The sequence below is a fragment of the Mustela erminea genome, chromosome 11 (assembly GCF_009829155.1).
Source record: "Mustela erminea isolate mMusErm1 chromosome 11, mMusErm1.Pri, whole genome shotgun sequence".
Lineage (NCBI taxonomy): Eukaryota > Metazoa > Chordata > Mammalia > Carnivora > Mustelidae > Mustela > Mustela erminea.
This window is the reverse complement of record NC_045624.1, coordinates 10,609,242-10,753,420: the sequence shown is the minus strand read 5'-3', so window position 1 is coordinate 10,753,420 and position 144,179 is coordinate 10,609,242. Positions and strand designations below refer to the sequence as shown.

Sequence of the window (144,179 nt, the reverse complement as noted above, 5' to 3'; positions counted from 1 at the left end):
CCTCTGACTTATAGCCAGTTGGTGAGAAGCCCATAAGTTAGGACATGGACTTGTGGTTGTCTTCTGCAGGCCAAGGAGGCAGTAGTGGGAACTTCTGGTCTGTAGCAGGGAAGTCAGAAGCCCAGGATGGACTTGGGATTGGCATCTGAAGTGGGTGGCAGTCATATGGGGGCTGAATGCAAAATCCAGAAATCTGACACTATCTCAGGGTAGATACTGTCACAACTGAGTTAACTGTGGAACACCTGGCTGGTGTCTAGAGAATTGTTGCATATGCAGGGGCATCCCCCAACACATACTGGGTGGAACTGGGTGCAGAGCCCTTCTGGACCATAGCAAACATAAAGAGGTCAGACACAGATAATTCTCATCCTTTCCTCTTTGATAGGGCAAAAATTATACACTACCTCATGTTTCTAATATTGATGAAAGAAAAACTCTTCTTTCTTTGTAAATCACATTAATTGTCCATAAACTTTCTTCAAACCAAAACGCCTGATTTATGGCTTGCCAAGCATGCATTGTACATTGGCTTTGTGAATGAGTAGCCTGAAGGAAAGCCATCTTATCCTTGAGATACTGATCAGTGCTCCTACTCCCTGCCTTCATACCTTGAGTTAAAACCCATGATTCCTGCCTATATGCTAATGCATAATCTTTTGAGCTTTTACTAGATGTAAAAGAGTATATTATCCTGTTTATTCTCTGCAGCACTTTCTCCCTTGTGAAGAAGATTGTGTCCCACTTGGGCTATCCTACCTTGGGTTCTGATAAAACTCTATTTCTTTTTATATTAGAGTTTTCTCTCTCTGGTAAATTTGTGTTGACAATTGGATATGAAGAAAGGAAGTCACTCTGGAAACTACAATAAACAGCAGAAATGTCAGCCATGTGGAGTTACCAAACATAGAGTAGAAAGAGTCCTAGTGACTCTTGCTTTGAATAATTTTGTCCCTCTGAAGCTCTTCAGAGTAGGGACCTGTCAGCTGCTGTCAATGTTTTCCTTCTGCAGATTATGGATTGGGGATACTTTTCCAACAGGAATAGCTCCATGATAATGTAATTAATGGGAAAGGCTATTGAAAATAATGATGACTGAGATAAAGAAACCCAAGATGAAGGATTTCTCGTAGGACCACATTTAATAATTATAAAATTTGCTTCTTTCAAGATTTTTTTTAAAAACTTTATATGATCTTGGAACTTTATATGATCTCTAAGGAACATACTCGGTCCTACTATAGTGGCATTTTATGGTGACAGATGGTGGCTACATTTGTGGCAAGCATGGCATAGGTACCGAGTTATGGAATCACTATGTTGTACCCCTAAAACTCATGTAACACTCTGTGTCCACTGTACTAAAAAAAAAAAAAAAAAAAAAAAAAAAAAAAGCTTTGTATGATAGGAAAACTAGTCATAGTAAGGTTTTTTTTTTTTTTTTTTAACATTATAGTGTTACTAGATTTACTAGCTGGAGTAAAATACCCTTGAAACATCAGTATTTAGGAAGGGATTAGCATTCACTTTGAATATAAATCAGGTAACATTTCATGAAAAAAACAAAACCTCTATCAGACTGTGATTCTCTTTGGGGGGTCCTGACGCCTCTGTCAGAGAGTCTGTGTGACAATGAACATCATCATCAGGCAGGAAAACTACCGTATTTACAAAATGTCAACTAGCGTTTACTGACCTTACATGGAAACTGGTCTAGAAACAACAATATGGTACTTACACTACAGTCCTTTGTGGAGAGTGTTGGGTAATGTCTGTGTTGGGGACAGTGGGGTATGATGGAGGTGATTCCCTTGGAGGAATCAACGTGGAGGGGATTCCTGTCAGCTTCTGAGACACAGCTGTGCTTGGCTTCTAGTCTTCCTCTCTCCTTCTCTCTGGGGGTCAACTATCAACACGAAGCACACATTTTCCTCTGCCCCTCTGTGCTGTAAGTTGTACGTAGGCTGTGTCTTGTAAAGAAGGCCAGTTTTATAGTGTTTCCTGTGTCTTCGCAGTGGGTTCTGTTCCGGGTAAGGAGTTAATAAGTCATTTGGGTAGCACTTTTTTTTTTAAATTTTATTTCTTCATTTGAGAGAGAGAGAGAGCATGCACAAGGTTGGGGGGGGGGGCAGAGTGAGAGGGACAAGCTGACTCCCCCCTGAGCAGGGAGCCAGATGTGGGACACAATCACAGAGCTCAGAGATCAGGATCAGAGATCAGATCTAAAAGTAGATGTTTAACTGACTGAGCCACCCAGGGGCCCTTTGGGTACCACATCTAAACCACATTCTCCACATAGTGTTTCTTCAATAACTCCTGCACCTCTTCCTTAATTAATTCTCAATAGGAGTGATGTAGAAGCTTGTTCTTTATTGACAAGCTTAAAAACCCCAGCATATTGTACCCAGGCCTATAGTAGAGATTAACCACACTGGGGCATTTGGATTATTGGTTTCAGTGGCTTACAGTTGCTTGTGCTGTGTGGGTAGGGAGCTCTAAAAGTCACTGGGAGCTGGGGCTAGGGGGACAGGGACTTACTTCTTCCTGTTTGCTTGCTGGTCTCGTCCAGATTGCTCAACCCCTCTTTACTTGGCGGATGGCGGCTGGTGCCTGTTCCTCCAGTCTTTATTTTCTGACTTTCCCAGAAGGAGCCTCCTTCCTTCCCCTGGAGGCAACAGTGCAACCAGGGGAGCACCTCCCCCTCAGAAGTAAAGTCTGAACCCTGACTCCTCTGACCTTCTAGTTTGTAACTACGCCAACCTCTGCTCTAGGTCTTAGCCCTAGGGATGGTGACTGCTTCACTCAGCTCCTATCTGTGTATCACAGAGCTCCATTTTTAGTGTTGAAACTCTGCAACATCACTTTAACCATTTTGTTACATTTAAATCGCTATTGAAATATCTATGTGACTTCTATTCCTATGGGATTCCCATCTGATTCAAAGAGAGGTTTGAAAAACACTCTGAAATTTGGGACAGTTATACCAGTGATTACATACAATATCTGGGCAGGTATGAAGGTTAAAGAAAAGAAAATTACTATGTAATATTTCTAAAATTACCTAATGTGTTTCAAGGTGATCCAGTAATTATTAGGTGTGGTGTGTGTGGTACCTGTGTCTTGAGCGAAAATGCCCAAGACATTTACAAGTTTTGTTCACTAAGTGAAGACAAAACAATGAAGTAAAAAAAAATAAAAAATAAAAAGTGGGCATCAGGTCAGACAATGGTACAGTATCTCTTTTTAAAAAGAGCAGAAGAAAGAAACATAAAGGTCAAGAAAAAGAGTGCTGAACAGAAAACAGAAACGGTAGTCTAGTTATCTCAATATTTGCACTGAATGAAAATATATTACATTCTCCTATTTCCTCATTGATATTTTCAAAACCCATAAAATATAGCTTTATATATTTATAAGAGCAACTAAAATGGGTCACGAAGAAAAGCTAATAAGGGTATTGAAGAACATATCCTGTGCAAATATATGATGAATTGAAGCAACAATGTAAATACTAGGCAGATATTTGCATTTATGGCTATATAAGGCAGAAAGCATTAATACAGATAGTTACTACATACAAATACACATAATAGGCTGTCGAGAAGATGTAACAATCATAAATATGTATGTATGTGACAACATAGCTACAGTAGAGAAATAAGGGGGAGGAAACCCAGAGAATTATCATGAAAAGTTTTTTAAAATCCAACTTGGTAGTGGGGTATTTAGCAAAAGTTCTCAGAAACAAACTGACAATCTTAGAAAAAAAAATCAGAAATACAAGTTCTGAAAAAAAGGAATTAACAAGCTTGATGTAATACATAAAGAATCCTACACCCAAGAAACAGAGAGGTGGCTCAGTCAATTAAGCATCTGACACCTGATTTTGGTCATGATCTCAGTGTTGTGAGATTGAGCCCTGCGTTGGACTCTGGGCTCAGCATGGGTTGGCTTGAAATCTTCTCTCTCCCTCTGCCTGTGCCCTCTTCCCCACTCGTGCTTGCTCTCTCTCTCTCTCTCAAAATAAGTAAAATCTTGAAAAAAGCAATAGAGAACATACATTACATTCAAATAATATAAAAATAGCAAAATCTGAATATATACAAAGCAACAAAACCTCTCTGATTTTCAAAGAAAAATATCACAAGGATTCATTATTTTACCACAGTGATAATACATTTTAAATTAAAAATAAAAGGTTATATAAATATTTGGAAACCTAAAAATGTACTTCAGCATCATGCTTATTTTTAAAATGAAGTTAATAGGGGCGCCCGGTGGCTCAGTGGGTTAAAGCCTCTGCCTTCAGCTCAGATCATGATCCCAGAGTCCTGGGATCGAGCCCCGCATCCGGCTCTCTGCTCAGTAGGGAGCCTGCTTCCTCCTCTCTCTCTGCCTGCCTCTCTGCCTACTTGTGATCTCTCTCTCTGTCAGATAAATAAATAAAATCTTAAATAAAATAAAGTTAATAATGATGAAAGTTCTGAATACCAAGCTTGAGATGGATGGCTAAAATGGTAGAAAAAAGCAAATTTATATATCAGTTTACATTTATTAAAAAAAAATAGGACACAAAAAGTAAGTTCAATAGTCAACTCAGGAAGATGATCAAGAATTAAAATAAAAAGGGGCATCTGGGTGGGTCAGTCACTAAAGTGTCTGCCTTTGACTCAGGTCATGATCCTGGAGTCCCAGGAATTGAGCCCCACATTGGGCTTCTCACTCAGTGGGGAGTCTGCTTCTCCCTCTAACCACCCCCCTATGTTCTCTCTCTCTCTCTCTCACTCACTCTCAAATAAATAAAATCTTTTAAAAAAAGAGAATTAAAATAAACATAGGAGTTTATGTAAGAGCAAACCTTACTGATGAAAATAAAGAATTTTGAAGATCATTAAAATATAAACCTAGTTCTTTTTAAAAATACCAATAAAATAAATAATATTTGTGAGGGAAAGAAAGAGAAAAGGTCTATATATAAAATTTTAAGTATAATACATTATCTAACCAAAAAAGTAGAGATTAAAAACAGAATTCTATGAAAAAAATTATTTTGATAAATTTTAAAGTTAGAAATGTTACTAAAACTTCCTTATGTAGAAATAGAAAATCTGAATAATAATGATTCAAGAAAATTGAATCAATGACCAAAATTATCCTAAAATCAGAGTCAAACAGTTTCAAAGGCAAATTTTTCCAATCTTCAAGAAATGCCTAATTTTCCTATCATGTAAAACCTTTTTGAGAACAGAAGAAGAGGGACAACTATTCAGTTATTTTATGAGGCTAACACAACATCGATGACAAAACTAGTAAAGGGTAGTAGAAGAAAAGTAACTTAATAAATCTCAAAAGGTAAAATAAATACAAAAATCTTAAATAATTAGTAAAACAAACACAGCATTTTCAATATCAAACAAAAGATATTTTTCAGATAAAATAAATTATTAGCAAAAAATTTTTTTGAGAAAAATAGGAGCTTTAAATACTAGTAGAATTAGAAATGGAAGAAATATGATAAACTTATATGTTTAATAAATTGGACCATGAATAACATACAGGTAATGGTGACTGTTTCTCTCTAGGCATCAGAGGCCCTTGGACATTATCAGTATGGGAGAGTAGCATCTTTCCAGCATGTCAGAGTACAAATCTGGATGCCAGTTACCAATAGACCTCTCCTTGAACAAGTGTGTTGGAGAAAAACCCATTTCAGATCTACTGTTGGTCAGTGCTCTCAAGGTAAAAAAATAATTGGTCTATCCATGATTTTCTTGATTGGCATGTACAGTAAAATAACTTTAACTTGGGAAACTCTACTTCTTTTATATTTGAGTATAAGATAGATTTGGATAAAAGAACAAAAGAAATTTAAGTCACAAAGTCACCATCACTTTGACTCTGTTGTATTTTCTAATATTATACGATGGAGCTAGTTAATTCCATTTTAGGAAGAAGAGAAAATGTCATAGCTACAGACCTAGGGAGCCTTGGTCTTTCCACCCACTTGAGCTCAGAATCTCTGGAAATTAAAAAATAGAGATTGTTTCCTGCTGAGAATTTTCCTTCCCTTTCTGTACTCTAGTTAAATTCTACAAAACAGGATTTAACAAGTCCCATTGGGATACTTTATCCATTTCCTGACTCTTTACCATGTTCCCCGTAGCTACTATAGGTCCTGCTACCTGGTCTTACTTTATAAATGGTATTCCTTGTGGTGACCTGATGAAAAAATAAGGTGCATGGTTAGTTGGGTCAGATGTGGTATAAAGCTTAGACAACAACAAAGAGCATGGGAAAAATATATGAGTTTCTTCTGCCCTAAATACCACATAATCTATTTGCGGGGGCTGGGGTGTGGGTGCATGGAGCTGGGGGGACGTTGACGTTTTTGAAACTGAAATAAATCCAAGATTGTGTTAATTGTGATATACGAAGGAGCCTGGAAGACATCTTCATACTCCTTACATTTAGGATCATGGTGGACCCCACAGTGAGTGAAGAAATCAGCAGCAGCAGCATCTCGTCATGAATGTCCCTGTAAGAAAACCAGAGGTAAATGCCGTGACAGCCCCTCTTCTCCAGGAGCAGTAGTTGGCGGTGTGCAGGGTGGGTCTTCACCTCTCCCCTTCCACCAAACACTCAAAAACATCTTGAGAGGTGGGTGCGCTGAGCAGAGAATGGAATCCTCTCTTCTGAAAGAAATCTCATTGCCTCTGTTGAGAAATTTTTCTTTCAAGAGATCGTTGGAAGAATATAATTTCAACACTAACGTACAGATCCAGTTTACTTTATTGGCACACTTGTGCTTCACCCAATTTCTACCCAGTTTGTCTCCTCATTTCTTAGCTGTAAATCTGAGATACGTTGATTATCTAGCCTTTGTTCACTGTACATCAGACAGGCTGTAATGAACAATCACAATACAAAATGTAATTGCTAGTGTCTGTCAATGCCAAATTTCTGCTATTTATAGACTTAGCTAATAGGATAATTCAAAAGTTAACATCTCTTTTGGATACACTTACTATGTGTCATTTACTCTCCTGAATTTAGTGCTGAGTTTCTTGTTTAAATGATAACAGCTGTTTGAGAGATTTGCTGGAAACCCTTTCCATTGCCTCAGGAAATTTAATGGTGTTTTCATGCAATAATGGGCTTGATTGACCAAAAGGGAATCTGTTACAGAAAAGGAGTTGTCCTGAAGGTTTTTATTTTTAAAATATGAAATTTCTTGTGGTGATTTATTTAAATATAAGAATTACCATCTTTGCGAATCCTTTTAACAGTGCTGTCATTCCAGCCAGCTGGTTATATACACCAGCAGACATGAACTGCCTTATATAACATGAAGCAGGACATAGACTGTGTTCAGTAAATATCTGTGGATTTTAGATTTTGTCTTTTAGGTATTTGCAGGTAGGAGGAAGATGAGGTAATCATTGGGCCTTCTACTTGGGTTAATTGTGTGCCTTCATCATATGAAATCTTAGAAATAGCTTTGTGATCTTCATTGGCTCTAGTTAGTGCAAGAAAGTTGAACTGAATATGACTAACATAGGGGCCAGTGAATCCTGTCGTTGGAAGGGACCTTAGCATTCTTCTGGTTCAACACAGGAATGTTATCTTGAATAGATGGTTGGTCAATTTTTGATTTAAAACATTCACTGACTAAAGTCCACCTCCAATAAAACAGCTAGTTTTCAAGGAGGTGATTCCAATTGTTACAGCTATTTTTTGAACTAAGATAAAGTTATCCTTCAATAATTTCTACTATGAATTCTGATTCTGTCTTTGATTCTGTCTTTGAAGCAAGGCAAAATGTTAGTTGCTTTTATGAAATCTTTCAAGTATTAACAGAAAAGTTAAATGAGAAACTGATAGATAGGAACTCAATTATGAATTCTTCTTGGATTCTTATTTTAGTGAAATTCAGATGAATTCTGGATTGAAGAAAGATATGGAGTCAGAAAAAATAGAAACAATGGCTTAAAAGTTACAATGATTCAAACTTCAGAGTACCTACTCTGTTATGGAAAGATTCTTTTAAAATTTAATAAGCCACAAAAACCTAAAGATTCATGATAAATAATAATAATTTTTTATGTAACGTTAAACTATAAAATAAGTTAATGATCCTATGACTATGACTCCCTAGTCAGGGCTCTTGCCCTAATCTTGGATAAGAATCGGTACTTGTTAGGTCCCAGGCTATGACGCACCCTGAAATCATTCAACCACCATTTTTGCTAATTAAATAGAATAAAATAATATAGAAAATACATTTCACCTAATAAGGACACAAGGATATTAATGCATGTATGTATATAGTAGATGTTTCTTACTATAGGATGTGGCAAAATATTTGGGAAAAACTAGATAGGTAGGTAGGCAGATAGATAGATACAAAATTTAAATGTAACATAGAGTGTAAGAGGGGTGACAGAGGTAGCATCCTGATGATGAGATGACACAATCAGAAAGGAACATCTGTAGGTACAAAAATCAAAAGATAAAGGTCTCCATTTCAAATCTAGCCAAAGTCGTGGCAAACAGCCTGCCATTCTCTTATTTCATTCAAGATTATGCTCTCTGTAAAGATCTCAAGTAAAGATCTCAGTAAAGATCTCAAGGCTAAAAAATAATTAATATATTGAAAGCACAAATTCATGGGAAAACCTAATGGAAGAATCACCGACATGTACCTTCCCTTCTTCCCATCCTCATAGATGAGCACACATGAGTCATCCTGTGATAGAATCGTTACAAACTGAGGGAAGTACCCAGTCCTATGAAGGCAATTTAAGTATTATTAACATTTTGTACTATGGTGAAAGTTGGTCAATAAACATAAGATTTACTGAAGACTGTAATAGAATGCTAGGATTTAGCCTATTGCTGTGAAAAAAAGTTTCCTTCTGTGTCATTTGGAATGTATCCTTTTCACTTAGTAAGTGACAAACAGGACAAAAATCTCATTGAAGATGTTTTCTTAGGAAATAAATGATGACACACAGAGACCCATCCTGTTTAAACACTTCCCCCAGGCATTCAGACTTGGTGAGCTCTGTTATCTCTTTCACAGGGAAATGGGGGGAAATCAGACGTCTGTCACAGAGTTCATCCTACTGGGATTTCCCCTCAGCCCAGGGATTCAGATGGTTCTCTTTGGGCTCTTCTCCCTCTTCTTTGTCTTCACCCTGCTGGGGAATGGGCTCATCCTGGGGCTCATCTGGCTGGACTCCAGACTGCACACCCCCATGTACTACTTCCTCTCCCACCTGGCCATCGTCGACATAGCCTATGCCTGCAACACCGTGCCCCAGATGCTGGTGAACCTCCAAAATCCAGATAAGCCCATCTCCTTTGCTGGCTGTGTGACACAGACCTTTCTTTTCTTGACTTTTGCTCATATTGAATGTCTTCTCCTGGTGGTGATGTCCTATGATCGGTATGTGGCCATCTGCCACCCCCTCCGGTATTCTGCCATCATGAGCTGGAGGGTCTGCATCACCCTGACATTGACTTCCTGGATTTTAGGAGTCCTCCTGGCTCTAGTACATCTAGTGTTACTCATACCATTGCCCTTCTGTGGACCCCAGAAAGTTAACCACTTTTTCTGTGAAATTATAGCTGTCCTTAAGCTTGCCTGTGCAGATACTCACATTAATGAAATTGTGGTTTTAGCTGGAGCAGTATCTGTGCTGGTGGGACCATTCTCCTCAATTGTGATGTCTTACATTCATATTCTATGTGCCATCCTAAAGATTCAGTCTGGGGAGGGACGCCAGAAAGCCTTCTCCACCTGCTCATCCCATCTCTGTGTGGTTGGACTCTTTTATGGCACAGCCATCATAATGTATGTTGGGCCCAGATATGGGAACCCCCAGGAGCGGAAGAAATATCTCCTCCTGTTTCACAGCCTTTTTAATCCCATGCTCAACCCCCTAATCTATAGTCTGAGGAACAAAGAAGTCAAAGCTGCTCTGAAGAGGATGCTTGAAAAAGAGAGAACATCACGAAAACCTGTAGAATAAAATAACTGAGTTTAAAGGGGCCTGAGAAATCATCTCATCCAATATTTACCAGGATTCACAAGTATGCTCTAGGGCATCCTTTTCATCTTCAGATTTTCCTAGCACTCTCTCCCAAGAAAGATCATTCTACTTTCCCTACTCTGGCATTGAAAGTCAGTGCTATACAAGAAAATGAAAATAACTTCCTGCTAGCTGCACCATGGACACACTTTTAAAAATTATATGAAATATTCTGAATAAGAGGAAATAAGTTTGTATATTGTTCTGTAATCAGGACTAGTAGACAACATTTTATAAAATAAAGCAAAGTATTGTCAGAACATTTAAGACACAGCAATTGGGAGAGGTTGATACCATAATAATTTCAATATTTGAAATTCAGCAGCTGTCATCTCCTTCAAAAATAAGTCTACACTTAAAATGGAATTCCTGTATAAATTCCTGTGGTAGCAATGTTTTCTTAGGCAAAATCAACAAGTGGGGAAGAGCATGAGCCAAGGCTTCAAGGGAAAGAGAATGAAAAATGTAACTCTGATGCTACTCCCAATAACAAAGAGCCCCAAAGGAAGTCTGGCTGGTAAATATATGGACATTGGCGTGCTCTCTGTTACTTGTTTTCTCTGCTTGGGGAATGGAGGTGGTGATATGTGGAGGAGAAGAGAGCAGAATGGTTGGGTCATTTGTCTCCGATGGGAAGGGACCAACACTTGGAGAAAACTTCCTCGCAAATGAGAGCAGACTATAAAGCACCTAAAAATACTGGATAAAATATTTTAAAAACCATAATTTTTAAGTACACAGCTGGGCTTGCAAGAACATAAATAAAATTCGCGAAGGACAAAGATAAGGCATAATCACCAACTGAGTGGTGAGACTGGAAACCAGCGCCTGGCTTTCAGGTCACTTTGAATCCCTAGGATTCCAGGTTGCAATGACTGCAATAGGCCCATGAGAGATACAACTTTCCCTCTGTAAGGCAGGAAATTAGAATACAGACGCCTTCATGAAACTGGACCCTTCCTCCATTACCATCAGGAATACAGTAATAAGCAGTTACTTGAAGAGCTAACTTCTCAGTGGAATCTACAGAAGTCAGAAGTCAGAGGAGAGCAGAATACCTTTAAAGCAAAACAGAGGTCACTCAAAAATTTTATATACGGAAGAGTACCCTTCCAAAACCCAAATGAAATAAACACATTCCCAGACAAAAACAAAAATAAAACCAACAAGCAAACAAATGAATCTGAGTCTTTATTGCCAGTTGGTCTACACTGCAAGAAATCCTAAAGAAATACCTCTTTCTAGCTGCAGGAATGCTCCCTGATCATAATGGGTATAATTTTTTTCTCTGAATGTTAAGAATATTTATTTTATCTCTGGTTTTCAAAATGTTACTGCAGTATTTCCAGGTATCTTTTATATCAATTTATCCTGGCTGTGATTTGCTGAGATTTCTGCATTCATGGGAGCATACTTTCACCATCACTGGGAAAGCTCAGAAATAAGTTCTTCAAAATTTGCTTTTCTCCCCATTATATTTTTCTTTCCTCTTGAGAATATGTTAGAATTTTTTTTACCACACTCTTTTATATCTTTCAGATTCAACTTTATTTTTCCATTATTTTTCTTTTTATGTTTTTATTTGATAGTTTCCTGTTAATCTTAATATGAGATCTTGGTCCTGCTCTCCATCAGGGACAATCATCTGTTAAATTCATCCAAGGTTTTTTAATTTATTATTTATTACTGTTTCAGAATGAATATTTTATTCTTTCTGTAGATTCTAATACCTCACTGAAATATTACATTTTTTATTCTTTATATCTTCATTTCCCTTTCCTTTGACAAATTATAGGTATTTGAGTTTTTATTTGTAACTTTAGTATCTGTTCTATCTGGTATCTCTACTGTTGACTATTTTACTTCTTGATTATGGATAACTTTTCCTTGTGTGAAATGATTCGTTTTAGAAGCTGTAAATTATGTCATACTCCTATAAAGATTATTGATATGTTTTGATTTCCCTGAATAAGCAGTGAATTTGTTGAAGACCACCTTGTTTCTCTTGGGAATCCATTTTAAGTTGGCTAAAACTATCCAATTTCGGTTTTACCCCTACTGCTCAGGCATCATTTCTGTGCCTACACCAAGGTTTTTATGATGAGCTCTTCATCCTGGCTAGACTGTAATTCTAAAATCCCCTGAACATTTTGCAACTTCTGAAGTGTCTGTTCAGCTCCTTTCAACTCCTCTCAGTTCTCCTCATCTTTCGGCACTTCAGCCATTGGTCTCTGCTAGGTTTCAGCATCCATGTACTTAGGACTAAGAAATGCCTAAGAAAATTCCCCGCTCCTCTCACAGAGTTCCTTCCTCTTGCACTTATCTAGGCCAACTCAATTCCCAGTTCTCTTATTTTTCTGTAACTCCCGTTTCTGTTGCTTGCACCCAACAAGACTGCCCCTTTCTGCTTGGACTCTACTTTTACAGCCACTGTTTGGGAATATCTTCTGGAAGAAAGCCTCTGTGAATGTGAGCTCATTTTGTGTATTTCTTTTCCTCAAGGAGCACAACTCTGTACTATTGGTGTTTACTTCCTAAACACCCTCATCTGAAGCCTAATTCATTTCCAGTTATCTTAGTGACTTCACCTTGCTCAACAAATCATTAAATATTATCAAATAAAAATTTTGTGAGAAATTGATCTTATTATCGCTTCTCAGCCTTTTGGCTAAGATCAAGTGTAGAAATTGATCTCATTAATGGTTAAAGCAGCATGAAAATAATGTGGCCAGTTTGAAGAGTTGAAATACATATAAAGGCAAGGGCCTTTATATGTAATTCACCTAAATGGCAAAATGCTCCTGTTAACAGTTTTGTTTTTATTACTGAAGTCTCTATTTATTGGTAAGTAAGAACTGGGGCAATATAATCCTGAACCGTATTCCAAAAGATGTGATTCTGAAATATCAAGTCATGTACCTGAGAAGTAAATGTTAAGGAAATTGATTTGTGGTTGCTAATCATAGATACCATGTGATAAGGTTTCATTGTCTTAAAAGTGAGTAATTAGCTGGGTTGGACTGAATTGTGTTCACTCAAATTTATATGTTGAAATCATGGTCTTGTAATACCTCAAAGGGGGGACTTTTTGGTGACTGGGTTTTATAGAGGTAAATATATCAACATGAGGTATATAGAGTAGCTCTAAACAATACAGCTGGTGTCCTTATAAAAAGAGATTAGGACACAGACATAAACAAGTGAAGACTCAAGGAGAAGATAGCCATCTACAAGAAGACAGACTTTGGAAGGAACCAACATGGTCCACACCAAAATCTCAGACTGACTACTAACCCTCAGGACTGTGAGGAAACAAACTTCTATTGCTTATGCATCCCATACTGTGGTATTTTGTTATGGCAGCCCTAGCAAACTAATAAAGAAGTGAAATAGCCAAATGAATATTAATTAGCAGACAGCCAAGCATTGTTTGGTACAAATCATTTTTGGGTTATGGACATTGTGGGGGTGTGTGCTGTGGTGAGTGCTGTGAAGTGTGTAAACCTGGCGAGTCACAGACTTGTACCCCTGGGGCTAAAAATACATTATATGTTTATTTAAAAAAAAAATACCACTTAAGCAGCTACTAGAAAATTCTTCACCATGACAAAGAGTTTATTTTAAGTTTGGAAAAAAAATTTTTTTCTTAATTGTCAAAGTTTTTTATTGAGATCTTTTGGAAAGAAACAACATCTCTAGTATCATTACACAAAACTAATATCCTAGATATTTTCAAGTTAATGTTCATTTTATGAAAGCACAATGACCACAACAAAACTATTTATAAATTTGCCAAGGATTGCACTTCTCTGAGATGCTCTAAAATAATCATATAAGCAAAATTTACCTTAAAAATTAAAGTAATATGAAAATAAATACCATTATGGACAGTATGGATTTATTGTGATCTATATCTATATCTATATCTATATCTGTATCTATATATAGATGCAGATATATGTATTCTTCAATCACCAAACCATGTTGATGATTAATAGATTGAATTCAAAAGAGAAAAAAGGAATCTCATCCATGCTAACTGTTCCCTAACTTCATGTTTTAAACACCAAGTGCAATAAAGTTTGGAGAAGTCATCAGAAACCTTAGTTAAATAAGGTTTCTAAACAGACAAGAGTTAGACATGTGAAGGGCTAGAAAAGTTTCTTTCCTTTTTTGTAAGCTTATTCATATAAGCTGTGAAGAGCAGCTGTATGTTATCTGTGGAGACAGGAAATATGCTTTCTCTTCAAAAAATTATAAGCACTGTTCAATAGAAATAACGTAGTAAGGATCTCCAAAAATCCTCTGCTCCATAAAGAAAAAAGTACAGTGACAAATTTGTAGAAATCAATTCTTTCAGAGCTGGGGGTAGTCAGGGGAGACAATAATCTAGGGAGTGTGCATGCAATAACTGCTGATCTTGTTAAGAACCATGAACTTTAGGATGGTTAAACTTGCTGTGTTTCCATCTCAAACTCCCCAGCTTTGCAATATCCTTGAAAACCAACAGCTCTGCAATTGTCATGGAAACCAGCATTTCTACAATCTCTGGAGGGAGAAAATAAGGTTGAAGCAATAAAAGAGCAAAGAATTGGTAAACTATTGAAATTAAGTTGACATTAACCTGAGTCATATTATTATAAATTAAAATGCCACTAAGGAAACAACTCAGATATGTGTGTGTGTGTGTGTGTGTGTGTGTGTATTGAAATGACAAGAGAATTAAAGAAACAACAAGAGAATTAAATACTGTACTACAAAATATTTAACAAAAAGGGGCCAGTAATGAAGGAAAGAACAGAAGAACAAAACACTGTAAGATACATGGGGAAAAAAATAGCAGTTAGTGTACAAATGTTGATGTTGATGTTGAGTGCATCTAGGTGGTTCAGTGGGTTAAGCAGTTGGCTCCTGATTTTCACTAGGTCATTAATGTCAGGGTCCTGGGATTGAGCCCTGCATGTAGCCCCTCCTGTCAAACCCCCCACTGAGCTGCAATTTGGGAGTCTGCTTCTCTCTAGCTCCCTCTGCCCCTTCCCACACTTGCTCATTCTCTCTAGAATAAATAAATAAATCTTTAAAAAATTAAAAAATAAATGTTGATGTTTTGGGCATAGAGCCTAGGTAGGTCATAGATCCTGTACTGTTACACTCTCATCCAAATGATGGAATTAAGACTAAATTTTATCAACATCGGAGAATATAATTAACACTTTGAATTAACACTTTAATTAGCAGTAAAAAATTACATAGAATTAGAGTAATCACAAAAGACAATTAGAAGAAGGGAAGAGAGAAAGAATAGAAGACATAGGGGTATAGAAGTGCATTTCTTAATGTGTACTGCGGAACGGTCTCCATATAAAGCAGGCACTCTCTCAAAAGCAACAGAAGGAAAGCATGAAAGGAAGCTAATAATTGGGGTCATCTAAGTGGATTTTAAGATGTTGAACTTACTCTTTTGAGACAGGAGGTCAGTGGGCACCGCTGATTCACTTGACGTGCACTGGGCTAACATTCAGTCTGGACACTGCATTTGGGAAGAGACCTGGTGGGACATACGAATTGAAGTGTTATCAACATGTAAAATGCAGTGAAATCCTTGGGACTGATGAGGTCCCATAGAAAATGGACAGAAACTAGGTACAAAGAACAAACCTTGAAAAATGCCAGTGTTCATAGGTCGGGGAAATCAGGAGAAACCCACCAAGGAGACAGAGAAGGATCAGTCAGGAAGGTAGAAGGACCACAGGGGGAGCAGAACAGCATAAGAGTGGAGGGAAAGGAACGCTTCAAAGAGAGAGCACTGTTGACTGAGTTATATGGTGCTGGCAGGTCAAGGCAGATAAGCATGAAGAATTGGTTATTGGGTTTAGCAAAGTCAAGATAATTAGTGTCTTGGAGAAAAAGAGTTTCACATGCTGACTGGATGTGTTCAACGGAATAGGAGCAAAGACATTTGAGACAAATTGCTGGAGAGGAGTTCTTGAGTAGGCAGAAGGGATAGGACTCCGTATAAGTGGCGGCTGTCCTTCATGAGGGTCGAAACCAGTAACTTCACAGTAACAGCAGAGGAGTCGGCAATGAATGCAGATCCAGGACCCTGGTCAGTGTTTTAGTTAGATTGTGAATTGTTATCTGATCATTTCTGTGTTCCCAATGACTCTCAGTAGCTGGGACTGTGGGTGGGTGAACTCATGGGAGGTTTAAAGAGAGAAAATATGGAGAAAAATCATCTTAGAGAGAAGACTAGGGAAACAGGATGAGTTCTGGTGGCATCAAGGACCAAATTGATGTGAACAGTCATGAACTTAAAGTGGCCTGAGTCGTCAGGGTTACGTGTTTTTCTCCAGATGTGTGGAGGCGGGCAAAGCCACCCACCATTTAAATTCAGTCTAACACCTGAGGGCTTAGAACAGAAGCATTAAAATTACCTCTGTAAGTACAGGATGGAAAAAGAAATGTTAAAGAAATGGACAAGTGTTTAAGGGGTGGCTTATAATCAAAGGAAGACAGGAAAGTACTGAGTTTCATGTAAAAATTCATGATTCAATCTCTGAGTTTCCATGTAAAAATAAATATGTACAATGGAAAGTTTTGATAATTCACTTTACAGTAACACTTTTCAACAGACAGAGATTATTCACTCCCTAGGGAGGATATAGTCCTTTGAGGTGCTGCCTTAACAAGCCCCATGAGGGGCACCCATGTATCATAACATTTAAACCATTCCAAGAGGGGACATTGAAGCAGGCACCCTTGAGAATCAAGTCCATAAGAAGTCTGAATATTTGAGGCTTGTACTATGTGACATAGGCCATCAAGTATGACTTGCGTCTACAACATTTTCATGCCAATGTTCTCCTGAGTAGGATCACTCATGCCATTCTTCCTGAGTTCTCATTTTTCTGCATAACCAGGTGCACAAAGATGTGTACACGCTTGGATAATAGAGCTGGAGAACTCTGCACAGGTTTCACACTGCTGTGTAGGGAAGCCATAGGATGGTGGGAAGACACTTTGTAATGTGTTCCCTGAATGCCACAGGTATGCCTCTGGGGAATGGGTTGTTTTTAGGTGATGAGAACATATAGCCCTCCCACCTAGACACCTCCTGAGCAGCCCTGAGTACTGTCCTCTTGGTCAAGGTGGAAAGGAAACCTGGGACTCATCATCCACCAAACCCACTTCAGGGAGGAGGTGACTCATTTGCCCATCTCTGTGAGTTTTCCTGTATATTCAAGATGAGTTTAAAAGATATACCAGAAATAGCACCTCCCTTTGTATAAATCGTTCTAGAGACACTGGTTGATGAGTAACAGAAGAGCAAGGCAGAAGGATGGCAGAAATCATCAGGTTTAAAGAGAAGAAGAAGAAGCCACTTTTGTGAGACCCCTTTCTCCCACTATGCTGGGGGTCTCAGTAATACCAGTATTACTAACCACTACGCTCTCACAAGCCCTCCTCAGTCTCACGTATGGGAAGAGGCAGATGGAATTAGATGTCTGTGACTCACGGTATCAAACCGAAAGGGGCATAAGTGCTATCTAGTCCATTTGCCTTTTTCTACAATTGAAGAAGATGAAGCCAGAGGTCTTACACAATTTTCCTTGACCTGTCATTTCTTCCCCGGCTGCATTATCTGATCGTACCACGGCTTAGAAATATCTTCCAACCAGGGAAGTAATAACACGGGGGCGGGGGGAGGGGGGCTCCTTTTATATGCTGCCCAGGAGGGAAGTCTTAATCAGTATCAGGGAGAAATCCCATTGTTATTTGATAAAATTCCATTATTATCTTTTTTTTAATCGGTAAAGCTGGAAGAGGTTCCTGATTAGCTTTTTCTTATTTGGTGTCTCAAGCTTGCTCTTACAGGATGGTAGTCCTCATCCTAGGGGTGAGGTTCCCCAGGGGAACACGTTGATCCTAGAATGGAATTATGTGATCACTAGTTTCACTTAAAGTTAGGAAGTAAGTATAGATGGTGGAAATATGGTAAAACACACCCACGCGCGCGTACACACACACACACACACACACACACACACACACAACATAAAAAAACACTACTACAGAGTTTCTCTACTTCATCTCTATTCTGTATCTGGCACCATATTCAGTGAAAACATCTGCGCTATAAAATTTTAAAAATTTAAATGCTTTTTACTTTTTAAGTCACTTTTGAGGAGTGTGGGTTTTTTTAAACAATGGAACTAAAGTAAAAATATGTTATTCTTAAATTAAAAAAATGCAAAAAGAAAAATAGGAGAATCCAGGTCAGTGGGTGTAATATGATGTAATGAGATGATCTTCTGCTTGTTTAGATTCTGTGTAAGGAGTATTTGCTACATTTAGGATCCTCTCATTTGTATTCTGATAGGTTGGTTTTCAGCTCTCATATTTAGATCTAAAATCTACCTGGAATTTATTGGTGTTTTCTGTGAGGTAGGGGCCATGTTCTCACTTTGTTTCACATGGATAGTTAACTGAACCACATTATTAAATACCAGTGCCTCCTTTGCTAGACATGGTTGAGTGTGCATATACAAGTGCATGCGTGTGTTTCTGAATTTCCAAGTTAATCACATTGTTCTGTTGATCTGGTTGTTTATCTTTGCCCCAATACTATGATGATTTAATTACTGTGGCTTTATGATAAGTGTTGATGATGGAGTAACTGCTACCTCATTCTTCCTTCTCAAGATTTCCATGACCTTTTGCATTTCATATAACATTAAAATGAGATTATTAATTTCCACACACTAAAAAAACCTGCTGGGATTCTGAATTGAATCCCACTGAAAGTACAGATCCATCTGGAGAGATTTAGAACTTTATAAATCATCTAATCTGTAAACACACACATACAAATAATCTTCATTTTGTCCATTGACCTTGAATTCAGAGTTTTTATAAAAATCACTCATTGATTTCAAGAATTTACCTATGATTTTTTTAAAAGATTTTATTTATTTATTTGAGAGAGAGAAACATGAGAGAGAGCAAGAGCATGAGTGGGGTGTTTTTTTTTTTTTTAAAGATTTTATTTATTTGACAGAGAGAGATCACAAGTAGACAGAGAGGCAGGCAGAGAGAGGGAAGCAGGCTCCCTGCTGAGCAGAGAGCCCGATGCGGGACTTGATTCCAGGACTCTGAGATCATGACCTGAGCTGAAGGCAGCGGCTTAACCCACTGAGCCACCCAGGTGCCCTGAGTGGGGTGTTTTTATTTTTTTTTCCCAACTTTTCTTTCTTTCTGTCTTGTAATTTTGAATTTTTGTTTTTTTCACCCAGCTCCATGGACCCTGCTTATATAATATGTAATATATAATACAGGAGTGTCTCGGTCTCTGGTGTTCTAATGAGGGAGGCAGAAAGCATACTGACCTCTTGATAGTCACTTTATTCAATGGCCCAATACCTGTTTTATATCTCCTTTTATATCCAAACACTTAGTTTCAAGCAATCATATTAGTATATTCTATCTCCCAAAACTTGCCTTGACTCTGTAAGAGTTGCAGGTATAACATCCCACTTTCATACTTGGAGCATACATGTTTCTGATTCATTTCTGATGTTGCAAAAATGGTCTCATTGTAGGCTTTGGCTATCTATTTGGGGGTTTGTATTTTATATTTTGATTTCTCATCTCCATGTGTTAGGAACTCCTCTTGAGCACAGATCTTTCTTCTTAACTAAATATATAACCAATAGTGTAGTACAATGTTAAAATTGTTAGTGTCAATTATTATTGTTCATATTTCTGGGAGAAAATAGAAATTAGTGGAAGAAGAGGTAAATGAAAGAGAATCTGACCCTATTTCCTTATTAGCTTCAGCTGATTATTGCTTACAATGAATTTCAAGAAATGACATTTCTTCTATTTTTGAAAAGCAGCCAGAGACCCTAATTTGTATGTGAAATCTACTAATTGTTAATATTGGTCAATAACTAAATTTATTAGATATTTCTAAAAGCCGAATGTACAGATCGGTATCACAGACTTTGGCCTAGATTGGATCCATGAATTACTGACTTGCGGCCTTTGCAAAAATTCTTACTCTGTATGAATGTATCATTCCTTTTTCCTTTTCTATCACTCAGCTCCAAAATTCCCGTGCTAAGAGCAGCATTGTACCTATCTGCCAAAAGAGCATGGGAAGCAATCAGACATGGATCACAGAAGTTATCCTGCTGGGATTCCAAGTTGACCCCAAACTTGAAGTTTTCCTCTTTGCATTCTTCTTGCTATTCTATAGCCTCACCGTGATGGGGAACGGACTCATCCTAGGGCTCATCTGGCTGGACCCCAGACTGCACACCCCCATGTACTTCTTCCTCTCAAACCTGGCCATTGTTGACATGTCCTATGCCTCAAGCATTGTCCCCAAGATGCTGGCAAATCTTATAATGGAGACGAAAACCATCTCCTTTGCTCCATGCTTACTTCAGACATTTTTGTATCTGGCCCTTGCTGTCACAGAGTGTATGAGTTTGGTAGTGATGTCCTATGACCGGTATGTGGCCATCTGCCATCCCCTCCATTACACGGTCATCATGAGCTGGAGGATATGTACTATCTTGGCTGCCATGTGCTGGATATTCAGCTTCCTCTTAGCTCTGGTCCATATTACTCTCATTCTGAGGTTGCCCTTCTATGGGCCACAAAAAATCAACCACTTTTTCTGTCAAATCATGTCAGTATTCAGACTGGCCAGTGCAGACACTAGACTCAACCAAATTGTTCTCTTTGCGGGCTCTGTGTTTGTTTTAGTCGGGCCCCTCTGCTTGGTGCTGGTGTCCTATATGCACATCCTGTTGGCCATCCTGAGGATCCAGTCCAAGGAAGGTCGCAGGAAGGCCTTCTCTACCTGTTCCTCCCACCTCTGTGTGGTGGGGCTCTTCTTTGGCAGCGCCATTGTCATGTACCTGGCCCCTAAATCCAGCCATTCTCAGGAACAAAGAAAGATTCTATCACTGTTTTACAGCCTTTTCAACCCTATGCTAAACCCACTGATCTATAGCCTGAGGAACTCGGAGGTGAAGGGTGCCCTGAGAAGATTCCTGGGGAAGAAGTCATTGGTGTAAGGGATGGTTTGGAGTATTTCAAGACTGTGAGCTTTTTCCACATGATTCTGGGTTCTTGAACGCACTTTTTTGTCCCTTAATTTAACAAACCCAGTACTCTTTATCTTTGGATTTCTTGTAAAATGAGACTATAAATACTCTTACGTTTTAAGTCATTGATACAAAACCTGAGATAAATAGTATGAAACAGAAAATCACAGTCTAGTGAAGAGAGTTGCAAAGAGCTTAAAGAAAATATTAGTAAAAGAAGTCCACAAAACAATATTACATTTTGATACAGTTTTATCCTCCAAATGCAAGAATTATTCAACATTAAAACAATGAAAATAATTTGCCACATTAACAAATTAAAGGATATGTATCAGTAGATCCAAGAAAGTGTTTGACAAAATTCAACATCAATTCATGATAAAATTCTTTTTTTTTAAAGGTTTTATTTATTTATTTATTTATTTATTTGACAGACAGAGATCACAAGTAGGCAGAGAGAGAGAGGAGGAAGCAGGCTCCCCACTGAGCAGAGAGCCCGATGCGGGGCTCCATTCCAGGACCCCAAGATCACGACCTGAGCTGAAGGCAGAGGCTTTAATCCACTGAGCCACCCAGGCGCCCCCATGATAAAATTCTTTACAACCTAGTATAACAGTAAGTATTCCTTAGAGGATCTACCAAAAAACAAAAAACACAAATAATAAGTATAATACTTAGTGGTGAAATGCTAGCAGCTTTCCCAGTAAGTTAAAAAATAAAAGACAAAGATGTAGACTCTTACCACTGTTTTTCCTTGTTTTAACTTTTTTACTAGAGACCCTGAAGAGTATAGTTAAACAATAAGAAGAAATATATGATTTGTGTGCATACACACATTTGACAAGGAATAAATGATTTGTGATTATATACAAAATAGCTGATTATATATGTAGGAAATCTGAACTGTAAGGAAGTTAAGCAAAGTAGCTTAATATAAAATCAATATGAACATAAATTACATTTTTATATAACAACAAATAATTAAAGTGAAATTTTACACAATGTTTGTATAGACTACGGGACTTACTTTGAAATGAATGTTTCATTTCATGAAATGAAAACTCTTGAATGTTTTCAAGACCTTATTTTGAAATGCTTAAGAATAAATATAACAATATACAAAGTAAATTTAACAATATACAAAAACTATAAAGATACACTTAGAAAAATGTATTGAGTCCCTATAATAACCAAATATACAAATGTACAGCATACGATACACTGACTTCTTGAACTGGGAAACATAATATTACAAAGATTCCATCTCCTCAAGCTGATTAATATATTTAATGGAATCCTAGTCAGTATCCCACAATATTCCAATGGTGTGGCTATGTGCAGAACTTCACAAGCTGATTTTAAAATGCAAAGGGCCAATCCCAGCCCAAACACTATTAAAAAGGATAAAGGATAAGGTGGGAGATTTAGTTCTCCTGATAAGAAAGTGTACTAAAGGGCGCCTGGGTGGCTCAGTGGGTTAAGCCGCTGCCTTCGGCTCAGGTCATGATCTCAGGGTCCTGGGATCGAGGCCCGCATCGGGCTCTCTGCTCAGCAGGGAGCCTGCTTCCTCCTCTCTCTCTGCCTGCCTCTCTGCCTGCTTGTGATCTCTCTCTGTCAAATAAATAAATAAAATCTTAAAAAAAAAAAAAAGAAAGTGTACTAAAGTGCCAGTAAATAAAACAGTGTGTTGTTCCTGCAGGCGTTGACCAATAAATAAACCGAACAGAATACAAAGCACAGAAGCAGACTCGTGTCTTTGTAAAATGACGCTTGTCATGTTCAAGATGTGGCAGGGCAGTTCGGTGGAGAAAGGAAAGGTTTTGTCGTAAATGCAGCTGCCACAATTGAGGAACCGTGTCAATGCTCAAACTCGGTTCCCAGTGTTTTCAAGACCTTATTGTCAAACACAAATTGTACAAAAAGCTTTTAGAAGATAAGAAAGGGGAGGACTTTTAAAATAATATATACAAAACTGTTAGTCCTAAAAAGAAAACATTGATAAATTTGACTAGATTGAAATAACGAATGTCTGTCAATCAATAAAGAGCATAAAAAGAGTGAAACAACCAGACCCGGAAGTCTCTCCTACCCACTCTTCTGATTTATCGGGTTTCAAACCGCACCTCCTCAGAGACCAGCATATTTCAGAGTCCCGCCTCTCTGCGCTAGGTGACTTTCCACCCTATCACTCCAGTTTATCTTTGTACCCAAATCACTTTACGAAATAAACAGACCTAAGGAATAAAGGCAGAATGGGTCTTTTTTCTTTCCTGGACCTATGGTAGATGAGGCATTTTCAGGTGTTTTGGTGGTAGAATTTTCTGGCATATCAGTGTTTCAAATGATAAAGAACAAAAGAGAAACTCTTTCTGCCTGGCTTTTCCTCTTTATCAAGAAGGAAGATCTTTTCTGGAATTACTCCCCCTCGGCAGGTTTTTCCTGGTATTCCACTGGACAAAATTGGGCCAAATGCTCATCTCTAAACATCTCTGATGAAGACAATGAGATGAGAGCTTGGCTTTGATCCCTGTAGCTCAGAGTGAGAGCCACTTTCTGGATAAGTTTACTATTTGCTACCTCAAGACTATCAGTACCAGCTCAGCAAGGAAGGGGGAATGGCCATAGGACAACCAACAGTATCTGCTCAATGGTTCAAGTTGTGAAGCAAGACTTCTTGAATCTTCAGTAAAGCGAGAAACTCACAGTAAAGTGTAATGTTTAAAACTTAATGCTGGGTGCCTGGGTGGCTCAGTTGGCTAAGCGACTGCCTTCGCCTCATGTCATGATCCCAGGGTCCTGGGATGAACCCTGAATTGGGCTCCCTGCTCAGTGGGGAGCCTGTTTCTCCCTCTCCCTCTGCTGTTCTGCCTGCTTGTGCTCTCTTGCTCTCTCTGTCAAATAAATAAATAAAATATTTTTTAAAAATAAAAAATAAATAAAACGTAATGGCTACAACCTCTAAATATATCAAAGAGATTGTATTAAGAATCAGAAGATTAAAAAGGCTCTCAATTAGAATAATTTAGTTACATAGTAGGTACTTTATCTTCTGCTAGATTAAAAAATATATACACTTAAAAATAGAAGTATGAACCAATTTTCACTAAAATACTATCTGTTTATCCTTCCCTCCTTTTATTTCTCTAAACATACAGAGATATATGGGGGTCAACTAACAAAATGTTTGGGTAATGTATTTTTATGAATTGCTTATTTTCATTTGGGGAAAATATTCCTTTTACACAAATAAGAAGTCAAAATACTTTCCTAAAACATCATGAATTAGCCCTGAATCTGTATATTTACTTGAAGAAATCTCTGGGATACTGAGTTATTTAGTCATAGTAGTTACCTCCAAGTGCTTTATTATGGAATAATTTTAGATTTTCTATGTACTTTTCAGGATTGGTTTTTTACACATGGAGCTCATTTCCTATTTACAACAAAGAATTCCACTTTTTCTCCTAAAAGTGGGTAGAGAGGGCTGGTAAAGAAGCATAGAGACTTAAAGAAGGTAACATGAATGCAGCTCTTCTTTTTACCACTAGGATGTGAGCAAAGGGAATGCAGATTTTATCTCGATCAGTTTTATCCCTTAGTGTCTGACACATTACTGGTCTATGTCGGAACATCTGATTAGGGAAGATAGTGGTGGTAAGCACCTACTCTCTGGTCCTAAACAGGGTACGATGCAATGTTGTTTTCCCATTGATCAGCACAACAAAGAGATGCAATTTCAGGAATAGTCTTTGGGTGAAAGAAAGAAAACAACACGCCATTGGAAGCCCATTCGTCCATAGCACATCAGCAGTGGCAAAAGCTTGTATAGAAGAGAGAAAGGGGGGAAGGAAAAAAGGAGGGAAGGAAGGAAGGAAGGAAGGAAAAGAAAGAGAAAAAAGAAAAGACAAGACTCAAGCTCTCTGAAGGAGAATTTTCTGTCTCATTGATGGCAAAATACTAAAATGATATTTAGGGGCAGCTGTAGTTATTCTATTTGTGATCTTCAAACACTTCTCTCTCTAAATTGACATTCTTTAATAGAGGTCCATCCCTAATGATAGAGCCAAGTAGGCTTTGTAACATTTATTCTCACTAAAATATTAATCAATATAAATATTGATAATAAAAGAGGTCTAAGGCTCCTCACAAGAAACGCTTTTACTTTCTCCACTTCAAAGATTAGAGACAAAAAAAAAAGAGAGAGAGAGAGACAAATCATGACACCTCTTTGCATCAACAATGTGCTGTGTTAAATATCATCATATTGTCAACCAAAAAAAAAAAAGTGGTAAATAAACATATTTTTTTAAGAGGGAGAGGTGGGGAGGGGCAGAAGAAGGGGCAGAGAGAGGGAGAGGGAACCTTAAGCAGGCTCCAAACCCCGTGTGGAGGTCAACATAGGGCTCATTCTCACAACCCTGATATCATGACCTGCGCTTAAGTCACGAGCCAGACATTTAACTGACTAAGCCACCAGGTGCCTGAGCAGGCATCAACTTACTATCCTTGGTTCTATCTGGGTATTGGTGAGTGAAATTTATTTTTCTGTAATAATCTTGTTTTCCTTGTAAAATACAGGAAATACAAACAACAAATAAAATAACAAAAGTATGCAATTACTTAAGCACAACTTGATAAGTGCTTTTAGTCTTCCGGAGAAGGAAGACCAGCCTGGGTTTAGATAGTCGAAGAGAGCTCCCTGAGTGCTTTGAAGGATTGTTATTATATTTGAAGTCAAGTGGGTACCAGGACAAAATTGACTTGGAATAAGGAAAAGTATTTCCTGAGTGGGAGCAATTGAGTAGCACTTGAATAAAGTGGAGTGTCTTGAAGAATGAGAAGGTATGTGGAGTGAGGCTCTATCCAACACAGATTACTTTAGGAAAAGAAATAACTCCAATATCCTCTCCTTAAATATATTTTCTCTGCTGCCCAATAGATTAAATATGTTACTTTTATTTCAAAGTGGCTTTTCTACCAAAGTTTAAGAACTAAGACTCTACATGGGCACTCTGGAAGTTAGAAATGGAAGGACTTTACAATCATCAAACATCACTTAGCACACAAGGTTGGGACCCATTATTTATTTGTTTGAAAAGAGAGCACAAATTGTGCTGGGTGGGGGAGCAGCGGAACAGAGAGAAGCAGACTCCCTGCTGAGCAGGGAGCCTGATGCAGGGCTCAATCCCAGGACCCCAGGATCATGACCTGAGCCAATGGCAGATGCATAACTAGACTGAGCCCCCTAGGTACCCCTGCCCTTTATTTTTTCCCAAAGATTTTCTTGAGATTCATTTTAACTGTAGACCTTAACCCAGGATGAAGAAACAAAAAATGGGATTCAGAATTCTTGAGAAATTTGAAATGGAGACAAACTAAAGAAAATTAAGGGAGAAGTATATCTAAACTTCCAAGTGAGAAATGTGCAGTGATTTCCTGGCAATAACATTTCTCCACTGTTTCTCTAAGATGATGTATTAACAGGGTCCATGGTGTCCCTACCATGAAACATCAAGAAGTCACAGCTTCTCTTCTACAAACAGGAGGAATTACAGAGTGGAGCACTTTTAAGGCTGATAAAATACATAGGGAGAGAAATTAATTTATGATATGATCTTGACTTTTTTATTTTCTGTGCCAGAATCTTGTGTAATTTAGAGACATTCTGGCCTCACTCAATCCCAAGCAAACACAAATCCCAAACAAATGCACATAAAAAAATCCCACAGGACCCTGAAAGATCAAAATGAATACACATGGGAAATGCATTTATTGGTTCACCTGCTGATAGGAGAGTGGCGAACTCTTCAAATCTCTCTGAGGAGAGTGTGAGTGGATGTAATGCCACAGGGTTCTGTCCCCTGCATCATTATTCGTGTCTGTGGGGATGGAGCTGGGTTCAAATGATGACAGAACAAAGCCCTCACTTGCAGAAGAGAATCCATCATCAAGTTCTGCCATGAGAACTGTGTATGTGGGCTTCCCCTCCCAATGAGTTCTTTTTAGACAAGAGGCTCATTCCCGGGCCTTCCCTGTGAGATTTCTTCTAAACCCAAGGCCACATTTGAAGAAAAGAACACAGATTATACCACTGTAAGTAAATGTGGTTCATTAGCGGTAGGACGGGGTTTGCAGGAGAGAAATGGGAAAAGGCAGGTGGGAATGAAATCCCTGGCTTTGGGCATCAGTGACTAAATGCTTTTCATGTGGCCCTAAACCTATCTTCACAAGTAGGGCCCTGATGGGGATCTCTAGGTACCACTACTAATTCCCATGGTGTAGCCATGGCACCTCTGACCCTCTAAGACCCTCAATCCACATTCCCCTCATGTGGCAGCTCTTGCCTTTGTCATGACTGTCAGAAAAGAGGAATCAGCTAACCATCCAGTGGGATCTGATCTGACTGACGAAAGGCTTACAAAGAACTTTAGGGGTCACGTGGCCCAGGTGCCTCCCCTTACAAATAATCCTGAAGTCGGAGGTAAGTGGTTACTTGCCCTGAGACGTCTCTTCCTTCCCTGCTTTGTTAACTGCCTGCCCCTGCAGATGCTCAGAAACATTGCCTTCCCCAAGAGGACGCACTTGTCACTTGCCTGGGAGATGACATTCTCTTAGAGAGGAGACCCTGGTCTGTTGGTGTACAGATCCTCTTTTTGTCCCCTGTTTTAGCAGAGGAGTATTGCGATTCTCAACCTGTTTGCTTATGATTATCGGATGCAGCAGTTACTCTGTGTGTTGGCTTTCAAATCCCTAATATGTCTTTAAGCACTTACTGTCTTACGTGAGTTAACTCATGAGGTTTATTGTTCACCCCACTTTGCAGCTGGTGGAGCTGAGGGCCAGAGAAGATCAGAGGGGTCACAAGACCAGCATGCGGCAAAGCTGGGATTTGAACACAGGCCCTTGAGCTCAGAACTCATGTTTCTTTGTTACACTCTGCTACTCATTAGGACCAAGCTGTGTCTCTAAGTAAGTATTGGAGATGGTAAGTAATTTCTGAGTAAGTGTGTGTTCCCTTTAAAGGATTTTTCCATTTTTTAAAAATCTTTTTGAAAATTAATTTTTTTAATCAGTATATAAAAACAGTAATAGAAATGAAAATAAAATGTGTGTGTGTGTGTGTGTGTGTGTGTGTGTGTGTGTGTGTGTGTTTATTTATTTGGTGTGCTTTCTATTTAAACTAAAAAAAATAACCAAAAAAAAAAAAAAGGCAAAATACATGTGGAAAGGTTTACAGTACCATGATTTTGCTGGATTTCTAATCCCAATGATTTGGACTCTTTCTTGAATTTGTGGTCTTATTAATATTGTTAATAACAATTAACATTAATATAACTCCTAATATATGCCGGTTTCATGGTCGTTATCCTTCACATCAGCCCTTTTAGACACCTGTTGTCATTATTTTGTGGACAAAGACAATGAGGTGGTGACGAGAGTAAGTGGCTCCAGGTCACAGCGTCCACCTTGCAGATCGGGGATTGGAACGACGCTGTGACCAGCACTGTTACGTTAACACTGTTAACCATGCTGCTTTCATCCTGGTTCCGGGATCTTGCTGTTTTCAGTCCCTGTGAATGTTTATGCTGTTGAAGAACAGAGACATGTATCCATGAAACTGTCCCTTATTCTGTGCACTGAGGACTTTTCTTTAACATGGAGCTGGAGCAGATACTTAAGTCATTTACGATCTCTCTCTCTCTCTCTCTGTTGTTATCTGCCCCAGGCTTTTTCTCAGAGGAGAAAATAAATCTGGTTTCTTGAACTGTGAAATTCAAAATGCAAGATCATGCCAATATTTAAAAGGAAATAATGCTTTCACCTCATGTATTTTTCTACTTTTCTTGTCCTCCACAAAGGAGCTGACTGACAGTGTGTGTAGATAGTGACCGTTACAGAGTGGTCTCCTTGTGATTTTCCTACAAAACTGTACAAGGGTGCAATTGGCAGCCAGTGTGACCTGTAGTTTCTTAATAGCTCACGTTTGATGAAACATGTTGTTTCACTAAGAATTCTGTTTGCCTCCTTTTGGAAGGCGTTTTGGACATTTTGGAAATTGGTTACTGGATTCTCTCAGAAATATCTTGGAGGAAAAAATTACACGTAAAATTATAATTCCAGATTATTTTAAGTGTGAACTTTGATTAGTCAAACAATTTTAATCATTTCGGAAAGGGAAGCTAATAACTGGCATATCTGAAAGCTGAAGGATCCGTGTGTCTCCTGTCCTGGGTCACTGGCCTGGGTGTAACAGGAACATGAAGGGACACATCACAGATGAGCCCATCAGGCTTTCCCTGGATCTACCCTCAGCATCTCATCTCAGGCCCAGACAGGCTTCCTTGGCCACAGGCCCTGTGCTCAGCCGCCTGGCCTTCCCCTTCAAGCTCATATCACACTTCCCCTCCAGGAGGTCTCCTAAGACTCATCCAAAGACGACCATTGGAAAGAAATGGTCTTTCCTGCTTCCTGTGTCTTCATTAGCTCTAAAGACATGCATACAAGACTCCTGAAAGCACGATCTCATTTTCTGTCATTACTTGTGCCTTGCTTTCCATGGTGAGAGAATGTGCTTATTTCAGAAGAGCCAAAAAACTTACAAAATGTCATATTCCTGGAGGCTCTGGCATTGAGAGCTCTCTGAGCCCTCCTATTCGGCTTGATTCCCTGGGACCCATTTCCACAATATTTGGTCTGTCCGCAAAATGCCATATGCTGTTCAGACAGAAAATGTACCGTTCAGACAGAATTTGTATTGTCCAGACCGTTTACAGTTTCCTATTTCATACCCGCTAATTAGTAATTCAGTATAAATCCTTTAACTGTGCTCTCCCTGCATGATTTAAAAGTAAGTCAATAAGTCAAAAGTACATCTATCGGCCCATATAAAATCAGTAATGTTTGAGTGACTTTGTAAGGTATTTTACTGATCATAATTTGCTGCTAGTTCCTGGGTCCTCCAGTGAATGTCCACCCAAAACTTAGGAAGTTAGCTTAAGACAACCACTTCCTTTTAAGGGAAACACCAACTTCACAGAGGCACAGACACCTAAGTTCACATGAAAGAGAGCAAATGCCTCTCGAATTTACAATTCCATTGCTTTCTGCACAAATGTGTCTGCTAGTAAGCATGTTGGTCAACCACACGATTATAAACAAAGGGAATTCACAAAAGCAGACATTAGTATGCAGCATCAGAGCAGTATCCAGGGAAAGAGGAGGCCTTCATGAACTGGCTTGGGACAACTGCCACTAGTAAGCAAGCTGATTCTAAGTGACTTTTTCTAAGATACTGATGGGAAGTTTCCTAGCAGACAGCTAAATTCTCTGTCCCTCCTGATTCTGCTTACAGGTACCGGTTTTATTGTTGTTTTCAGTATTTTGGTCTTTAACTTCAAACCCCTAAAAGCTACATTGCAGATAAGGAAATTAAAGGGGCTTCGCGATGTGCTTCTCTGAACGACAGACTCCACCCTCTCTGACCTCTGCCACATCACAGCTCTGCCTGTGCTCGCATCACATTTTGGTGGGTGTTGTAATAGTTTTCAACATAATTTATGATCTATTTCTACTTTAGTCCATAGAAGATCTTGATCTTTTTCTCTGTTAATTCATAGAAAAAAATCTGTATAAAAAAAATTGAATTTGAGGTTTTTAGTTTCCCCTTTCCTGTCAAAGGTTAACTATTTTTCATAATGTAGTGATTAATTGCTCCCGTATGAAACTGTAAGAAAATCTGCTTAGATTTGAGATTCCTGTCAACATCTGGTGAGGATTACTCTCAAGATGAGCAGGCATAATGTGAATCTAAAAATAATAATAATAATATGCATCTTTGGTTGAATATTACATTGTAGATTTTTCCAAAATGAAAATATTTTGCTTTTTTTCTCCCAGTAATGCATGAAGTTTATTAAGCAACGAGCAAATAAGCAAACAATTTATACAAAAGAGAAATCCCCATACAATCTTTTGCTCGGTTTCTTCATTCTCCATCATTTGGTCTTCTGTATCACTAATTCTCTCTTCTGCCTCAATTATCCTAGCAGTAAGAGCCTCCATTTTTTATTGCATCTCATTAATAGCTTTTTTTTAATTTCAGCTTGGTTAGACTTTAGTTCTTTTATTTCTCCAGAAAGGGTTTTTATTTCTCCAGACAGAGTTTCTCTAATATCTTCCATGCCTTTTTCGAGCTCAGCTGGCACCTTGAGAATCGTCATTCTGAACTCTAGATCTGACATATTACCGATGTCCGTTTTGATTAGGTCCCTAGCCTTCAGTACTGCCTGTTATTCTTTTCTTTTGTGGTGACTTTTTCCACCTTGTCATTTTATCCAGATAAGAATCTATAAACAAGAGAATAAAATACTAAAAGGGTGGCAAAGACTCCAGAAGAATGTACGCTAACCAAATCAGAAGAGACCCCAAATTGAGGGTAGAACAAAGGGGGTAAAAAGAAGTATTAAAAAAAAATTTTTTTTAATTTAAAAAGTACATATATATACTAGCTTGGTGAATAGAACAGAGTCACCCACTTGATTCTGGGTGTATTTTGGTCTCTTTGAAGAAACTACCTCCCTAAATTTAAAAAAAGAAAAACTTCTATATATACAAAAATAAGGATAAACATGACGAAGGGATGGAATATGACTGTAAAGACGAAAAATTTTTAAAAGAAATTCTAAAAAAGGAATTGATAAGTTGATTGGGAAAAGAAACTGGAAAGAATTTGCTCAGTCTGGAGACTAGAACAAAGCCCTGTGCTAGATTTAGGATATATTTTGATCTGTTGGAAGAAATTGTATCCCAAAATTTTTTAGAAGAAAAAACCCTATATGTATGCAGAAAATAATGTTAGATACAATGAAGCATAAAATTATGACTATAATACTGAAGGCTTAAAAAGATTTTTTTAGGGTGCCTGGGTGGCTCAGTGGGTTAAGCCTCTGCCTTCGGCTCAGGTCATAATCTCAGGGTCTTGGGATCACGTCCCACATTGGGTTCTCTGCTCAGCAGGGAGCCTGTTTCCCCCACCCGCCTGCCTCTCTGCCTACTTGTGATCTCTCTCTGTCAAATAAATAAATAAAATCTTTAAAAAAAAGATTTTTTAGAAAGGTATTGTTAAGATAAACTAGTTAAAAACATTAAAAGAGGAAAAGTTTAAAAAAATTATTATAAGAAAAAAAATAAAATTAAAGAACTTTAATTAACTTTGCAAGACTAAAGAATCATGGGGAGAAAGCCATGAATTCCATGCTTTGCTTTCCCCTCCTCTGGAATTCTGCTGTTCTCTTTGATCAGTGAGCTTGGTCTTGGCTGGATGTTCTAGCTGATCTTCTGGGGAAGGGCCCTGTTGCAGTGATTCTCAAAGGTCTCCACCTGAGGCGGAATTGCACCGCCCTTGCCGGGGCGGGGCTAGGTAATCTCCTCGAGTTCACTCTTGGGAGCTTTTGTTCCCTGAGCGCTTTCCGTAGCGTTCCGGAGGACGGGAATGAAAATGGCAGCCTCCTGGTCTCTGGCCCGGAGGAGCCGAGAGCTCGGGGCCTCACTCAGTGCACCCTCAGAGAAAAGCGCTCGCTGGATCACTCCCGTCTGCCTGGTCTCCAGCCACGCTCCAAGCTCACCCGGCCTGTGACTGTGTGTTTCTGTCTCTGGCGCACAGCCCCGTTTGGAGTCTCCAAACCCGGCAGATGGAGGTGCTCTTCTGGCAGATGGAGGTGGGTCTCCCCAGATTTGCCTCTTGTGGGGTCCCTGCTCAAAGAGCAGTGACCTGACTGTGCCACGGATCGCAGTTTAATGTAATCCCAAGCTGAGCGCTCACTCCTTGGCTCCGTCTCTCTAGCTGGCTTCTCCGCTTTGATACCTGCGAGCTCTGCTACATTCAGACACCCCCCATCCTTCTGTGACCCCACAGGACCTGAGACCACACTGTCCCCACGAGGGCTCCATCCCCCTTAGCCTCTGGAGCGACGTCCCTCAGTGGAGCAGACTTTCAAAAGTTCTGATTTTGTGCTCCGTTGCTCCGCCCCTTGCCGGGAGCCAGCCCCACCCCCCACAGTCTATCTTCCCATTGCTTTGGATTCACTTCTCCACATGTCCTACCTTTCAAAAAGTGGTTGGTTTTCTAGAACTGCTGCTCTTCTTGTCTTCGATCTCCTGTTGCATATGTAGCTGTTCAGAATGGTTTGATAATTATCTAGCTGAACTCCTGTGACCTGATGTCATCTCAGTCTGCTACTCCTCTGCCATCTTGACTCCTTTGGTTCATATATTTTTAATGGTTGCTTTGTATTCTATGTTATAAAAGTAGCCAAATATCTGAATCCATCTCCAACTTTTAAACTTGATATCAATTCCAAAATTTTTAAAATATAAGCAGGGTTATAATGAATATTTAGAACCTTGTGGTCATGACAGTTCTGGTACACTGGATATTTTTCTTTTATTTTTTTTTCTAAGTACTTCCTGCCCAGGGATTTTGTCTATACTGTTCCCTGTGCAAGGAACAGTCTACTTTGGTTGTAGTTATGGTGCACTCCCCTTCATCATTTGGATTCTGCCCATGTGTCTCCTTTTCCTATCAGTCCCATCTAAAGGACCCCCCCCATACCAAGTGACTTTTTGTAATATTACCCTGTTAATTTTCTTCATTGTACTTTCCACTATTAACAAATACTTTATTTCTTTGCTCCTGTTGTTTTAGGGATGATAATCAACCATGATGTCTCCTTTTTCCTGATCTGAAGAAATAGAGAAATAGACCCAAGAATCAGGTAGAAATTTAAAATATATGCTTTCTTAGTGAGGCTTATTGGAATACATTATCTATAGCTTTAACATAATAATGTCTCTCCAAATTAAAATCACAATCATTAGCCTACCTCCACCCCCTAAATAGGACGGTATATGCTCCTGTAGGCTTTAGCAAGAAACAACAGAAATGCATAAGTCCAAAAAGGGAGCAGAGAAGGGGCATTCTCACTTCCTGTTTCCTGTTCTACAAATCCTATAAATAAGAGAGCAAGGGAGGGGCAGGTATCCTCCAGTGTTTCCATTCAGGGGAAGAGAGATTCCTCCCCTAAAAGGAAACATGAAGAATAGATGACAAATACACTACCTGAATTTTTCAGTATCTGTTTCCCCTGTAGAATGTGTCTACTTTCTCTCTTCTGATCCTCCAGAGTTTAAAACAGAGGCTAGAACAGATGATGTGTTTGAGGACTATGTGTTAAAGAATTGTGAATTTAAACTATATAAAACTACTCACATATTCTATTTTCAGAGTTGATAAAGGGAGACACTGGTACATTTTCCTGCAGGGAAGCTGACCGTAGGTGTCACAAGCTTTGAAATGTCTATAATGTAGCCTCTGCAATTTGACTTTTAGAATATATCCTGAAAAATGAACACAGAAAAAATTTCAGTTTGAAAGAATATTTATCTTGATGCTAATAAACCTAAAAGAAATAAGAACCCCAAAGTTTTCAACAGTAAGAAATAAAATAAATTGTAATATAATAAAATCACATTAGTTTCAAATAATGCCTATAAAGTATTACTTTAACACATGAAAATGTTTATTAAATTAAGGGGAAATGATAGTAAAAAATTGTCTCTATAATATGATTCTGATTTTAAAATATGAATTTGAAGATTTAAATTTTTACAAAGAAAAATTGAAATTATTTTTTAAAATATTCTGTTGGATTTGAAACTACAGCCTAATTTGAAGTTCTCAGGTTGTTTCTGGGGACAAGGTGAAGAGAGTGCAAAGACACAGCAAGCACCAGTTTACATGGTTCAAGACTGTTCCATGACCGTTTTTCCTCTTGGATAGACCCAGCTACCTCCCAGGAAGAGCTTCCTAAAAAGAAATATCCAACCCGTGCCCCACATGTTCCCACTCCCTGTTACCCTTAGAGCCCATTAGAACAGCAGGGGCCAGTGAGCATGTTAACAGGTGAGGAAGGTCTGAGGGAAGTTCATGGCCACAGGAGTTGCCAAATCTGGGAAGATATCATGTTGACAATTCTGTCACACCAGAAAATAAGATAAGCTCCAAGATTTTTCTTGGAGAGAAAATACCCCCAAAATAACATTAACAGCTATGTTGTCATTGTAATTCATTTTCCCTTCTGAGATTCATTGTTGAGAAAGCTGTAGAAATGTCCTCCTTATTTACCAAAATTCAGGATATGTACACGTGTTCATTGCAATTAGCCAAAGAATTCTTTCTCTTATGCCTGAATTTCAGTATCCATCATTGATCAAATAAAACTGCAAACACTGGAGATGGGAAAAGAGGTTCTGGAAAGAAGCTTGTAGGGAGGATTTGTAGCTGAAAATAGGGGCTTACAAAGTAATAAAGATACTACAAAATTGAGATTTTATTTAGAAGGCGTTTCAAATCTGAAATAAATAGGTAGAAAAGCATCTGAGGAGGTAAATTGATAAGTAAGCAACACATGAAGAAGAGAGAGCCCTAATTACCTCATATCATGGGCCAAGAAGACAAGCAACCTTAGGAAACAAGACTACCTCCTGCTGCATACACTCTGTCAGGGCATCTCTCTTCTAACTACATTAGCAATCCAGATTTGCACCCTTGAAGGGAAGCCAGAGCACTTTAATTCTCCAAAACAACATATCTGTGCATGTGTGTATGTGTGTGTGCATGTGTCTGTGTGTATGCTTTAGTTATAGAACGTAATCATGTATATTATGTTGTAATATATTTTATTTATAATAAATTATACACAGCTCTATCCTGTCATTCCATTGATACAAGGGGAATTTTTTTCTGATTTCTATGAGCACACTGAGTTTTTTAGACATATCTAAAATTAATGGCAGAAAATCAGTCCAGAGTAATATATTTCCAAATGATCATTCTGTAAAATATAGTGATATTTTGAATCTGACCTTTCTGTTGTGAATGTGGACTTGTCAGTCTCTGCCATAGGAGCATGGGAGGCAACCAGACATGGATCACCGAAGTCACCCTGCTGGGATTCCAAGTCGGTCCAGCACTGGAGCTCTTTCTCTTTGGGCTCTTCTGCCTCTTCTATACCCTCACCCTTCTAGGGAATGGAGTCATCCTAGGGCTTATCTGTTTAGACTCCAGACTGCACACTCCCATGTACTTCTTCCTCTCTCACCTGGCCATTGTTGACATGTCCTATGCCTCCAACAATGTCCCCAAGATGCTGGCAAATCTTGTGAATCTGAAAAGAACCATCTCCTTTGCTCCTTGCATTATGCAGACTTTTTTGTATCTGGCTTTTGCTCACATAGAATGCTTGATTTTGGTGGTGATGTCCTATGACCGGTTTGTGGCCATCTGCCACCCCCTACATTACACTGTCATCATGAGCTGGAGAACATGTGTGGTCCTCGCTGGCACTTCCTGGGTGTTTAGCTTCCTCTTGGCTCTGGTCCATTTAATTCTCATCCTGAGGCTGCCCTTCTGTGGGCCTCATGAAATCAACCACTTCTTCTGTGAAATCTTGTCGGTCCTCAAGCTGGCCTGTGCTGACACAAGGCTTAACCAGGTGGTCATCTTTGCAGCCTGTGTGTTTATTTTACTGGGGCCCCTCTGCTTGGTGCTGGTGTCCTACTCACGCATCCTGTTTGCCATCCTGAGGATCCAGTCCGGGGAGGGCCGCAGAAAGGCCTTCTCCACCTGTTCCTCCCACCTCTGTGTGGTGGGGCTCTTCTTTGGCAGCGCCATTGTCATGTACATGGCCCCCAAATCCCGCCACCCTGAGGAACAGCAGAAGATCCTTTCCCTGTTTTACAGCCTTTTCAACCCTATGTTGAACCCACTGATCTACAGCCTGCGGAATGCAGAGGTCAAGGGTGCCCTGAAGAGAGTGCTGTACAAATGGAGGCACATGTGAGGGACAGTGGAAATGAACATGGTGAGGCGCCTTTTGCTCCCCATGAAATATAGTAGGTGGCATTTTTTCACCTTATGCTACAATAAATGCCACATTAAGGTAGAATATTTTAGCCTAAACACACAACCTGAAACCATACAGACTTAGAAAATAGATGAAAACCTTCAGGACCGTGCATATGCAAAGATTCTTAGAGATGAACCAACAAGCACAAGACAAAAAATTTGAAGAATTGATAAATATTGGGCCTTTTCAAAATTAATCATTGTGATCATCAAAGTCATTATGAAGAGAGAAGAAATGCAAGTCACAAACTGCTTTGTATTTTTTTAAGTGCAATAGTGAGTTGGGTATGGCCACAAAAGGAGACACAGGGAAGTGCCTGGGAAACACAAAGTTTGTTGTCCTCTTAAGTTCTGGAGAAGGAGGCATGTACGTCTTGCAGGGCCATATAGGAAAGATACCAGGGTGGTCAGGAGACAGAAGACAGGGTCAAGGGAAGATTTATATCATTGCCTTCATGAGCATTTCCACAGAAAACACCCAGTAAATTGTTGTATAAGAGCAAGCTGGAGTTCCCATAATGGGTAAATCATTACCGTGTACAGACAGGGCATCATGAAGACAATGGGCCAGGAGAATTCTAAAGCTGAGAATTTATGTGATCTTCAGAGCTAGAGTTACCTTACTTCCAATAATCTCCTTTAACTCCATCTGGCTTCACAGGGCACCTGGGTGGCTCAGGTTATGATCCCAGGGTTCTGGGATCAAGCCACTCATCAGGCTCCCTGTTCTGCAAGGAGCCTGCTTCTCCCTCTCCTCCTGTTGACCCCTTACTTGTGCATGTTCTCTCTCTCTCTTTCTGTCAAATAAATATATAAAATCTTTAAAAAAATTAAATATATCTGGCTTCTCTTCAGCTTTGAACTATAGAGTGCTGTATAATAGTATGTCCTACTGTTTGCCCTTACTTTCTCAAAAACCAACATGCCCAATTTTGACCTTCATACAAGTGGGATGGATTTCCTCTCAGGTCTCCCAAACCCCTGGTATTAAAAAACAATTATAATAAATGCACAGTTTGCAACTGTAAACTTCAAAGTCATGAAATGTTGAATCTCTGATCTCTAAAAGCAAAACAAAATGAAAATAAATAAATTCTTTTTGCTTGGAAATGGAGTTTTTAAGCCCAAATAATATAGTAGATGATCTCTTCAGATCTCAAAGCAAATTTCTAAGACACTGCCTCCAACTATGAGAATAAAGTCAAACAAACAAACAAACAAACAAAATCCAGTCCTTTTGTCACCAAATTGTAACTACCAAAGGTGAAAACAATAATGGGGCTTTTCAGTACAACTGCTGAGAAGGGAGGGTTTATGAGGCACTCGCAGCCATGCAGGCAGGATGGTGACGGAGACTCCAGGCCCCACGGAGAGCTTCTTCAAAGAGCAACAAAGCCCATGAAGTTTTTGTTTTATTTGTTTTTGGTTTTTTTGTTTGTTTTTTATGTCCAGTGAGCCAGCATATAGTACATCATAAGTTTTTGTTGTAGTGTTCAGTGATTCATTAGTTGCGTATAACACCCAGTGCCCATCCCCACACATGCCCTCCTTAATATCCATCACCTGGTCACTCAGACCCCTCACCCTCCTCTTCTGTAATCCTCAGTTGGTTTCCTGGATTCTAGAGTTCTCATAGTTTGTCTCCCTCTCTGATTTCTTCCCACTCAGTTTTCCTCTCCCTTCCCCTGTGGTCCTCAATTCCTTATGTCCAAGAAATCATGTAATTATCTTCCTCTGCTTGACTTACTTCAGTTAGCATAATCCCCTCCAGTTCCATACATGTTGATGCAAGTGGTGGGTATTCATCCCTTTCTGATGGCTGAGTAATATTCCATTGTATATATGTACCACATCTTTATCCATTTGTCTGTTGAAGGGTATCTTATTTCCTTTCACAGTTTGGCTATTGTGGACATTGCTGCTATGAACATTGGGGTGCAGGTGCCCCCTTCTTTTTTCTATATCCATATCTTTGGGGTAAATACCTAGTAGTACAATCACTGGGTCATAGGGTAGCTTTGTTTTTAATGTCTTGAGCAAACTTCATACTGTTTTCCAGAGTGGTTGTACCAGTTTGCATTCCCACCAACAGTGCAAGAGGGTTCCCCTTTCTCCACAACCTTGCCAACACTTGTTGCTTCCTGTCTTGTTAATGTTGACCATTCTAACTGTTCTGAAATGATCTCTCTCTCTCTCTCTCTCTCTCTTTTTCTAAGATTTTATTTGTTTATTTTTCAGAGAGAAAGAGAGAGGGCACAAGCAGGGGGAGCAGCAGAGGGAGAGGGAGAAGCAAACTCTCACTGAGCAAGAACCCCAAAGTGGGACTCAATCCCAGAACCCTGGGATCATGACCTGAGCTGAAGGCAGATGCTTAAATAACTGAGCCACCCAGGCATCCCAAAGATGATGTCTCATTGTAGTTTTTATTTTAATTTCCCTGATGGTTAGTGATGAACATTTTTTCATGTGTCTGTTAGCAATTTGTATGTCTTCTTTGGAGAAGTGTCTTTTCATGTCTTCTGCCCATTTCTTGACTTATTATTTTATTATTTGTTTTTTGGATGTTGAGTTTGATAAGTTCTTTATAGATCTTGGATATCAGCCCTTTATCAAAAATGTTATTCGCAAATACCTTCTGCGATTCCATGGGTTGCCTCGTAGTTTTGTTGACTGTTTCCTTTGCTGTGCAAAAGATTTTTATCGTGATGAAGTCCCGAAAGTCCATTTTTGTTTTTGTTTCCTTTGCATTTAAGATGTGCCTTGAAAGAAGTTGTGCCCAGTGTCAAAGAATTTACTGCCTATGTTCTCCTGTAGGATTTTGATGGATTCTTGTCTCACACTGAGGTCCTTCATCCATTTTGTATTTACCTTTGTGTATGGTGTAATAGGATGGTCTAGTTTCATTGTTCTGTATATGGTTGTCCAGTTTTCCCAGCACCAGCTGTTGTAGAGACTGTCTTTTTTCCATTGGATGTTCTTCCTTGCTTTGTCAAAGATTAGTTGGCCATAGAGTTGAGGGTCCATTTCTGGGTTCTCTATTCTGTTCCATTGATCTATATGTTTGTTTTTGTGCCAATACCATACTGTCTTGATGACTACAGCTTTGTAATATAGCTTGAAGTCAGACATTGTGATGCTTCCACTTTGGTTTTCTTTTTCAACATTCCCCTGACAGTCCAGAGTCAATTCTTTCCTGATTAAAACTCTTCGAAGTACAGGGATAAAGGGAACATACCTCAATATCATAAAAGCCATCTATGAAAAGCCCACAGTGAATATTATTCCCAATGGGGAAAAACTAAGAGATTTTCTCTTAAGGTCAGGAACAGGAAAAGGATGCCTGATTATTCTTCAATGTAATACTAGAAGTCCTAACTTCAGCAATCAGACAACAAAAAGAAATAAAAGCATTCAAATTGGCAAAGAAGTCAAACTCTCTTTCTTCACAGATGACATGGTACTTTATGTGGAAAACCCAAAAGACTCCAACCCCAAGTTATTAGAACATATACAGCGACTCAGCAATGTGGAAAGTTACAAAATCAACACACAGAAATCAGTTGTATTTCTGTACACTATCAATGTAATTGAAGAAAGAGAAATTAAGGACTCAATCCCATTTACAACAGCTCCAAAAACCATAAGTATTCTAGGAATAAACCTAACCAAAGAAGTAAATGATCTATACCCTAGAAACTACAGAACACTTATGAAAGAAATGGAGGAAACACAAAGAGATAGAAAAACATTCCTCATGGATTGGGAGAATAAACATCATTAAAATGTCTATCCTGCCTAGAGCAAATTACACATTCAATGCAATCCCTATCAAAGCCCATGGGTTTTTAAGATGTATGAAGGTGATCAGCTGGGAAGAAAAGGAACTGCTCTGAATACACCATGTCCTCAGTGATATGTAATGATACACAATAAAAACTAGTTTCAGTACAAGCCTTTAAACTGAGATAGGTTTTGTCTTTGACTGATTGGAACTCTGAAATCAGTAAACCATGGCTAATTGTAATGACATCTGTCATCATAATAATCTAGGATATGGACAAGGGCCAAATCTGTTGGGATGTCACAGCAAATACCTCTGTAATTCTTACTGATTTCTTCTGTAATGAAACTGATTGGTACCATGACCATACTCTGCTGTGGGATGCCATTGGCATGACTGATAAAATTCAACTACCTTACATAAATAAATGGTATGTCCATGCTGACACTGATGAGCAAACATACTGAGATCAAGGTAAAGCCTCCTCAAGGTGTAATACCAAAGGAAAATGGCTGGTCTGGGGAAGTACTTGAGTCGGCTGACCATCAGCTCATTTCTATGTTAAATAGCTCTGTTCAAGGTTATTACAAGGTACAAACAACATAGCTCCAAGGGGAACAAGTAATCAAATAAGTACAGAATGTGAAAATGTATGCCATGGCTTTCGAAGACATTGCTGTTTCTTTGAATCTATCCTTCATCTCCACTGGCCCCTCTAGACATGGGGCACATTCATGGTCTTGCTTTATCTATCCTATTCAGTAAAACATTGCTGTCCCTGCTACATAAGTGCTCTTAAAATGTAGATGCTCAGAAAAATACGGTCCTTTTGCTGTACAAGCACCTAGGCTGAGAACCAGGCGTGTGGACTGTGCCATAAAAAAGGGTTAACTCAGTTAAATTTGTATAAGTTAGGAATTAAAAGGAACTGTAAAATATTCTAATCCTAACAGAGTGAGGCACAGAAATGGAAACCATGTCCCTCTGAGTTGGGATTCAGAATTACTTTGATAATTTGGGTTAGGAGTCCTCGAGACACATGTGGCTGATGATGAAGAGCAGAGACAGGATAGCCTGTGTCTGAGGAAAAACATGGGATCCAAATGCTGCTCCTTGGTTAAGAGGAAAGACTGCAGGTGGCAGGATTCCCGAGATGACCCCCTAAGGTACCTTCCCGCCCTTCTTTATTAATCAAGTGTTAATCTGGTCTCTCTGTGGAGACATTTTGCAAGACAGTGAAGAGAGTAGGTATGTTTTACATTTAAAAATATTTATTTATTTGACATCATGGCAGGGGGAGGAGAAAGAGAGAGTGAATGGTAAGAGCATGGAAAGGGCAGAGGGAGAGGTAGCTGGAGTCTCCTTGGCCAACTTGGCACTAAGCAAGAAACCTGACAAGTGGCTGGATCTCACCCCGCTGAGATTACTCCCTGAGCCAAATTCAAGATGCAGACACTTAAACAACCAAGCCACCTGGGCAACCCTGTTTACATTTTGAACAATCTTACATGTTGGCTTAAGCAAGGAGAACTGAATTCTCTATTTCTGCTGCATTCTATCGGATGCAATATCACAGGGGTCGTGTTGCCTCTGGAAAACTCCACGGGGCACTCATGACAGAGGAAGGGTGAAGAAGGCAAAAAGTGTAAATGAAATTCTGAAAATAGTTTTGATTATATGGACCCTTTGAGAGATTCTCAGACATTCCCTCCGGTTGTGGGACCACACAAAGAGAACCAATGACTTAGCATATTCAAGCTCAGTCTCCACATTCATAAAATGGTAATGCTGATCAGATTAAACCATGTAGTCAGTATAGAGCATTTGGCACGTTTCTGAAACAAGACGAGGGCTCAGTAATTGCTGCTTATGAATAGCAGAAACCTTCCTCATTTGTATTTACCAGTCCTTCCTACAGACAGAGATACATCTCAGCTTGGGGATCTGTTCTCTCTCAAGGTTTCCATAACAGGTTCCATGGGAATCCATTTATCAAGCACCTGTGATCAATTTGAGAGTTTGGGTACAGTAATTTGTGCTATTTGTCTCACATTTATAACCCTTGAGATAGTTGGAAGTTTGTGTACAAACAGTGTGATGCCAATATCCACCCTGTTTTTTCCCCAGAATTTTCCTCCAAGGACCATTAGACACAACCTTAGGTCTCCCTCAGAGGAAATTCAGGGAATTTCCCCCTCCCAGTCTTAGGAAGAAGATAAATAGATATAATATCATAAGATCATTCTGGGAATTTGAATTCTCAATAGAAACTCAGGAATGTTTTAAATTCATCTGACTCCAAAATAAAAGCTACACTCCTGGGGTTCTTTGAAGAACCTTCAGCAAGTCTGGTGAGTGACTCTGTCTGTATCTGGGACTCAATCCTCTGAAAGCTACCTAGGGAACAGAGCCCTACATCCATTTTAGAAGTATGTCTCTCAACTCTGTGGGATTTACTATAGGTTAAATTTGCTTCTTGTGAGAAAACCCAGGGCTGACATGTCCTTATGTAGAAGAGATTATTAACTTGTGCTGAGAGATGATTTTCAATAAAGGACAGGATATGTTGCCAAAAATGACATTCCTGGGTAAACTTCCCTCCTGACTCACACTTTCCTCCTGAACTTCCTTCCTGACTCACACTTTCCTCCTGAATTTCCCACCTGACTCTCTCTCCCCTACCTTGGAGACCATCTGTCCACTGTGTGGTGGGCAGACATCCTTGAATTCCCCTGGCATTTCTCTCACGGTTTCCTCCTAATGTAACTGAGTAGTGATGGGCAGAGCTCGCACAGCTGTCTCAGGGCTGTGTAAGGGGCTCAGACAATGAGAAGCCTTATATTCAGCCATTGCCTTTGAACATGTTTCCCAAATGGCCAATTAATGAAAGGACTTTATATATCATGTAGCTTAAGTGGAGGTTTGGGTTTGTGTTTGTTTTTTATTTTTTAAATCTATTTATTGATTTTAGAGACAGAGCAAGCCCAGGGATGGGCTTGATCCTGGTACACCCAGATCATGACATGAACGGAAATCAAGAGATGGTCACCTAACCAACTGAGCCATCCAAGAGCCCAGAAGATCTTGATATCCAGACAAACCTGTCTTAATGGAAAAGAATGTTCTAGTAACATTTACAGTAAATCTTTGCTGAAACACTGTAAAATGTAAGTTTGCTGTATAGTTATCCTTTTTGGAACCATAGCAGTTTTTCACTCTTTTGTGAAGATTTTCAAGCTTAAAAACCACTGAGTTTATACACATGGCTTTCCTATAACAAAATGGGATAAAAGGAGTGCCAATGGTTCTGACGAGGGTTGGAGAAAGAGATATAGCTCTCTCAATTAGGAAACATCCTGGGCTCCAGACATCCCATAGAGAGCTGCCCCTACTAACTGAACAAAGATTTCCTTTTTGAGCTGCTATTATTTCATTTACTCCATTGGGGAGATGTAATTTTAGGTGTCACTACCATGACATTTTCTTCTGTATGCCAGTACTGTATCTGCTTAAAGTTTTTTTTCTGGAAAGAGAGGGTGGGGAGAGGGTAGAGAGAGAGAGTCTCAAGCAGCCTCCAGGACCAGCACATAGCCCAAAGCTGCTCTATCTCAGGACTCTGAGATCATGACCTCAGCCAAAAACAAGAGTCAGATGCTTAACTGATTGAGTCATCCAGTTGCCCCACTGCTTCACAGTTTTAATACAGGTTTATTCTTATTTTTATTTTATTTTTTTCTGTTGTTCATTCTTCTAACAGCAAGATGGTGTTAATGGTAATGAAAATCTGAATGAAAAGATTCACCAATTCAGACACAAAAATAACTAGGCTAAAAAGTTATTAAACAAATGTTCCCACTGAACAGTGATGGATTCAATGCCTTCAACGGTATTTTTATCCTTTCTGTTCACAATGTAAATGTGGTTCAGACATTGCTTATTGTATCCCACTGTGCGTCTGTAGAATTCTGCAGTACCGATACTGCTGTCTCCCACTTTACACAAGGTAGGCATATTCTTTAATTGTAGCAAAAATCCATGCCACAAACATAAGGCACATTTACAGAGAAGCTTCCCAAAGGCAATCATACTCATGGAGGTGAAAAAAATCTATGATTTTTGTCTCTCTTTCCATTTTCCAGTGATCATATTCTAACTTCTCTAAGGAAGGAGAAACCACGTCTTTGTCAAATAAAACTGGCAGACAGAACATACTTAGTACCTCCATTTTTTGAACTAAAATGACAACCATCCACCTAACAAACATTTCCTGAGTGCCTGTTTCATTTAGCACTTTACCTGTTATTTTGAGATGTAAAGATGTTCAGGACATATTAAACACCCACAAGGCTTCCTATTTGGTGAGGGAATCTCAGTTCGAATACATGACACTTTGTATAATCTCCTTTTTATCTTTGATTTCTTCTTGAGGATTATCCAGATCTTCATAGTGAGGATCTACCTCTTTACTGTTAGTATTGACCAAGCCCAGACATTTAGTAGGTACCTGAAGAGCCTCTTCATGTGAATCTACTCTGATTCACAAGAGTAGAAAAGAGCTTTTTTTGCAGGTTGTTTTATCATTCATATTTCAGTGGGGCCAAGAGAGATGAAGAAGGCTGCCTTCTTTCTCTTTGTAGTGGTACCTACAATAAAATGGTTCGATTGAGGAGGACCATGACAACACCCATGACAACACCCCACCAGAATTAGACAACAAGGGTAGTAATGCACATGGTTTGTAACCACACTGATACTTTTGAATGTCGCATTTTCGTTTTCCAACCCAATATATACTAGATTGAGAATTTACAATTCCCTAACCCTAGTATGCTCTTAAGTGTTATACAATAATTCTCAGTATTTAAAAAGTTACTGAGTTCATCTTACACTCAGAAAAGGCACATGATGGTGGAGAAAAAGAGAATAAAGTAAATACGAAAGAGATAGTAACATTTGTTGAATCTGTGTGAAGGCCTTTGGGAGTTCTTTGCCTAAGTCTTGACCCTTTCTTGGAAGTTTCAACTTTCACATTAAAAGTTCAACCAAGAAGGTAACCAGTTCTGGAGAGTAGGGGGCGCTGGCTAGTAGGTATAAAGAGAAAACCTTTCTCCAAACTCATTTTGAGATAAGTAACTCTAATTTTTGTTGATTCTCCAGCTCTGACCTTTTCTCATTCTTCAGTCCTTGATAAACTGTCACTGAGAAATGGGAAGCAACCATTCATGGGTCTCAGAGTTCATCTTGGTAGGACTCCAGCTCAGTGCAGAGATGGAAGTCTCCCTCTTCTGGATCTTCTCCCTGTTCTACATCTTCAGTCTGTTGGCAAATGGCATGATCTTTGGGCTCATCTGTCTGGACCCGAGACTGCACACGCCCATGTACTTCTTCCTCTCACACCTGGCCATCATTGACGTGTCCTACGCATCCAATAATGTCCCCAAGATGTTGGCAAACTTAGTGAATCAGAAGAGAACCATCTCCTTTGTTCCATGCGTAATGCAGACGTTTCTCTATTTGGGTTTTGCTGCGACAGAGTGCCTGATTTTGGTGGCGATGTCTTATGATAGGTTTGTGGCCATCTGCCACCCCCTCCAGTACACTGTCATCATGAGCTGGAGAGTGTGCTTTGTTCTGGCTGGCACTTCCTGGGTGTTTAGCTTCCTCTTGGCCCTGGTCCATTTAATTCTCATCCTGAGGCTCCCCTTCTGTGGGCCTCATGAAATCAACCACTTCTTCTGTGAAATTCTGTCTGTCCTCAAGCTGGCCTGTGCTGACACGAGGCTCAACCAAATGGTCATCTTTGGGACCTGTGTGTTTATTTTACTGGGGCCCCTCTGCTTGGTGCTGGTGTCCTATTCATGCATCCTGTTTGCCATTCTGAGGATCCAGTCTAGGGAGGGCCGCAGAAAGGCCTTCTCCACCTGTTCCTCCCACCTCTGTGTGGTGGGGCTCTACTTTGGCAGCGCCATTGTCATGTACATGACTCCCAATTCCAGCCACCCTGAGGAACAACAGAAGATCCTTTCCCTGTTTTACAGCCTTTTCAACCCTATGCTGAACCCATTGATCTACAGCCTGAGGAATGCAGAGGTCAAGGGCGCCCTGAGGAGAGTGCTGTACAAGCAGAGGCACATGTGAGGGACAGTGAAAATCAACATGGTAGGTGGCATTTTTTCACCTTATGCTATAATAAGTACCATGTTAAAATAGAATATTTTATACCTAAATATACAACCTGAAGCCATATAGAATTTAGAAAATAAAATAGATTAATAGCTTCATGACCATGGGTATGCAAAGATTCTTAGAGATGATCTAAGAAGCAAAGACAGAAAATTTGAAGTATTAGTAAATATTAGGCCTTTTCAAAATTAATCCTTGTGATCATCATTGTCACTATGAAGAAACAAGAAATGCAAATCACAGACAAAGTGTTCTGTATTTTTTTAAATGTTATGGTGATTTCGGTATGCCACATAAGGAGACACAGGGAAGTGTCAGAGAAACACAAAGTTTGTTGTCCTCACAGGTCCTGGTGTAGGAGGTCCTCACAAGTCCTAGAGAAGGACCTCGTAAGTCCTACATGCACGCCTCACAGGACAATGTAGGAAAGACACCAGGAAGGTCAGGAGACAGAAGACAGGAACAAGGGAAGGTTTATATCATTGCCTTCATGGGCTATTTCACAGAAAGCACCCAATAAAGGGTTATATAAGGATAAGCTAGAGTTCCTATAATGGGTAAATCTTTCCTATATACAGACAGGGCATCGTGGAGAATGATGGTCCAGGAGAATTCTAGGGCTGAAAATTCCTGTGATCTTCAGAGCTCAAGTTACCTTACTTCCACAATAATCTCCTTTAAATCTGTCTGGTTCCTTCTCTGCCTTAAGCTATTGAGTGCTGTGTAATAGTATGTCCTTCTTAAAAAAAAAAAAAAAAATAGTATGTCCTTCTTTTGCACTTTCTTTTGCAAAATTCAACATACCCAATTCTTACCTTCATGCAGCTGGGATGAATTTCCTCTCAGGTCTCCCAATCCTCTGGTATTAAAAAAGAATTATAATAAACTATTTATAAATGAACAGTTTATAATTGTAAACTTCAAAGTCATGAAATATTGAATCTCTGATCTCTAAAAGCAAAACAAAATGGAAATAAATAAATACCATTTTTTTGGAAATGGGATTTTTTAAAAAATTATTTTTATTAACATATAATGTATTATTTGCCCAGGGGTACAAGTTTGTGATTTGTCAGGCTTACACACTTCACAGCACTCACCATATCACACACCCTCCCCAATGTCCATAACCCAACCACCCTCTCCACAACCCCGGAAATGGGATTTTTAAACCCTGACTGATACAGTAGATAATCTCTTCAGATTTCAAAGCCAATTTCTAAAATACACTGCCTCCAACTATGAGAATAAAATAAAACAAACAAAACCCAATCCTTTTGTCACCAAATTAGAATACCAAAGATGAAACAATAATGGAGTTTTCAGTACAACTGCTGAGAAGGGAAGTTTTATGAGGCACTCACAGTCATATAGGCAGGATGGTGATGGAGACTCCAGGCCCTACTGAGAGCCCCTTCCAAGAGCATCAAAGCCCAGGAGTTTTTAAGATGTATGAAGCTGATCAGCTGGGAGGAAAAGGAACTGCTCTGTATAACACCATGTCCTCAGTGGTATGTAATGATACACAATAAAAACTAGTTTCAGTACAAGCCTTTAAACTGAGGTAGGGTAACTGGTTTTGTCTTTGATTGATTGAAACTCAAAAATCAGTAAACCATGGTTAATTGTAATGACATCTGTCATCATAATAATCTGGGGTATGGACAAGGGCCAAATCTGTTGGAATGTCACAGCAAATACCTCTGTAATTCTTACTGATTTCTTCTGTAATGAAACTGATTGGTACCATGACCATACTCTGCTGTGGGATGCCATTGGCATGACTGATAAAATTCAACTACCTTACATAAATAAATGGTATGTCCATGCTGACACTGATGAGCAAACATACTGAGATCAAGGTAAAGCCTCCTCAAGGTGTAATACCAAAGGAAAATGGCTGGTCTGGGGAAGTACTTGAGTCGGCTGACCATCAGCTCATTTCTATGTTAAATAGCTCTGTTCAAGGTTATTACAAGGTACAAACAACATAGCTCCAAGGGGAACAAGTAATCAAATAAGTACAGAATGTGAAAATGTATGCCATGGCTTTCGAAGACATTGCTGTTTCTTTGAATCTATCCTTCATCTCCACTGGCCCCTCTAGACATGGGGCACATTCATGGTCTTGCTTTATCTATTATCCTATTCAGTAAAATGTTGCTGTCCCTGCTACATAAGTGCTCTTAAAATGTAGATGCTCAGAAAAATATGGTCCTTTTGCTGTAAGAGCACCTAGGCTGAGAACCAGGTGTGTGGACTGTGCCATAAAAAAGGATTAACTCAGTTAAATTTATATAAGTTAGGAATTAAAAGGAACTTTAAAATATTCTAATCCTAACAGAGTGAGGCACAGAAATGGAAACCGTGTCCCTCTGAGCTGGGATTCAGAATTACTTTGATAATTCGGGTTAGGAGTCCTCGAGACACATGAGGCTGATGATGAAGAGCAGAGACAGGATGCCCTGTGTCTGAGGAAACACATGGGATCCAAGTGCTGCTCCTTGGTTATGAGAAAAGAGAAAAAGAAAAAAAAGAGAAAAAGAAAAAGACTATAGGTGCCCTCCTCTCTTTTAGTAGAGTGCTAATCTGGGCTCCACTGTGGAGACATTTTATAAATCAATTGATATTAAACTATGGAGCTATGTTAGTGGGCCAGCCCCAGTTAGTTGAGGTTCCTGAAAGCAGGGAGTTTTCTCATGTAGCAGCAGAGGAAAAGGTCAGGAGATCTGATGTGTGAGGCTGGAGAGTGCTGTGTTCAAGGACTGGAGGTAAGGACTGCAGAACCATCCATGTCCTTGGTGTCAGCCTGTGAGATAGGTGCAGAGACCCCAGGTGCCCGATCCTAGAACTCTGACCCATGGCAGCTGGGACAAAATGCATATGGGCTTGTTTGTTTGTTTTTTTAAATGTGCCCGGTATTTTTTCTTTTTTTTACATTGTGTATGTATATATATATATAAATAAATATATATATTTAAAATATATATATATATATATATATATATATTTATATATTTTTAAATGTGCCCGGTATTTTTTCTTTTTTTTACATTGTGTATGTGTGTATATATATATATATATATATATATATATATATAATAAAATATATATATTTAAAATATATATATATACATATATATATTAAAAAAATATATATATATACACATATATATGTGTATATATATATATTTTTTTTTAAATTTGTTAAAAATTCCATGCTAGAAGTCAGGTATACAATACGGTGTCATGCTAGAGTCAGGTATACAATATAGTGATTCAATAATTCTGTATGGTGTCATGCCAGAGTCAGGTATACAATATAGTGAGTCAGTAATTCTGTACGTTATTCAGTGCTCATCAGAAGTCTACCCTTAATCCCCTTCACGTGCTTCTTACCTCCTCCCACTCGCCTTCCCCCTGGTAACCACCAGTTTGTTCTCTGTAGTTAAGAGTCTATTTTTGTTTGTTTGTTTGTCTCTTTTTTCCTTTGTTCATTTATTTGTTTTGTTACTTAAATTCCACATACGAGTGAAACCATATTGTGGTATTTGTTTCTCTGACTTATATCACTTAGCATGATACCCTCTGGGTCTATCCATGTTGCTACAAATGGAAAGATTTCATTCTTCTTTATGGCTGAGTAATATTTCATTGTATATAGATATCAGTTGTGTGTTGCTTTAAGCTGCTAAGTTGTCTTCATTTGTGGAAGCAACAAGAGAAAACTATAAAGATTTTGGTATGAGATAAAATCCATTTGTTTACAATTCTGCCCCGGTGAGATTGGTAATCTACCATTTAATGCAATGGTACTTTACTTTTCTGGTCTTGGGACTTCCCTGAACTCATCAAAATCTCCAAGGACCAAAAGATATATTATTTATGTGGTTATATTTGTTCATAGACATCATATTAGAAATCAAAAGTAAGAAGTTATTAAATACTTCAAATCATTTAGAATTATTTCTATTATATATTAATATAATGTATTTTATGAAAAACAACTTTTATAAAGCAAAAAAAAAAGAGCGAAAGGAATAGCTGTGTTTGACATTTAAAAAAATTATTTATTTTAGAGAGAGAGAAAAGAAAGACAGAATGGCATGAGAGCAGGGAAAAAGCAGAGGGAAAGGTATTTGGAGACTCCTTGGCCAACTTGGCACTGAGCAAGAAACCTGACAAGGGGCTGGATCTCACCCCGCTGAGATTACTCCCTGAGCCAAATTCAAGATGCAGACACTTAAAGAACTGAGCCACCTGGGCAACCCTGTTTACATTTTGAACAATCTTACATGTTGGCTTAAGCAAGGAGAACTGGATTCTCTATTTCTGCTGCATTCTGTCGGATGTAATATCACATGTCATGTTTTCTCTGGAAAGCTCCACGGGGCACTCATGACAGAGGAAGGGTGAAGAAGGCCAAAAGTGTAAATAAAATTCTGAAAATAGTTTTGATCATATGGACCCTTTGAGAGATTCTCAGACATTCCCTCCGGTTGTGGGACCACACAAAGAGAACCAATGACTTAGCATATTCAAGCTCAGTCTCCACATTCATAAAATGGTAATGCTGATCAGATTAAACCATGTAGTCAGTATAGAGCATTTGGCACATTTTCTGAAACAAGACAAGGGCTCAGTAATTGCTGCTTATGAATAGCAGAAACCTTCCTCATTTGTATTTACCAGTCCTTCCTACAGACAGAGATACATCTCAGCTTGGGGATCTGTTCTCTCTCAGGTTTCCATAACAGGTTCCATGGGAATCCACCTGTGATCAATTTGAGAGTTTGGGTACAGTAATTTGGGCTATTTGTCTCACATTTATAACCCTTGAGATAGTTGGAAGTTTGTGTACAAACAGTGTGATGCCAATTCTGGGGAACAAACAGTGTGATGCCTGTTTGTTCCCCAGAATTTTCCTCCAAGGACCATTAGACACAACCTTAGGTCTCCCTCAGAGGAAATTCAGGGAATTCCCCCTCCCAATCTTAGGAAGAAGATAAATAGATATAATATCATAAGATCATTCTGGGAATTTGAATTCTCAATAGAAACTCAAGAATGTTTTAAATTCATCTGACTCCAAAATAAAAGCTACACTCCTGGGGTTCTTTGAAGAACCTTCAGCAAGTCTGGTGAGTGACTCCGTCTGTATCTGGGACTTAATCCTCTGAAAGCTACCTAGGGAACAGGGCCCTACATCCATTTTAGAGGTATGTCTCTCAACTCTGTGGGATTTACTGTAGGTTAAATTTGCTTCTTGTGAGAAAACCTAGGGCTGACATGTCCTTATGTAGAAGAGATTATTAACTTGTGCTGAGAGATGATTTTCAATATGGGTTCTGATAAAGGACAGGTTATGTGGCCAAAAATGACATTCCTGGGTGAACTTCCTTCCTGACTCACACTTTCCTCCCGAACTTCCCTCCTGACTCACACTTTCCTCCTGAATTTCCCACCTGACTCTCTCTCCCCTACCCTGGAGACCATCTGTCCACTGTGTGGTGGGCAGACATCCTTGAATTCCCCTGGCATCTCTCTCACGGTTTCCTCCTAATGTAACTGAGTAGTGATGGGCAGAGCTAGCACAGCTGTCTCAGGGCTGTGTGAGGGGCTCAGACAATGAGAAGCCTTATATTCAGCCATTGTCTTTAAACAAGGTTTTCAAATGGCCTAATTAACTAAAGGATAATGCACCTAGCCTAAATGAAGACCTTGATTTCTAGAGCAACCTGTCTCAATGGAAAAAAAAATGTTCTAGTAACAGTTATAGTAAATCTTTGCTGAAACACTGTAAAATATAAGTTTGCCATATGGTTATCCTTTTTGGAACTATACCAGGTTCTCACTCTTTTGTGATGATTTTCAGAATTAAAGTCTATATACATGTTTATATACATGTCTTTCCTATAACAAAACAGAATTAAAAGGAGTTTCAATGGTTCTGACGAGGATTGGAGAAAGAGATATAGCTCCCTCAATCAGGAAACATTCTGGGCTCCAGGACAGCCCATAGAGAGCTGCCCCTACTGACTGAACAAAGGTTTCCTTTTTGAGTTACTATTATTTCATTTACTCCATTGGGGAGATGAAATTTTAGGTATCACTAGCATGACATTTTCTTCTTTTTGCCAGTACTGTATCTGCTTACATTTTTTTTCTGGAAAGGGGGCGGGAGGGTGTAGAGAGAGAGAATCTCAAGCAGCCTCCAGGACCAGCACGTAGCCCAAAGCTGCTCCATCTCAGGACTCAGATCATGACCTCAACAAAAACAAGAGTCAGATGCCCCAGTCACCCAGTTGCCCCACTGCTTCACAGTTTTAATACAGGTTTATTCTTATTTTTTAAATTTTTTTTTGTTGTTCATTCTTCTAACAGCAAGATGGTGATAATGATAATGAAAATCTGAATGAAAAGATTCACCAATTCAGACACAAAAATGACTAGGCTAAAAAGTTATTAAACAAATGTTCCCACTGAATAGTGATGGATTCAGTGCCTTCAACAGTATTTTTATCCTTTCTGTTCAGAGAGTAAATGTGGTTCAGACATTGCTTATTGTATCCCACTGTGCCTCTGTAGAATTCTGCAATACCGATATTGCTGTCTCCCACTTTACACAAGGTAGGCATATTCTTTAATTGTAGCAAAAATCCATGCCACAAACATAAGGCACATTTACAGAGAAGCTTCCCAAAGGCAATCATACTCATGGAGGTGAAAAAAATCTATGATTTTTGTCTCTCTTTCCATTTTCCAGTGATCATATTCTAACTTCTCTAAGGAAGGAGAAACCACGTCTTTGTCAAATAAAACTGGCAGACAGAACATACTTAGTACCTCCATTTTTTGAACTAAAATGACAACCATCCACCTAACAAACATTTCCTGAGTGCCTGTTTCATTTAGCACTTTACCTGTTATTTTGAGATGTAAAGATGTTCAGGACATATTAAACACCCACAAGGCTTCCTATTTGGTGAGGGAATCTCAGTTCGAATACACGACACTTGGTATCTTTGATTTCATCATCTTTGATTATCTTTGATTTAATCTTGAGGATTATCCAAATCTTCATAGTGAGGATCTACCTCTTCACTGTCAGTATTGACCAAGCCCAGACATTTAGTAGGTACCTGAAGAGCCTCTTCATGTGAATCTACTCTGATTCAAAAGAGTAGAAAAGACCCTTTATTGGAAGGTTGTTTTATCATTCATGTTTCAGTGGGGCTAAGAGAAGATCAAGGAGGCTGCCTTCTTACTCTTTGTAGTACTTAGTGGTACCTATAATAAAATGGTTCAATTGAGGAGAACTATGACAACTACGACTATGGCAACACCCCACCAGAATTATACAACGAGGGTAGTGATGCACACAGTTTGTAACCACACTGATATTTTTGAATGTCCCATATTCATTTCCCAATCCAATATATACTAGATTGAGAATTTACAATTCTCTAACCCTAGTATGCTCTTAAGTGTTAAACAATAATTCTCAGTATTTAAAAAGTTACTGAGTTCATCTTACACTCAGAAAAGGCACACAATGGTGGAGAAAAAGAGAATAAAGTAAATACGAAAGAGATAGTAACATTTGTTGAATCTGTGTGAAGGCCTTTGGGAGTTCTTTGCCTAATTCTTGACCCTTTCTTGGAAGTTTCAACTTTCACATTAAAAGTTCAACCAAGAAGGTAACCAGTTCTGGGGAGTAGGGGGCGCTGGCTAGTAGGTATAAAGAGAAAACCTTTCTCCAAACTCATTTTGAGATAAGTAACTCTAATTTTTGTTGATTCTCCAGCTCTGACCTTTTCTCATTCTTCAGTCCTTGATAAACTGTCACTGAGAAATGGGAAGCAACCATTCATGGGTCTCCGAGTTCATCCTGGTAGGACTCCAGCTCAGTGCAGAGATGGAAGTCTCTCTCTTCTGGATCTTCTCCCTGTTCTACATCTTCAGTCTGTTGGCAAATGGCATGATCTTTGGGCTCATCTGTCTGGACCCGAGACTGCACACGCCCATGTACTTCTTCCTCTCACACCTGGCCATCATTGACGTGTCCTACGCATCCAATAATGTCCCCAAGATGTTGGCAAACTTAGTGAATCAGAAGAGAACCATCTCCTTTGTTCCATGCGTAATGCAGACGTTTCTCTATTTGGGTTTTGCTGCGACAGAGTGCCTGATTTTGGTGGCGATGTCTTATGATAGGTTTGTGGCCATCTGCCACCCCCTCCAGTACTCTGTCAGCATGAGCTGGAGAGTGTGCACGGTCCTGGCTGGCACTTCTTGGTCATGTGGATTTACTTTTTCTCTGGTACATGCGATTCTCCTTCTAAGGTTGCCCTTCTGTGGACCCAGGAAAGTGAACCACATCTTCTGTGAAATTCTGTCTGTCCTGAAGCTGGCCTGTGCTGATACATGGATCAATCAAGTGGTCATTCTTGCTGCCTGTATGTTTGTCTTAGTCGGGCCACTCTGCTTAATGCTAGTCTCATACATGTACATTCTCTGGGCCATCCTAAAGATCCCATCAAAGGAGGGCCGCATAAAGGCCTTCTCTACCTGCTCCTCCCACCTCTGTGTGGTAGGGCTTTTCTTTGGCATAGCCATGGTGGTTTATATGGTCCCAGGGTCTAATCAACGAGAAGAGCTGGAGAAAATACTGTCCCTATTTCACAGTCTCTTTAACCCAATGCTGAACCCCCTCATTTACAGCCTGAGGAATGCTCAGGTGAAGGCTTCTTTGTATAGAATACTGCAGAAAAAACCCATATGAAGCATAGATAGAATGTTGTTTGAGTAGCGTTTCCTTTTAAATTCAGTGGTTTGCTGAAGCAAAAACACAGAAAAAATTCCCACTTAGAAGTTTGAATTAAAAATGGCCACTTTCCATCTTTAGCTTTAAAAATAGAAGTTCAATGAAAAGCATATCATCTAAAATTGAGAGACCATACTGGGATTTTTTACATCTAAATTATCAGAATATTTAGTCTTTTTTTTAAATAGATTCATTTACTTATCTATTTGAGAGAGAGAGAGGGAAAGAGGAAGAGTAGGGGAAGGGACAGAAGGAAGCAATGTCAAGCAGACTCCCCACAGAGTGCAGAGCCCGAGTCTGGCCCTGTCTCAGGATCCATGAGATCATGACCTGAGCTGAAACCATGAGTCTGTCACCCAACCGACTGGGCCACTCAGGCACCCCTAGACTTTCTTTTAAAAAATATTAAATGTTCTTTATTTTTTGAACCCAGGAATATTAATGTATGGAGAAAAAAATTCAAATGTAAAAAATTATATCAGTGCATTTCTCTGGCTTATGTACTTAGACATATGTTATTTTTTAATCACCTTGTGGTAGCTAGAAACAGCACAGTAAGATTAATACTGTAAGACAGAACTTCCAGAGTAGATATGAAATTTCAGTAGAGAAAATGTTGCAGAATTTTATGACTCTATCTTACCAATTGTGAGGCCAGTGAAGTAAGAGATTAGAGAAACTTTAAATTCCTTGATGGAATAATTTATGAGTAAAGGGGAGAAAGTTAAGGAAAGTTCTAGTCCAAGGAGAACCCATACAAAAGTATCCTAAAATATATTAAATATTTAGGATTTGGTGACATGAAGAACATTCATTAGTAAATGTTTAAATGGTTTTAGAAGTAAGAGTTTTGAGCGTTGCTCAAATATTACATTTATTATTGGGTTATAATTTCACTGTTTAAAACAATTTCTAATAAGATTGAATTACCTGTTAAAGTTCTTCAAATATTTCCCACCAACTTTTTTTGTAGTATTTGAACCAACTTACTTGAAGATGGTTTGGGGTAGCACCAAACATCATGAGACGATTATGATTAGATAACATCATCTTTCTTTCCTGGTGGTGGAAATTCCTCTGAATTTACCATATTGAACAACTGTCTTCATGATGCTAATGGTGATAAAATAATAATAGCCGCTTTTTTATCATTCAGTATTTGTAGATATTGCAAAATGATCACAATAAGTATAATTAACACCTGTAACCATATATAGTTAGAATTATTTTTCATGTATTGAAAACTTTCAAGATCTGCTCTCTTAAGAGAAACTTTTAAACATGCAATACAGTATTATTAACTATAGTCACTTGACTGTGCATTCATCTCCGTGAGTTATTTATTTCATAACTGGAACTCTGTGCCTCTTGACTCTCTTCACCCATTTCACCCATTCCCCACACACTGGCCTCTGGCAATCATCAATCTCTTCCTTGTATCTATGAGCTAGTTGGGTTTTTTCTCTTTCTCTTTCTTTCTTTCTTTCTTCCTTTTTCCTTCCTTCCTTCCTTCCTTCCTTTCTTTCTTTCTCTTTTTTCTTTCCTCCTTCCTTCCTTTCTCCCCCCCTTCTTCTCTTTCTCCCCTTCCCTCTCTCCTCCCTTTCCTCCTTCTTTCTCCTTCTCTCCCTCCCTCCCTCCCTTTTTGGTTCCACATATAAGTGAGATCAATATGGTATTGGTCTTTCTCTGTCTGATTTATTTCACTAGTCTAATGCCCTCAAGATCCATCCAGGTTGTCACAAAGCAAAGCTTCCTTCCTTTTTATGTCTGATTAATATTTCATTTTATACATACCGCATTTTCTTTATCCATTCTCCCATTGATGGGCACTTATGTTGTTTCCTTGTCTTAATTATTGTGAATAGTGCTGTAGTATCATGGGGGTACAGATACCTTTTTGAGTTAGTGTTTTCATTTCCTTTGGACAAATACCCAGGAATGAAATTGCTGAATCAAATGGTAGTTCTATTTTGAATTTGTGGAGGAACTTCCATAACTGTTTTTTACAGTGGCTGTACCAATTTATATGCATAAGGGTCCTCTTCTCCCCACATCTTCACCAACACTTGTAATCACTTGTGTTTTTGATGATAGCCATTCTAACAGGTGTGAGGCAACATCTCATTGTGATTGTGATGATGACGTGTGATGTCAAGCAACTTTTCATGTGCCTGTTGGCCATCAGGATGTCTTTGGAAAAATGTCCATTCAAATCTACCCGTTTTTAAAATGGATCATTTGTTTTTTGCCATTGAGTTATATGAGTTCTTTATATATTTTGGATATTAACCCCTATTGGATAAGTGATTTCCAAATATTTTCTCCCATTTAATAGGTTGTCTTTTCATTTTGCTGATGGTTTTCTTTGCTGTGCAAAAGCTTTTCAGTTTTATCTTAAAATGTATCATGATGTTAATTATCCTCTATTTTTTGACAAGTTATGAAAACTTCAATTAACTTTAAGAGTTATAAAATTCTAGAATAGGTACAAAATTAAGCATAATTAACTTTCATTAAAAATATATAGTACCCAATTAAATATATATATGTAGTACTCAAAGCATATAATATATAGTATTCAACAATATAAGCAAATATATATGCTGAGAAAGATAATCAAAGACATTTAATAAGCTTAAATAAGTAAACACATAAATAGAATTCAGTTTACTTGACAGAGGACCATCATCTATGTCCACTGCCTATTTGTTGCCAGTTTTTTCCATCATAATTTTATGTCTAAATTGTTCACATGTGTTCCCAATACATGGTTGTAACTATAAAAATAAAGTCAATTCTATGCTTCTTCCACTTTTCTGAGAAGATAATTATATTTCCTTGGAATATAAATTGCCACCATTATTAGAGCTAGAAATTTTTCAAAGAATAATTTAATCTTTGCTGAAACATGAAATAGAAAATGGTTCTAGAGAAGATGACCCAGAAAGTGACTTCATTTCATTTCAATTCAGTGCTTCCAATGAGAATTAAAAATTTGCCTTAACTGTTGCCCAAAGTCAATATCTCAGATTCTAAGATGTCAGTCTATATATTTGGAATGAGCTTATATATTCAGCAATATAAACAAACTTCATAAACTATAAAAGTTATTTGAGCAAATCAAATGTTTATTTTCTATATATAATTGATAATAGTAAAAGTCATATTGTTCTAATATTAACCACTTAATTAAGCACTTTAAAAGTTCAAAACATTGTTCCATTGTCTTATTTCTTGTATAGAAAGAAAGAATGGAAAAAGAGAAATCAAGTTATTTAAAGTTCTTAAAGTAAGGCTATAAAAAAATCTGTGTTTCTAAAATCTGGTTCAAAATTGTTATTTGTAGGGTATAACTTTTTGAGTAGAATTTCATTTTTACACTGGTGCTTAGCTATATACACTTCGGAGGGGTCAGAGCTGTGTTTTTGCTGTTCCGACGTCGTCATGAATACTGTACTGGAAGCTGCATTACAGGAAAGCCTATAGAACCTTCTATCTGAGGAAGAGACCAGCAGTGGCAGCCCTCTGGTGATCAGCGGGTCTTCCAAAAGTTACGAAGGGTTTGCGGAGTCACAGCAGGGACAAGCTGCGCCCCGCAAGCTCACTGATCTCTCTCATTCTCATGAGAAAGCCGTGGAAGAGGGAAAACACACACACACCTGGACACGACACCGGCATGAGAGGAAGCCAGTGAGATCCCCCAGAGGATAGGCGGAGGTCAAGAATTCAGAGGTACATGAGGTTAAAAGAGCAGACCCCACCACTAGGTTGGAGTCACGGAGACAGGGACGAATCTCATTTCCTCTACTCACTGTGTGGCTGGTGCAGGTACTTAACATACAGAGTCCTCATTGTGAAATTAGGAATAACACTTCTGCTCCAGAAGATCGAGGTGTGCCAGAGGAACACGGCATCCGCACAGGGCGTGACACAGACACACCTAGAATATGACATACATGGTATCCAGAGACCACAGGTCAGGCATGAAGACTGAGGACTCTTCCCAGTTGTAGACATGACATGATCAGATCATGTGTCCCTCTGCCCAGAAGTCTTTTTCCACTTGAGCTCTGCCTCAAAGAGCAGAGTCTCACTATCAGGACTGTCAAACTTAAAGAAATGGCTTTATAGGGAGCAGGTCTATGTTTAGTGGTTATCACTGACGTGTCTGATCATTATTCTTTGACCGCCTTTCAATGCTTCAGAGATCTCTGTTTTCCTGTCCTCAACATGGATCTTTCATTCTACTACCTGAGACAATGATTTTTTTTTTTTTAAAGCTTCAAGAAAATGTCAGGGGCTCTAAAAACATCAAGGCAGTAATATCTTCCATCCTGAGATGTTACTTTTTTCCCCCTGGGTCTGAAGGTTAGCTATTCTCAAGTTACACAAGCATTAACCAAACACTGCCAATTTGTAGGAATAATGCAGAGAACCTGCTGAGGGGATGGGCAACATATGTATAGCTAGGGAACCCTCCTTTGTCAGGAGAGGGCTTTCTGGGTCACTTTCTCCATCTGCTTCTGGAATAACAAGGGGAAGCTCAGTGCCGATGCTCAGACCGGGTGTAGCAGGTTCAGCCAGGGACCGAGGGCAGTCATATACATGGACAAGCATCCGGGCGGGCAGTCGGCGCACAGTGCAATACAAGGAAGTGACCTAGCTTCAGTTACCTGAACTAGCTGTTTCATTCCCTCCCACTCTTTGAAGTTCAACTTCTTTAAGGTCATCTGAGGTCCTTTGACCCCTGACGAGGCCAACCTGATTGCTGGAGAATCAAGCAGAATGACAGCACATCCACTAGTGAGCAGCTTTAGAACACGGTCTCTAGAGGCACCCTTCCTGAGTTCAAATCCAAATCCTGCCGCTTACCTCTGTGTTGATCCCGGGCTAGTTCTTTAACCTTTCTGTCTCCATTTTGTCATCTGTAAAATGGAGATAACTGCACCTACCTCACAGAGTAAACACGTGGACTGAGTTTTTGTAAATGCATAGAACATACATAACACATAGCAGAAACTGTGTAAGTGTTTGGTAAATAACAGAAAAATTACATCTACCCTGGGCTTGGTGTTACGGCTGGTATTGGAATCCCAGAATAGAAAATATCTTGTATTACCTTTCCCCTGTAATGCATAATGCCGATTAGTCAGTCATAGATCTTGGAAGACTCTAAAAAGATAATTATTTTTTTTCTTAGACCTATTCTTTCATTTGGGTTAGAAATCATTTTCCCTACTTAACAGGTGAAGCAGTTGAGATTTGGAAAGTTTAAATTACTTACTAAAAGTGAAAAGGAAAAAAAAGAAACTTAGTGAGAAGAGATTAGAAAGTGGGAGAAGTTCTCCCAAACCTGGTAGGAGACAGAACATTTTTACAAGATGCCATTCACAGCCGCTCCTGAAAAGTAATGAAAGTAATTAGAGCCCCGATAAGTCTGAGCAGTTTTCTAACAGACGTTCATAATATTTCAAGAGCCTTTCTGGGCATGTAGGGTTACCCACTCAGCTGACTGTCGGTTTTTTTGCCTACATTTTTAACCTATTTTGTGACAAACCTAATAATCTTTATTTTTTTTAACCTTCCAGTAAGTACTTTATTTTTTAACTTATTTTTGTTATGTTTAATTAGCCAACATATAGTACATCATTAGTTTTTGGTGTAGGGTTTAAGGATTCATTAGTTGCATGTAATCTTTAATCAGACATTTCCATATTGTATCTGCGCTCTTTTTCTTACAACATGAATGTTTTTACCAGCAGGAGGCAGCACTGAGTTTATTTTACTCAGCAACCTCTCTAGCAGCTTGCTGGAAATAGAATGGTGAGGTGAGCTCAAAGTCACTTTACCTCTCACCCTCTCTCTCCCCTACTCTTCTCTTTCTTCTCCTCCCCCTCTCCTTTTCCCTTTCCTTTTTTTTTTTTTTTTTTTCTTATTTTTTCAAACAAAGTAACCCAAGGTCAGAAGGGAGGAGCCCGGAGCCTGTTACATCTCTGTGGGTGCTGAACTATTTTGCTCGGGGGGCCTTGAGGAAATGCCTGCCCCAGGGCTGGTTTGGGAGCAGGGAGGTTGCACGAGGGTGCTACATGCAGGGGAAAAGACAAGACTGGGGAGGGGGAAAGCTCTTGAGAAAGGGAGCCGCCATCACAGACCAAGGGACTCTGGTGAGAAACTTTGGAAAGTCACCCATGGCCTCAATCATGATATTTTGAGTAATGTACGACTGAAAACCTCAGCTTTCCGAAGTTGGCTAGATTTCCACTCCAGCTCTAGGTCTGCACCGGGGTGAGGGAGACACTGAATGTAAGTGCTAGAAATTCACCTCAGGTGTCTTCCTTTATTATAGGGCATAGTTTATGTAATTATAAAGGCTGCCCTAATTATGCCTTCTTTATAATTGAGGGGCTTAAAGGCATCTGCACTTGGAGGATGTCCACCAGATAAGACAGTGGCTTTTTTCACACAAGATGAGGATTTGGGTTTTTAACTTTGTAAGAGAGTTGTGGTTTGAATTTCTCCTTGAGGGGAACAGAATTTATTGATGGGACTGTTGATCACTTGTGCCTTTTACATGGTGTATAGAACACAAATTTGAAATATTTTGTTAAAATCTCTGCTTATTCATGAACTTAAATAAAAAGAAATTCACATAGTGACCCACATAGTGCATAAACCCTACATCTTCAGGCATGAAAAAAGCAATTTCTTTTCTAAAGACTTTTTCCTGTTTAGATGCTTTAGAATTAGTTAACCCAAACAGTCCCCCCAAAATGTCTAGAAAATGGGCTCCTAGGGTGAACATGTAATGCTTAAGTATTTTTTCTTGACCTGTACAAACTCCTCATTCATAGAGTTGGTTGTATTCTCAACTAATTAGATGGGGTAGAATTTTCTACTGGTCTCTGGTATTCAGAAATTGTGTAGGTGAGTGTTTTCCGCCACTTTTCAAATATTAAGTCTGTTTTTCTTTCTGACAAAGAACTGGTGGATCATCAAGGCCAGGATTTTCCTTTTTTTTAATTTAATTTTTTTTCATTGTTCCAAGATTCATTGTTTATGCACCACACCCAGTGCTCCGTGCAATACGTGCCCTCCTTGGCCGGTTTCCGTAGTGTAGTGGTTATCACGTTTGCCTCACGTGCCCTCCTTAATAACCCACCAGCGGCCTCACCCAACTGCCAACTCCCCTCGCCTCCAAAACCCTCATTTTGTTTCTCAGAGTCCACAGTCTTTCGTGGTTTGTCTCCCCATCCAGTTTCCCCCAACTAACTTCTCCTCTCCTTCTCCCAATGTCCTCCATGTTATTCCTTTTGCTCCACAAGTAAGTGAAATCATATGATAATTGACTCTCTCTGCTTGATTTATTTCACTCAGCATAATCTCCTCCAGTCCTGTCCATGTTGTTACAAAAGTTGGATATCCGTCCTTTCTGATGGAGGCATAATATTCCATTTATATATGGACCACATCTTCTTTATCCATTTGTCTATTGAGGAGTATCTTGGCTCTTTCCACAGTTTGGCAACTGTGGCCATTGCTGCTAAGAACATTGGGGTACAGATGGCCCTTCTTTTTACTACATCTGTATCTTTGGGGTAAATACCCAGTAGTGCAATTGCAGGGTCATAGGGAAGCTCTATTTTTAATTTCTTAAGGAATCTCCACACTGTTTTCCAAAGTGGCTGTACCAACTTGCATTCCCACCAACAGTGTAAGAGGGTTCCCCTTTCTCCACATCCTCTCCAATGCATGTTGTTTACTTCTTGTTGATTTTCGCCATTCTAACTGGTATAAGGTGGTATCTCAATGTGGTTTTGATTTTAATCTCCCTGATGGTTAATGATGATGAACATTTTTTTATGTGTCTGTTAGCCATTTGTATGTCTCCTTTGGAGAAGCGTCTGTTGTGTCTTCTGCCCTTTTTTTGACGTGATTATTTATTTTGTGTGTGTTGAGTTTGAGGAGTTCTTTTTTTTTTTTAAAGATTTTATTTATTTATTTGACAGAGAGAGATCACAAGCAGGCAGAGAGGCAGGCAGAGAGAGAGGAAGGAGGAAGCAGGCTCCCTGCTGAGCAGAGAGCCCGATGCGGGCCTCGATCCCAGGACCCTGAGATCATGACCCGAGCCGAAGGCAGTGGCCCAACCCACTGAGCCACCCAGGCGCCCCGAGGAGTTCTTTATAGATCTTTGATATCAGCTCTTTGTCTGTAGTGTCATTTGCAAATATCTTCTCCCATTCCGTGGGTTGCTTCTTTGTTTTGCTGACTGTTTCCTTTGCTGTGCAGAAGCTTTTGATCTTGACGAAGTCCCAAAAGTTCACTTTCACTTTTGTTTCCTTTGCCTTTGGAGACATGTCTTGAAAGAAGTTGCTGTGGCCAATGTCGAAGAGGTTACTGCCTATGTTCTCCTCTAGAATTTTGATAGATTCTTGCCTCACATTAAGGTCTTTTATCCATTTTGAATTTATCATCGTGTATGGTGTAAGAGAATGGTCAAGTTTCATTCTTCTACACATAGCTGTCCAATTTTCCCAGCACCATTTACTGAAGCAATTGTCTTTTTTCCACTGTATATTTTTTCCTGCTTTGTCGAAGATTATTTGACCATAGAGTTGTGGGTCCATATTTGGGCTCTCTACTCTGTTCCACTGGTCTATGTGTCTGTTTTTGTGTCAGTACCATGATGTCTTGGTGATCACAGCTTTGTTGATAAACCACTGGCCAAACTAATCCAAAAGAAAAGAGAGAGGACCCAAAGTAATAAAATCATGAATGAAACGGGAGAGATTACAATTCACACCAAGGAAATAGAAACAATCATCAGAAATCATTATCAATAGTTATATGCCAATAAGTTAAGCAACCTAGAAGTAGTGAATGCATTCCTAGAAACCTATAAACTTCCAAAACTTAGTCAGGAAGAAACTGACAACATGAATAGACCAATATCTGGTAAAGAGATTGAAGCAGTGATCAAGAAGCTCTTAAAAAACAAGAGCCCAGGACCTGATGGATTCCCTGCAGGATTCTACCGAACATTCAAAGAAGAAATAACATCTATTCTCCAGAAGCTGTTTCAAAAAATAGAAACAGAAGGAAAACTTCCAGACTCTTTCTATGAAACCAGCATTACCCTGATCCCCAAACCCTGCAAAGACCCCATCAAAAAGGAGAATTTCAGACCAATATCCCTGATGAATATGGATGCTGAGGTTCTCAACAAGATCCTAGCTAGTAGGATCCAACAGTACTTTAAAGAGACTATCCACTGTGACCAGATGGGATTTGTCCCTGGGATGCAAGGGTGGTTCAACATTCACATATCAATCAATGTAATAGACTAAATCAATAATAGAAGAGAGAAAAAACACGTGGTCCTCTCAATTGATGCAGAAAAAGTATTTGACAAGATACAGCATCCATTCCTGATTAAAATGATTCAAAGTATAGGGATAGAGGAAACATTCCTCAACTTCATGAAATCTATCTATGAAAACCCACTGCCAATATCATTCTCAATGGGGAAAAGCTGACAGGCTTCCCTTTGAGATCGGAAACATGACAAGGATGTCCACTCTTGCCACTGCTGTTCAACATAATACTAGAAGTCCGAGCAACAGCAATAAAACAACAAAAAGAAATAAAAGTTATTCAAATTAGCAAAGAAGAAGTCAAACTCTCTCTCTTTGCAGATGACATGATACTTTATATGGAAAACCCAAAAGACTCCACCCCCAAACTACTAGAACTCATACAGCAATTCAGTAATGTGGTAGGATACAAAATCAATGTACAGAAATCAGTTGCTTTCTTATATATTAACAATGAAAATATAGAAAGGGAAATTAGATAATCAATTCCATTTACTACAGCACCGAGAACCATAAGATACCTGGGAATAAACCTAACCAAAGAGGTAAAGGATCTGTACTTGAGGAACTACAGAACACTCATGAAAGAAATTAAAGAAGACACAAAAAGTTGGAAGAGCACGCCATGCTCATGGATCAGAAAAATAAACATTGTTTAAATGTCTATACTGCCTAGAGCAATCTATACTTTCAATGCCTCCCTGATCAAAATTCCACCAGCATTTTTCAAAGAGCTGGAACAAACAATCCTAAAATTTGTATGGAACCAGAAGAGACCACAAATTGCTAAGGAAATACTGAAAAAGAAGAACAAAACTGGGGGCCTCACGCTGTCTGATTTCAAGCTTTACTACAGAATTATTTCCAAAGTAACATCCCTGTGCTTAGTCTTGACTGACTTATAAGCCACTTGGTCCCTTCATATTAACGAGGTGCTCTCTCTGATCCTTCTTTAAATTCTTGTTCCTTCTTCACACCTGTTTTCAAAACACAGTAAATGATATTTCAAATGATATTTCAAGTTCTCTTCTATAAAGTCTATATTCCAATTCTAGACATTCAAAATTCATCTTCTGGAAGCACAAGTTTCATTTCCCATGATCTTTCACCAGGGGGATCTTCTTGCTATTTAAATGGCAAGACCATTGCCTGTTCATCCTCACCTGAGGACATCATTCATATAGTTTTCCTTCCTGGAGTGGTCCTACCCTCTCTATCAGCAATGAACTGCAGCCAGCAGCCACAAGAGCACTATTATGACCACTCAACTGCCAAAAACCTTCTCATTGATCCACTTGTTCCAGGAAACTTGTTCCGGCCATAGAAAATACTGCCCCTCTAACATTGAAGAATCCTTCTGCCTTTGGCCCATAGAAAATACTGCCCCTCTAACATTGAAGAATCCTTCTGCCTTTGGCCCATAGAAAATACTGCCCCTCTAACATTGAAGAATCCTTCTGCCTTTGGCCCATAGAAAATACTGCCCCTCTAACATTGAAGAATCCTTCTGCCTTTGGCCCTAAACTGTGTGTTTAGCCTGTTATGGCCAACCAAAGACTGCCTAATGCCCCTGAAACCCAATTAGACTCCTTGACTTAAAAAAAAAAAAAAAAAAAAAAAGGAACCAGGATAGAATGCCTCCCAACCATACACTGTCTCAGTGTCTCCACTTCTTACTGTCTAAAACTTACTCTCCTTGCTAACTCCTTTGCAACCCTACTGATATAAAGCACGAGCAGATGGGTTGCCTTGCCAAAAATCTATGAATAAACAGCCTTTTAAAACTGTGTCTCAAATCTAGCTTTGTGTTTGACATTAACTGTCTAAATCCTACTAACTTTTCAGAAGCAACTTCTGAAACTTCTAACTTCTCTATAGCTGTCCAGCACTAAGTTTCCACTTTCCTATGTTACCTTCCCCTGTCTATCCCCTGCGTAGACTGGTCCCAAGCCACCCCGACACAGGCACTGTGAAGTAATATTAGGAATTGAAAGGAGGGGAGGTTATCTTCTTTCTCCCTGTCCACCCTCTCAATCATCTCCCTCTCTCCATACACCTAAAACCGAACCTAAGCTTAAACACATAATGTCATGTCAATAAATGTTTTTGAGTATGTTCATATTCACCTCCCAGGGCAGTGAGAATAAAGTAGACCACATTACCACGTTATTTTATATATATAATATTTAGTCATGCTACAGAACTTTTAAAATCCCATTGACTTTGGGAGAAACATCAATATTCCAAACACTAGAGTAAAAATGTTAAATAAAAAACCTGTAAAAACCTTTTAAAACTTTTTAAAAAGCAACATTTCTGTTTTAGTGTTCAGTCAAATTTTCATAAATGCTTGACCTATAGTAAGGTCTTCATAAACATTTCTGAATGAAAGCATGCATGAATAAATGGCTGAAGGAGGGAAGGCCCACAGAATATATTTTTAAATGTATAAAGTAACTTGGATATAGAAAAGTATACAGGTTTGGGAGAAGGAGCACAAATAGAAATTGAAGGGTGATCAAGGCCAATATGGTGCCACAGGTATACTCTTCTGATCAAGCATTTTGATGGGCATTGTAGTTAATGTTTGTCAGCTACAAGGTGGCAACCTGATTATTGTTTATCAATAATCCTGCAAACAAAATGTATCTAGTGTCCTGTGAAAAGCAGCTTTATTCATTTAAAATACTAAGAATCCTGAGAAGAGAGGAGATAACCCAAATAACAAGAAATTATTTTTTTAAAGGATTTTATTTATTCATTTGTCAGAGAGATAGAGTACAGGCAGGCAGAGTGGCAGGCAGAGTCAGAGGAAGAAGCAGCCTCCCTGCGGAGCAAGGAATCCGATGCGGGACTTCATCCCAGGACCCGAGCCAAAGGCAGACGCTCAACCGACTGAGCAACCCAGGCATCCCAAGAAATTATTTTTTAAGTTAAAAATAATATATCTAGGAAATATTCCATGGCTGGATTATTAGTTTCAGAGATAGAAACACTCTTTCTAAATTTTTGTAATCTGGTCATTGCTTTGTATGATATTAGACACACAGTTGGGACTGAAATAGAGACTTGTTAAAAAAAGGGTGGATAAAGTGAATTAAACCCTTCTTCCAGTTCTTAGTGACTCTCAGAAACTTCTTTCATGAGGTTATATTCTTTCTATAATCATTTTCCTGTCTTTCTTTTTTTTTTTAAATATTTTATTTATTTGACAGAGAGATCACGTGGGGCTCAATCCCAGGACCCAAGCCGAAGGCAGAGGCTTTAACCCACTGAGCCACCCATGTGCCCCATTTTCCTGTCTTTCATTATTTTTTTTCATTGAAATGTATTTGACAAGTAACATTGTATAAACTTAAGGTATACAATGTTAACTATTTACATTTAATGTTGTGATATAATTGCAATTGTAGTGATAATTAGCCCTTTTATTGCATTACATAAATATCCTTTTTTAATGTTTGAAACAATTAAGTTCTAGTGTCTATTAACAAGTTTATTAGATATGATACAATATTGTCGATAGTCACTATACTGTGCTTTAACTCTCAGGAATATGTACTACTCATTGCAAGTTTATATCCTTAAAAACATTTGTCCTGTCTCCCAACCCCAAACCCCTGGTTAACAAGTTTGGATTTTTTAGATTCCACACATAAATGATGTCATATTTGTCTTTCTCTACCTGACCCCTCTCATTTAGCATAATATGCTCAAGATCCATCTGTGTTGTCACAAATGGTAGGATGCTCTCCTTTTTCATGGCTGAGAGTTTCCAATGTGTATATATACCACATCTTCTTTATCCTTTTATCTTTTGGGGTCTTAGGTTATTTCCATATCTTGGCTATGATGAATAATGCTACAGTAAACATGGGAGTACATATATCTTTTCAAAATCTTGTTTTATTTCATTGGCTATATACCCATCAGTTGAATTGCTGAGTCATACGATAGTTTAACTTTTAATTTTTTGAGGAGCCTCCATATTGTTTTCCATAGTCGTTGAACCAATTTGCATTCCCTTTTCTCCACATCCTTGTAAGCGCTTACTATGTCTTTTCTTCTTCTTTTTTTTTTTTTAGGATTTTATTTATTTATTTGACAGGAAGAGAGCGCATGCACATGCATACAAGCAGGAGCACAAGTAGTGGGGAGGGACAGAGGGAGAGAGAGTGAAGCAGACTTCCTGCTGAGTAAGAAGTCCAGTGCAGGGGCTCAGTCCCAGGACCCTGAGCTCATGACCTGAGCTGAAGGCAGAGGCTTAACCAACTGAGCCACCCAGGTGCCCCCATCTTGTCTTCTTCTTCTTTTTTTTTTTTTTTCTTGTCTTCTTTTTTAAAGATTTTATTTATTTGACAGATAGAGAGAGATCACAAGTAAGCAAAAAGGCAGATGGGGAGGGCGGTTGGAAAGCAGGCCTCCCGCCAAGCAGGGAGCCCGATGCAGGGCCCGACCCCAGGACCCCGAGACCACGACGCAAGGAAAGGCAGAGGCCCAACCCACTGAGCCACCCAGGCACCCCCCCTCCCCACCTTGCCCTGTCTTGTCTTCTTGATAGCCATTCTAGCAGGTATGAGGTGATATCTCATTGTGGTTTAGATTTGCATTTCCCTGGCAATTAGTTATTTTGAGTGTGTTTTCATGTATCAGTTGGCCTTTTAGACCAACAGATGTCTTGTTGGGAAAGGCATCAGTTTAGTTCTTCCCATTTTTAAATTGGATCTTTCATTGTCATTATTCAGTTGTATGAGTTCTTTATGTATTTTGTGTATTAACCTATTGTCTGATACATTGTTTGCAAAACTGTTCATTTTTTGCCTTTTCATTTTGTTAATTGTTTATTTTGCTGTGCAGAGCATTTAAGTTTGATGTAGTCCCATTTGTTGGCTATTTGTTTATTTACTTCCACTTGTGCTTTGGTATCCTATCCAGAAACTCATTGTCAAATGGCAAAAGAGGAAAGGAAGATACAGGTCCAGTTTGGAATGAGTATGTCACAGGTATGAAAAGCAGAGCATAAGGAATATAGTCAAGAAAATTATAATACTGATGGAATGAGATAGATGGTAGCCACATTTTCCATTAACATAGTATAATGTATAAATTTGTCAAACAATTAAGTTGTACATGGGAAACCATGAAACATTGTGTGTCAACTATACTCAAATTTTAAAAATTATAATTGGGGTGTCTGGGTGGCTCAGTCAATTAAGTGTCTGCCTTCAGCTCAGGTCAGGATGCCAGGGTCCTGGAATCGAACCCTGCATCTGACTCCCTGATCGGCAGGAAGTTTGCTTCTCCCTTTCCCCCTCCCCCTGCTTGTGCTCTCTCTGTCAAATAAATAAATAAAATCTTTAAAAAAATTTAAATTATAATTATTGCAAAGATCAATGTTGAGCTTCTTCCCCATATTTTCTTCTAAGAGTTTTATAGTATCAGGTCTTAACATCTAAGTCTTTGATCCACTACAAGTTAATTTTTCTGACTGGAATAACATAGGGGTCCAATTTTCTTTGACATATGGATATCCCTTTTTCCTAATACCACTTATTGTAGAGCTCATCCTTTCTCTTGTCTCCCTTGTCAAACTCTAGTTGACCATATGTATTGGGGTTTAATTCTGGGCTCTTTATTCTGTTCTTGGTCTGTGTGTCTATTTTGTGCCAGTACCATACTGTCTTTATTATTATAGATTTTTAGTAAAGTTTGAAAGGAGAGCTTTGTCATTTTCCTCAGGATTGCTTTGGCATTTCTGGGTCTTTTGTGGTTCCATAGGAATTTTATGATTGTTTTTTCTATGTATATGAAGAAAGCTACTGGTATTTTGATGGGAATTGCTTTGAAACTACAGATGGTCTTGGGTAACATGGACTATTTAACAATAATTTTTCTCCCAATCTGTGAATACAATATGTCTTTCTATGTTTTTGTATCTTCTTCAGTTTCTTTCAACAAAGTCTTCATAGTTTTCATAGTACAGAACTTTCACTTCCTTGGTTAAATTCATTCTGAAGTATTTTAGTCTTCTTGATGCAATTATGAATGAGATAGTTTAATTTTTGAGATGTTTCTTCATTAGTGTATAGAAATGCAACTGATTTCTGCATGTTAATTTTTTACTTTGCAACTTTACTGAAATCATTGGTTAGTTTCAACAGTTTTTGTTGAGTTTCTTGAATTTTCTGTATTCAAACCATATTATCTACAACAATAGCAACAATTTTGCTTCTTCCTTTCTGATTGGATGCCTTTTCTTTGTCTCACATAATTGCTCTAGTTAAAGGACTTCCAGTATTACATTTAGTGATTGGTGGAAGTAAGCATCCTTATCTTTTCCTGATTTTAGAGGAAAAACTTTCAATCTCTATTGAGTATAATGTTACCTGAGGGTTTGTGGTAGATGGGCCTTACTATGCTGAGGTGTTTCATCTATACCCAATTTGTCAAGTGTTTTATCATGAAAGACTGTTGGTTTTGTCAAATGCTTTTTCTACATCTATCAGGCTGATTATGTGGTTTTCATCTTTCATTTTATTAATGTGTAAATTACATTTATTGATTTGCATGTGTGAACTATCCTTGCATCCCAGGGACAGATTCTACTTGGTCATGGGGTATAATCCTTTCAATATGTTCATGAATTTGATTTGCTAATATTTTCTTGAGAATTTTTGTACCCATATTTATCAGGGATATTGGTCTATAGTTTTCTTATATTCTCATCTGGTATTGGTATTAGATTTATGCTAACCTCATAGAATGAGTTTGGAAGTGCTCCTGCATTTTCAAGTTTTGGGAATAGTTTGAGAAAGGTTAGTATTAATTCTTTTTTAATGGTTTGCTAGAATTTGCCAGTGAAATTATCTGGTCCTGGGGTTTTCTGCTTTGAAAGGTTTTTGGGTACTGATTCAATCTCCCTATTTATTACTGGACTGTTCAGGTTTTCTATTTCTTCCTGATTCAGTCTTTGTAGGTTGTGTTTCTACAATGTTACCTGCTTTTTTTCCCTAGAAATTTATCCATTTTTTAGGTTACCTAATATGTTGGCATATAATTAGTTGTGGTAGTCTCTTATGATCGTATGTGTTTCTATAGTTTCAGTTGTAACATACCCTCTTTCATTTCTGATTTTGAGACTTACTAGTCTAGCTTAAAGTTTTATCAGTTAATCTTCTCAAAGAACCAGCTCTTCTGTTTATCTTTTCTGTTTTTCCAGTTTCTATTTCATTTATTTCTACTCTGATCTTTCTTTCTTTTGCTAACTTTGGGTTTAATTTGTCCTTTTTCTAGTTGCAGGAGGTATAAAGTTAAGCTGTTTATTTGAGATCTTTCTAGTCTTTAGATATATGTACTTATCACTTTTGCTGTATCCCATAAGTTTTGATATGTCATATTTCCATTTTTATTTGTTTTAAGATAGTTTTTTTAATTTCCCTTTGATTTCTTTGACCAACTGGTTATTTAGAAATGTTTTTACTTTCCACATATTTGTGAATTTTCCACTTTTTCTCTTGTTGCTGATTTCTAGTTTTATACCATTGTATTCAGAAAGTTGCTATGATTTCAAACTTAAATTTGCTAAGATTTGTTTTGTGTTCTGTGTTGTATCATTTGATCTACCTGTGGAATATTACAGGTGCACTTGAAGAATGTGTATCCTGCTGTTGTTTGACGAAATGTTCTATTAAACTTCTATTTGGTCCATTTGTTCTTTTTTAAAAATATATTTTATTTATTTATTTGAGAGAGCGAGACAGTGAGAGAGAGCATGAGCGAGGAGAAGATCAGAGGAAGAAGCAGACTCCCCGAGGAGATGGGAGCCTAATGCAGGACTCTATCCCAGGACTCTGGGATCATGACCCAAGCCAAAGGCAGCCACCCGACCAACTGAGCCACCCAGGCACCCCTGGTCCATTTGTTCTTAAGTGTGGTGTGGTTCAGTTTCAATGCTTCCTTGTTGCCTTTTTTTTTTTTCAGTCTGAATGAACTATCCACTGCTAGTGGTAGAGTACTGAAGTCCCCTACTATTATTGTACTGTGGTCTGTCTCTCCCTTTAGATCTGTTGGTATTTAATGTATTTCAGTGTACTGATATTAGGTGTGTATATACATATGAATGTTTTATCTTCTTGCTATAGTGATACTTTTATCATTATATAATGACCTTCTTTGTCTCTTGATTCCATCTTTGGCTTGAAGTCTATTTTGTCTGACATAGGTATGGCTACCCCACTTTCTACTTTGTTTTGGTTTTCCACTTGCATGAAATATCTGTTCCCATCTCTTCACGTTGAGTCTATGTGTGTCTTCAGAGTTCTAATGAAAATATTTTTCTACATTCTTATAGCTCATTAAGATGAGCAGCACCAAGAATCTAAGAAAAAATATTTATCTTCCATAAAAGAAAGCAATCTGAGGACTACTTCTTTAAGTTATTTTTAAATGGATGGTTTTAAAAGACTATGGGTAGGGCACCTGGGTAGCTCAGTGGGTTGAGCCTCTGCCTTCAACTCAGGTCATGATCTCAGGGTCCTGGGATGGAGCCCTGCATTGGGCTCTCTGCTCAGCAGGAAGCCTGCTTCCCCCACTCTCTCTGCCTGTCTCTCTGCCTACTTGTAATCTCTCTGTGTCAAATAAATAAATAAATAAAATTTTTTTAAGCCCATGGGTAGCAGGAAGTGATTTTTTAGTCTGATAACTGATACAACAAGATACAAAGCTCCCTTTATTGAGGCTTTAGCCCAAATATCACCCCTAAGAGAGGACAGCTCTGATCATCCTTGAGCAAATAGTTCTCCATCTACCTACACTGCTCTATTTTATCCTACAGCTATTATTCAAGTGTGTATCTTCCCTACTAAAATGTAAGTTCCCAAAGGAACAACACTTCATCTCTTTTGCTTATCATGGTATCATCAGGACCTAGAATGGTACCTAAATATTTCTTCAGTGAATGAATGAATTGATGGATGGATGGGTGGATATACTGCTTTGTGCTGTATCTTTATACTGTATTTAACCATTGAGAGAGAATTATTAGGACATCTGGGCCCGATACAATTATTTTGAGGACAGAGGTAACACAACGTGATTTACTTTATCACGTGGTATGCTACTAATGTTCACTCTCTATAAATGAACATCTTCATCCTCTTTTTATTGTGTTAATGGTGATTGCTGACCTCTGATCTCCCAGAGGGGATTTTGAGAAGAGACCTTTCTTCCCTAAACCCTCCTGATTATGTGGAGATTGGGTTGGGTTCATGTGTATATTGCTACAATTCTTGAATATTTGTAACAGGAACTACCAGATTCAGAATGAAATATGTATAGAGCAAGAATGGGGAGATGTAGTAAGTTTAGTTGAGATAAAGTATTATTTAGCTGAGTAGTAGGAGATAAAGCTGAAAATGAAGACTGGGCTGAAAGGTAAAAGGTCTTGTGAAGAGGATGGTGGGTAAGAAATTTATATTTATTAAGTAAAAAAAAGAAATCCACACCCTTACTTCTCCCCTCACCCCTAACCAGAAATAAATGAAAAAAAGTAAGATTTATTACATGCAGGGGAGAGAGGTTGACAGAAGCAAAACTGCTATCTTTTTTTTTTTTTTTGAGGAAAATAACCATAATTATAAATTATTATGGTGGTCTGTTGGTGCTGATTAATAATCATGGTGTTAAGTTTCAAACAGTATCTACTCATATATGGTTCTTTCAGTACTGAAGAATTCCTGATACTTAACAAAAAGATATGCTAAGCAGATAATGAAGATATGAAGCAAATGTACCAAAAATGTTCCTATTTTCTTTGACATAAATTAGTTATTTTGAAGTCTTTGTATGGAACTGCAATATCTGTGCTATATCTGGGACCACTTCTATTGAACCCTTAATCTCTTATTAACTTTTCCTGCTTTTCCACTTGTTGAATGATAACATTGTAGGAGCTATACACTTTATATAAAGATTATTGAGGCTTTTTTCTCCCTAAAATAAGTCTGTTGAAGATACCCTTTTTGGGAATTGTATTTAAACTTGTTAAAACTCATATATCTCAGTCTTATTGTAGTGGTATTGCATGATTTTTGTGTTTATGTCAAGGTCTTTATGAAGATCTTTTCCATTCGAGCTAGATTGTAACTCCAGTATCTCATGAACACTTTGCTATTTCTATGGAATACCTGTTCATCTCTGTTCATCGTTTTTTGGCTCTTAACCTCCCAACAATTGTTTTTTCCTGGGCCATTCACATTTTTTACAACTTAGGAAGACATGGCAATGCCTAAGATATTCCTATACATGTTTTGGGACTCCTTTTGCACATATACTTCCCCTTTCAAATTTCCTTCCTGAAAACTCCAGCTTTTTTATTAGCTCTTACCTGCAACCCCTTTTGCTTATACCCTGTGAGATTTCAGTTCCGTGTTTGTCCTCCATTTTCTTGATTTATTTTTTGGAAGATACTTCTTGGAAGAAAGTCTGTGTGTATGTGAGGCTTACTTGTACTTCCCTTTAAACAAGCATCACAACCTTGTACTAGCCATCAAAGACCCACTCATTCAAAGCTTAAAAACTCACTTCTGATTACTTAAACAATTTTATCTTGCTGAAAAAATATTGTGAAAATTTTTTTGGAAAAATTATTCTTTAGCACATAACAAATGCTTTCAAAGCTGATTAATAGGTAAAGCAGGAAGAAAATAATAAATTGCACTAGTTTGAAGAAGGTTTGGCAAGGACATATACATACAATTTACACAAGCATCAAATAGTTCCAGTGAACAATTACAGCTTTATTACCCTGTCTGTATGAGTAGGTAGGTTAGAACAGAGGCAATATAATCCTGAGTCCAAATATAAGATTAATCAGAAATATGGATTCCTATACCAGAGAAATAAATGTTGAGCAGGTTGATTTGCGGCTGTTAATTAACTACATGCTGTGTATGATTTTCATTGATTTAAGAGAGCAATTCATTGTTATGAGCATAATCAAATATTGGTTAACCAAGTGCCAAGCAATGCCATATAGAAATCAATTATTATTACATTAAAGAAGCTATTGGAAAATTATCCACCATGGAATTAAAAAAAAATGACAAATGGTGCATTTATTTCAAGTTTGGGAACAAAAACTTTCCCAATTATAAAAGTCTTACAATTGGGAATCTCTTAGAAAATAAGATTATCCTTTGTATTTTTACACAAAAATATTTTTATTTTTTATTTTTTCTTATTTAAATTCAATTAGCCAACATACAATACATTAGTTTCAAATGTAGTGTTCAGTAATTTATCACATCACCCAATTACCCTATTTCCCCACCCACCTCCTTTCCAGCACCCCTCATTTTCTTTCCTAGAGTTAAGCTTCTTTCATGGTTTGTCTCCCTCTCTGATTACTTCACATTCAGTTTTCCTTCCCTTCCCTTATGATCCTCTGCCCTGTTTCTTATATTGCACATATAAGTGAAAGCATATGATAATTGTCTTTCTCTGATTAATTATTTCACTCAGTGTAATACCCTCCAATTCCATCCACATCAGTATAAATGGTAAGTATTCATCCTTTCTGATGACTGAGTAATATTCCATGGTATGTATACATAGCACCTCCTCTTTATTCATTCATCTGTTGATATACATCTTGGCTCTTTCCACAGTTTGACTATTGTGGACATTAATGCTATGAATGTTGGGGTGCAGGTACCCCTTTGGATCACTACATTTATGTCTTTGAGGTAAATACCCACTAGGGCAATTGCTGGGTTATAGGGTAGCTCTGTTTTTAACTTCTTGAGGAAACTTCATATTCTTTTCCAGAGTGGTTGCACCAGCTTGCATTCCCATCAACAGTGCAAGAGGACACCCCTTTCTCCACATCCTCACCAATATGTGCTATTTCCTGTCTTGTTAACTTTAGTCATTCTGACTAGTGTGAGGTGGTATCTCATTGCAGTTTTGATTTGAATTTCCCTGGTGGCTAATGATGGTGAACATTTTTTCAGGTGTCTGTTAGCCGTTTGTTATGTCTTCTTTCCAGAAATGTCTGTTTATGTCTTCTGCCCATTTCTTGAGTGGATTTTTTTTTCCTTTTTGCAGAGTTGAATTTGTAAGTTCTTTATAAATCCTGGATTTTAGCCCTTTTTATAATATATCATTTACAAATATCTTCTCCCATTCTGTAGGGTGACTTTTAGTTTTGTTTACTATTTCCTTTGCTGTGCAAAAACTTTTTGTCTTGATGAAGTCCCAGTAGTTCATTTTTGCTTTTGTTTCCCTTGCCTTTGGAGATGTGTCTAGCAAGAAGTTGCTGCGGCCATGGTCGAAGGAATTGCTGCCTGTGTTCTTCTCTGGGATTTTGATGGATTCCTGTCTCACATTTACGTCTTTCATCCATTTTGAATTTTTCTTAGTGTATGCTGTAAGAAAATGGTCCAATTCCATTCTTTTGCATCTGGCTGTCCAGTTTTCCCAGAACCATTTATTAAAGAGACTGTCTTTTTCCATTGGATATTCTTTCTTGTTTTGTCAAAGATTAGTTGACCATAGAGTTGTGAGTCCATTTTTGGGTTCTCTCTTCTGTTCCATTGATCTGTGTGTCTGTTTTTGTGCCAATATCCTACTATCTTGATTACAGCTTTGTAAGATAGCTTGACGTCTTGCATTGTGATGTCACTAGGTTTGGTTTTCTTTTTCAGCATTCCTCTGGCTATTTGGGGTCTTTTCTTGTTCCATACAAATTTTAAGTCATTTATTCCATCTCTATGAAAATGTTGATGGTCTTTTGATAGGGGTTACTTTGAATGTGTAGATTGTTCTGGGTAGCATAGATGTTTTAACAATATTTGTTCTTCCAATAAATGACCACGGAATGTTTTTCCATCTCTTTTTGTTTCCACAATTTCATAAGTATTCTTTAGTTTTTAGAGCACAGATCCTTTACCTCTTTGCAAAGGTTTATTCCTAGGTATCTTATATTTTTTGGTGCAATTGTAAATGGAATTGATTCCTTAATTTCTTTCTTCTGTCTCATTGTTAGTGTAAGGAGATACAACTGATTTCTGTGCATTGATTTTTATTTTTTTAATCCTTCCACGTTGCTGAATTCTTATATGTGTTCTAGAAACTTTGGGGTGCAGTCTTTTGGGTTTTCTGCGTAGAGTTTCTTGTCATCAGCGAAGAGTGAGAGTTTGACTTCTTTGCCAGCTTGAATGCCTTTTATTTCTTTTTGTTGTCTGCTGAAGCTAGGACTTCTAGTGCTATGTTGAACAATAATTGTGAGTGTGGGCATCCTTTTTCTGTTCCTGACCTTAAGAGAAAAGCTCTCAGTTTTTTCCCATTGAGAATGATATTCATTATGGGCTTTCAGTAGAGGGCTTTTATGATATTCATGTGTGTTCCCTCTATCCCTACACTGTGGAGAGTTTTAATCAAGAAAGGATGCTGTTTTTTGTCAGATGCTTTTTCTTCACCAGTTGAGAGGATCATGATTCTTATCCTTTGTTTTATTAAAATGAGGTATCACAGTGATTCATTTGCAAATGCTGAACTACCCTTGCAGCCCAGGAATAAATCCCAATTGGCAGTGGTGAATAATCCTTTTTTTATTTTTTTGAAGCTTTTATTTATTTGAGAGAGAGTGAGCATGAGAATGGGGAGCAGCAGAGGGAGAGGGAGAAGCAGACACCCTGCTAAGCAGGGAGCCTGACACAGGGGTCAATCACAGGACCCTGGGATCATAATCGGAGCCTAAGGCAGCTGTTTAATTGACGGAGCCACCTAGGTGCCCCTTAAATAATCCTCTTAATGTATTGTTGGATCCTACTGACTAGTAGTATCTTGGTGAGAATTTTGGCATCCATGTCCATTGGGGATATTGGTCTTTAATTCTCCTTTTTGTTGGGGTCTTTGCCTGGTTTTGGGATCAGTGTGATGCTGGCCTCATAGAACAAATTTAGAAGTTTTTCTTCCATTTCTAATTTTTGAAACAGCTTTAGAAGAATAGGTATTAGTTCTTTAAATATTTGGTAGAATTCCCCTGGGAATCCATCTGGCTCTGGACTCTTTGGGGAGATTTTTGATTACTGCTTCAATTTCCTCACTGGTTATGAGTCAGTTTAGGTTTTCTATTTCTTTCTGTTTTGATTTTGGAAGTTTATTTTTCTGGGAATGCATCCATTTCTTCCAGATTGCCTAATTTGTTGATATATAGTTGCTCATAATATGTTCTTAAAATTGTTTGTATTTCCTTGGTGTTGGTTGTGATCTCTCCTCTTTCACTCATGATTTTATTAATTTGGGTCCTTTCTCTTTTGATAAGTCTGGTGAGGGGTTTATTGATCTTATTTATTCTTTCAAAGAACCAGCTTCTAGTTTCATTGATATGTTCTGTTCATTTGATTTCTGTTTCATAGACTTCTGCTCTAATCTTTATTATTTCTCTTCCCCTGCTTGAATTAGGCTTTATTGGCTGTTCTTTCTCCAGCTTCTTTATATGTAAGGTTAACTTGTACATTAGAGACTTTCCTAATTTTTTTAGAAAGGCATGTATTGCTATGTCCTTCCCTCTTAGGACCATCTTTACTGGTTTTGAAAATTTATGTTTTCCTTTTCGTTTCCATGAATTTTTAAACTGTCCTTTAATTTCCTGGTTGACACATTCATTCTTTAGTGGGATGTTCTTTAACTTCCAAGTATTTGAGTTCCTTCCAAATTTCCTCTTGTGATTGAGTTCAAATTGTAAAGCACTGTAGTCTGAAAATAAGCAGGGAATAAAACCAGTCCTTTAGTATCAGTTGAGACCTGATTTGTGACCCAATATGTGAAAATAAGCAGGGAATAAAACCAGTCCTTTGGTATCAGTTGTGACCCAATATGTGATCTACTCTGGAGACTGTTCCATGTGCACTTGTGAAGAATGTGTATTCTGTTGCTTTATGATGGAATGTTCTAAATACATCTGTGAAGTCCATCTGGTCCAGTGTGTTATTAAAAGTTCTAGTTTCCTTGTTGATCTTCTGCTTGGATGATTTGTCCATTGCTGTGAGTGAGGTGTTGAAGTCCCCTATTATTTTTGTATTATTATCAATTTGTTTCTCTGATTTGGTTATTAATTGGTGGATGTGATTGGCTACTCCCAAGTTAGGAGCATAAATATTTACCATTTTTAGATCCTCTTATTGGATAGACCCTTTATTTTTTTTATTGTGTTACGTTAGTCACCATAAAATGCATCATTAGTTTTTGATGCAGTGTTCCAAAATTCATTGTTTATGTACGACACCCAGTGCAGTATCCTTCCTCATCTCTTATTATAGTCTTTGGTTTAGAATCTCATTTTTCTGATATGAGGATTGCTACTGCAGCTTTCTTTTGAAGTCTTTTTGGCATGATAAATGGTTCTTTATCCCTTCACTTTCAATATGGAGATATCTTTAGGTCTAAAATGAGTCTCTTGTAGACAGCATATGGATGGGTCTTGCTTTTTTTTTTTATCCAACCTGATATCCTATATTTTGGAAGGCAGCTATGCTCACCACTATACCACCAATGCAGATATCCTATATTTTGATTGGAGCATTTAGTCCATTTACATTCAGAGTAAGTATTTATAGATATTAATTTAATGTTGTTGTATTACCTGTCTGTACAGGTCCCTGTTTTTGTAGATTATCTCTGTGTCTTTCTGATCTGTGTTACTTTTAGGCTGTCTCTTTGCTTATAGGATCCTTTTTAATATTTCTTGCATGTCTGGTTTAGCGATCACAGATTCTTTTCATTTCTGTTTGTCCTGGAAGCTCTTTATCTCTCCTTCCATTCTGAGTGACAGCCTTGCTGGATAAAGTATTTTTGGCTACATGTTTTTCTCATTTAGTAAATTGAATATATCATGCCAGTGCTTTCTGACCTACTAGGTCTCTGTAGATAGATCTGTTGGCAGTCTAATGTTTCTACCAATGTAGGTTAAGGAGGTCGTGCCCCAAGTTGCTTTTAGGAGTTTCTCTTTATCTCTGAAATTTGTAAGCTTTTCTATTATATGTCAGTGTGTTGATCTGTTTTTTATTGGTTTTTGAGAGGTGTTCTCTCTACCTCTTGGACTTGAATGCCTGTTTCCTTGCCCAGATTAGGGAAGCTCTCAGCTATGATTTGCTCAAATAAACATTCTGTCCATCTCTTCTTCCTTTGGGACCCCAATAATTCTAATATTATTTCACTTTATGGTATTGCTGATTTCTTAAAGCCTGCCTCATAGTCCATTAGTTCTTTTTCTCTTTTCCTCAGCTTCCTTCCTTTCCCTTATCTTGTCTTCTCTGTTACTCTCTCATGCCTCATTTACTCCAGCTGTTAGAACATCCAACTTAGACTGCATCTCAGTTAAAGCATTTTTAATTTCAGCCTAATTAGATTTACTTTCCACACTAAGAGATTCTCTCATGTCTTTTAGTCTTTTTTTCATGCCCAGCTAGTAACTTTATAATCATTATCCTCAATTCCAGCTCTGACATTTTACTTATACCCACATTGATTAGATCTGTGACAGAGAATATTACCTCTTGTTCTTTCCTTTGCTGTGAATTCCTCCTTCTAGTCATTTTTCCCAGAGAAGAATGGATGAATGAGAGAATAAAATAAAAAAATATCAACCACGACCCACAAATACACACTAGACAAATACAAAGAATTCAGAAACCAAAAAAGAAAAGAAAAGAAAAATGAAAGAAGAGAGAATATAACCTCTGGGTGAACAAATAGGGGGCTTCACTGGGTTCTGGGTATATTTTGGTCTTTTGTTAGAAGACACTAACTCCCAAAAGTATTAAGAAAGAAAAATTTATATATATGCAAAAATAAAATTGATTATAGTGAAAGGAAGCAAAAAATGAAGAATATATAAAATGTAAATATAAAAATGAAAGTTAAAAAGGATGTAAAAACAAGTGTTGATTAAAAAAACTAGTTGAAAGGGGAAAAAAGGAAAATTATAAACTGAAAGATTTAAGAATCAGGAGGGAAAAAACTCAAATTCTATATACTATTTTCTTCTTAGCACTGGAGTTCTGCAGTTCTGTGTTCTTGGTAAACTTGATATTCCCCTGATGTTATAGCTGGTCTTCTTGGGGAGGGGCCCCCTGTGCTGATTCTCAGGTGTCTGCCTGGGCAGAGTTGTACCTCCCTTTGCCAGGGGCCTGGGCTCAGTGTAAGCTGCTTTGAATTCTTCTATGTGGCTATTGCCCCCTGAAGGCTTTCTGCACCACTCAGAGAATGAAAATAAAAATGGCTGAACCCTGATCTCCAACTCTAGAGCTGAAGGTAAACTCTCAGGGAAAAACAATCTTCACTTTTGTGTGTGCCAAACTCTGTAAACTGCTGTGCTGTGCACCTGTGCCATTCCCCCAGGGGAGTGAGGAGGGTCATGCTAGGCCTGTAGCTTGCAGGGCCCCTGCACAGAAAGAGGTTTTCTGATCATGCTGGGGTTTGTGGTTTATGGAAAACCAGACTGAGGGCCCACTCCTGGGCTTACCAATCATAGACAGTTTCCCTGCTCTAATGCTGGGGAACTATGCTGGTTCAGCCAACCCTATTTTTTCTATGACCCCAGGGACCCTGAGACCACACCGTCCCACCTAGAATTCTGCCCCACTTTGCCACCTGAGCACCTTTCAGGTAGGGACATCTCTCACTGGAGCTGACTTCTGAAAATTCCAGTTTTGTGCTCCAGGGCTATATCACTTTCAGGTAGCTGGTTTACAGAGGCGCCCTTCCCCTTCCCCCATTGTATCTTCAAATATAACCCCTCAGTTTCACTTCTTTGCAATTCCTGCCTTGCAAAAAGTGGCCATTTTTCTATTTGTAGAATTCCAGAATTTGTAGAATTTGTAGAAAATTCTTTACATCTCGGTTGAATTCATAGGTATTTAGAATTATTCAATAGTTATCTCACTAAATTCAAGGAAACAGATGAGATGACGTCCTCTACTCTTCTGCTATCTTACCTCCCTCTGAAAACCAAAAATATTTTAGATGTTTCCAGTTTTACTCTCATTTTATAAAGTCACAATACCAAGATTCCTTAAGTTGCTTGAGCCTTGCATTTCTCTGAGATCCTTTAAAAGGAGCGTGGAATCATAATTTACCTTAAATTTTAACTAAAACCTTGGAGACATAAGTGCCAGCATGTGAACAAATTATGTGTGTGTGTGTGTGTGTATTTTTTAATCAGCAAATCAGGTTGATGATGAATAGCTTGAATTCAAGAGTAAAAAGGAATCACCTCCATGCTAAATCTTCCCCAACTTTATGTCATAAGCACCAGATACAGTTGTATAGTTGCAGCACAGTTTGGCACAATTCTGAATTGGTACTGAGTTCTCGGGCTTCTACACAGGAATATGTGATATGAAAGGCTGGAAAAGATTCTTCATGTCTATCTAACTTATGTAATGTAAAAAACAGTATGCTCTCTCTGCACAGACACAAAATACACTTTGACAAAAAATAAGCAGTGTTCAGTAGGAGTGACAAGTGTACTGACATATACAGGAGACCCAGGAAGAGAAGAGATAAAAATAGGGAGACAAAATATTTTAAGTAATAGTAGCAAAAATCTTCCCAAATTCATGAAAGAGCATTAATATACACTTTCAAAGATATTAACAAACATCAAATAGAACAAATTCAAAGAAATGGGACTTAAAAGGCAAGTAAATACATAAAATTTTAAAATGTGTGTTAATAGACATATTTTAAGATATAATTTGTACAATAATATAGCACAAGGGAAAAGAGGGAATTGTGCTTTATATGAGCAGTTTTTGTAAATGATTAAAATAGTTGATATTAATACAGACCAGATTATTATGGATTCAGATTCTAATTTTTTAAAATGTGTATTTATTTATTTTAGGAAGGTGAGGTAGAGAGAGAATCTCAAGAAGAATCCCTGTTAACTGGGGAGCCTGACGTAGGGTCTCTAATCTCATAACCCTGATATCACTACCTGAGCCAAAACCAAGAGTCAGATGCTGAACCAACTAGCCACACAGGTGCCCTAAACTCAGATGTTAATTGTAATTGCCAGAGCAAAAACTATGAAAATAACTCCTCTAAAACAAAACAAAGGAATTAAAATAGTCCACTAAAACATATTTCCTCACCAAAAAGGAGCCAGCAATGGAGGAACAGATGTATACTCACACACACACACACACACACACACACACACACACACACACTAGCAGTTATAGTCTAAATGTTGATGTTGGGGTTAAAGTCTAGGTAGACCATGAATTCTGTACTCTTACACCCTCATTACAAAATTGTGGAATTAAGACTAAATTTTTTTTTAAAGATTTTATTTATTTATTTGACAGAGAGAAATTACAAGTACACTGAGAGGCAGGCAGAGAGAGAGAGAGAAGGAAGCAGGCTCCCCGCTGAGCAGAGAGCCCGATGCGGGACTCGATCCCAGGACCCCGACATCATGACCTGAGCCGAAGGCAGCGGCTCAACCCACTGAGCCACCCAGGCGCCCCAAGACTAAATTTTTATCAACATCTGAGAATATGATGTACATTTTCAATGTTTAATTAGCAGTACAAAAATATATATAAACTGATAGCAATCACCAAAGACAGCTAAAAAAGAAGGGAGAACAGAAGGCATAGGGGTATAGACATGCATTTCTAAATGTACATTGCAGAACAGTCTCTATATAAAGCAGACACTCTATCAACAATAGAGGGAAGGCATGAGAGGTAAGCTTATAACAGGAGTCTTGTAAGTCTCTTTAAAGGTGTTGGATTTATTCTCTTGAGATAGGTGGTCAGTGGGCACCGCCGATTCACCTGACATGCAGTAGGCTAACGTTCAGTCTGGAACACTGCATTTGGGAAGAGGCCAGGTGGGACATACGATCTGAAGTGTTATCAGCATGTAAAATGCAGTGAAATCCTTGGGACTGATGAAGTCCTATAGGAAGTGGACAGAAAATAGATACAAAGAACAAACCTTGAAAAATGCTAGTGTTTGTAGGTCAGGGAAATGAGGAGAAATCCACCAAGGAGACAGAGAAGGAGCAGTCAGGAAGGTAGAAGGACCACAGGGGGAGCAGAACAGCATAAGAGTGGAGGGAAAGGAACGCTTCAAAGAGAGAGCACTGTTGACTGAGTTATATGGTGCTGGCAGGTCAAGGCAGATAAGCACAGAGAACTGGCCATTGGGTTTAGCAAAGTCAAGATAATTAGTGTCTTGGAGAAAAAGAGTTTCACATGCTGACTGGATGTGTTCAAGGAAATAGGAGCAAAGACATTTGAGACAAATTGCTGGAGAGGAGTTCTTGAGTAGGCAGGAGGGATAGAACTCAAACTATAAGTGGTGGGCTGTCCTTCATGAGGGTCGAAACCAGTAACTTCACAGTAACAGCAGAGGAGTTGGCAGGGAATGCAGATCCAGGACCCTGGTCAGTGTTTTAGTTAAGACTGTGAATTATCATCTGATAGCTTCCATGTTCAGTTACTCCCAATCAGTAGCTGGGACTAGGGTGGAAACTAGTAGTAAGGTGGAAACACTCCTGGGAGCTTTAAAGAGAGAAAATGGTGGGGGGAAATATCCTCTTGGGAAGGCAACTAGGGAAACAGGATGCATTCTGGTGGCTTCGAGGACCAAACTGATGTGAACAGTCAAAAATTTAAAGGGATCTGTGTCATTATGACTATTTCCCTCTAAATGTGTGGATGCTAGCAAGACCACTTTATCTTAATTTACATCTAAATGCTTAGAGGGGGCACAGTGGCCTTTCTAATGTAGAATGTGTATTTGGGGGAGAAATGTTTTAGAAATGGGACAGATACTTGGGCAGTAGTTTGAAGTCAAAGAAGATAGGAAAGCACTGAGGGAATGGGATTCAATCTCCATGAATTTCCCCAATAATAATTAATATTTGCAATAGAAATTCCTGATAATTATTTTACGTTAACACTTTTCAGCAGGCAGAGATTGTTCATTCCCTAAAGAAAATATAATCCTTTGAGGCTGCCTTAACAAACACCATGGGGATTACATTCATCATGAAGCTTTCCAAAAGTAGAATTTGGAGGCAGGAAATTTCAAGAGCAAGTAGCCAATACATTCCTATCCTGGGGATTGTATTAGGTGACATAATAAAATATGACTTATCCATTAAATTTTTATACCAAGATCCTCTTTAATACAGACCACCGTCTTAGGAAAGACATAGAATGGTGGGAAGGCACTTTGTAATTTCCATAAGTATGTCTCTGTGTTGGTTCTGGGTGATCAGAGTATAAATCCCTCAGGTCTAGAAGCCTCTTGAGCACCCCTGGGTCCTGTCTTGGTGGTCAGGGCACAAAGAGTATCTGGAACTCCTCATTCCCCAAAACTGCTTCAGGGAACAGATGACTCAGCTCCAGACATTTCCTGTCTCTGTATGTTTTCCTGTACATCAAAGCCCAGTTTGAGCAATGCAGGAAATAGTACTTCTGTTTGTCTAAGTCATTATTTATATATTGGTTAATAGTTTACAGGAGAGCAGGACAGATTGCTGGCAGAAGTTACCAGGTTTAGGAAGGAGAAAAGGCCACTTTTGTGAAGGCCCACTTTCCCCCACTACATTGGAAGACTCAGAGCAGTATCTATTAACCATGATGATAGGTGTCTGACTCTTCTGAATCCCACTCTGGTCATTCATGGGAAGAGGCTGGTGGCACTAGCCGTCCCTGGCTCAAGCCGAAAGAGGCATAAGCGCCATCTGATCCTCTTATCTCATATTACAAATAATGGTGAACTCAGAGGTGTTATGTCCTTTGTCCTTGATCTACATTTCATTTCTTCCCCAGTGAGAACCAGGTGTTCCTACTGTATCTGAGAAACCTTCTACAGCCATGGAAGTAAGGAACATTAGGATCCTTTACTTTGCTGCCCAGAAGGGAGATATTAATAAGTTGCAGGAAGAAATTCTATAGCTACTAGACAGATTCTATAATTCCTTCTTGTAGCACTGAAACGGTATAGGAGCCAGAATAGCCCCCTGCTTTTATTTGATGGTCCTCAACCTAGGGAAACCCTTTGTCAGATCCTACAGTGGGATAATGTGACCACCATTGGCACATACCAGATTTGGGGGGAAAGTTCTAGCTGGTGAAAATATGGTAAAATATTCTTACACAGAAACAATTTCTTTGGGATGCCTGGGTGGCTCAGTGGGTTGGGCATCTGATCATGATCTCAGGGTCCTGGATCGAGTCCCGCATCAGGCTCTTTGCTCGGTGGGGAGCCTGCTTCTCCCTCTCTACATGCCCGCTTCTCTGCCTACTTGTGATCTCTCTCTGTCAAATAAATAAATAAAGTCTTTAAAAATAAATATATCAATAAAAATTTTAAAAAACAATTTCTCTGATTTACCTCTGTTTGTACCTAGCAACATATTCAGTAAATAGCTTTCCTTTTTATGTTTTTCACATTTATTTTAAGCCCCTTTTTAAAAAATAGTAAATGAAAATATTTATACATATTTTAAATTTTACAAGGAACAAAAGTAAAATCAAGAAAATCAAGGAAAATCCTGGCAGAGCTTGTAATGTTGGGATGAGGCATAAATCTAAAACCTTCCTCTTAACTGCAATAATGTGGTTACTTTTGTCCATATTGTCAACATTCTTATACTTGAGATTCAAGTTACTACTTATTAGCCTAAAGGGCTTTTGTATTGATATTAACCCCAAATTTACTCTGTACAAGGAGAGCATTGATGATCTGTTAACAGGAAATTACTGGAAAGACATTCTAGGTAGCACCTACTGAGTTTATAAGCCATTAGAGTCCACCAAGGTGGTATGATGTGTTAGAATCTATACGGTTTCACTTCTGCAACAAGTCAGGAAAAGCAGTGATCAGTTCTCTGTAGACATGAGGGAGGTGGGAGAAGTTCTAGGAAAATAAAATATTAAGGACAAAGCCCTCCAGCGATCATTTTATAATACCATATTTATTAATGCTGTTTACTTTTTTACTAAATATTTTAAATATACATTAAAATTATGTAGACCTTTAAACACATTAACTAAATCTCCTATAAGGTAGATTCTTATGTAATACACAATGTGACAAATGTATTCTTTTAATCTATGAAGACAACATGCTTGAAACATCCAATAAATTTTGGAGTGATTGCATCTTTTGAGAGCTGGACTTAGAAGCTAATAGCAGAAAATTGGGAGCATTGGAGAAAGACAATGAAGAAGGATAACCATTTGAAAGTCTTAGTCTGCTCTGAAAGTCAAAGAATCAAGCAATGTTGTCAGGGTACTATTAGTAAGAGGGGAAAAGCTATAATTTTGATTTATGTATAAATTTAGAAATTTGTATGGAAGAAATTCTACATTAAACTAAGTAGCTAAGGCCCCAAGCAGCCCCAACTAAGGACACAAGGGCAGACCAGAACTAGCAATTAAAGCAGCAGCCACCATGGAGGCTTTTAATGGTTAGGCTGACATTAATAACATTTAAAGGTTTAATGACATTAATTGTAACATTATTACCTAAACTTTGGTTGTCAAGATATGCACTGAAATTGAATGAAAGCCTTATAATCATTTTAACTAGTTAGCTGACTCAATATTGCTTGAGGGACTCATAAGCTATCATTAAATAGGAAAGCCACTGGCCTCTTCTCCCTGGCATACAACACAGAGATTTGTCAGTATAAGAAGTTAATTGTAAATCAGTGCCTACAATATGCTATATTTGCCATTTGATCTTTTTATTTAGGGCTCATATCTAAAATCAATGTATTTGTTTTACCCCAATGCCAATGCTATAAAAAAAAAGTTTCAGGTTTTGAAGAATGACTCTCTTTTTTTCTTCCTGTCCCCTGAAAATGAACATTTTTTATAAGCTATACACCCTCCTAAATGTGCCTTCCTAATTGTTCATCTGTTTTCATGTGATAAACTTGAAACTTTAATTCATTTACACAGGTTTGCCACATCATTCTCAACAGGACTGAATACACAGAATAATTTTTCTCATTTATGATGAACTATAGGAGCCAAAATTAGATGGTATCCTATACATTTATCCAAACAGAAGTTTTATAAAGTTCTTCAGGTATGAGACACATAATTGAGGCTAGTAGGTTGACTATATGTAAAACCAATTTTTTTTCCTTTTTTCTGTCCACTTAAAACCAACTTTTGAAATTAACTGTGTTTTTACTCAACTATGGATACATATCTATGCTACTATAATTTTTTTAAAAAAATCATTAAACATATGTATTTGTTTTTTCATAATTATTCATCTCCTTCAATTTAAAACCAGAAAATCAGGCCTATTTTTCTGCCTGATGTCCAGTCAGATTTGGGATATTGATATACTATAATTTTTAAAATCCTTAATCTGTATAATAAAGACAAATCATGTTAATTGATGTTCATAGATTCTGAAATCAGAGAAACCTGTTATGGAATTGAGTATCGATCACACAGTTTTGCATGGATTTTGTACCTGGTGCTGTGGGTGCCCCATCCGTAATACCTTGTCTTCCTCCTTCAACATTCATGGGTCTGACTTCCAAATGCCAGCATTTGAATTGCTTTACCTGATCACTTTCCCTGACCTCCAGAGCCACTTTTCTAGCCCACTGGGCTGAGAAAGACAGCCCTAACGCTTGGTGCATCTACCCCAAGGCTTTCAATTAACAACTGATTCTTCTTAGTGTATCAGTTCATCTACATGGAAATTCACCCTCCTTGCCCTACAGGTAGCTTCACACCAAGATGCATATTCTATGCTGCCTCCAAGATTTTTCCAATAGGCTCAAGCTTCTGTTATTCTAGTTTTGGCCTGCATGATCATCTACCCTTCAGGGGCTGGATTTTCTTGGCTCTCCCCATTTCCCACACCTCTACCTGTGTTTCCTGGGATTACCTTCTAAAAACCATCTTAGATGAATAATTGTCTCTGGATTGGTCTCTGGACAAACCCAAATTAAGATAGATATTTAAATAGAATCAATGTTTTCATTTATTCAATTCATAATGGGAGAAGATATTCACGAACAACAGGAAATTTTGAACATACAAACTTGACAAGATGATTTTTATGTTTATAAACATAAAAGCTATTTGTAGAATTCTGGGTATTCTAGCACCAAAAAATTTGATTGTCAGAGTATATTGCATTGTAATTTAAAAAATTCTCATTTATACCATATCCTTCATATAATAACTGAACAGTGTTAAACTGATGTTCATAGATTTTGAAAGCAGTATTGATCACAAATTTTGGGGAATGTGCTTAGGATTCTCTTTTTTTATTTCTAGAAACTGATTTTATAAAGAGAAATAGTCCAGGTTATTTTTGTCAAGTAAACTTTCCAAAAACTTAATTTTTCTAGAAGTAGGTAAATCATACATTTAAAAAAACTTATTATAGAAGTGCCCACAATAAGTACTGTGTGGTTACATGGATTGTACCATCAAGCAAAAAGATAATCCTTTGTTTCAATCTTCTTTCATAAGATTCCCCCACCCTGGGATGTTAGGAAAAAAGTTATTATAATCTTATGAATATTCATATATAAATATAGAGAGAGAAAAAACAAGCTTAAATAAATTAAAAGGATTGAAATTATGCAATGCATCTTTTCTGATCATAATAGAATAAAACTAGAAACCAATAATAGTAGAAAAAACAAAATCATAATTATGTGGAGATGAGAGAATATGTTTTTTAACAACCAATTGTTCAAAGAAAAAAATACAATAGAAATTAGAATATACCTTGAAACTATTCAAAACAAAAGCAGAATAAGTCAAAATTTATTGGATCCATAGAATGCCATGCTACAAAGGAAATTTATAGCGATAAACATGTGTGTTAAAAAACAAGAAAGTAGTCTAATATAACCTAATACTATATCTTTTTTAAAATATTTTATTTGTTTATTGGACAGGCAGAGAGGCAGACAGAAAGAGGGAAAAGCAGGCTCGCCACTGAGCAGAGAGCCCGATGCAAGGCTTAATCCCAGGACCCTGAGATCATGACCCAAGCCGAAGGCAGAAGCTAAACCCACTGAGCCACCCAGGCACCCCCCTAATATTATATCTTGAGGAAACTAGAGAAAGGAGAACAAGCTAAAGACAAAACTAGAAGAAAGAATAAAAGTTTAAAATTGAGATATATGAAGCAGATAATAGGAAAAAGAGAAAATCAAAGAAATCAGAATTCAGTTCTTTGAAATTATCAATAAAATTTTTAGGTAGATTAATGAAAAATGAAATTATTAAAATCAGAAATGATTGTGGGTAGATTACTACTGATTTTATGTAAATGAAAAGTAATATAAGAGTACCATGAGTCAGTTAGGTGCTGACTCTTGATTTTGGCTCAGGTCTTGATCTCCGGTTGTGAGATTGAGTCCTGCATTGGGCTCCTTGCTCAGTGGGGAATCTGCCTGAGACTCTCTCCCTTTCCCTCTCTCCCACCCCCACTCGTGCATGCTCACTCTCTCTCAAACCTTTAAAAAAGAGAGTACCGTGAAAATTGCATAACCTGATGAAATGGGCAAATTCCTAAAAACACAACATATAAAGGCTCCACATGAAGAAATAGAAATTCTGAACAGATCCATAATTAGTAGAGTTTGAGTCAGTAATTAAAAACTTCCCAGCAGGATGCCTGGGTGGCTTAGCTGATTAAGCAGCTGCCTTCGGCTTAGGTCATGATCCCAGCGTCCCGGGTTTGAGTCCCACATCGGGCTCCTTGCTCTGCAGGGAGCCTGCTTCTCCCTCTGCTTCTGCCTGCCATTCTATCTGCCTGTGCTCGCTCTCTGCCCCCCCCCTGATAAATAAATAAAATCTTTAAAATGAAATAAAATAAATAAAAATAAAAATAATAACTTCCCAGCAATGGAAGTCTGGACCAGATGATTTCACTGGTGAATTCTACCACTATTTAAACAAACAAACAAAAACAACAACAATGGATCTCACTGTTTCTATGAGTTGGAAGTCCCTGATACAGACCATCTGGATTCTCTGCACAGGTCTCATGGATGTCCCAGAAGGGGGTGGCCTTAGTTTGCAATTTTCATGTGAAACCCAACACTTTTGATTGAAAATGGACCAAAAAGGAGAAGAGGGTTCATCTGTGGTTTTTCTCATGGTTCCTTTCTTATTCCTAGATCCTGGAGTCATTTTCTCCTTTTTCATCATTAAAGGATATTGAATTTTGTCAAAACTTTTCCTCCATTAATTAGATGAACATGTGGGGTTTTTTTCCCTTCATTGTACAAATATGATGTAGTACACTGATTGATTTTTGTATGTGGAACTAAGGCTGCCTTCTAGGAATATTCTCTTCCCCCCGACTATACTGTATGATGTTATTAGTATGCTCCTGGATCCAGATTCTGATTACTGGGAATTTTTACCTATTTCTATAGAGATGCAGTTTTCTTGTTTTGAGTCTTTGACCTTTTTAACAGGATAATACTGGCCTCATAGAATAAGTGAGGAAGTGTTCCCTCCTCTTCAGTACTTCAGAAAAGTTTATGGAAGATCTTTTTTTTTTTTTTTTTACACCTGAGGGGGATTCCAGCTCAGTGAAGTCATTCAAGCGCTCCTCTTTTGTATCATCTCCCTATTATAGATCTTTAACCTGCTGGCAAATGGCATGATCTTGGGACCCATTTGCCTAGACCTCAGACTGCATACCCCCATGTATTTCTTCCTTTCTCATTTGGCTATGATCAACATATGCTATGCTTCCAGCAATTTGCCCAGTATGCTGGAAAACCCAGTGATGCACAAAAATACTCTTCTTTGTCTTATGCACTATGCAGATAATTTTGTTTGTGACTTTTGCTAGAGCAGAGTGCCTGATTTTGGGTGTAATGGTCTACGATTGGCTTGTGGCGCTCTGCCTTCCACTCTAATACACTGTCATTGTGAACTGGAGAATGTGCATGGTCCTGTTTGTCACTAGCTGGGTATGTGGGCTTTCCCTGGCCATAGTGTATCTAATTCTCTTTCTAAAGTTGACCTTCTCTGGGCCCTAGGAGGTGACCACTTCTGTGAAATCCTATCTGTCCTCAAACTGGCCTGTGGTGATACTTGGATCAGTGAAGGTTTTGTCTTTACTGGTGGTGTGTTTATCTTAGTTGAGCCCCTTTCCCTGATGTTGGTCTCCTACATACACATCATCTGGACCATCCTGAAGATCCAGACAAAGGAGAGGCACAGAAAAGCCTTTTCCACCTACTCCTCCCATTTCTGTGTGGTTGGATTCTACTTTGGCATAGCCATAATGGCTTATTTGGTTCCAGACAATAGCCAATGTGAGGAGGAGCAGAATATCCTTACCCTGTTTTACACCCTCCTCAACCCATTGCTGAACCCCCTCATTTACAGTCTGAAGAATGTTCAGAGGGCACTATAAAGGAGGTTAGAATTTTACCTCAGGGAACCTTTCTCTTTAAGAGATGTGATTGGTAGTGCAATACAACTCAAGAAAACTCCCAAAAGAGGTGTGATTTGATGATGAGAATTATCAGGGTTACGTTACCAGGTAGCAGAATAGAAATCCCTGGGCCCTTGTTCTCCATGGAGATAATAATACATAGATCAAATTGCCATTGTGAAAAACCAATTAAGAGGCTGCAGCACCAGGCAAGCACAAAGCCAAGAAGAGACACAGTAGAGTAATCAGACAAATCTATGGCATTTTTCTGGACCTAGTCACTCCCCATCCCTGGCCCAGTGTAGCATGATCAGAAGATTCCTCTGGAGGGAAGACAATGAGTGGACCATGGGTATTACATTCTGGCTTTCAGGGGATGGCTTGAAGGATTGTTTTCCATCTGGTGTGTTTTAGAGCCCTGATGGGAATGGCAGCTTGGGGGCCATGTTGGGGTTACTGAGAAACAAGGCAAACACTCCAACTTCCTGCCAAAAGGGATATTGTAGCATCTCAGACAAACACCAGGGGGAGCAGGAGTTTACAGGCCTCACTGTAGAAGCAGGCAAACACCTCTTTTACTGAGAAAATACATGCTGGAGCGCAGTGGAGCTATATACCCACTAAAGGTAGCCCCCCAGAATCTCTAGCAGGGTGGATTGCCCAAGATCTTACCCTTCATGAAGGCAGTAAAGACTAGGAGAGGTAGCTGTTTGTCCAAAACTCCAAATTTCAACTAAAATTCACAAGATATGCAAAGAAACTGGGAAACCACAGGCCAAAGAAGCAAAATTAATCTCCTGAAACCACCACTAAAGAAATGCAAATTTGTGAATTGCCTGACAAAGAATCCAATATAATCATTTTAAAGATAGATACAAAATGATATAAAAGAGAACACAGATAAACAATAAATCAAGGACAATGACACATGAACAAAATGAAAATATCACTAAGGGATTAAAAACCGAAAAAAGAACAAAACAAATTCTGGAGCTGAAGAATACAATAAGTGAAGTGGAAAAATTCACCGAGACTCAAGAGCAGAATTAGAAACTCACTGGAGAGAGATGAAAACAAAACACACAAACCAAAATGGGATATTGCAAAAGAAGTACTAAGAGGGTAGTTTATAGTTAAAACTCCTACATTAAAATAGAACAAAGGGTGAAAATCAGCAGCCCTACTTTATACCTCAAAGGACTAGAAAAAGAAGAAAAATCAAATACTGAATTAGCAGAAGGAAAGAAATAAAGATGAGGACAGAGGTAAATGAACTAGAGAATAGAAAACCCTCAATAGAAGAAAGAATGAAAGTACAAATTGGTTTTCAAAAAAATTCAACAATATTGTCAAGCAATATTTTTTTATTTGCTTAGCAAGCTAACAACAAAAAAGATACCTAGAATAGTCAGAGTTAAAGAAACAACTAGAAGAGTAGTTACAGGGACTGGAGGAGGGAGGAGTGGGGAGTAATTTAATGGGAACAGAGTTTCCATTTAGGATGAGCGAGTTCTGGAGATGGATGCTGATGATGGTAATGATACACAATGTGAATAATTTAATGCCACCAGACTCTACATTTAAAAATCATTAAAATTTTACGTATATTTTTCCACAATAAAATGTTAAAGAAGTGCTTCAGTTAATAACTATACAAAAAGCTGTCTTTGTTGATTACATCACCATAATGAGAGGTGCCCAATCTGGCTTCATAGGACCATAATTTTAAAAAGACAATACTGAAGAGTAATAAGCTTCTATCTCACCAATTATGAAGACAGTGAAATAAACAAGGAAGAAACTCTGAATTCTGTTTAAAATGGCATCCAAGTAAATGATGAAAAGTTGTGGAAAACTAATCCAATCAGAATTATATAACAATTTTAAGAGCCATTTCAACTTATGATAAAGTCAATGGAAGTCCATTTGAAAATTTTTAAATGGGACTGGAAGCTAAAACTTTGAGCACTGATTTAATGTTAACCTTTATTTCTGGCTTATGTTAATTGCCAATACAGCAAGATTGGCTCACCTGTAGAAATTCTTGGATTAATTTTCCTACCAGTATTTTTAGTGTTTGAATCAATTCATCTTAAAATTGTTTGGGGGGACACCAAGAGGTGTGAGGTAGGTTTGAAATAACTGACATCACTTACCTTTCATGGTGGTAAAAAGCCCTCTGGATTTATGAAACAGGAGTGAGTGATTCTCAGGCTAATGTTTTTGTAGAAAATGTGTTTTTCTATAGTCATCAACTAAGCATTTTCTTTAGTTTTGAAAGCATTCTTTTTATTAAGGACTTTCACTTGAATAACAGTTTTAATTTGATGTTCAGTTGTTTGTCAGATAAGTCATTAATGACTTTTTTTTAAATTAGGGGTTTTAATTTTAGTGCAGTTTTTAGTTTACACAAAAATCAAGTGCTAAATTGAGAAAGTTCTGTATACTCCCTCACCCTCCCTAATAGGTTCTCCTATTTTTAATATCTTGCATCATTTATGGTACATTTGTTATAACTAATGGGCCAATATTGCTATATTTTATTCACTGAAGTCCACAGTTTACATTAGTATTCACACTCATGTACATGAGAGTTGTACGTGGCATGAGTTTTGACAATGTATAATGACATATATCCACTGTGACAGTATCCTACAGAATAGTTCCACTGCTCTGCAAGTCTGCTGTGTTCTACCTACTCATCTTTCCCTCTCTTCCCATCTAACCCTTGGCAACCACTGATCTTTTTAAGTTTTTATTTAAATTCCAGTCCGTTAACACACACTGGAACATTAGTTTCAGGTGTAGGATTTAGTGATTCAACACTTCCACACACCGGGTTCCAACAAGTGCACCATCATCCCCATCCCCTATTTCACCCAACCCCTGCTCACCTCCACTCTGGTAACTATTAGTTCTCTAGTTAAGAGTCTATTTCTTGGTCTGTCTTTCTCTTTTTTTTCCCCTTTCCTTATTTGTGTTGTTTCTTAAACTCCACATGAGTGAAATTATATGGTATTTGTCTCTTTCTGACTTATTTTGCTTAGCATAATACTCGGCAGCTACATCCACATCATTGCAAATGGCAGATTTCATTCCTTTCGGTGACTGAGTAATATTCCCTCGTGTGTGTGTGTGTGTGTGTGTGTGTGTGTGTACATGTACCACATATTCTTTATCCATTCATCAGCTGATGGACACTTGGGCTGTTTCCATGATTTTCTATTGTAGATAATGCTGCTATAAACTTCATGGTGCATGTATCCCTTTGCATCAATATTTTTTTTATTCTTCGGGTAAATACCTAGTAGTGCAATTGCTGGATCATAGGGTAGTTCTATTTTTAGTTCTGTTTTTTTGAGGATGCTCCATAATGTTTTCCAGAGTGGCTGCACCAGCTTGCATTCCCACCAACAGTGCAAGAGAGCTCCCCTTTCTCCTCATCTTCACCAACACCTGTTGTTTCTTGTGTTGATTTTAGCCATTCTGAGAGGTATGAGGTGATATCTCATTGTAGTTTTGATTTGTATTTCCCTGATGATCAGCATCTTTTCATGAGTCTGTTGGCCATCTGTGTGTCTTCCTTAGAAAATGTCTATTTGTGTCTTCTATTTGTTCATTGGATTATTCATTTCTGGGGTATTAGGTTTGATAAGTTCTTTACAGATTTTGGATACTAGCCCTTTATCAGACATGTCATTTGCAAATGTCTTCTCCCATGCAGTATGATGCCTTTTAGTGTTGTTAGTTATTTCCTTCACTATGCAGAAACTTTTTATTTTGATGAAGTCCTAACAGTTTATTTTTGCTTTTGTTTCCGTTGCCTTGGGAGACATATATAGGAGAAAGTTGCAATGGACGATGTCAAAGAGGTTACTGTCTATTCTCTAGAAGTCTCATATTTAGGTCCTTAATCCATTTTTAATTTGTTTTTTGTATATGATGTAAGAAAGTGGTCCAGTTCATTCTCTTGCATGTTCCTGTCCAGTTTGCCCAACATCATTGGTTGAAGAGACTTTTTCCCTTTGGATGTTCTTTCCTGTTTTGTCAAAGACTAATTGACCATACAGCTGTGGGTTCCTTTATGGGTTTTCTGCTCTGTTCCATTGATCTGTATGTCTCTTTTTCTTCCAGTACCACCCTGTCTTAATGACTGCAGCTTTGTAATATAGCTTTAAGTCTGGAATTGTGATGCCACCAGCTTTACTTTTCTTTCACAAGGTCGCTTTGGCTATTTGGGGTCTTTTGTGTTTCCAAACATATTTTAGGATCCTTTGTTCTAGCTCTGTAAAAAAACACTGGTGGTATTTTGGTACAGATTGCATTAAATGCATAGATTGCTTTGGGTAGTTCAGACATTTTAGCAATATTTGTTCTTCCAATCCATGAACATGGAATGTCTTTCTATTTCTGTGTGTCATCTTCAATTTTTTTCATCAGTATTTTACAGTTTTCAGAGTACAGATCTTTCACCTCTTTGGATAGGTTTATTCCTAAGTATTTCACTGTTTTTGGTGCAGTTGTAAATAAGATAAAATTCCTCAATTGCTCTTTCTTCTTTCTAATATCTCCATAGTTTTGCCTTTTCCAGAATGTCATGTAGTTGAAACCATAAAGAATGTAGCCATTTCCTATTGGCTTCTTTCACCAAGCAATATGCTTTAAGGTTTCTCCATGTCTTCTGTGGCTTTATAGGACCTTTCTTTTGACTGGAATAATATAATAGTTCATTGTATGGATGTACCACAGCTTGTTTATCTCCTTTATCAAAAAACATCTTTGGAACTTTTAAGTTCTGATAATTATGAGTGAAACCACTATAAACATTTATGTACGGGGCTTTTGTGGCCATAAGTTTTCAGCTCCTTTAGATGAATACCAAGGAGCATGATTTTCTGTATCAAATGGTAAGAGTATGCTTCGTTTTGTAAGCAGGCACCAAACGATCTTCCAAAGTGACTGTACCATTTTGCAATCCCACCAGCAATGAATAAAAGTTCCTATTGCTCCACATCCTTGCTAGCATTTGGTATTGTCGGGGTTTGGGACTATTGTCATTCTAATAGATGTGCAGTAAGTGGTATCTCATTCTTGTTTTAATATGAAACTCTCTGATGATATATGCTACTGAGTATCTTTACAGGGTCTTCCTTGCCATCTGTATATCTTCCTAACACCTAAGGTGTTTCTTCGTATCTTTTGCACATTTATCCAAGGCACTTTATTCTTAGAGCAATTTTATATTCTCTCCAAAACTGAGTGGAAGGTATAGTGATAACTTATATACTTCTGTCCTCCACAGATGTATAAACATCTCCCACCAGAGTGGTACACTTATTATCTTTGATAAACCTACACTGGCACATCATTATCACCTGGAATGCATTGTTTACCTTAGGGTTCACTCATAGTGTACAGTCTGTGTATTTAGACAAGTGTATAATTATGTGTATCCACCAGTATAGTATCATACAGAAAAGTTTACTGCCCTAAAAATCATATGTACTCTACCCCCTCCCCTTCCTCTCTCTCTCTGTCTCTCTCTGCTAGTCCCTGGCAACCAATGATCTTATAACTGCTTCCATAGTTTTGGCTTTTCAGAGTATCATAGAGTTGAAATCATATAGTATGTATGTTTTTTCAGATTGGCTTCTTTCAGTAGTAAGAACGCAAGTAAGTAAGTTTCCTTTATGTTTTGTCCTTGGTTGATAGTTAATGTCTTTTTAATGCAGAATGCTATTCCATTGTCTGGATAAATGGTAACTTTATCCATTTACCTACTGAAGGACATCATGGTTGCCTTCAAGCTGAGGCAGTTCTAAATCTGCCTTAAACATTTGTGTGCAGATATTTATGCAGATATAAACTTTCAAATCATTTGGGGAAATACCCAGTAGTGCAATTGGTAGATCACATGGGAAAAGAATGTCTAGTTTTGTAGTAAACTATCAAACTGCCTTCCAAAGTGGCTGTGACATTTTGTATTCTCTCCAGCAATGAATAGAAGTTCCTATGGCTCCACATCCTAATCACTATTTGCTGTTATCAATGTTCTGGATTTTAGCCATTGTAAAGACATATAGTGATATCTTATTGTTTTAATTTGCATTTCTCTGATGACATATGATATAGAGCTTCTTTTCATGTGTATATTTGCCATCTGTATATCTTCTTTGAAGATATGTCTGTTAGAATGTTGGCCCATTTCTATTGGGTTGTTCATTTTCTTGTTGAGTTTTGAATTCTTTGTGTATTTTGGACTCAAGTCATTTTTCCTGCATGTGCAAAGGTTTTCTCCAGTCTGTGGCTTGACTTGTCATATTTTTAACAGTGTCTTTCACAAAGCACAACTTTTTAATCTTAATGAAATGCAACTTATTAATTGCTTTTTTTGATGATGAAGAGTTTTTCGTTTTCAGTGTGTTCAGATTGTTTCTTCTTTGAAGACAGGACTGGTGAGTTCCCAGCTCTTTAAAAGCTCAAATAAAAACCAGAAATCACTAATTTCTCTTTGAATTTTTATTGGGATGTCCACCAAGTCAGAAATGGATTTATTTTTATAACAATACTGAAAATAAAGCATGATCATTCCTATACTACTTTATTCTTACTGCTGAAACATATTACCACAACTTAGTGGCTTAAAACACCATAAACATATATCCTGTAATTCTAAAGGTCCTATGTCGAAAGTGGGCCTGCAGGGTTGTGTTCTTTTTGAAAGCTCCAGGGAACAATTTTCCAGTCTGCCTACATTCTTTGGTTCCTTTCTCAGAGCCAGCAGCATAGCATGTTTCTCTTCCTCTCTGACCTCCTGCTTCCCTCTTACAAGGATTCCTGTGATTATAGTGACCCCTGTGAATAATGCATGATAATCTCTGCATTTCAAGATCTTTAACTAAATTCCTGGAATTTGGATGTCGACATCTTGAGGGGGGCTGTGTTATTTCTCTCTACAGATGCCCCAAAGATGCACTTGCTAATAATAAAGATGTTAGCTCTCAAAACTTTAACAATGAATTACTTTAAAAAATATTATCTCATTTGACTATTATTACCAAATAATTTCAAGAAGATAATGTGCTAGTGTGTCACACTAATTCTACATCTCTACATCACACTAATTCTTCATCTATCTCAAACAACAGGTTACCTAGTTTTCCTGTTTTGCTTTCTGCTTATAAAGCCCATAGAAAGAACCAATTTGCATTTCTTACATAATCATGTTTATGTCTCATGTGGATGTAAATGTGCTAAGAAAAATGAAAAATAATGTGGATCTTTTCTTATATAATATGCCCAGTGGAAGCACTGGGGCCACAATCCTAGAACTATAAGACAATAAAAACATTTTTTTTAAGATTTTATTTATTTATTTGACAGAGATCACAAGTAGGCAGAGAGGCAGGCAGAGAGAGAGGAGGAAGCAGGCTCCCTGCTGAGCAGAGAGGCCTATGCGGGACTGGATCCCAGGATCCTGGGATCATGACCTGAGCCAAAGGCAGAGGCTTTAACCCACTGAGCCACCCAGGCGCCCCGACAATAAAAACATTTTAAAGACATTTTTGAGATTAGATTCATAAGGATTGTACTCTGAAGAATCATACAGCAAGAGACAGAAAAGGAAGTCATTCTCTTCCAAGGTTATGAATCCTACCAGGGACATATGAGTGGGAATTCTGGAAGGATTACAAAACCAGTGAGAGTTCATAAGCATTGAGGGAAGCAGGTGAAGGCTTTCTGAGAGATCACTTGAAGAGCTTTTGAAAATGAGTATATGTTCAGTAGTTAGAGCAAAAGATTTAGTGTCTGTACTATTCTTCATGCTGGTGGTTGAAAGACAGGACAATGTATGTATTTCTCTAACTTCATAGTCCACATCTATAATGTGGAGAAAACATATTCAAATGGTATGCGTGATGTATATGGCTGAGGTCCTGAAACACAATAAATGCTAAACCAGCACCAATGTCATTATTATAATCTCACTGCTTTACATCCCAGTCTGATTCTTTAGTAGATGAAAATATGCACCTTCTTTTTTTAGGGGGTGAGATGAGTTTCTCCTTTTTTTTTTTTTAATTTTTTATTTTTTTTATTAGCATATAATGTATTATTAGCCCCAGGGGTACAGGTCTGTGAATCACCAGGTTTACACACTTCACAGCACTCACCATAGCACATACCTCCTCCAATGTTCATAACCCTACCACCCTCTCCTTACCCCCTCCCCCTGGCAACCCTCAGTTTGTTTTGTGAGATTAAGAGTCTCTTATGGTTTGTCTCCCTCCCAATCCCATCTTGTTTCATTTATTCTTTTTCTACCCCCCAATCCCCCGCATTGCCTCTCAACTTCCTTATATCAGGGAAATCATATGACAATTGTCTTTCTCTGACTGACATTTCTCTAAGCATAATACCCTCTAGTTCCATCCATGTCATCACAAATGGCAAGATTTCGTTTCTTTTGATGGCCGCATAGTATTCCATTGTTTATATATACCACTTCTTAATCCATTCATCTGTTGATGGACATCTAGGTTCTTTCCATAGTTTGGCTATTGTGGACGTTGCTGCTATAAACATTTGGGTGCACGTGCCCCCTCGGATCACTACATTTGTATCTTCAGGGCAAATATCCAGTAGTAAAATATGCACCTTCTTGAAAGGATTTATTCCCTTAGGGGTGGCAGCACAGCCTCTATAGGCACCCATTTATTTGCTATTAGCGCAACAGATCTTATAAACCACCTTGGGGACAAGAACTTTGAATCAGCAGAACTATTTTACATCCAAGTGTTACGTCCCATAAATTGTGATATCTGCCTCACGTTATAACCTTTGAGATATTCGCAAATCTTTCTGCATTCTATAAGAATCTATCTGTTCTTTCCCTTCCCAAATATATTTCCTCCAAAGATAAATATAAATGATCCTTGTTTCCATCCAGGGAAAATGTGTAGCAAAACTTTTTCCCTTAGGAAATTGGTATATAGGCACAATGAGTATGGGCATGCCCCACCTCACCCCCTGCCCTGGGGAAAATCTACGTTCCAGAGACAGTCATGAAAATTGTGTTGAGCTGATCATAAAATAAGTGCAGAGAACAATAGCTACATTATTCTCCAACATCATCAGGAAGTGAGGTAAATATTTTCAATCTTGGGATTTCTCACTTTAGAGACTGCTGGAAGAAGGAATAGGTCTACCCTCTGTGGGATTCCCTTTAAGTTGAAGTAGAATCTGAAGGTAACAGCCACAGCTAAAATCACCTGGGCTATGGTGAAAGAAAAATCATATCCTGGATGGCTGCCTTCCCGAGTCAGTTTGTGTTCAAGGCAGCTGCACTGGCAAAGAAATTCTCCTGGGGAGCTCTTCTTAGCCGGGCTTCAAGCGTGGGTATTCTCACTTCGCTTGGCATCAGTCTCTGCATTGGAGGCCAGACTGTGTGCTCATATGAAAATGAATAGGAGGCAAAGAAAATAAGAGAAAATTTTTGCCCAGTCTGTGGTTCTGTGATCTCAGCCACAGAGATGAAAAGACTTCACACACCTAGATGAAGGTATTGAGGTACAGAGATAAGGTTAGGAATATGTAGCTATGAAGACCTCCACCAGTAGAATTTTCAACATAAAATTGGCTATTAATCTTGTTATCACTAAGTGACTAACAATCAGCCTAAAAACGAAAGTCTTAGTGAGTGTTTATAAGCAATATTTTATTGCCTTTCATGAAACAATGACTTAGTTAAAGGTGACTTATAGTTATGCCTGAGTTATATTCTCCTGGTTTCTTCTTCTTCTTCTTTTTTTTTTTTTTTTTTTAAGATTTTATTTAAGGGCGCCTGGGTGGCTCAGTGGGTTAAGCTGCTGCCTTCGGCTCAGGTCATGATCTCAGGGTCCTGGGATTGAGTCCCGCATAGGGCTCTCTGCTCAGCGGGGAGCATCTTTAAAAAAAAAAAGATTTTATTTAATTGAGAGATGGGGAGAGAGAGCGAGAGAATGCAGCAGCATGAGTTGGGGGGGAGGGGCAGAGAATGAGGGAGAAACAGACTCTCCACTGAGCAGGGAGCGTGGCCCTGAGATCATGACCTGAACAGAAGGTAGACACTTAACCAACTGAGCCACCCAGGTATCCCTCTCCCAGCTTATTCATGAATATTACTATATATTATACTATGATAACATCTTTCTTTTAGGAAATATTTTTCTGGTCCCAGAGTAGGATAAGATGGATACCAATACTGCTAAATTTTCTGAAACTACCATAGAGATGGAGATATATAGTAAAGCTCCTTGGCTCATGAAACACTTTTGGGGGGGTCCTGTTGTATGTTTCATGAAAACACAACAGGTGAGGAAGTACTTTTACTATTTATTTTCTTGAACTGAGGTACTTTAATTATGTCAATTAAACAAATTGAGTGGTTGTTCAACTATTGAATGCTTTCATGTTTCCTTATCTCTTCCATTGCTATAATGACTTCATGTTCTGTGATATCTTAATTTTTATTTTTAGCTTTGGTCAATTTTTAAAAAATAATATTGACATAATGATAACCAAAATAAGAAATAGCTGATTTAATAATTCAAAACAAAAAATAACCACAATTGAAGGAAAGATAATCTGGAAAGTAAGATTGTAATGTGTAAGAAGCAAGTGTTCCTATTCAGTAGAAATAGGGTTTTCTTACTTAAATTAATCTTCCAATTTATAGATTAAACATATTTTAATTATCATTGATCATTTCTAGTAGTGTCTAAAATTATTGATATATTCCTGATGTTTCTTAACTAATTCTGAACTCCAGACAATTATTTTTGTAGCTGAATTTAATATCACATATGCAATACATTGTTATATAGAATACTCCCTCACTTAATCATATTTATAGAAAATAAAATTTCTAGGGTTCCTTGGTGGCTCATTCAGCTAAACATCTGCCTTGGGCTCAGGTCATGATTTCAGGACCCTGGGACTGAGCCCTGCATTGGGCTCCTTGCTCAGCAGGAGCCCGCTTCTCCTTCTACCTACTGCTCCCCCTGCTTGTGCTCTCTCTCTCTCTCTCTCTGTCAAATGGATAAATAAAATCTTTAAAAAAAAAAAAGTGTCTATGTGAGCTTTTTGCCCACAAAGAGACACTACTCCATCTCAACTGATGCTTCTCTCAAGTTCATAGTTTAAAATCTTAAAAGGTCTGCTATGCATTGAAACTGTAATTTCAAAGTTACTTTAAGCAGCTCTTCCTTTTTCTTCAGATTTCTCCAAACTGTAAGTGCAAATCAGATATAAACTACAAAATGCATTTGTTATAATTTTTTCATAGGTCTGTGATAGTCTAATGCATGAGACCAATTGCAATTTACACTTAGGAAACAATATATTATAAACTGATTAGTTGAATTATTATAGTTTTTCAAATAAAAATATTGTCAAATTATTAACATCTATAACAGTAAAAATTTTCTTTAAAGCAAAAGTCACAACTTTGCAAAAACAGATCTGCTCCTATTTTGCCCTCAATGTATGTGTTTTTCATTGAATCTGACATTCATTCAACAAAAATTGTGAGAGTCTTTTACATAATAATGAGCAGGGTGATCACTCAAAAGGACAGAAGGATGTATATGATAATACATGTTCCCAGGATACATTTTATATGGTCAGTGCAGCATGTGAATTCCACTGAATGGCCTCTGTATCCCATTCTTCACTATTTCATCATTGACTATTCTTTGAAAATAGCAAGAGATTCATATTGACAATATAATTATTTTTACTGATATCCTTGACCAAGATTACACATTAATTATTGGCTTATAGAGACTCTGCAGTCATAGTAAGTTGGTGCCCAGAACAGCCTGAATCCACCAAGCATTTAGGACATCGTTAGACTAGTTAACTAGGCTTAGAAAAGATGAGCTGCCTGCCTCTCCTGTTCCTTATGGGAATTGTTTTTGTATAAGCAAAGAAAGCTCTTGAATGAAACAAGTCAAGGCTCAGAATATCAAAGGACTTTCATGCACTTTAAGGCATCCCTTTGAACTTCTGCAAATAGGTCGGTTGCCACACAGTGGATAAACAGTGAGTACCTATGTGTGAGTCCAAGATGGATCTCACAGCAGTCTCCATTCAGTATATTTCCATCCTAAATATATGGAAGACTGTACATTCACTACCAATATGTTTTCATTACTCAGATCATCCTATTGCATGAGTCTTAAAAACAAACAAACAAACAAACAAAAAAACCATACATATGAAGAAAAATTACAATTTTAGTACAAGTGAATTTAGCCCACAATGATGTACTGAGAACTATTTATGTAGAAAATTTGCTACAACTGTGGAAAATAAAAGAACATCTACTATATAGATTCAAATGCTAATATGCTATGCTAAATTGCCTGATAAATTGATTCTCTTCTGTGTAGAGGGTAAGGTCCAGTTAAGTCTTACTTTTGATGTCAGTTACATAAGTAAAAGAGTAAGTCTTAGAGTAGACCCTAAAATTGAGAGAAAAATCACTACACTGGATAGAGTTTTAAAAATATTATTATGTTTGGGGTGTCTGGGTGGCTCAGTCGTTAAGTGTCTGCTTTCGGCTCAGGTCATGATCCTGGGGTCCTGAGACTGAGCCCTGCATTGGGCTCCCTGCTCAGTGGGGGGCCTGCTTCTCCTTCTCCCACTCCCCTTGTGTCCCTTTCTTGCTGTGTCTCTCCCTGTCAAATAAATAAATAAAATCTTTAAAAAATTATGATGTATGAGGAATAGTAAATGTTTAACAGTGAGCTTTCTAGGGAGAAAAGGGGCCTTATTTATAGCGTTTGCCAGTGTTATAGTGTAAATACTCCTACCTGGGCCAATTTCAAGCAACCACTGTGTCACCACTGTGCATGAAGTGGGAAAGGCATTAGTATAATCAGTGTTAGTAAGCCAGTAAAAACCAGTTCCATCAAATATTTGGAAGTTACAGACAGAGACTATAAAATATCCATGTAATTCCCTGTATTTACTAGGTTTCCTTAAAATGAGAATGAATATATATGATTGTTTCTGGCCTAAAAAAATGAGATGTGATGTGTGCGATGTCTAAGCTACAGTGGTTGTAAGCAGGTAACATCTTCCCTCTATTTCCCTGCTGTGGTCCACAAGGAGAACTCATGTTCCATAAGGCAGAGCTACAAGATGAGAAAGGGCTGCCTTGCACATGTCTAACTTTGTGTAAGTGTGAAATATATATCAGTATAAGGCATTGAGGACTTGGGATGTATCTGTTGTGTGGTGGCATCTGAGTATCAAGTAGGAAGATGAAGGGTGGTATATGTGATGGAGTTGCCATTTGGAGAACTCCAAAAAACTAAAAAGAAAAATACTAAGACAAGATGTGTCTGAAGTGTTTCAAGTCCTTTGAGATTCAAGGTAGATCAAGGCAGAGGATAAGATGAGAAAAGGCCTCAAAGCTGGTGATTATGGGGGTGCCTGGCTGGTTTAGTCAGTAAAACATGAGAATCTTGATCCTCAAGATCATGAGTTCAAGCCCCATGTTGGGTGTAGAGATTACTGAAAAAAAGATGATAGATGATTGAAAGATAGATAGATGATGATGATACAGGACAGACAGATAGACAGATAGACAGACAGATAGGTAATAGATAATTATAGGAGGATCGAGGTCTGCCTGTGGTTTAGTCAGATTATTCCAAAGTGGATCTTCCAGAAGTGGCCTTTGAGATGGAGTTCACTGTTAGGATATTTATTAGGGATCAACAGTTATAGAGGTGGAGGCAGGAAACCTTCAACGTCAGTGTAACAAAGGCTCATTCAACCCCACAGGCACCTCTGAAACACTTAAGGTCTACCAGTTGCACCATGATGGCTGGGCTCTTGTATCCCCACCACAGATGCAACACCAGAAGCACATGCACTAGGACAAATCATCGCTACACCGAGTCAATCCAAAGGGGCTGATAGCTGGCTGGTATCTACTGGCAGCTAGAATGAAAAAGTCTTCCCTTCAAGTTATGACTCTCTATATGCACAACACAGGTTGAATTCAAGTTGGAAGAGTCTCTGTTTTCTTTTCTTGCTGCTGTTTTCTCATTTTCCACTTATCAGGTAATGGTAAGAATAACCCCAAGATAGGGTATTATTCCTAGTTTGAGTCAGAGATTTAAGTACCCATCCAGGGGGTGCCTGAATGGTGTGGTGAAGTTGGTTAAGCCTTGGGATAGAGCGTGGTGTTGGGCTCTGGATGCAGCAGAGAGTCCGCCTGAGATTCTCTCCCTCTGCCCCTCCCCCCACTTGTTTTCTCTCTATCTCTCTCTCTCTCTAATAAATAAAATCTTAAAAAAAAATAAAAAATAATACTCGGGTAAGACAACTACAAGAGAAGGATGAACTCAGCTTTACAAAGTCTAAACTGTGGAGTCAGCCACCTTTTCTACTTAGGAATTCTTGTCCAAGTTAAGCTTTGAAATATCTATTTTTCTTGACCTTAAGAAAATGAAAAAAGTGTCCTTTGATTCAGCCACTCCACTCCTAAGAATATATCCTAAGCTTTTAATTAAAAAAAAATTGTTTAGAGTTTATTTATTTACTTATAAGAGAGAGTGTGTATGGCGGTGGCAGGGAGAACCTGACGCAGACTCCATGCTGATTTTGGTGGCAATGTCCTATGATGGGTTTGTGGCTATCTGCCACCCCCTCTAGTACACTATCATCATGAATTGGAGAGAGTGCACAGTCTTGGCCATTGCTTCCTGGATGTGTGGATTTATTCTGTCTCTGGTACATGCAATTCTCCTTCTAAGGTTACCCTTCTGTTGGCCCCAGGATGTAGACCATGTCTTCTCTGAAATTCTATCTGTCCTCAAACTGGCCTATGCTGACACCTGGATCAGTGAAACTGTTATCTTTGTTGCCTGTCTGTTTATTTTATTTGGGCCCCTTTGCTTGGTGCTAGTCTCCTCTACTACCATCCATTGGCCCATCCTAAAAATCCAGTCTAGGGGAGGCCAAAAAGAAAGCTTCTCCACCTGTTCTTCCCACCTTTGTGGGGTTGGGCTTTTCCTTGTCACTGCCATGGTAGTTTATATGATCTCATTTTTCTAGTCAAAGAAAGGAGAAAGAAAACAATCTTTCCCTATTTCATGGTCTCTTCAATCCAATGCCAAATCCCTTCATCTACAGCTTCAGAGATGCTCAGGTGAAGAATGCCTTGTATAGAGCATTGCAGATAGGGTCTGTATGAGGAGAAGACAGAACTTTTAGCTAGGTCAAATCTTTTCCTTCTGAGGTTTTGTTTGAGAATGACTTAAAGGTCAGAAAAATTACCTAACAATAAAGTTTGATAAGAAAATGTAAATTGCCCGAGACTCTACCTGAAAGTAGAAAACTTGTTTTTTTAAAGATTTTATCTATTTGACAGAGAGAGAGAAAGAGATCACATGTAGGCAGAGAGGCAGACAGAGAGAGAGAGAGGGGGAAGCAGGCCACCCACAGAGCAGAGAGCCCAATGCGGGGCTTGATCCCAGGACCCTGAGATCATGACCTGAGCCAAAGGCAGAGGCTTAACCCACTGAGCCACCCAGGCACCCCAAGAAAGTAGAAAACTTTTTGAAGTGCAAGAATAGTTGCTGGTTCTGAGCATGTTTGTTTAGAGATGAGGCACCTGGATTATCAATACACTTAATGCTGTAATAATCCATAGAGTCCATTTCTTCAAGAAATAAATTAGTATCTTAATTAAGATGATTTTTGTTTAATTGTTGAAACAAAATGTCAACACCCTGCTCTAAGTCATCAGTTCAATTATAAACTTTCACATCACCTGATAACAAGCAATATTTTTCAGAAAAATTAGCACCCAGAAGGAAAGTCTTGGACTACGGTAGCTTATGTGTACAGTCATCACCGAACTGTGTATTTCCACAATCCCACCAGTGAGTCATATGAAGAAAGGACTGGGATCCATTGCTGGATAGCTAATAAATGCCAAGTGTTCTGACTAGAGTTGAGAAATTCTTAGTAGGTAACTAAAACTATCTCACAGCTCGTTATAGAAATTTCCTCATCCCCCTCTACTGTGCTTTCATTTTCCCTTCCCACCTACTCTCTCCCTTGTAGTCTCCCACTTATATTTTACAACACATGTAATTAAAGACAGATTTATTCTAAGTACCTCACTTCCACATTATTTTTATATGTCTTGACAGCGTTTCCCTCAAAGCGTCTGCATTTTTATTTTCCAGAGCAGCAAAATATTTCAGGCAGTAGTATTTCACCTTGCCATGACTTTCAGTCATTAAAAAAAGAAAAACTAGTAATATAAATTAATAAATATATAGTGGAATAGAGTAACATTCTACACTCGGCTTCTCAATGGATAAACTACATTAATAATCAAGGAGGGTGTTGCCTGGGTGGCTCAGTCTGCACTCGGCAAGGAGTCTACTGGAGATTTTCCCTCTCCCTCTCGCCCTTCCCCCATGCATGCACACACTCTCTCTTTTTTCTAAGTAAATCTTTAAAAAATCATCATCATCATCATTGAGGGACTGGGACTTCCAGACAATGTCATCAAAGCATCTAAGACATACTTTTCATTACTAAATGAGTCTTCTTTTCTTATGAAATTAAATCATTAAGACCCCTTTTATTTGGTAATCTTTTGAGTATATTTTTAGTTAAAATTTTAGGTGCAGGAAAAGGATTTTATAGTTTTGCATTAAAAATAATATATTGTCTTGAAAAAAAACTAACTGGTATCAGACATATCCTCCTGCTGTAAATAATGACATGATCTCGACAACCTGTAGTAAGCAATGTTTGACAGTCATGTACCACATTTTCCACAAGTGTCCCAGGAGGGCAGCTTCCCTGGTCTTCAAGCAGGAATATGGAACCCAAGCAGGGATCAGAGAAAGCAGTGATCAGAGTTCAAGTCTGGTAGGTAGTTAGGAACTGGGGGTCAGTGTACCACTGGAGGGAAAGCAATAAAGAGAAAATCCTAGAAACGTAAGTTAAAGTGTCATTTGAGTTCTTAGTTTTCCCCTTAGTTATTTGGAAATAGGTTAAGAAAGAGAGATCTAGTAGGAAAAACCTGCCAGGAGATCGAATTTAGAACAGAGAATCTGGAACTAACAGATCTAGTATCTAGTATCTAGTATCTAGTATCTAGAAGATACTAGAGTTCAGATCCAGCCAGAATGGGAGATACAAACTTAGAAACTCAGTTAGGACACCAGAAATCCCACATCTTGGGTGAATTGCCATGTCCTAGGAGGAGATGCTATATCCCAGCAGTCAGGGAGAAAATGAAATACACTCACCATCTCATAGCCTAAAACCCAGACATAAAGATATCTTCAAGTATTTTAACTGCTCTCCAGGAAAAAAAAAAAAAAAATCTCAAAACTCTTGAGAGTTTCTCTTACATATAACTTATAATGTTAGCATAAAATTTAAAAAACTCTTCAACAGGTTAAGAAGGCAGGAAAAATTAATGAAATAAATCAGTTATTAGAAACAAACTCACAGATCATCCAAATAATTGAAATTAAAAGACAAGGACATCAAAATACCTATATAGATATAAAAAAAATTTTAAAGATTTATTTAATTTATTTGACAGAGATCACAAGTAGGCAGAGAGGCAGGCAGAGAGAGAGGGAGGAAGCAGGCTTCCCGCTGAGCAGAGAGCACGGTGCAGGTCTCAGTCCCAGGACCCTGAGATCATGACCCGAGCTGAAGGCAGAGACCCAACCCACTGAACCACCCAGGTGCCCTGATATAAAGAAAACTTTTATTGAATGACAAAGCAGAATATTTCAACAGAAAATAAGAATCTGTTAAATAATCAAGTGAGCATTCTAAATCTTCTCCTAAAAAAAAATAACAAAAATAACTCATCAGATATATTTTACAGAAGACAGGATACAACTGAAGCCAGGATTGGTGAACCCAAATACAATTCAATATATATTACCAAAACTAAAGTAGTGGGGGAAAAAAAGAATGGGAAGAACTTGAGAGCAAAGTACCTTTATGGGAAATACTCCAAGAGTCTAACAAACCTTAATTTCCTAGTCCCTGAAGGAAAAGAAAAATGGAAGAGATGAATTATCTGAAGAAATAATGATAAGAACTTACAAAGTCTGATAAGCTTGTCAATATACAGATTCAAGAAGCTCAAAAGAACTCAGGCAGGATAAACCTAATAATACATCACTGAAAAGATAGTCAATGGTATTATAATGCATTGTATGGTGACAGATAGAAGCTACACTTGTGGTGAATATAGCATAATGTATAGAGAAGTCAAATCACTGTGTCATATACCTGAAACTAACATTGTGTGTCAATTACACTCAAATTTTGAAGAAAAAGAAAACCTCTCTGGAAATGTACTAGTCAAACTACTGAAAATGAAAGATAAAAAAACTTAAACTTTGTCAGGGAGGAAAAATACATTACTTTCAAAGGAACAGTAAGATTTTAGCTGACTTCTTACCAAAAATCATGGAAGCCGAAATAATGGAATACCATCTTAAAGTAGTGAAATTTAAAACTATCAACATAGAATTCTATACACTATAAAACTGTTCTTTAAAAATTATATCTCTAAATAGAAAACAGAAAAGAAGGAAACTGGGAATATCAAGAAGAAAGAAATAACAAGCAAAATTAGAAGTAAAACTTCATAGGTTTTTCTTATCCTCTTAAGTTTTCTAAATTACATTTGATGGTTCAAGCAAAAATTTTAGAATTATCTGGTGCTATTCTAAACTTATGTAGGAGAAATACTGATGACCATTATACTATAAGTTGGAGAGAGTAAAGACAAAATGAGATAAGCTTTCTATACTTCATTCAAACTGGGGGGAATATGGCATCAATTGAATGTGATCACATATACATAATATCTAGAGCAATCACTAAGCTATGAAAAACAACCAAAAAGCTATACAAACAGATACAACAAGGGCATTATTGGTAAATCAAAATGGAACTCTAAAAAAATGGTCAAATAACCCACAGGAAGTCAGGAAAAAATTTTTTTAAAAAATAGTTGAGACATTTAAGAAATGAAATATCAGACTTAACTCTCATGGTGCCAATAATTAGATTAAATATAAATGTTTAGAGTATATTAAAAAGCACAATCCTTCTGTTTCTTGCTGTCTTCAAGAAACTCACTTCAGATACAATAATACAGATAGACTGACATAAAAGGACAAAAAAAGGAATATGCAAACATTAATGAAAAGAAAGCAAGAATGACTATATTAATACCAGAGAAAGCAAAGTGTTAGAAAGGGATATGATATGACGACAGAAGGTTTAATCGACCAAGAAGGTATATCAATCCTAAATGTCTATTTCCCAAAGAGCAGAGCTTCAAAATATGTCATGTAAAAACTGGTAGAACTGAAAGGGAGATCTAGACCAGTTCACACATGGTTAGAGGCTTCAATACCCCTGTTTTCAACAACTGATAGAAGAGCTAGACAGAAAATCAGCAAGAATATGGAAGAACTCAAGAATGCCATCAACCTGAAGAGTACTAGTCAGCTTTTATAAAACACAGCTTCCAACAACAGCTGAATACACATTATTTTTAAGGACTGACAAAACACAAACCAAGATAGACTTAGTCTAGGCCATAAAAAATATCTCCACAAATTTAAGAGAAATAAGAATCATATAGAGTGGGTTCTCGAACCACAATGGAATCAAACTAGAAATCAATATAAGAAAAATAGAGAAATCTCCCAATATTTGAAAATCTTAAAATTACTTTTAAATCTATGTCAAAGTCATCTCAAGGGAAATTAACAAAAATACATTGAGTCACTGAGGTGACTCAGTTGATTAAGTGTCTGACTCTTGATTTTGTCTCAGGTCGCGATCTCAGGGTCATAAGATTGAGCCCTCCATAGGGCTCTATGCTGTGCACGGAAGCTGCTTGGGATTCCCTCTCTCTCCCTCTCTCTCCCCATCTCCTGCTCATGTACTCCTACTCATTCTTTCTCTCCCTAAAAGAAGGAAGAAGAAGAAGAAGGAGGAGGAGGAGGAGAAGTAAAAATATATATACATTGAACTGAACTGAATGAAAATGAAAACATAACAGTGTTGAGAGGGAAATATTTCAATAAGTGCTGATGTTACAATAAATATGCATTAGAAAAGAGGAAAAGTCTCAAAACTACAATGAGATATCACCTCACACCAGTTGGGATGGCTAAAATAAAAAAACACAGGAAACAAGTGTGGCGAGGATGCGGAGAAAGGAGAACCCTCTTGTACTCTTAGTGGGAGCGCGAACTGGTGCCGTCACTGTGGAAAACAGTAAGGAGGTTCCTTAAAGTATTAAAAACAGAACTACCCTACAGTCCAGCACTCACACAACTGGATATATATCCCCAAATACAAAAACAATAATTTAAAGATATACAAGCACATCTGTGTTTATTGCAGCATTATTTATAATAGCAAAATTATGGAAGCAGTTCAAGTATTCGTTGATAGATGAATGGATAAAGATGTGGAGTACTATTCACCCACAAAAAAGAATGAAATCTTGCCATTTGCAAAGACATGGGTAGAGCTAGAGAGCACAAAATTAATCAGAAAGACATATACCATATGATTTCACTCATATGTGGAATTTAAGAAACAAAACAACTGAGTACAGGAAAGAAAGACAAACCAAGAAACAGAACTTTTACTCATAGTTACCAGAGGGGAGATGGGTGGGGATGGGTGAAATGGGTGACGGTGATTGAGAAATGCACTCATAGTGATGAGCACTAGGTGATGTATGAATTATTGAATCACTATACTGTACACCTGAAAGTAATATAGTACTGTATGTTAACTATATTGGAATTAAATGAATGAATACATAAATATGTAAGTGTGTAAGTACATAAAAACTCTCAGATAAATTATAGATGTACCTACCTCAAGAACCTAGAAAAAGAAGAGCAAAATAAAATCAAAGCAAGCAGGAAAGGGAATAATTAATTAATATAAGAACAGAAAACCCTGAAATTTAAAACCAAAAGTGAAGGTAAATCAATAAAAAAGAGTTGGTCTTTTGAAAGATCAATAAAACTTAGAAATCTAAAAAAAAAAAAGATAGAAAGAAACTTAGAAATCTCCAACGGTACTTGTAAAGACATGACTTAAAAATATCAGAATAAGGGCGCCTGGTGGCTCAGTGGGTAAAGCCGCTGCCTTCGGCTCAGGACATGATCTCAGGGTCCTGGGATCGAGTCCCACATCCGGCTCTCTGCTCAGCAGGGAGCCTGCTTCCTCCTCTCTCTCTCTCTGCCTGCCTCTCTGCCTACTTGTGATCTCTCTGTGTCAAATAAATAAATAAAATCTTTAAAAATATATATATATCAGGGCACCTGGGTGGCTCAGTTGGTTAAGTGACTGCCTTTGGCTCAGGTCATGATCCTGGAGTTTCAGGATCGAGTCCCACATCAGGCTCCCAGCTCTGCAGGGAGTCTGCTTCTCCCTCTGACCTTCTCCCCTCTCATGCTCTCTTTCTCTCTCTCCCTCTCTCTCTCTCAAATAAATAAATAAAGTCTTTTAAAAAATCGGAATAAGATGGGGATATCACTGCAGACATCAAAGGATGATAAAGGAAATTACAAATAACTCAGATTAAATGAACCACCTCCTCGAAAATCGCAAACTACCACAACTCACCTAATACGAAGAGTTCATTCACATAATCCTATAACTACTAAGGAAATTTAATTCCAAATTCTAAAACTACCAAAGCATTCATCTCAGGAAAATCACATACACAGACACACACACACACACACACACACACACACACACACACAGCCTGCACACAGATGTAGAAGATTTTTTGCTAATAGCTAAAAACAGAAACAATCCAGATGTTCACCAACAGATAAATGGTTATCCAGTGCTGCACCCACACCATAGAGTATAGCTCAGCAACAAAGAGCGACTGTTGATATATGCAAAAGTGCATGAATCTCCAGAGGGGGAAAAAAGCCAATCCCATATGATTATATACCATATGATTCTGTTTATGGGACAGTTCTGAAATATCAAAATGATAGAAGCAGAGAATAGGTTTGTGGTTAAAGACAGAGTGAAGGTGGGCAGAGATGGGCACGGCTAAAAAGACACCGGGAGAGATTCTTATTATGATGAAAATATTATGCACCTGGACTGAATCAATGTCAATAAGCTGATTGTGATTTTTTATCACAGTTTTGAAAAATGTTACCAAAGGGGAAAACAGTAAAGAGTGCACAGTATTATAATAGTAATATAATAACCCTTGTGTTATTTTATACCTGCATGTGAACCAACAATTATATCAAAATAAAAGTTCAACTAAAAGTGAAAAGTTTTACTTAAGAACAAATATTAGAAACATAATTCTTACAGAAAAATTCTCATGAAAACTTAAGGAAAGTATCAAAATAATTTTGGAAAAAACAAAATTGGAAACCTCCCACTTCCGATTACAAGGCTTAACATATAGTTTTATACTGACCATATTAGTTTAAGGATAAATCAACAGGAGAGAAAATAGAGAATACAATAATAGATCCACATGTATTTCATCAGTATTTTTAACGAAGTTGCCAATGTAATTCAATGGATCAATAATTCATCTTTGCAGTTGGACATCTTTACAAAATAAAAGAAACTCTGTCCTTATTTCATACCATACACAAAGATAATTTGAGTTGCATCTTAGATCTAAACATAAAAGCAGATGATTACTCTTCTAAGAGAAAAATTGGAGTATGAGATTTGGGTAGGTTGTTTTCTTAAGCAGGAAGCTAAAAGCATTAGTCATAAAAGAAGAAATAAATCTGCATGTCATTAAACTAATGATTTCTGTTTATCAAAAGAATCAGAAAGTGAAGAGGCAAGTCACAGTATGAGAGAAGATAGCTTCAGTACACATTATTCAGTAAAGGACTTAGATCCAAACTCTGAACAGAATGTCTACAAATCAAAGACAGGAAAATCTCAATTAAAAGCTGGGCAAGGGGCGCCTGGGTGGCTTAGTGGGTTAAAGCCTCTGCCTTCAGCTCGGGTCATGATCCCAGGGTTCTGGGATCGAGCCCCACATCGGCTCTCTGCTTGGTGGGGAGCCTGCTTGCTCCTCTCTGTCTGCCTGCCTCTCTGCCTACTTGTGATCTGTCTGTCAAATAAATAAATAAAATCTTAAAAAAAAAAAAAAAAGCTGGGCAAAACTTTGAATAGGTACTTCATACAAAAGGTTATTAAAAAGATGGATAAGCATATAATAATGTATTCAGTATAATTAATCATCAATAAAATCACAAATATTATAATGGCTAATATTATAAAATTAATATTAAGTGGTGGGAAACTAAAATTATAAAACCATACTGGAAAACCGTTTGGTAATATCTACTAAAATTAGACATGTGCCTGTCCTAGGATTTGGCAATTCTATCCTTGGTACACACCCACTGAAAACATGTATAAAAATATTCATAGGGGTGCCTGGGTGGCTCAGTCGGTTGTGTCTGCCTTTAGCTCAGACCATGATTTCAGGGTCCTGGGATTGAGCCTTGCATTGGGCTCCCTCCTCAGTGTGGAGTCTGCTTCTCCCTCTCCTTCTGCCCCTCCCCCCAGCCCATGCTCTCTCTCTCTTTCAAATAAATAAAATATTTTAAAAAAGAATATTCATAGAATGTTTTAGTTACAATAGCCAAAAAGTAGAAATAACCCAGATTTCTATAATAGTAGAATAGTGAACTATTCATATTGAATATTATGCCACATAAAAAATGATAAAACAGAATGGATAAATCTCAAAGACATTATATTGGGTCAAAGAAGCATCCATAAAAACATACGTATATACCGTATAATTTATTTATATGAAACTCAAAAACAGGCACAGCTAATTTGTTATAATATATGTCAGATTTCCTTCATCAGAGCAAGGAAGTGATTTTGAGCAGGATTAGTGGAATGAGAGAGAAGACAAAGGAATTTTCTGTTGTGATGAGGATATTAAAAGTGAAGAGATGGAGAAGCATCTTTCATGCCAATGGGCCTCAAAAGAAGGCTGGGGTAGCAATTCTCATATCCAATAAATTAGATTTTAAACTTAAGACTATAGTCAAAGATACAGAAGGACACTACACCATTCTTAAAGGGTCTACCCACCAAGATCTAACAATTGTAAATACTTATGCCCCCAATATGGGAGCAGCCAACTACATAAGACAATTGTTAATCAAGATAAAGAGTCATATTGTTATGAATACATTAATAGTAGGGGATCTTAACACACCACTCTCAGTAATAGATCATCCAAGCAGAAAACAATAAAGAAACAAGAGCATTGAATGTTACATTGGACCAGATGGACCACATAGATATATACAGAACATTCCACCTGAAAACAACAGAATACTCATTCTTGGCGAGTGCACATGGAACCTTCTCCAGAATAGACCACATACTGGGTCACAAAACAGGACTCAACCAACACCAAAAGATTGAGATTATTCCCTGCATATTCTCAGATCACAATGTTTTGAAACTGGAACTCAACCACAAGAAAAAGTTCGAAAAGAATACACCTCCATCTGGTTGAGGCTTACACAGGTGTGTTAATATATACAAATTATTGGATCTATACACTTTATAGCTCTAGCTCCTGGGCCATTTGATCAGCAGACCACATGGATTGGAAGATATCTCTAACGGATGAAGATGTCGTGTGGAGTCTGTGGCAAGCCCGTCAGTGAATCATAGCACAAGCAACAGGGACTCTGCATCAGGGTCTTTCTTTCTGTAAGAGAAGACAATACACTTTCAAAACACAACTCTTCATATACTATTAAACCTTAGCAAAGACTACTCATAGTCTCAGGTAACTATAAATGCAGGATTGCCTATCTTGAGCTGAGATGTTATATGACCCACCAAATCATAGGCCTGATTGGCCATGGCAGCCAATGGCATACCTCGCACGAAGTCAGGACCAGCAAGCACAGAAGACAAAAGTAAGCAGAATTGGCCCAGATCCCCACATCCCTGTATCACCTATACCACTGAGGGCTCTTCCCTCTCTGTGCAGTGTATCTGCCATGCGGGTGTGGGGCCTTAAAGTTAATTGACAAGGGTAAATCTGTCATTGCCCAGAGCGGGCAATTCACCTTGTGGAGACAGAAGTTGCCAGAAGTGAGAATATGCACACATTCCTGGAAATTAGCAAATGATATAATTTGGTTGGTCATGGACCTGGAAGGAGCACAGTTGGAATATTAGGTCAACTGAACACAAAGTAGGAGAATCTGCATATCCTGCATTAATGCCAAACAAGCAATTGACTCTGTGACATAAATGAAGAATAGCCTGGAATGTTGGACCTCTCTTCGCAAGGTCAAATGGGATGCCTAGAATGAGCTAAAAGGTAGTCCCAAGGATGATGCCAAGAAAAATTACATGTATGAAGCAGAAGATGTAAAGAAAAAAATAGAAAATAGAAAATAAGGGACTGGATTTGGCTAGTAGGCATACCTTTCCTCTAACTGATATAATGCCTATTTTGCTAATACTGTGGATGAATTCAAAGGATGAAAATAACTGATTAACCCAGTTCCTCAAGACCATCCAGGATATAATTCTAACCGATTATGGCCTGAAGCAGCTTCTGAGTCATTTTTATCTGTATGTAAGTTAAAAAGTGCATTTGTTAAAAAACCCATTATTAAATAATCAGGTACAAGATGCTTCAGTAGTAATGTCAGCCAGCCTTTGTTCTTGGCCATCCCAGTGACTGCAGTGAGCACACAAATGCAGTAACCATGGCAACGGTGATGGAGACTTTGCATGAATCCAACAGCTGCCCCTCGCCAAGACAGCACTACTCTGCTTCTCTGCTCTGCTGAATATACATTCTGTCAACAGCAGAGACCAATGTTGGGCGCTCAATATGACACCTTCCCCTTAAGGAGACCAATAAGTCAGTCGTTGGCATTCCAATTCCTTCCACCCTATGTGGAGCAATAATTCATTGTGATTATGGACAATGTGCATTACAACTATGAATTTCCCTTTCTTGTCTGCAGTACCTTGGTCAGTACCTCTGTTGGAGGGCTGTCAGAATATCTGATTTCTGATATGATTTCCAACACAACATCACCTTAGTCCATTAGACCTGTTTCACAGCTAAGGAAGTAACAACGGGCAAATGATCAAGGGATTCATTGCTCCCAGCTCAGAAATTGTAGACCTGACAGAAATTGGGACCTGACACACAGATTTAGGGCACTGGATTGTTGATAACATCCTGCAGAATATACTGTGATAGAATATGCCTACTTTGGTAGGTAGATTGCATATATTTAACTTCACCCATAAGGTTACAGAGGTTAGGAGTTGGGTCTCTGCTTTTACAGACAGAGCTCTATCTATCCCATGAAGGCAGGATCAGAATTTATCAAAAAGGGAACATTTTCTAAAGCAAACTTTGCTTAGCTCTTGTGCTCATCTGTTCTTCCAGACAGGTCAGCAAATACCAGGGCATGCCTAACATCAATTCCCAGCATGCCCACACATCTCTAGATCTATGCTCAAGGATGTAGGATCTGAGTTGCTATCTAAAATGATGTAACGATTAAGATCTTTGAATTCAAGTTCATTTTCCTACCACCTTCAGGATGGTTGGAAAATTAGACTACAATAAAGGAAATAAGGCTGCTGAATTAATGTCAAGGTTCTATTTCACTATCAAAGAATAACCAGGGGGTGCCTGGGTGGCTCAGTTGGTTGAGCAACTGCCTTCAGCTCAGGTCATGATCCTGGAGTCCCACATCAGGTTCTCTACTTGCCAGGGAGTCAGCTTTTCTTGCTGACCTCTCTCCTCTCATGCTCTCTCTCATTTTCTCTCTCTCTCTCTCAAATAAATAAATAAAATCTTGGGCGGGGGAGAATAACCAGGCATGGATCTTTGAATCTCCCAAGTGCCTCCTGAATGTTTAGGACCTGGAACAACATAAAAATTCATGAAACTGTAACAAATTCATGTATTTGGGTAGCTGTAATATTCATGTGGTGCCAGAATATGGCTTTATATGTGTTTATTTTTTTTAGTTATGAAGGGACTACTTGTTTTTGCCTTAACTTCTAAAGTTCTCACTATCTCTCTGGGTTCCTGAAAGAGAGAAATAGACAGGGACTGCCCATTTTCTTCCCTCTCAGGAGGATAACAGTGGTTGGGATCTTCACGTCTCTGTGGCACTCGTGCTGGTACAAAGGAGATCTACTGTCATATACCCTACAGAGAGCTCTCATGGCAATTGGGAAGGTACCTTGTGGAGACAATAAACTAATAAAGCCTTCTCTTAAAGGCAATTTGAAGAGCAAGTTCAACAGATGAGCAACAAGGCTTCTAGCACCATCAGTAACTTCACCAACTAGATAGGTTTGCCTTTTCTGCATGAAGATTTATTGGGGCTTTTCTACAACAATCATCTCTAGACACACAGGTTTCCTAATCACGTTTGTGAGTTCTGGTCAAATATATTTTAACATCATTTTCTCTGCCTGTTACCTTTTACCATCACAATTTAATATCATGCAAAAGTACATTGTTATTAATGCTTAAAGTTTGCTCATTGATAGTTTAAATAATAAGATATTCTGAGTAAAATATATTATTAAACTTCAATATATTAATATGGTCAATGTATTAATGGCTATTTTTGACTGGTAGCTATTTTTAAGGCAAGGAGGGACGTGTGTACAAGCGACTTTCTCATAGATATTTAATATTAAACAAAAAAACCCAGCACTTCTTTATTTAAAAAACTAGATTTAAAGTGTCACTCACAGAGGGAAGTCAAATATCTAAATGTAAAGGAAGACTATCCAGAGTTATTGAACAAATGTACGAATACTTATCTATTTAGTATGTACAGTAGTGTGAGGCCAGAGTCCCAGCAGTGAGTAGGAGCTCAGAGTTCCTATCATGATAGCTCTTCCCACAGAACAATCATAGGTACATCACAGGAGATCAGTAAATACCGAAAAATTTTTCCAACATCCTGCACATGATACTTATTATTGGAATGGTAATAAGAGAGTTTGGGTTCAAATAGGATCATTTTCAAGCAGGCTTATAATTTTGTAGCCATTTAAAGTAAGGATTTATTGCTTATCCTTGCTGTCTTCAAGACAACATTATCTTGCATAAAGAATAGGAATGAAGTTTAAATGACATGGGCAGTATCATGTTTATCCTTACTTTTTAACTGTGGAATCATAGTAAGAAAGATGATTTAGTTCAGTCTCTCAAGGACTTCAGAGACCCCTTCTGCAAGATCGTTCACAGTAGCTATTATCACCTGCAGAGACAGTATCTAAAACTGGGTATTTCTAGAGTATTTATCAATATTTATTCAAAATTTTAAAAGTTACTAATTCTGTTTTTATGTTCAGATAAACAACAGTACAAATCTATTCAGTCAGTCATGTAAATGTTCATCTAAATATTCCGGAAATCCAAATAAGAAAAAGTGATATTTTAGGCTGAAAATAAATCTTTGTACTTGACTAAGATGAGATTTGCTAAGATATTAGTTGTGGAGGTGACAGTAGATGCAAGAGTGGAAAGTGTGTTTCAACAGGCAAGTGAGAGGTTAATGGCTAATGACAATATGGTCAATGGTATATCTAAACTTAATATATTCTATCCTTAATGATCCCAAAAGGACTTGGGCATGTATATCAGTTAGGAGTCAGTTTAAAAGGAAAAAAAAAGAAAAAACAGAATAATTCTAATATAAGCAAAAGCAGAATTTATTTGAAGAACGCTCACTGAATGAAACAAAAACCATGTATTTGATTAACACGTGACAAAATATTTATTTTGAACATTTAACCTCTTCCAAAAACATTAACAACAACAAAGGAAACATGTATTTGTCTGTGTGTATATCTATTTTTAAATTTATTTCGGGACTGCTGGAGTCTTTAAATATTCATTAAAATATACAAAAATTTACTGAAAGTGTTTCTGAACACTTTTCTATCCTATAAAGAGGTTTCAAATAAGTTAACGTAAATCTTTTTTTAAAGATTTCTTTTAAATATAAATATTAACCTTTTATTCTGTCATAGGGATATGGTAGACAATATAACATCTATCACAGAGTTCATCCTACTGGGATTTCCCCTTGGCCTGAGGATTCAAATTCTTCTCTTTGGACTCTTCTCCCTGTTCTATGCCTGCACCCTGCTAGGGAATGGGGTCATCTTGGGGCTCATCTCACTGGACTCCAGACTTCACACCCCCATGTACTTCTTTCTCTCCCACCTGGCCATCGTCGACATAGCGTATGCCTGCAACACCGTGCCCCAGATGCTGGTGAACCTCCTGAAGCCAGACAAGCCCATCTCCTTTGCTGGCTGCTTGACACAGACCTTTCTCTTTTTGACATTTGCTGTCACAGAATGTCTTCTCCTGGTGGTGATGTCTTATGATCGGTATGTGGCCATCTGCCACCCCCTCCGATATTCTGCCATTATGAACTGGAGAATCTGTATCACCCTGGTGTTGACTTCTTGGACCATCGGAGTCCTCCTGTCTTTGATTCATCTCATGTTACTTTTACCTTTACCCTTCTGTAGATTCCAGAAAATCAATCACTTTTTCTGTGAAATCATGGCTGTTCTCAAACTTGCCTGTGCAGATACACACATCAATGAGATTGTGGTATTGGGTGGAGCAATTTCTGTGCTAGTGGGACCCTTCACCTCAATTGTAATCTCATATATGTGTATCCTCTGTGCCATCCTTAGAATCCAATCTGGGGAAGGTCAAAGAAAAGCCTTCTCCACTTGCTCATCCCATCTCTGTGTGGTTGGACTCTTTTATGGTACAGCCATTATAATGTATGTTGGGCCCAGGTATGGGAACCCCAACGAGCAGAAGAAATATCTCCTCCTGTTTCACAGCCTTTTCAATCCCATGCTCAACCCTCTTATCTATAGTCTCAGGAACTTAGAAGTGAAGAATGCCTTGAAGAGAGTGCTGGGAATTGAAAGAAACTTATGAAAATATTACAGCATCAGGGTTGATAGTGACCTAGGAAGATATTATCTCAAGAAATTCCAACTCCAACTTAGCATGAGAATTATCTGAGACAAAATAAGATGAAAACAGGGAAGGAAACCATAAGAGACTCTTAAATCTAGGAAACAAATTGAGGGTGGCTGGAGGGGAGGTGGGTGGAGAAATGGGATAACTAGATGATGGGCATTAGGGTGGGAAGTTGATGTAATGAGCACTGGGTGTTATATGAAACTAATGAATCACTAAATTCTACCCCTGAAACTAATAATACACTATATGTTAACTAAATTGAATTTAAATAAAAATTTTTTAAAAATAGAGCCATCTTCTGGACACCACTTAGATCCCTAATTCAATAGAGGTGGGATGTATCCTAGAGATCTGTATCTTCAAATATTACCAATAGCGAATTGTGATGCAGCTAGTCCATGAACCAGGATTTGGAAGCTGTAGGTCTAGAATAATACCCTTTTTAATACCTTCTTCAAGCTATAATCTAGCCTCATGCATCCCAAAATATTTTTCTCAAAACACTAGCTTCTCAAGGGCTTTAAATTCTATGGCCAAGTAAGTTTGAAAATTATTGCAAATGCCCTACTTTAGAGCTCACAATTCATATTAGCCTAGTGAAGACTAAACATTTTTATGGTAAAGAAGATTTTTATTCCAATTTCTAACCAATATTTTCCAAATTTATTTGGTCACATAAAAAAATTTTTTATAACACCAACAGTTTCCTGGAACAGGAAATCTTGATCTTGATTGACTCCTTGTGAACACTTCCTGTAACTACCTTCTAGAGCAAAAAATTTTTTTCTCTACAAGGTAAGCCTCTGAAGAGGATGTAGGTCTAAGCAGAGTACCCTGAATCAGCCCTTGAGAATGTGTGCTCTCTTTGGGTAAAGGAAGTGAGGGTAAATGTCTCTGCTCTTCACTGCTAGGTCATCTGGAGACAATCCAACCCTCTGCTTCATCTTGGATCAGCATTCCTAGATATATTTCATGGGCTAATTTCATTTCACAATCTTCTATATCTGAGTTTTAAAAATGCATGCAGGGGCGCCTGGGTGGCTCAGTGGGTTAAAGCCTCTGCCTTCGGCTCAGGTCATGATCCCAGGGTCCTGGGGTCGAGCCCCGCATCGGGCTGTCTGCTCCGCGGAGAGCCTGCTTCCTCCTCTCTCTCTCTCTGCCTGCCTCTCTGCCTACTTGTGATCTCTGTCTGTCAAATAAATAAATAAAATCTTTAAAAAAATTAAAATTAAAATTAAAAAAATGCATGCATTTCCCTATTTACCCATTACACTCAATCTTTTTTTTTTTTTTTTTTTTTTTTTTTTTGTCTTCTTGGTTTGAAAGATAGAACCAAGTTTCTCACAGAAATCTGGAAGGATTTGCCAAAGCCCCTACCTACATAGTATATAAGCTTTAGAAATATTTCTCCACTGTTGTGTTAGGGTTAGGGTTAGGGTTAGGTTTAGGGGTACACAATGAATGATGGATAAAAAAGAAATGAATAAGGGATAGAATGCCCAAGGAGATAGTTGATCCCTTGAAGATTAAATAGGAAAAAAATAAGGAAAATCCATGGTTTATTATATGTTGGTTATTCCTGAAATGAACAAGTCTCAAATGATAGCCTCACACCCATGAATTTCCTGATACTCTATATGGAATCCCAAATGCACTACTGCAATCACAAAAGAAAAGGGCTCAGTGAGCACAAAGGAACACATGGATGGTCTTCAGTGGCTCAATAGATCCTTAAAAAAGGGAAAAATGAAAGTCAAATCAACTTCTCTTTAAAAAAAAAAAAAAACCCTAGGGGCTTAAGTCCTGGTCATTAGTTTGGTAGGTTCATAAACTAGTTTTGTATCAGTTAACCTGGAATAGGTCAGAATGGTCAGAATTTAATGACCTTCACAAAACTCACAAAATAATCATGGTCAACCTAGATACCAATTTCAACCTTTATAACAAAGGATGTTTCTCCCCAGAGAAAGGAGTGCCTGTACCCTTTATTCAAGATAGCTCAGTTCTCTTTTCAAAAATCTGAGAAATGAATAAAAAAGATATACGACTCAAAGAGCCTAGAGTCAGAGCAAATGGAATTGAATAATATAGAAGGGTATTTCTTTAAAACTGCAGAAAAATTCCCCCCAGTAGGTCACAATTCTCATAACAAACCTAGATGTCTGTCACTGAAATTTTTATACCTTGGATATAAATAATAATAAACACAGTAAAAATCAACTTTAACAAATTCTGCCTCTTTGTTTCCCCCATTTCCAAGATTCCCATTGCAACGTTAATATAACAATTGTTATTTTCCATCAGTTTCCATCAGTTATATGTGTTACAACTTTCTGAAGATACATTCATGCTTGACCCAGATACTTATTTCATCAATTAAAAGCCAACATTTTGGGGGCGCCTGGGTGGCTCAGTGGGTTAAGCTTCCTACTGTGGCTCAGGTCATGATCTCAGGGTCCTGGGATCGAGCCCCACATCAGGCTCTCTGCTCAGCAGGGAGCCTGCTTCCTCCTCTCTCTGCCTGCCTCTCTGCCTACTTGTGATCCCTGTCTGTCAAATAAATAAATAAAATCTTAAAAAAAAAAAAAGCCAACATTTTGCAAACCAATTATTAAGGAATTTACTTTGGAAAGTGTTTAAAAGTTTTTACTCTACTTCCAAATGGAAATTATGTCCAGATTCTGGTGGACCTTGCTATAATCACAAGTTATAAATGCGGCTCAAATAAGGTCCGTGTTTACAGAAAATGCTCAATGCCGACAGGAAATGTAAATATTTGAAAACATGTGTATTGTATTTATGAGTTAACTATGTATTCTTTTTTTTTCTATACATTTATGTTTTATATATGTTTATGTTTTACTCTGACCACTTTTTTTTCCCCTAAAGATTTATTTATTTATTTATTTGACAGAGAGAGAGAGAAAGAGAGAGAGATCACAAGTAGGCAGAGAAGCAGGCAGAGAGAGAGGAAGGGAAGCAGGCTTCCTGCTGAGCAGAGAGCACGATACGGGGCTCGATGCCAGGACCCTGAGATCATGACCTGAGCTGAAGGCAGAGGCTTTAACCCACTGAGCCACCCAGGTGCCCCTGACCACTTTTTATTTTTAAAGGTAAGCTCTATATCCAACATGGGGCTTGAACTCATGACCCCAAAATAAAGATTCCTCCTATACCCTACACACTGAGCTAGCCAGGTGCCCCTCCTCTGACCACGTTTAGAAGTTGTCCACAAGTTATAGCAATGCATGTAATTTTGAGATGATGCATTTCCCAAAGTTAATGTTTGATATCATAAACATTTATATTTAATTTCCTTATTGTCTTAGTTCAAAGTTTTTACTTTTGTATAACAGATGATTGTGCCGTACATAAACTAGAGAACTATATCCTATTGTTTTCAAGAATTTCAGTTTGCTATTTTTTATATGTCAGTTTCCAGATTTCCACATTTTCTGCAAGTCACCTGAAACATATAAAAAACAAGGTCCCGGTATTTATAGATTGCCTAGTGTGCACCAGGATTTTCACATGATTAAGAGCCATTTTTTTGGTGTCCCTGAATGTGTGTTTTTTCCCAGAGTGGATATGTTCTCCAAACTTGATAATTGTGACCAGTTTTCCCCAAGTGTTCATGAGAACCCCAGCAAGAGACACTGTAATGAACTAATTGCTTTGTAAATCACATGATTGACTGATAAGAGATTTCCCAAATAACATCTTGGTCTCCTTACATCCAGTACAAGAAAACAGTGGAATATAAATAAACATGACAAGATCATAGGTAGCTCCCAGGAAGCTTGAAGGGGAAGCTGCCTTAGAGAAGGTTCTCTCGTCCCCTTCCCTGAGGGTCTGGACCTGGAAGCTCCTCATTTCAGAGCAGAGACTAGAGAATGCTTCCGAGGTTGACCTACCTGGGTGGCTTGTGCCCTACAAAACTCTTCCTCAGGCGTGTTCTAATGAGCCCCACTGGGACACCTGGGCTCTCCTTGGACTCCGTAACCTGTTCTCTCCAGCATCTCCGCACCTTGACTTGTTGCTTGCAACCAGCCGATGTTTCAGGGTCCTCTCTTCTGGCTTCTACTCCTCCCCAAGGGGCCCAGATGGCAGTGGGGAGAAGGGGAAGGACCGAGGGGAAGGCCTGGAGCTGCTTCACCATCACACTGGTTCTGCTTCCTTTCAGGTTCACCTGAACCATCTGCCCGTTTGGGAATTAGGACAGGGCTGGGGTTCATGAACTCTAATAACACCAAGTACTCAGGGACTGTAATGACTGATGTTGTCTCAGAGGTGTGCTCTGTGGCTGGCTGTGTGGTCTAATCACGGGTCCTGCTGAGGATGAGAGCAGAGGTAGAGAACGGCTTTGTCCCCCCTTCCCAGTGCAGGTGGGCTGGCACGCATCTCACGGCTCACCCCTCCAGGGAACCCTCAGGAGCTACCGACTAGGCTGAGGCCATCAGAGAATAAAAGCTCCTTTTCTGAGGATTCTGCCACATTTCTGATCAAGCAGAGAAGTGAGGGTTCTGCAGTTCCCACAGAAGCTCCCAGAAAGCAGGATCCTGCCCAACCTTTAGGTGCTTTTCCTTTCTGAGGTCCTTGAGTCCAAATGTGGGAGCAAACTGGGTTACACTGTGTTTATCATTAATGTCTGGTAGATGGGGTAGGAGCTATCCTTTTGTGGACTATCAGTCTGTTTCTGCCAATCTTTATTTAAGTGTTAGAAAGAGAAATAATTATTTTTTGTTAATCCTAAACCTATATGCTCCTCTTACATTCTATAGGAATAGTTTCAGGGGAAATTGACATGCACATTTTATAGACAAATTATATAACGTCATTTAGGATTTGTTGATTTGTTACATTGGTGGAGAAATATCCTTGTAATAGACCTACACTTGAAAAAGATGGCACAACAAAAGGAGTAAGACATTCTGTGTCATGGATTTATATAGAACATAAGGAGGGGTACCTGGGTGATTCAGCTGGTTGTGTCTGACTCTTGATTTTGCCTCAGATCATGATTTCAGGATCATGAAACTGAGCCCTGAACCAGGCTCTGCACTTGGATGGGTGCCTGCTTAAGATTCTCTCTCTCTCTCCCTCTGTCCCATTCATGTTTTCTCTCCTTCTCTCTCATTCTCAAAATGATAGATAGATGATAGATGATAGATAGATAGATAGATGTAGATAGAACATACGGAATAATCTTCCTAGCCAAAGAAAATGACAATAGGTTATATTACAGAATGATGTTATATCAGGAAAATTAACATGTTGGTTATTGTATGAATTATGCATTTACTTATTGTCAGCACAGGCGTAGTTCATACGAAGTCTATGAGATACATATCGCAATGGAAGAGGAAGCCAAATGGATACTAAATCTATGTCATATGCTTATGTCTCATTAAGCTTAGCATTAAGGACAGCTAGAATGTATTCAGTAAATATGTGTAAATGTTAGCTTTTTCATAGCTTAGAAGATTTGTTTTTGCAGGGGCGATGAGAAAAGTATAGAAAGGAACCAAAGTGTTATATGATGGCATGGGAGGTGGGAGGAAGACGATCTAGGCGGTAACACCTTGAATCTTCTTTCTATAGGATTTTTATGTTTAATGTATATCTTTTTCTATTAACCTTTAACAGATTCTCAAATAGGTTATCATTACATGAAACTCACTCAGTTCTTTACGATTCACAGTGGTTCTTCTATCCAGAAAAATCACTTATCCTTTCAACCCTTATTCCATAAGACGACTTGGCAAAATCTTGGCTTATAACTATATAAGCAATAAAATGAATGTTTCCAGTTTTTCCTCACTACTTGTAGGTAAGCAGCCCTACACTTCAGCAGAGCTATGAATTCACAATAGGTGATTATTTCAGGAATTCAGCTTCACCCAAGTCCACTACTTTAGAAGAGAACTTGCCAGCTCGCCTCCCCAAAAGATGTACTTTTTAAAACATAGGTTCTATCCAGTTCTGATGTTTATATAGGACATGATTTCCTTCTTAGATATTTATTTTAGAACTTAGTTTTGCCTGATTATTCATTAACCAGACAACAGTGTACCACTTTTGAAATTCTGAAATTGTGCATAGATAAATTCATGTGCCTCTTGTGCCCAAAGGTGACATTTGGACCTGGAACACCTCACGGTGTTGAGCCACCACCTAAACTCCCAACCAGCCCAGAAGAAATTTAATCTGTTTGCATCTCATTTGACTGTTTTTAACTGATACATGTCAGATAGATATCAAATAAAATAAAAAATAGATAAAAGACAAGTATATTTAATTATTAAGTGTAATTTAATTATTTAAAATACTTTGCAAATCTTTCAGTTAGTTTTATCAAATTTTTAACAATCAGTTTTAATACATATCTACAGAGGTGCAATTCTTCTGAATTGCTATACCTTACTTCCTTTGGGAGGAATAGGCTGAACTTGGCAGGAATATGATATTTTATAAATTTTAAAGGAAATCAAATCTAATATAAAGAAATCAATAGTTAGACATTTGTTCATTTGTACTCATTTATTTGTCCCTTTGACAAACGTTTATTAACTGCAAGCATATAAAAATTAACAAGTCTATTCCACCACTTTAAAAGAAATAAAATTTGAAACAGAACTACTGTATTGAAAGAATACTAATGTACTCTAGCCTCCTTTTTGTCTTAAATTTAGCTGTCAGAAAACCATGGTTTATACTCTATTTCTTTTTTCATTTAGGTTTTCATGTTGAGAGAATAAAGGAAAATTAGAAAAAGAAATTACTATTATATAAGTGGGTAGTTTTGAATGTTTCTCACAGCCAAATATTTTCCTATGCCTGTGTATTTAAAAAATAAACTTAGAAGGTTTGTTAAGCACAGAAATTGTTAATATTAACCTAAAATCAAATAAACCCTAGTCACATATGAGGAATTTTTAATATGTTGTTTTATATATTTTAATATATAGATAACAATATATTGTTATATATATAACAATTCTTTATATAACAATGTATTTATATATAACAATATATTTTAATATATTGTTATATATATAATTACTTTTATATCCGGATGATTTGATAATTTATCAATAATGCTTATAAGAAAACAGATATCTCATCTGTTCTGTTCAGAAAGGTTCAGTTTCTTTTCCTGGGTCTTACTTCGGTGAGGTGACCCAGGTCTGGGATCTGGTCCTCACTTGTCGATCCAGCTTTGGAAATTCTGTTCAGGAACTGCATCATGGAATCTGCAGCACAGTGGGACAGTGCGTAAGCTAAAGGATCTAAATGTTCGCATCATTAAAACTCAAGATGAGGCTGTATAACAAACAAAGACCTTTGCTGATCAACGCAGCCCTTCTTTGTGGAAATATCTATTCAAAAACATAATTTATTGCCTAATGTTTTGATTGGTGAACATGAAATTAAAGCAAGAGAGCCTAATCAGAGATCTCTCCGAATAGGAGTGCTGGTCACCATGCTGTCCATCTAGGCTGGGTCACCGTGACAGTTGGTCAGGCTTCTGTCCCTAAAAGGCATTAAAGATGCACAGGCAAATGCTGCCTCTCTGACCTTGTGTCTATGCTCCATACTGATCGTCCCCTTTCTTTCTCCCACAGCCTGTCTCCAGACGGGTAAGCCACACACGTGACTATGCTTGGCTCTCACTGTCGCATCCTTCCACTCTGAGATTGTATCAAAGCACCTTGGCTGGGCTTGTGGAGGCTCCCACAACTCTCCAGTCAAATATTTCCTGGTACTTTCCCGTTTATCAAGTCGATGATAAAACTTATAGGCCAAGGATTTTAACACTAACTTGTTGGTATGTCCATTTCTCAGTAGGCAAACTGAATTACCAATGTCGATACTTTGTTTCTGGTAGCGACTTAGGAAGTGTGCTGCGGTCAGTCACGAGTTTTTGGTTTAAATAGAACTTCTTATGTTTTGGGTCTCTGTTAAAATGCATGTTACAAATATGAAGGATTGAATTAACACCAAGATGATTATATTTCCTCTCCCTATTCATTCCAGGCTATGACCTTTTATTTTTTTTTTTAAGATTTTATTTATTTATTTGACAGAGAGAGATTGAGAGATCACAAGTAGGCAGAGAGGCAGGTGGAGAAAGAGGGGGAAGCAGGCTCCCCGCTGAGCAGAGAGCCCAATGCGGGGCTCGATCCCAGGACCTTGAGATCATGCATGACCTGAGCTGAACGCAGAGGCTTAACCCACCGAGCCCCCCAGGCCCCCAGCCTATGACTTTTTAAAAAAAATTCTTTTCCAGTGTTACTGAGATAAAATTGAAATATAGTACTATATAAATTTAAAGTGTACAAGTACAAGTAGTGCCTGGGTGGCTTAGTCAGTTAAGTGTCTGCCTTCAGCTCAGATCATAACCCCAGGGTCCTGGGATCAAGCCCTGGCCTGGGAGTCTGCTTCTCCCTCTGCTCCTCCCCCTGCTTGTGCTCTTTCTCCCTCATTCTCTCTCTCTCTCTCTCAAATAAATAAAAAGTAAAGTATACAAGCACAAGAATTTGACTTACAAGGATTATGAAATGATTACCACAGTAAATCTAGTTAACATTTATCATGTCATATAGATACAAAATGAAATAAAAAAGCAAATCTTCCGGGGTGCCTGGGTGGCTCAGCGGGTTAAGCCTCTGCCTTCGGCTCTGGTCATGATCTCAGGGTCCTGGGATCGAGCCCCACATCGGGCTCTCTGCTCCGTGGAGAGCCTGCTTCCCCCTCTCTCTCTGCCTGCCTCTCTGCCTACTTGTGACCCTCTCTCTCTCTCTCTCTCTCTCTCTGTCAAATAAATAAATAAGTCTTTAAAAAAAAAAAGCAAATCTTCCATTTTGGAATGAGAACTCTCAGCGTTTACTCTGGTGACAACTTTCAACCATACCACACGTCATTGTTAACTCTCGTCATCATGTTGTACCTGACATCCCCAGTACTTGTTTGGTTAACGTGAAATCAGAACCTCCGACCCCCTTCCTCCGATTCCCTCTCCGCCCACCTGCCTCCTCTGGTAATCACAGGTCAGACCGTTTTTCCCTACGAGTTTGGTTTTGCTTGTTCGTTCGTTTTAGATCCCACGTATAAGTAAGACCATACAGTATTTGCGTTCTCTGTCTGATTTACTGGACTCCGCATAATGCTCTCCTATTGAGTGTGAGGCTGCAAATAGCTCTTCTTCATCGTGTCCTCGTCCAGGTCCGTTCCCAGAAGTGAAGTTGCCGGGTCGTATGGTAATACTATCTGTAATTTTTTAAGTAACTTCCATGCCATCTTCTTTAGTGAATGCACCGATTTACATTCCCACCAACCATGCACAAGGGCTCCCTCTCCTCCTCTGTTAACTCCTGTCTTTTTAATGCCACCATTCTGACAGGTGTGATGACTAGCTTACGGTGGGTTCGATCTGCATTTCTCTTAGGATTAGCGATACTGAATACCTTTCCATGTATTTGTGGGCTAACTGTACGTCATCTTTAAAAAAAAGTCTACTCAGCTTCTTTGCCCATTTTGATGTGATTATTTGGGAGGATTTGTTTAGGTCTTCTTGTTTTTGCTACTGAGATGTATTAGTTCTTCATATATTTTCGATACTAACCCCTCATCAAATATATGGTTTGCAGATATTTTTTCTCTTTTCATAGATTGTCTTTTCATTTTGTTGATCATTTCTTTTGCTGTACAGAAGTTTTTAGTCTGATATAATCCCACTTATTTATTTTTATTTCGTTGCTTGTGCTTTAGGTGTTATATTTAAAAATCATTGTTGGGGTGCCTGGGTGGCTTAGTCTATTATGCACTAGACTCATGATCCCAGGGTCCGAGACTGAGCCCTGCACTCGGCTCCGCGCTCAGCCAGGAATCTGCTTGAGACTCTCTCCCTCTCTTTCTGCCCCTTCCCCTACTCTCTGTAAAATAAGTAAATAAATCTTTTTTAAAAAATTAAAAAATTATTGCCAAAGTGCATGTCAAGGAGCTTTTCTCCTATGTTTTCTCCCAGGACTTTTATGGGTTTTGGTCTTATGTTTAGATCTTTCATCCATTTTGAGTTAATTTTTGTGAACCGTGTGAGGAAGGGGGTCTAATTTCATTCTTTTATATGCAAATACCCTATTATTCTAGCTCTATTTGTTGAAGAGAATGTCTTTTCTCCATTGGGTACTCTTGGCTCCTTTGTCAAATATTAGTGGATCATATTTGTGTGAGTTTATTTCTGGGCTCTTGATTTTTTTTCACTGGTCTGCGTGTCTGTTTTTATGCCAGTATAATATTACTTTGACTACTATAGCTTTAATATACAGCTTGAAATCTTGCTTTCTTTTTTCTCAGAATTGCTTTGACAATACAAGGTCTTTGGGGGGCCCTTAATTTTTGAATTTTTTTTCTACTTCAATAAAAATGTCATTGGATTCTTGATATGGATTGCATTGAATCTACAGATGGTTTTGAGTAGTATGGACATTTTAAGAATATCAGTTCTAATCCATGAACACAGAATTTAGATTCTGAGAGTAGCTCAACCATGATTTCAGCTGAAATAATTAAAATTAATTTCTTTTCCAGGACCAATCTCACTGAAAGCTCCTCTGTTACTGATTATTTTCCCTGTACATTAATTCTCTCACAATTTGTACATACGTAGCTCTGAGGCAATCCATATTTCATGATTACTTTCTATTCCATCTCAGTGTCAATGGCTCAATGTAGGTAATCACTGGAAACATATTCCCCTTCTATAAAACTAGATGTCGGATTAAGAATTTAGCTTAAAGACAGACTCATAATTTAAATTTGTTTAAATAGGTAAATGATTCTTTCTTACTTTCCTTTCTTCCTTCTTTATAAATTCAGTGAGTTCTTAAATAAAGTTGTTTCTTAATAATTTTGCACACACCAAAAATTTATGAAACAATAAATAAAAGAGTTGTTTTAAAACCATTGTGTCCCATAGCTATCTGGTTCTCTCTTTAATAGTAAAATGGAGAAAAATCAAACAATGGTTACAGAATTCATCCTACTGGGATTTCGTCTTGGTCCGAAGATTCACATATTCCTTTTTGGGCTCTTCTCCCTGTTCTATGCCTGCACCCTGCTGGGGAATGGCATCATCCTGGGGCTCATCTCGCTGGACTCCCGACTGCACACCCCCATGTACTTCTTCCTCTCCCATCTGGCCATCGTCGACATAGCCTATGCCTGCAACACCGTGCCCCAGATGCTGGTGAACCTCCTGAAGCCAGACAAGCCCATCTCCTTTGCTGGCTGCTTGACACAGACCTTTCTCTTTTTGACTTTTGCTCTGACAGAATGTCTTCTCCTGGTGGTGATGTCCTATGATCGGTATGTGGCCATCTGCCACCCCCTCCGGTATTCTGCCATCATGAGTTGGAGGGGCTGCTTCACCCTAGTGACGACCTCCTGGGCCTGCGGCTCCCTGCTCGCCCTGGTCCATGTGGCTCTCATCCTGAGGCTGCCCTTCTGTGGGCCGCATGAAGTCAACCACTTCTTCTGCGAAATCCTGTCTGTCCTCAAGCTGGCCTGTGCTGACACGCAGCTCAACAAAGTGGTCATCTTTGTTGCCTGTATGTTTATCTTAGTCGGGCCCCTCTGCTTGGTGCTGGTGTCCTACTCACGCATCCTGTTGGCCATCATAAGGATCCAGTCCGGGGAAGGCCGCAGAAAGGCCTTCTCCACCTGCTCCTCCCACCTGTGTGTGGTGGGGCTCTTCTTTGGCAGCGCCATTGTCATGTACATGGCCCCCAAATCCCACCATCCTGAGGAGCAGCAGAAGATCCTTTTCTTGTTTTATAGTCTTTTCAACCCTATGCTGAACCCGCTGATCTACAGCTTGAGAAATGCTGAGGTCAAAAATGCTCTGAGAAGAGCAATGTGCAAGGAAGGTCATTCCCAATTGGAATGACATTGAAATCACCAGCCTAAGTGTTTGATTGCTGCCTAAATCCAGAAAATTTCACTTCTCTCATCTTAGATGTGTCCAAAGGACACAAGAGCGAGACCTCCCTCTTCCTTTGAATGAAAAATTTTTGATATGTTACATTCATTGATTATCTTGCAAGTGTGATTTTATCAGATACGATTTTTTTCTTTTGTTGCTCATTGAATTTAATATCTGTGTTATTAAAAATTATTTTAATTCATTTTCTGGGCCCCAGAAGTTGAATACACTATATCTACCTCTCTAGCCTAAGTATTTAAATTCACTAACTGCATGTATTATAAGGTTTGGAAGAAAAAAAAAAAAGCTGCTATGAAGAACAGTCATCTCCCAAACCCACAGGCATACTTATCCATTCTCCTAAAATCATACTTGCCCTGTTAAAGATAACTGTAAAAGAATAACTCAGAGAGATATGTATTTAGCGTGTTGCATGATGGTGAGAAATTTGGGATGAAATTATTGATTCAGGAAGTAAATGAGCAGGCTGAGTGAAGGATCAAAATTAATGTAAAATATATAGGACAAAGGAGAGAAGAAGAAAAAAATCTGTAGACAACATGAGAACAGTGTCACAGCTTCAGAGATAAACTGATTATTAGTAGCTAGCAGAGGAGCCAAACTGGCCCTTCTTTCCATGAACAGGCTGATAAGAGGTATCAAAGAATATAATTTGGGCTGTTTGTGGATTCTTCAGAAACTTTTGAGTGTTGATCTATAAATGATGTAGATATGCAGACTATCTCGATATGTAGTTTTCTGGTTATAGTGTAGCCGGCTGTTCCATTTTGGTATCGGATTGGTTTTTACTGATTCATTCTGCAGTACAGATCCAATGATGAGGAGTGACTCCTCTACATTTCAGGTGGCTTTGGAGGCTGTTACTTTAAAAATCCACCCTTTTAAAAATATTTTATTTATTTATTTGAGAGAGATGGACAGAGAGAGAGAGAGAGTGCAAGTGGGAGGAGGAGCAGGGGGCCTGATTCCAAGACAGATCATGACCTGGGCTGAAATCCATAGGGGGACACTTAACCTACCGACCCCCCCCAAGCACTCCTGAAATCGACTTTCTAACCCGTCTTGAGACTAGGATGCCCACTTGCATCCAGTCTTAATTACTCAGCCCAATTCTTAATTATTATGCGTGGGCAGCAGAGTTTACTGAATATAAAAACAAAATGGATTTTTATAAGAGTAACATTTTGGTTAATTGCTCTCCCAGTGCTCTACACTGTGTATTGATAGCACTTTCCACGCACCATCTCATTTAGTCATCATAACAAAGCCATGAAGAAGGTCCCATTATCACTCTGTCATATACCTACATACCAGAAACTAACAAATGTTAGGATTTTGCCTTGACAGTCTGACTCAGACAACAGTCTGTTGTGGTGAAATTAAGCCTCAGTACTTAACCACAACAATGTGCATTGTCTATACCAACATCAGGGTCATCAATAAAGAACAAAGCCAAATTATCCCAAAGATGGATGCATTACATAAAGGAGGGTGTATTTCCAGCCTCATGTGCCACAGTGAGCTGATCTGTGCTCTATAAGGCCTAGAAGATAAGATCATTTATGAGAACCTGATTGTCAAGGACAATGACTCCTAAGGTCAGAGTCACAAAAATCTTTGGACTTTAGAGGAACACAGAACATAAAGAAGATGAGAATCAAGGCCGTTCTTACTGAGATTGGTGAGTTAGTTGAGCTAAAACCCAGAACCAATACACCAAGATAACGACACCATAATACCTCCCTCTCTCATATTCCCTCTCTCTTTCTCTCTCGGCCAGTCAGTGTACTTTACATATGTATTTACTTAATCCTCAGAACAGTCCTTTGAGGCAGAAAACAAGATCCCCACTTTACTTTAGGGAAACTGAAGTGCAGGAAGGTTGAGTAACTTGCCCAGTATCACAGATGTTGATTGTCCAGTCCAGGATAGAACTGAGGCAATCAGATTGTTGACCTCATAGTCATAACCACTGGGTAACATGGCCTCTTTGGAGCTATCTGTGGATATAAGGGTCAGAGAAATCAAGGCAGTGAAACAAAACCAGTGACTAATACCAATTGATGGATGTCAGGCTTCAGACAGAAGCTTTCGTTTGCTGGAGGAAGCACCTTGACTGTAAACTGAAATGTAAATAGTGGGTGTGGTAACAAGGAAGAACTTGGCTCTAAGGGTCAGAGATTGCAGAGGGCCCTGACCATGACCTGCGCAGGGAGCAGAAAAGTGGAAGAGAAGACAGATGATTTGGTTTCACTTTGATGGAGTAGAATTAAGAATGGATACTTGATAGTATTTTATCTAAAGGAACCCTTTCCCAAGACAAAGGAATTTAGATTTCATTTTTGGTGTTGAAAATTGTTATGATCTTCCAAGAGGCATTTATAGTACATTGCTCAGGTAGGTCTCAAGTTTCTCAGGTAAGACGGGAGCTCCCCGAGACTGGGAACTGGAATTTGTTTGCCACTTTTTCATCCATACTAGCCTACTGCCTAGCCCTTAGGAGGCACCCAGCAAGCACTGGTTGGGTACATTCATGAACCTTTATCAATTAACTACACAGTCTTCAACGTTAAACTATCTTAGGACTTCTACATTTTCCAAACTCCTCTTATTTGCAAAACAGAGTATGATATAAAATAAGTACAACTAAAATTTATTTAGTAGTGGCTATGTACCAGACACTATGTTAAATCCTCTAGATGCAATCCTCACATCAAAACTTTCAACTATTGTATTTTCATTTTCAGAAGGGAAATCGAGTTCTGGAAAACCAAGTAACATATTCAATGTCATAAAAATATCAAGTAGTGGAATCAGAATTTAGAGCCAGTCAATCCAATCTAGATTAACTGTGAGTGATCTTTTTGTAAGGGACCTTTTTTTTTTTTTTAAGATTTTATTTATTTATTTGACAGAGAGAGATCACAAGTAGGCAGAGAGGCAGGCAGAGAGGGGGAAGCAGGCTCCCTGCTGAGCAGAGAGCCCGATGTGGGGCTTGATCCCAGGACCCTGGGACCATGACCTGAGCCGAAGGCAGAGGCTTAACCCACTGAGCCACCCAGGCGCCCTATAAAGGACCTTCTGCAGACTTATATGTGATCATTTAGTCTAGACTACTATCCAAAAAAAAAAAAAGGTAGCATCATAAAATATTTAACTTAAATACAGCAGCCACTACCCTTTCAAAGTTAGACATCTTCTTGTCCATTAGTCCCTTTAAGTTTTGAATGCACTCAGTTCTTGCAAAAGTTTCTCCTTGTCGGAGGAATATTAGTGATTAATTATGTCTCATTGGCCAGTGATTGCAGGGGAATTACAAACAGATTATAAGTATTTCCTCCTTAATATAAAAAAAAAGTGTGTACATTCATGTCTATCATGTAGAACAGAGGATATGAGCCTTTTAAAAAAGAGCATGCCAAGTTGTGAGAGTCTCTGGTTATACTATGCCAGGCGGTGCTTGCGCTAGCTGAGCAGCTATGCAGAGGGTGTGAACCCTCCCACTTCTTGCAAGTTGGTGGACAATTAGGGGTTGCACCTACTGAAAATGATAGGATGGGGTGCTGTAGGTGAGAGCTAGTTCACAAGCCATTTAGCATTGGATTCCTCAGTGTCTTTGGCATGTGGAGTGGGCACTGAGAACCACTGACCTGTAGGACGATTGTTTATTCTTTGTTAAGGGTTGGTGTGCATACAAATCAAGGAAGATCTTGCAGAAATGCAGGCTATGAATGGGATGGGCAGAGATTTGCATTTCTTCTTGGTGTTCCAAGATTCGTTGTTTATGCACCACACCCAGTGCTCCCTGCAATCCGTGCCCTCCTTAATACCCACCCCCAGATTTGCATTTCTAACAATCTCCTCTATCTTGCTGATGGTGCTGTAGACCACACTTTGAATGTTAATGTGAAAGAGAAGCATTGTTAACTCTATGGTTCTTAGGGAGGAAAAGGGAAGGAGAGTTGGAATGGGGTTGCAGGGGCATGTCAGAGTTCTGAAGTCTTTTCCTAGACCACATGGAAGGGTCAGCTTCCCTCCCTTCTTAATGAATTTTGACAAGACCACTGCTTCAATTTCATTTGGTTTTTTGTTTTGTTCTGCTTGCTTTTTGTTTGCTTTTAATTTGTGTAACACCATTGGGCCACGAGAAGACGTGCATTTGTTAGCACAGTCTGGTTTCACCCTCAGAAGCCTGGCTCAGACACAGGACATCCGGGTTCCTATCTCGGTTCTGCCAATCCTACCAGGTCACTGTGTGACCCTAGAAAAATCACTTAATTCCTCTGTGCATTGGTTTTTCCCACCAGTAAAACAAAGTGTCTTACTAGATGATCTATAAGTACTTCTAATTCTGTGCCTCTTTTCTAACCTTCTGGCATTTTGATTTTTTTTTTCTTTTTCTAGAAGACACAGTTAAATGGATTATTTTGAGAATAACTGAATACAATTAATTCCTGAACCTTGCACATAGTAGGAATTCAAAAGTAAACATCAAATAAATGAAGAGTTTGTATATATTAATGATCTTGGAACTATGGATGGTATAAGATATAGAGAATAAGACACATCCCATATAAACTGTCATCCCTTTAAAAAAAAAAAAAAAAAAAGGTTCGTTATCCTGGTTGGAAAAGATTAAGATTACTGTTCATTTGTAAAGGGTCCCAGATCTCTGTCTGGTGTTGAATAACTGGCATAATAATATTAAGAATTTGCATTTATTGATGGCTTATTTCACATCAAGTACTGTTCTATGAGGACACATTCATTAATATCAATCTAATCTTTACAAGAATTCCCAGAGATAAGCTTTACCATTAGAGTTCATTCATAATGAAAAAAATCCAGGCACAGATGTTAACACCTCAGGGGTCACAGAGCCAGTGTGGCAGAGCAAGACTCTCACCTAAGTGTTCCAAAGGCCAAAAACCATGTCTATAACTACTATATGAGACTGTCCCCCGCATACAGCCTGAACTATGGAGCCCTGCCTAGCTACAATAAACTACGGCTTAAGAAAAGTAAGACTGAATTTTTCACTGGCCTGAGAATTCATCCTAAGAAAGAGGATAATAGTATACCTAATATATTTTAATAAATATAAAACAGAAGGGTAATATACAAATCCATGAAAAAAGTGAACAAAAACTTGTAGAATATTTATTATTTATTACTGACATGTTTATTTTATTTTTTTTTTTAAGATTTTTTATTTATGTATTTGAGAGAGAGAGAGAGCATGAGAGGGGAGAAGGTCAGAGGGAGAAGCAGACTCCCCATGGAGCTGAGAGCCCAATGTGGGACTCGATCCCAGGACTCCGGGATCATGACCTGAGCCGAAGGCAGTCGCTTAACCAACTGAGCCACCCAGGCGTCCCTGACATGTTTATTTTGTGAAATAATGTAATTGCACAAAGAAACATGTTCAAGGATTTTGAATTGAAATTTATTCTAAAAAATTCCACATAATCTACAATTTATCAAGTTTGGACAGGTATATATGCAATATATTAAAAAGAACAAGTATTATCTATAATGGGCTACAGTAGAAATTATTTATCAAATATACTTGAATGAAGAAATTAAGTCATTTTTTAAGGAGGGCATGTGCTGTGATGAGCCCTGGGTGTTATATGCAACTAATGAATCATTGAACACTACATCAAAAACTAATGATGTAGTATAAAAAAAAATACAAGTAAAAACAATTAAATTTAAAAATATTATTTTTCATTTTGTAGGAGAAACTTCTAGCTCTTCTTGAACTCATACATCTGTATGCATACACATGGGTACAATGGGTACGTGTGTGTGTTTTGTTTTTTAAGATTTTATTTATTTATTTGTCAGAGAGACAGAGAGAGTACAGGCAGGCAGAGTGGCAGGCAGAGGCAGAGGGAGAAGCAGGCTCCCCGCAGAGCAAGGAGCCCGATGTGGGACTTGATCCCAGGACGCTGGGATCATGACCTGAGCTGAGGGCAGGCGCTTAACCAACTGAGCCACCCAGGTATCCCACATGTGTGTGTTTATAAATGTGAAATGTAAGGATGATGCACACTGAGTAATCGATAGAAGTTTCTTTTAGAAATAAGCTCGAGAAATACATACTTCTGTGTTTTTTGTCAATTTTTTTTTTAAGATTTTATTTATTTGCCAGAGATAGAGAGGAGAGTACACACAATCAGGCAGAGAGGCAGGCAGAGGCAGCGAGAGAAGCAGGCTCCCTGCCGAGCAAGGAGCCCAATGGGGGACTTGATCCCAGGACCTTGGGATCATGACCTGAGTCAAAGGCAGCAGCTTAACCAACTGAGCCACCGAGGCATCCCTGTGTTTATTGTCAATTTTACAGTGCATGTGTATTGATAGATTTTTTTTTTTTAAACTTATCTCAAGACACCTCTGGTCCCTTAAGTTCTCAAATATTTATCAGTATATATCTTTCACATATCTTAGTGAAATCATAAATTAAGTAATTAAAAGCAGTTTAGAATCTTGTTGGAATGTTAAATTGTACCAAGGCATCTCTGAAAATATCCTTTTTGTATCTATTTACTTCATTGTTCAATATTATGCTGTAACGTCTGGGTAAGGTAACCTATTAACTGAAATCATTTGAATGAACAACCAAAATAACACGCCAGGTAAACTGTGATTCATCAGACTCTAAGACAAAACTGTCTGACATAAATAAAAACCCAATTTATTGTGCCGTAAGGAGATGCTCTTCACCATGTGAATTGATCTTAGAAGCTACTAATACTTTAGTTTTGGAGTTACCAGGCTTTTCCTCATTTATTTAATCCCCACAATGTATTTATGGGTAAATAAATAAGGCCCCACATGAAAGTGACTTTACAGATCGAAAGTGTACTTCTCACTCATGTTAATCCCTATGCAGGTAAACGGCAGAGTCTGCCATGCGGAGACGCAGAGACCTTGTGTCCCATCACCCCACCAACCTCCTGGCCTTGGAGACCTTCACTTCCAGACAGGGATGGGGGGAGCAGTTGTGCAGGACACACAGCCCGCTTCACACCCACTGCAGCCCTCCACGTGGAACACATCTTTAATGCCTACGCTTACGCTCCTTTTGCAACAATGTGACTCCACCTCTCACCCCCACCCATGTGAAGTGCATCCACGTGCAGACAGGCGCAGCCCCAAGACAACTGTGTCTGAGGAAACCAAGATCACACCTTTTCAGGAGCTATGTGTTCCTTAAGATACCACGAGCAAATGACATAAATAATCTCTAAAAATTGCCCTTGTAAATTCTGCCTCTTTCTCGGGGTGTTAAGGATTCCAAACACAGTTCTGACCTTTTAACTCATAATTTGTTAAGAAATGCAACTGAGGGGCGCCTGGGTGGCTCAGTCGGTTAAGTGTCCAACTCTTGGTTTCAGCTCAGGTCATGATCTCAGGGTCCTGGGATTGAGCCCTGCCCCTGGCTCCGCGCTCAGCAGAGTCTGCTGAGTACTCACTCTTCCTCTCTTTCTGCCCTCCTCCCTGCTCATTCTCTCCCTCTCTCTCTCTCAAATAGAAAAATAAATCTTAAAAAAAATTAAGAATTAAAAAGGAAAACAAATACAATTGAGAACATTACCATTTGCATTCTCTACCAATATATCTTTGTCAGGCCATCCTGAAAACGCATTCGCTCATGTCACAACCTTATTTTCTGCTTTTTGTGCAGAATATCTATTATGGTCATTGACTATGACAGACAGTTAAATCCACCCATTTTATGCTGATTTCTTTCTGTGTTACAGTCAAATGAACTCTTTCAACAAATTTGAGCGGGACTTGACTTTACGCATAAAAGGTACAAAGGTCAAGGTCCAGGGAACTCAAATGCCTGATGCCAGTAGATGTTTTCATCTCAATTAATCCTCACTGCATTTTTCTGTATGTTAGTTCCTTTGTGTATTTATGTCATTGTTACTCTCTTTAAATAGCAAGCAGGATCAAGACAAAAGTTATTTCAGATTAATTTTACAGAATATTGACAATTTTGAGTTTTGAGATGTTGACATTTAGGTTCTTGAAGGATTTTCCTAAATGTTTGTTTATGTGATAACCCCAATGGTATACTATGGGAATTACTGGCTAACTTTTAATTTTTCATTTTTATCAAAATGTGTATTTATAACCAATATTCCTAATGTGTTGACAACAGAAATATAGTCT

The 144,179-nt window shown here is 38.3% G+C and overlaps 7 protein-coding genes, 1 non-coding gene and 2 pseudogenes across 8 annotated transcripts; all 10 read left to right on the top strand.

The window, feature by feature from the left end:
* Positions 1-9,086: 9,086 nt before the first annotated feature.
* On the top strand, positions 9,087-10,034 carry LOC116569522 (olfactory receptor 2A25). Its single transcript, XM_032305816.1, has one exon. It carries the CDS (start codon positions 9,087-9,089, stop codon positions 10,032-10,034), a length of 948 nt encoding a protein of 315 aa, XP_032161707.1.
* Positions 10,035-12,742: 2,708 nt separating this feature from the next.
* Positions 12,743-12,925, top strand: LOC116569789. The gene has a single exon (XR_004277202.1). It is a non-coding gene; the product is annotated as a U2 spliceosomal RNA (small nuclear RNA).
* A 7,323-nt stretch (positions 12,926-20,248) lies between these two features.
* Positions 20,249-21,181, top strand: LOC116569442 (olfactory receptor 2A12). Its single transcript, XM_032305725.1, has one exon. It carries the CDS (start codon positions 20,249-20,251, stop codon positions 21,179-21,181), a length of 933 nt encoding a protein of 310 aa, XP_032161616.1.
* Positions 21,182-36,177: 14,996 nt separating this feature from the next.
* On the top strand, positions 36,178-37,110 carry LOC116569441 (olfactory receptor 2A14-like). The gene has a single exon (XM_032305724.1). It carries the CDS (start codon positions 36,178-36,180, stop codon positions 37,108-37,110), a length of 933 nt encoding a protein of 310 aa, XP_032161615.1.
* A 9,051-nt stretch (positions 37,111-46,161) lies between these two features.
* On the top strand, positions 46,162-143,276 carry LOC116568943 (olfactory receptor 2A5-like). The gene is made up of 3 exons (XM_032304791.1): positions 46,162-47,115; positions 141,734-141,793; positions 142,891-143,276. The coding sequence occupies exon 1, from the start codon at positions 46,162-46,164 to the stop codon at positions 47,092-47,094; it is 933 nt and encodes a 310-aa protein (XP_032160682.1). The 3' UTR covers positions 47,095-47,115; positions 141,734-141,793; positions 142,891-143,276.
* Positions 54,995-55,924, top strand: LOC116568945 (olfactory receptor 2A2-like). Its single transcript, XM_032304793.1, has one exon. The coding sequence runs from the start codon at positions 54,995-54,997 to the stop codon at positions 55,922-55,924; it is 930 nt and encodes a 309-aa protein (XP_032160684.1).
* Positions 87,243-93,801, top strand: LOC116569521 (annotated as a pseudogene).
* LOC116569520 lies at positions 106,586-110,544 on the top strand (annotated as a pseudogene).
* LOC116568944 (olfactory receptor 13) lies at positions 123,008-123,940 on the top strand. The gene has a single exon (XM_032304792.1). The coding sequence runs from the start codon at positions 123,008-123,010 to the stop codon at positions 123,938-123,940; it is 933 nt and encodes a 310-aa protein (XP_032160683.1).
* Positions 134,994-139,671, top strand: LOC116568941 (olfactory receptor 2A1/2A42-like). The gene is made up of 2 exons (XM_032304788.1): positions 134,994-135,918; positions 139,643-139,671. The coding sequence occupies exons 1-2, from the start codon at positions 134,994-134,996 to the stop codon at positions 139,669-139,671; spliced, it is 954 nt and encodes a 317-aa protein (XP_032160679.1).
* Positions 143,277-144,179: the final 903 nt, after the last annotated feature.

What these genes read in the sequence shown, in the direction of transcription:
- LOC116568941 (XM_032304788.1), top strand. Translation starts at nt 134,994, where the DNA reads ATGGAGAAAAATCAAACAATGGTTACAGAATTCATCCTACTGGGATTT. An exon ending in AGCAATGTGCAAGGAAGGTC is followed by an intron (nt 135,919 to 139,642) that starts ATTCCCAATTGG and finishes AGAACCACTGAC; the next exon opens with CTGTAGGACGATTGTTTATT.
- LOC116569442 (XM_032305725.1), top strand. Translation starts at nt 20,249, where the DNA reads ATGGGAAGCAATCAGACATGGATCACAGAAGTTATCCTGCTGGGATTC.
- LOC116569441 (XM_032305724.1), top strand. Translation starts at nt 36,178, where the DNA reads ATGGGAGGCAACCAGACATGGATCACCGAAGTCACCCTGCTGGGATTC.
- LOC116569522 (XM_032305816.1), top strand. Translation starts at nt 9,087, where the DNA reads ATGGGGGGAAATCAGACGTCTGTCACAGAGTTCATCCTACTGGGATTT.
- LOC116568944 (XM_032304792.1), top strand. Translation starts at nt 123,008, where the DNA reads ATGGTAGACAATATAACATCTATCACAGAGTTCATCCTACTGGGATTT.
- LOC116568943 (XM_032304791.1), top strand. Translation starts at nt 46,162, where the DNA reads ATGGGAAGCAACCATTCATGGGTCTCAGAGTTCATCTTGGTAGGACTC.
- LOC116568945 (XM_032304793.1), top strand. Translation starts at nt 54,995, where the DNA reads ATGGGAAGCAACCATTCATGGGTCTCCGAGTTCATCCTGGTAGGACTC.